We start from the raw sequence: 107946 nt of genomic DNA on the forward strand, positions 1-107946 counted from the left end.
AACCTTACCACATAAGAGAAACCTTAGCAACTTCCAGAAACCTGCAGCAGACATACAAGCAGCCCTTTCTCTTTCTCTGCACCAGACACTTTTGTAGAGCTGCACAAAACCAAATGAAAACAAAAAAACTCTTTTGTGCTGGCTTGCGGTGCATCAGGGACCGCATGCTGGCTGATTGACGGGGGTCCAGGCTCCACCCACCAGAGGTGAGCAAGAGTGTGGGAAGAGGAAAGTGCACAATGCTCGCTCTCCAGAGGGGTGGGAGGGACCTAAGACCTGGCCCCGGCTCCATGGCAGACAGGGCAAGGCTCTCTTTCAGTAGACGGAGCCCTAGGGTCAGTATATGGGGCCCATAGAAGCAGATCTGTGTGGAGTGGCACGGTCCTTGTTTAACCTGTCCCAGATGGCTCTGTTCTGTGGGCACCACACAAGAGAGTCACAGCAGTCTGGGAAGTTCAGTCTAGGAGTTACCAAGTTCAAAGGATAAATTCATGAAAGTGGATTTAAATGTAAATTTATAATATAAAATTATGTAGTCCAGATTACATGTAATCAGATACTACCCAGCACTAATGATATGAATCATGATCCTGTCCTATTTAAATCAATGTGATAAACAAGTTAGCTCAAAAGTAATCTAAAAGTAATCAAAAAGTACTTTGATTACCTAAAATATGTAATGTAATGGATTACGTTACTAACTACAATTTTTTCATGTAATAAGTAATCAGTAACAGATTACAGGTAAGTAATCTGTCCAGTGTATATGTGATAAATTATACATCTATAATAAAGAATATATGCAATTTATTATTTATTAAGATGAATCATATTAACAATACTTTAACAATCTCTCTTTGAGATATTTACCACAACTCTCACTAACATTAAAAGCTTCAGTGAAACCAGGAGTGCCTAGAGAAGGATAAAGGCTTTTTCTAAGAATGTATTCATCACAGTTAGGCCACTGAAACCCATTCGGAGGTATTTTTCTCCATATTAAATGCTCTTATGCAGCAACAGCAGGGTTCTGGAGATCCAGAGGGGCCCCTGCTAAAAGTTCAAGAGCTCCACTGCAAAACCCCCCCTTCCTATGCCCATCCACCATGGTTACACATCCATGATAGACAAATATGAAAGCATGTGGCTCTCGGCTGCAGCTGACATGATCATTCGTGCTCTGTCTGGCCTCTGGAGCTTGCCAGCAAGCCTCATTACGCTCAAGCTATCTGCGCTAACCAACAGGAGGTCTTAGGTTGAAGGTTGATATGTATTTGTCAGCCCTGTTACACCTGTCAAAGTCCCTCCCACTTCATTAATAAGAGCGGGCATGAAGATCTCGGATCTGCCACAGCTTTTGGACTCTCAGGCTGATGGGTACAGATTCTCATTCCTCTGTGTTAAATAATGAAACAGGTTTATGTTGGGATGTGGTGCAGCAGAAGACATTGTGAAAGACACGTCGTGACCACATCTTCCCCAAACAGGAAGGTTCATCTGACAGGTCACTGAAGCATGCAGGGGGTAATTTTAAAAATTCAGCAGGCCCTTAGTTATTTTAAAGTAAAGAAATATGACATTTAAAAAGAAATGAAAGTTGTTTTGGAGCTTTTAGGCTTAATATTATGCAAAACATCAATATAATGTCCCTGTTTTCTGGTTAATATATGACAGGAATTGCAATGTTAGATTTGTTAATGAACAGTCTTATAAGTCAGAGACTGGCAACTAATGTTTTGATGTTCAAAAAAACAGTATGAAAGATTCATTCAAATCTGACTAATTTTTTTCAGGTTCAACTCATTGATCTAGTATCTATGGAAAATTAAAACCTTAATAATTTTACAGTAGGGAAATATTTAAAGAGTTTCAAAAAAGTCATTAATAGTTTACATTAAAAATGTAAAATTCTGTCAACATTTGTTTTGATGCTTTCAAGCTTAAAGGTATATAAAACATTTATAAAAATGATCATAAAAGTATTAAATGTGCAATGTAAGTAAATTTTTGACAAAATCGGCAATGTCGAATGATTCGATCCAGTCACAGTGGTTCTTGAATACATGGAAAATGAAAATTATGAGTGAATAATTTGGTCTTTTTCTCACTTAACACACAACTGTATGGCATCAAAATACTTAGCGCTCAGGTTGTTTGGAACACTTTTATTACATTTTTATGGTGGTTTTACATGCTTTATGAGCATTACAAGCTTTATTCTCCATTCATTGTTAAAAGTTAAGAGTCATACGTGTCTGAAACAACATGAGTGTGAATAAAAACTATTCCTTTAATTTACATGTAAAAGAAAAAAGCATGCAAGGGAGGTTTGTTTTTGTGGAAACTTTAAAATGTAGCTTCTTGGTTGCTGCATGCACATGTTTTTTCCAGAGTGTCCTGCCTGTCACCAATAGTGTGATAGACAGCAAGAGAAAGACAGAGAAATGCAGATAAAAAGACAGTGGCACTAAGAAAACTCACTGCATTTATTTTTCTGCTGTGGTGTGTACAGGCTTGTCTGAGCCATCGTAAATACCCCCGGCACTCCTGCACACACCCCAGGCAGTGTGCCTGATTGTCTGTCAGCCATTGTTGGAGAGGGCTTACACAGTTGAGACATCTCATTTACACTCCCTGCCATCACATTCAGCCACATGAAATGTGATGTCATTTTTTTTTTGGTAGGTGACAGAGCTTATGAGGGCTCCTGCGTGGGAGGAACCAGCTGGCAGAGGGGGAAAACGATGGCCTTTTTCCAAGAGCAGTAAGAGTATTGATTTGACCTTCATCTTTAAATACCAAACATTGAGGTTTTGGTCTAATGGGCTCTGTTGTGTTGGTTTACTTTGCGTCCCCATGCCTGTGATATGACTTACACGGTCAGGTGAACGTGGCGGAACGTTGCCGCAGCAGGGCACTAAAGTGACTTTGACCGTCTATCTATCTATCTATCTATCTATCTATCTATCTATCTATCTATCTATCTATCTATCTATCTATCTATCTATCTATCTATCTATCTATCTATCTATCTATCTATCTATCTATCCAAACTGACCCCATACAGGAACTATCACATTTTTTCCTATATCTATCTATCTATCTATCTATCTATCTATCTATCTATCTATCTATCTATCTATCTATCTATCTATCTATCTATCTATCTATCTATCTATCTATCTATCTATCTATCTATCTATCTATCTATCTATCCAAACTGACCCCATACAGGAACTATCACATTTTTTCCTCTATCTATCTATCTATCTATCTATCTATCTATCTATCTATCTATCTATCTATCTATCTATCTATCTATCTATCTATCTATCTATCTATCTATCTATCTATCTATCTATCTATCCAAACTTAATGCTGACAATAATAACTGGTACGTTCTACACAATTTACAACTAAAGTTCTCCAGCAAACGCACTCACGCACGCCTACTTTTGACGCCCCCTTCATCCAGCTCGCTGTGGCCAGAGAGTGCAGTTCACGCCAGTGTGGGATCCTCCTGGAAGCAGGCGCGCTCTTTCCTCTCTAGCTCAGCTCTCCAGCGCAGCCACCGGCTCACCAGCCCAAGTTTACGCACAGGGATGCGGGCGCGTGGAGCCGCCTGAAAATGGCTCTCTTTAGGATTTACTCCTTTCTTGCTCCTTTTCATTTATTGGTGTTGTGTCAAGCCTTGAGGAATTATCCGGATAATGAAGGTAAGGCATACAATCGCTGTCATGTTTGTGCGCTTTGGATGTTCTTGGATTTCGTTGGACTCGATCAATGAATCATAAATGAATCAAGGCGAATTCATGTACATTCGTTTCTCTCCCGGGGCAATCGTATTGAAATCGGATGATTAAAAGATAGGATATGCCTTGGAGTTAGAAAATATTAATATAAGCAATCGTTAAAATTCAGGATTCTCATGATCTCTTATGAGTAACAAAAACAAGAATGCTAGCGGAGCGACATTTGATGAATGATCTAATAATTTGACTTCACATTGCTGAGTTGGAAGGATTAAAAACAAGGATTTGTGTATGATCCAAACTTAATCTAATGTCGCCCAAAAATTTATTTTTAGGATTTAGGACTAGTTAGTTTGTTTTGAAAAACCATCCTGGGGTGCGTTTCCCAAAAGCATCATTAGCTAACTATGGTGGCAAGTCCTTGAACTCTATTGGTAGTTGCTTTTGGGAAACGCACCCCTGAGCGGTTGTCACAGGTGATGCAGCCGTATGGATTATATAAATGGATATGCACAAATAATGTTTAATAGAAAAGAAAAGTGTCAGTACTTTTAAGACAATTCAGATTAAATAAAGCAGTATTTACTATATGTTGTGGTTTGGTGTGTTTAGCATTGCCAGGGATGGTTTGGACAGGCAATGCCGTGAACAATGACATATGGATGTGAGACACTCATTTGCTTAATTAAACAATTAATTAGGCTGCTCCCACAGATACTAGTATTCTAACCCACCCAGACCTATATATCACATACTTCGACCCTTGAGAGCGATCTAACTTCTTTGAAACTGCCACGAGACAAGTTGCTTTTTGAGTGAGGGAAGTGAATAAGAAATAGGTTTCTTTAATTTTCAAGTGAACCAGTGATATTTATAGACATTTGCAGTTTAAAATTCCATGTTGTCAACTTAAACAGCTAGATATCAGGCTTTTTCAGACTATATGTTCAAATATGCAGGATGTCAGTTGAAAACAACAGTCCACACTGACTTATTTCACTCCGAGCCTTCACAAATCAAACAATAAATTAACCTCACTGGATTAAAATGGGTTTACTTCGCATTGTTATGAGATTAGGATTAAGCCACCCATTGTGCTGTTGTCAGAAGGAAGGTTCAATGGTGGATTTAATACACATTTAGGTGGAATCTATCAGATAGGATTTTGTGCAGAGCATTTAGACATGATGTCTTTGGCTGACTGGAGGCTTTGGGAAATTAAAAAAACACTTTGCAGGGCTTTGACAGTGGGAGTTGGGGTGCTTTATTGACATTAGCACATCTCAATAATTACATTTAAGTATATATTTGAGTTTTACATTGGGTTATCATTTGTGCTGGTGTAAATTGCAGTTGTTATAGAGGTATGCACTACCTCAAATCCCCAGCTGGTGGTATCCCTGAGGTGATTTTATATGGTTCTGTGAATGTTTGTCTTGTGAGCAGATGCACATCTGTGTTCATTTCAATGAACTGTTGATTAACTTCTTGTACTGGATTGTCTTGTAAGCATTTCTACATTAAGGATGGAAGACATGTCCCATATCAACATATGCTTGATATCTGTCTTCTGGCCAAACTAAAACACATCAGCACATATTTAATGTTAATGACTACATTGGTTTTCCATTCAGGGTCCAAATGACTGGCTCCTCAGCACATTTTCTGTTTTTGGAAGACATTACTGCAGTGCTTGGATATTTACACCCCTCTGGAGATAATAAAGACCAAGATGTTGCAGAAACATTTTTAAAGTCAATAAAAAAGCTTAATTCACACAAGCTCAAAACTTGAACCGTGGTAAAAAAAAAAAACTAATCTATTACAGTGGTTCTTGACTAGCTGGTTAAAGACAAAAAAATGAGTCCTAATTATATAACTGAGCATAATTTGGATAGAAAAATAAACAGTCACTTGGTGTTAGCCAAATTAGATAGATGAGAAACATCTGAATTATTGGCAACAGCAGCGTGAAACCATCAAAATAGACATTTGCAACCCAAATATGTGAATAGTTTTGCTTCTTATTAGGCTTAGGCAGTTTATGGTGATATTAATAGACATTATTACATACACAGGAAACAATTTTGATGCATTGTTGGGCGACTTAAAAATCTGGATCTCCAAACCAGTTGAGAACCAGTGATCTAGGGTTGTTTAACTATAAATTTAAAGCATAGGTACCTGTGTCAACCTTTTACACCATATAAAGGTCTTTTCATTATTAATAAGTGCCTTCTGTTGCCCTCTTGTTTTTCTAGTTAGCGCTAAGGTCCCCCTTATTAGCTCGTCCTTTGTGCACGTTCTTACTGCATTTAGTGACGGTTTCTCGTCTGCTTTTGTTTCCCTTCCCGGCACTCTGGCAGGGAAATTAGCATGAGAAAACACACTTTTTTATGTTCAATTCAGCTGTGCTCGGAGGCTCTGTTTTGCTCTCGTTCTTTCACTTTCCCTCTCACCATCTCTTAGCTACTGACTTAGAGAGAAGCCTGAATTTGCATCTCTCTTGTTTGCGGGTTGTCTGAGGAAGTCTGTTGATTAGTCTAACCTGTGGCCTTCTTTTTGTTTTCCGAGGGTATTGGTTATTTTTCCCCTTCTAGTTGGTAGAAAGAAGGTTTTATACATGAATAGTTCAAGTGCTCGACTGGTTTTTACTTTACTTAAGATACATTTACAGATCTTAATTAGTCGTGACCGTGCTGCTGTTTTATACTTGCCATGCAGTTCATTATTGAACATTTCGGTTTAAGAAACTGTTGGAAACTTGGATCTAGCATTACAAAATCAAATTTTGCATGGTCATATGACTTTTAATGGACCATATATGATGTCCAACAGATGTATTTACTGATGTAAAGCTCAGAGACAAAACACGTGGAAACGCGTGCCTGTGGTGAAATTTCTGTAAAATGATGTTATGTTGCTTTTTGAACATTTTGAGAAACTAAGTAGCGCTAAAAACAAGTTCAGATGGATATTAATCTGGTAGCATTTTGTTACAGTGATTGTTGTATCATAGTAGAAAATAGCCTGTGAGTGTTGCTAAAAGGTCAACTCTAACATGAGAATAATGCATTTGCTGAATAACCATGCCTTTTTAGCTTGCTTTTACAACACTTCAAGCTTTTTTTGTTTCACGGGGCTCTGTCTCTATCTATCCACATTGCAAGTGCAATGCTGTACCAGGTGAGCATCCAAGCAAGTTTACTACATCAGAAAAGCCATATGTACATACTGTAGGTGGAAATCCCAGGGCTGAGGTGGGGGGTGCAGGACCCCCCCCCCCCCCCCCCCCCCCCACCACCAAACTGAGGGTTGTCCCCCATAAAAATATGATTATAAACCATGCTGTGTGCTATAAACAACATTGTTTTATATTTTAAATAATTGTGTAAGTAAAAAACACAAACTGGGAAAAATGTGTTTCAAGTTTAGAATCATTTTGAGTCTCCTCCTCCCTCGGCTCACAGTGCTTTGTCCAAATGCCTGATTTCATCTTATACATCACCTACACACTCAAAAGTCCGGTGAGAGAGAACAAAGTCCATACTCAATAGTTATGGAACTCCAGTAAGTGAGGCTGTCAAGGCTATTTTATTCACTTAAACATCTGATGAAGTGATTATCTTCTCTTTAATACAGATGATGCTAATGCATTTTTTCATAATTTTTCGTTATGTTAGCAATAATAACGTTACCTGCTTGATGGGAAGGGTTGCCAGGTTTTCACAACAAATCCTGCCCAATTGCTACTTAAAATTAGCCGGGGTCTAAAATACACGTTATTGGGGTCGCCTCAACCCGTGGACATGAAAAACAACCCGCAGCAGGAGTGGTAAAGTTGCACAATTCCACGGGAAAACTACAGACTTGGCAACACTGTGATGGATAGTAGTGTCTATAACGGACACGAGCGCTGTCACGGTGCGACCACAATTGCCTGAAAAGAATTCTATTCTATTATTCAATAATCTGCCCAGGTGAAAAGGAATTAAAATGGTTGCTGTTTCACTGTCTCCAGTGTTTATTTCAGCTTGAAATGGCAGTGAATTGTATAGTAGAGTTGTGCAGTAGAGACACGTATTTCCAGTGAGCCTAGGTTGATTGATTCAGTTGAATGAGTCAACTCAAATTCCCAGAGATGATTTTATATATGTAACTATGAGTCACAACCATTAACATGAGAGCTATTACTTTTTCTCTCTCCTGCTGCTCTGAATGGCACACCTTAGACCTTATCGCCCCTGGCTGCATCCAGACTCCTGTGGATCAGACAGCTCATGCAGTAGAACGAGTCTCGATGCCTGTGGCATTTCAGGATAGAGGCACATGAGTGCTTTGGATTGTGGCCGGAAAGCTGGCTGCGTTCCATTGGGTGAAACACCATGTGATTCTCCTGAATGAGATGATTCATTATTGCCCTATTTACCTTTTAATTGAGAATATCAGTGTCATATTGCATCTCACTGTGTTCATAGCTGAGCTGATGGAAAGTAGAAATGTGATCTTGATATAATCATCCTCAGCTTAGATCTGTACAAAATCCTTTCATTATTTATTCACTCTTATGTCATTCCAAACCTGTTTATCTTTGTGGAACATAAAAGAGGATGTTTTGAAAAATGTTTTAACTGCTTGCCTTTGCAATGAAAGTCAAAGGAGCCCAAAACCCCCAACTGGACCCTACTGACTTTCATTAAAAGCACTGAGACATTTATCAGATTCTCTAGAATTTGATTCCATGTTCAATTTCACTCAGATTTGTACCTTTTCCTTGTCAGTAAAAGGAAGATGATCAACTTACATCCCACCTTTCCATCAAGGGTCAAAGGCCGTTGTGTTTTATCAGCTGAACTTTTGTCTGTGGGCTTAGCGCTTTTGCATTTATGATATTTCGGTTCTGGTAAGGTAATGAGACTTAATTAAAACAGATCCCTTGTATGTTCATGCTTGCTCACGTGGACAAAACCCTTTTAGCCACCAACAGCTTTGTTCTGTCATTATTGTGAGGCCCACTTCTTCACCTTCATTAACATGCTCCCTACTGTCTGTACCTAATACTCGGCCTTAATGTTTTCTAATGTCTGAGACGGTGTGAATTCTGTTGTGCATATCTCATTAACAGCACTACGCTTATTACTGATGGCCTGCTCTCCTGGGGATTTGAAGCTTGTGCACTATGATTCCTGGGAGGTTTTATTGGATTGGACCCCTGCATTTTGTTAATGCAAGGCTTAATTGCTTAGAGACTCATTCCGAATTTGAAAATGGCTGCATATTTCATGCATATTACGACATGCTTTTTTCCTTTGATTGAAGTTAAATAAGTATGTTAAAATAAATTACAATTGTTTTATGAAATTTGCTCATGTGGGAATTGAACCAAAAACTAACCCAAAGTATTAAACTTTGGTGCATAACTTGAACCGCAAATTTATTTTAATATATTTTTTTTTTGATAGACAAACTGTATGTTTCAGCTCCAGCAAGCATCTTACTCATAAGTGGTGTTCTGAGAAACTAATCAGCCTTAATTATAAAGAGCCGTTATGAACCACAAGCTCAAAGGTGATGTCATCGTCTTCTGGTGCGTCCCAGTTTAATCTCTCTAATTATGACTTGTGCTGTTGTGTTGTTGTAACCTGTTTCATGCCCTCTTGGGATTTCATGTCCAGCACTGGTGTAGTTTTATTGCTGTTGTGCATCTCCACATACACACCCAGACTCATTGATGCGGCAGGTGTGGTCCGAGCCATGTCTGTGCTTCTAATGAGGCATCCCAAGAGTGTCTTCCCTGCTGTCTTCCACTAACTAACACACGGGTCACCATTTCATGTCATGTCTGGCAGCAGCCTGTTTACACCTCTCATCATTAAACAGACCTTGGCATGGCCAGTCAGTTGTGCCTGACACACATTACACACATTATTAGGTTGTGAAATGGCCCTTGTTCATTGTAATTCACATGCTGATGTGCTTCCTGTCTAACGGTCATGTCATTTTTTTTCTAAGTTAAAACATATATGTACACTCTTAGTAGGATCTTACCCAAAACCAGCTGTACTTTGCAGCTCTTTGACACTTCATGTGATGCATTTAGATAATAATTTATCAGTACATGGATACATTATTACATTTCTTCCTTTTTACTTGACGCTTCCTACTGTGAGTGTCCATTCTTCCTTCACTGAGTGGGTGGAGCAAAGTTTATCTCAGCAAAGCCTGTTTGTCAATATGATTCTGTAGTTCTCTGCTATTTGTCCGAGTGATAACAGTGATTGTGTGGTGATTTCTGTCTTGGTTGAGTTTTATCTCTCTCATGCTGTGGTCTGGAGCTTGGCACGGTTCCTATGGCTTCAGCGTGAAGATCCTGATCTGTAGATTATGACATTCCGTCAGCAAAATGTTCATTGTGCAAAAAAAAAAAAAAAAAACCCCACCAAGAAGGGAAACAAGGTTACAATAAAAGTCTAGCATGAAATACTTTATCAATAAATATAAAAAATATACAGTAGAAATAATGCCAGGAAATCTCAGTTATTGTTAGAAATAACCAGAAGTAAAGAAGTCCTTTGTGTACTTTTTCATCTTATTACATAATATTACTTGTTGTTATAATTTGTTTTTATTTAAAGCTGCATTCCGTAAGTTTTGCCTCTTTGTCGCCATCTCTGTTTGAAAACCTGGAATTGCAGCTCTGAGGCTATAAATGATGCGTCACCTGCAGGATCCTCACATGCGATAGCTTAGTAGCTGGGACAACTTCTTTGTTTACAGACGTGACGTAATAACATGGCTCGAATTGCCAATGAAAACTTACCCGTACCATTCGTACCAATTAGAAAACATTATTACAAGCTAATTGTTGTGAATCGTGCTAAAGTATAGGGATTTCGGATCATTTTTAACCCAAAAAAGTTGCAGACTTCAGCTTTAAAGTGTTTATTTTATTTAATTTACATTTTTTATTTAGCTAATTTTAAATGAGACATAAATGTGACAGGAGTTTGAAGACGTATAGCCTATCTTCTATTTGTCGTAACTGAATATTTCCCAGTAAAGACAAAATGATTGCTGCCTTTGTGAGCTATTGAAAATATTCCACTTTGCTCTTCTAAAGTCGCAATTACAAGTTTGTCGTGTTCAAGTGTGGAAAGAATAGGAATCATGAAGTACACCAGGTTCATTCTTGCCATTTTCTTGAGGGAATCTTATTAAAGCCAAAATTTATTGAAATTAGAATCAACACTGGTATCAAAATTGTTTTACTGTTTCCCTGTTGTAATTACAATTTAAGAGGCCATTCATGTCCAATTTCCAACAAGGAAACTCGTATTTACAATAATTCCGACAGCATTTGAAGACCGGATAAAAGCAAAAAAAAAAAAAAAAAACACTGGCGTGTTTAGACCCATCCAGATAACTTAAGTTGTGTGGATGCACATATATATGTCTGCTTTGAAAATACCAAAACATCTTCATTCATACGTGTTAAACAGGTTTGTCAGTGGACATTAGAAGATCACTCATGGGTGTCAAGCTGTATCTGGATGGCTGTTCTTTTGGGCATTGAGTCAGATGAGTATGATGGTTCTGCCGGACAGGCTGGTTCTCTGCGGCAGGTCTCATCAATCTGTTGAGGCAGAATAGAGGCTCTTTTACCACCTCCCAGTAGAGCAAACCTCTGACTCCCCACCAGCAGTGACTGACAGGAACTGCTGACTGCATTTCAAATACACCCCACCACTTCTGCCAAGATGTCTGCACGATAGCAATCTCTTACAATAGATATGCTTTCCGTGCTTGGAGTGGATGCTCTGGAAACCGACATATCAGTCTTTGCAGGCTTTGTGTTTTGTGCTTCAGTAACCCCAGAATCCTTTTCTTTGAACCATACAAGAATTTTTACAAATGTGGAAGACTTATGAGACTTAAAGGTGAAATGTAGTTTCTTTTGCTGGTGTTAAAATACTTTTCTGTCTTAATATTCAGAGAAAGCTAGAATTGCCGGAAAGAGTAAAAACGATAGCTGTGTCGGAAATCACGTACTGGGGTTCAGAGGAAAACTTTTTGTAAACTGTCATCATTTTTGAAATTATATGTATATGGTGAGAAATTATATATGGTGAGAAAAGAGATTACACGCTACACCTCGAAAGAGATTAAACTAGTGAGAATACTCTTCTTAAATATATATATATATATATATATATATATATATATATATATATATATATATTTATGTATATGCAAATCAAGTAGATTTTAAACTTTTTAATGCCAAATAGTCCTGAATCTTGCCAGAATATACATGTTCAGAGTTAAGAATAGTATCCTCGTAGATTGATCTACCTCTTACGTAAAGGATACTTGAGAAGAACCTGACAGTGGCTATGCATGAGCAAGAATGACCCCATTGTCCTTTTCGGTTCCCTGAGGATATATCCAGCTGCTTATCTATCCTTTCCCCCTCTCTTTCTTGACCTACCCTTCTCCTTTTTCCATTTTTAATTTTTTGCTCCCCTGTTTACATTGGAGGTGATTGCTGACCACTGCAGTCTTCCCTGTGTGTAATGGTTAATCTCATCTATTGGACTGAGTTGGCAAGCTCTCTCAGTCCCCCCGAGGGATTCCAGCATTTGCCACATCCACAGTTGCACGACTTGGAGCTAATGATGAAGAAAAGTCCCCATGCTCTACGCTAACCAGCTGTTTTAGTAAACATCACATATATTGGCCTGGTCCTGTACAAGACTGTAACCATATAAATTTAATTGGCTATATACAACCACTATTAGAGTGGATGCTTCACCTGCATTGCCTATAAAGGTATATGACCCTGGCCTTGTAATAGTGACAGAAAAGTGAATTTAAAAGTGAACATAATTTTGAATTCTGTAGTACCTAAATGGATTTTAGTTAGGAAATCTTGTAATAATATTGTGTGGTACTGTCATGCTTTTTGGTGAGACTGATTATATTCTTCCTTAAGGACCATAGAAACACCAGCTTTGTGAAAAAACTCTCTTTTTCTTTGACAGGTAGAATAAAAGGATCTTTCACCTTTTGGATGACAAAGAATTGAAAGACTTTCTATGTGTTTGAACAAGGAATATGGAGCGAGAACTAGACTCCTTAAACATTTGAGTTTCTGTGACATTTGGTTGCATAAGCTTGTCAGCTTTCTAAGGTTAGTTAGGTAATACTAACATAGATGGGTTTGACATTGCAAAAATGGCTTGTGATAGTTTTGTTAGCATCAGTAAGTATGGTTATATTACAAACCAATCATGTTTTGCCATGTATGCCATTATTTTTTCTAGCAAAAGTGTTTAAAGGGCTCTTTACTGCTAAGTGCTAAGATCTGATAATGTTCATGCTGGTTCATGCTGGTTTATACTGGTTAGTCCCTGTTTGGTACTTGTCTTACTGAAAGACCAGCAATTATGTTTACTTGTAAAACATTGTCAGTAAAGCTGGTTGCACCTGATCTTGCAGGTGCAACTGGTTGACCAAGTGGTCTTGCTGGTTAAAATAGTATTGTTCAGAGAGTCAACATAGACAGTCTTGCTGGTTTAGAAGTTTGAGCACATTAGTTGTTTGTGATTTAAGCAGCCCTGTGTCCAAAACACAACATGCCAGTCTTTTCATCAGGGACTGTATAGTAGTTGTTTAAAAAATGCTTGCTGAGCCAAAACCGATGTCTCAGGTGGAACACATTTTGCCTTGCTGCGAGTTAAATGTTACCTGCTGTTTGTATTAATGGGCTGTGCGAGGCCTGTGGCTGTATTCATTTGTTTGTTTTATTAAATGTGTCTTTGAAAGGCCGAGCAGAATGATTTCCAGATCGTTTGGACTGATATATTGGCCTGTCTGATTTTACCCCCTCACCAGAAAACAGCCACACGAGCACCAGTGGTTAATGGCATCGTAATCTGTATTTGGTTAAGAAGCAATATCCTGCTTTGACTCTACATATGGTTTTCTCTTTGAGTGTCAAGTCATCAAATTTACCCAATTGCTCTGTATATGACCCATAAAACCAAACATAATCCATGTTTCCACATCAACCAACCATCAAAGCGCGATTTAAAAATGCACACTGTTTGCATGTCACACAAACCCATTGGCAGTCAGTTTTAATTAGAATTTGGTTCCAGATGGTCTTTGATTTTCCCATTTTCCTTTTTTTTTAAATTGTCACAAAAGGGCACGCACATGTGCCAGGAGAGGGAGAGGTTGATATTCAGCGTGAAAGAGGAGGAACATCTGAGGTTTGGATGTGATTAAGAATTAATCACCCTGGTTGCCAGGGATGTAATTGGTTTGGAACGGGGCTCAGAGTGGGAAGTTCAGGGCTCCGACCATTGGGAGATTGAAAGACTGTTATAAATAGCACCATCAACCTCTGAAAATATTGATGTGAGAACAGATTTCAAAAAGACTGCGTGAGGAGCTGCGAATCACATGTTTTGTAATGGTCATGACTGAATATCTAACCCCATCTGGCTTTAGATTACTGCGCCTGGTTGTAGAAGTTGTTGAGGTTTAGAATGATAAAATAAATCCGCTGTATATGTCATGTACCATCTAAATAAAATTGGAGTGAATAACCTTGAATGCAAAGTGTTGATTAGGCTGTTACAAGTGATTCTGACATTTCTAGAGCTCCGCTGTCTATATTTTATTCAGAAAGACTGTAGCCTTGAATGATTCATGCTTTACATGACATCATGCTGTGTAAAAACCCCATTGTTGTTTATGAAAAATTTGAACGAACTATAAAAATATGGTGTTCTCTGCTAGCACTATGACTTTGATTAACTCTGTATTTCTGTCCTTTTCATTCTTTTACAGTTACTCTACTCGACTCTATGTCCGCCCCAGGTGATCTGGGTTGGGAAGCGTATCCACCCGAGGGGGTAAGTACCTGTGAAAGTCTGCACAGCCGAAATACATCAGTCAACTCAAAAAACAACGATTAAGATCTCTGTGCTTGTGAAAGTTGCCCTGGGCATTTCTCACAGTACCTTCGCCAAAGATTTTACCAGAAAGCAGTTCGATATGGAAGCCACTGTCACAGGTTTTGGGATAAGTGCAAATTCTTTCCTTACAAAAAGGTATTTAAGCTTTTTTTAAGTTTCAACATCCAATAAGAAGAATTTACAGAATAACAAAATTAATTCAACCTAGACAATGCACTCTGGGTAACTAAAGTGTTTTTTCTAGTGTTCTTGATGTGAAGCTGTTGTTTTAGCTATCTGTAAGGCCTATAAAGTTTGTCTTTGCAAATATGTTTTTTTAATTTACAGTTTCTTTGACATTTCAGTTATATTTTAATTTTACTTTTGATTTTATAAATATTTAACTGTTACTTCATCCCCAACCAGTGCTGTTACAACCCAGATTTAAAGTGCAGTGCTTGATCTTTACTTGATCTTTCTAACCCTAAAAATGCTCACAGCTCCCCTTTGTGAACATACAGGCTGTGACTCTTCAGAGTTTCCTGTGGGGGGGTCGTAGGAAAGTCAAATTTCGAACAACTTTGCCAACCCGCTGAGAAACGATTCTCTGTCTCCTCTGTGGGAGCTGGTTCTCATCCCACGCTTTCGTTTCATTCATTCAAATCCATTTTCACAAGATGATGATGGATTGCAATAGTGGCCTTGACACAAGCAGTCATGCTCAGATTCACGAGTGCCTGTAAAGAGAAATATCTCATTTTTTTGTGTGGTGCTTATAAAGCAGGGGAAACGTCCAAGGTTTGGCATGTCCAGCAGTATGCGTACTACACGTCTGAAATGAAAGATTTGAAAGATTTACGTTGTTACTTTTTGTGCCTTTATTTTTAACCCACAAACTTACTGATGTCAATGCCAAACCAACAAACCAAATTATTTTTCATGGTTTTTGCCTTTTACGTTTTAACAATTGAAGTTTCCAAAGCACAATTATACAATTTTCTTTGCATCAACAATGAGTTGATTTATGCGTGAACAAAACAACTGAGACTGTTCAGTTCATAACTTTGAGCTGATTGCCTGTCAGATGCACTTTCCTCTTGATGACAGTTAAATGAAGCCTTTTCTCGTAAAGTGCCCATCATGCGTCTGTCAAAATCTTTTAGAAACCACTGTAAGAGCCTAGAAAGTACAGAACCAAAGTACAGAGTGCAATTACCAAAGCATTGAGCGATGTATTTCTCGTTGTACTGATCGACTTTTTGTTTGTTTGTCAGTGGGAGGAGATCAGTGTTATGGACGAGAGGAACATTCCTATGAGGACGTACCAGGTGTGCAATGTAATGGAAGCCAATCAGAACAACTGGTTGCGCACTGGACTGATCCAGCGAGAAGGTGCTCAACGTGTCTACGTGGAGATCAAATTCACTCTGCGTGACTGCAACAGCCTTCCGGGAGTCCCTGGAACCTGTAAGGAGACGTTTAACGTGTACTACCATGAATCCAGCAATGCCGTTGCCGCACCTTTGCGGCACATTCGAGAAAGCCAATATGTCAAGATTGACACTATAGCGGCTGACGAGAGCTTTACACAGACGGACGTTGGGGATCGTGTCATGAAGTTGAATACGGAAGTGCGAGACATCAGTGGTCTCAGTAAGCGGGGTTTGTACTTGGCGTTTCAAGACTTGGGTTCTTGCATTGCTCTGGTGTCGGTGAGAGTCTTTTATAAGCGCTGTCCTCTGGCGGTGCTCAATCTGGCCCGGTTCCCGGATACGGTGACGGGTGGCGATTCAGCGCTGGTGGAAGTGCGCGGCACTTGTGTGGAGGATGCAGAAGAGCTCGAGGCACCACGGATGTTTTGCAGTGCTGACGGAGGTTGGCTGGTGCCCATCGGCCGCTGTGTGTGCCGGCCAGGCTTTGAGGAAGTAGATGGACACTGCCAACGTAAGTATTATTGCTTTTACGGTCTCAAATGATTGTTTTAGAAAATATCAACATTTTTGTGGCTAACTGGGTAACGTGCTCTTGATCTATAGCGGTCCACTTTGAAATGAATAGTATGACCACAATAGTGGTTTTACATTGCAAAAGTATCCAAATCCACAGCTTCTTTATAGGTTCTTTCTGCTTGTGTTAGCATTACACTATTTGTTGCGTAACAGAAACTAGAGGTTATGCACTTAGAAACTGTGTGTTAAACGTTTTTTCTTGACTCAAAGACAAAGTTCAAGAGTGCTTTAAAGCAATCTAATTATTGGATGGAAGAGATTAAGATGGATTATTGTTAGATTATTAAAATGTGACTGCTTCGCCAGATCCTACAGTTGAACAATAGATAAGGATGGGTAGGTAAGTGGATGAATAGAGGAGTGGTTGTGTTAGTAGATATAGTTTAGCTATAAATGTAGGAGTGGAGATAAGATGGAAGGGTAGGTGGCTAGATAGATAGATAGATTGATGAGTAGATGATAGATGGGTAGGTGGCTAGATAGAGGTGCCTAGATAGATGACTAGATGGGTAGATATATTTCAGCTATAGACATGCAGGTAGATGAATAGATAGATGGATAGCTCAATATAGAACGGTCCAGAAGTGGCATTTGATTCACATCTTATTGCTCTGTAGTTATTTTTTTTGCTACCATTATTATTTAATGAATCAGGGAGTGTTTTGCACTTTGGCATCTTTTATACTTCCAAACAAAATATCCATTAAAAGGAGAAAATGCTAAGTAAAACCTTACAAATTAAGCTATCCCCCTGAGAAAGGTAGACTGCAAACTTTATTATCGCATGTGCATGGTAACGGGTTTAAACTCAGGTCTTCACTGTTCTTTTCATCTCAGAAGGTGCTAATGGCTTCATTAATGTAGCTTGCTTTTTTTTGCCAAGATGAGGGTTGCACTGTAATTATTATTATTATTACTTTGCTTTTGCTTCTCTCTTCGCCTTTGGTTTTTGAAAGCCCTGTCGCCCCTCAGCCTCTGTTCGAGGAACTTGCTCATATGCCACCCCAGGACTGAGAAGGCTGCAGCTTTTAAATATTCATTCAGCCATTCTGGACTGTTTTCTTGTGGGTGGAAGTGTAGATCAGGAAGGAGGGGGGTTTGTACAGGGAACATTTGAGTGGCATGACTAGGAAGTAGACTGGAGAGATGGGGGTGGGATATTCATCACAACCAGTTCAGTGCTCTTTGGTTTGCATCACGGCTGATAGAGTCCTACAGCTCATGTCAATGATTGTATCTGTTAATTGGGCTGTTAGCAATAGGCGCAAGTCAGGTTTGATAACCCTTCTTGACTGTGTGTGTTTGAGATTGTGGTGGGAAAGAGAGAAACAGAAAGTTAGGGCTTGATATATTCAAGGGCCTTTTAAAAAAATGGCTAATAACGTTTAGCTTCACTTGTGATAGTTTTCCAAGCAGAGGAAAACATTTTAAAATTATATACATGCAAAAAGCTAATTTTTACTAGCATATAGATAATCTCAAAGCTACTGGACACGCAAAAAATATGCAAAACTCCAGATTTGAGAGTCTATATACTGTCTTAGTCAATTGTATTTTTGGTTTTTGCATGCAGCCTGTGAAGACATCACATTAGAATGTATTGTCATACATTGTCACCTCGATACTCTCTATTCAGATAACTTCATCTTTTTAAACTCCCTCAGGAGTAATATCATTTGCTGTAGCACAGTAGATTCAGCTCAGTGCCGCAAGAAACATTCAGCACCAATGGAAAAAGGGGAGCACTTTGCAGCCAATCATTACCGAGAGTGATCGAGACTGGGCTGTAACTCAAAAATAACCTCAAAATAAAAGATTTACCAACTGCAATAAGAAATTGGTTAATTCATACAAGCCTGGTAAGCTGACAAAACATTCATTTCTCTCTGGCTCCAACGGCTCCTTCAGAAACAGGGCAATGCCATGCGAAATGACTGAAAGTGAAACAGCTCGTGGTCTGTTTTCACCTTGCGGTCTCGCTGTGGGTTCTGGAAGTGCTTGCTGATGCTGGCTTTCTCCACTTTTCGTGCTGCGAGGGCTTTTATATTTACTGAAAACAGCATTAGTAGTAGGACAGAAGTATTACATCTAAATTTAGGCTGGTGTTTAAAAAACATTTGTCTTTTTTCCCCCCTTCTCTTTCCCATTCTTTCTTCCTTTTCTTAATTTGTTCCCCCTACCTTTCTCTTTTTGTTTGTTCTTTTCATCTCGTGGATTCTTTCTAAATCTTCCAACAGCGCCTCGGTCTAGCCCACTTACCGCTCAATGCCGACCCACAAGGCCATATAGAAAGACAGTGAAAAATGGAGGGAGACGGCTAAGATACGTCTTCTCCCACAACCTCGGCTCAGTGAACTGCCTCTTATATTTATCTCTTCCATTCTTATCTTTTCATCTTATTGTGGCAGCTCTCGAACACTCTCCAACAGAAACTCCCTCCCATCCATTTTGGTTAAACATTTTCCACTGCCGTCCATAGATTCATCCTTTTTTCTCTTTTGTTTCATTCTCCATGCCCTCTCTTAACAATCCGTGAAAGTATGTTGTAAACTCTGATAAAAAAAACAAAAAAAAAACCCTCTTGTATCAAGTCCTTTCACCGGGGCTGTTCATTCTTATCCGTATCTCTCAGCGTAGAGCACTTCGGTGTACAATCAAGCGCTTTTGTTGGATGTAAATGGTCTTTGAGTGGATTGGTGGTGCACACCAGCTTCTGAGTTTGGGTCTGGCATGAGGTCTAACCCGATGGCCCCCCGACTGTTAGTATGCCAGCTGGAGATGGGCACTCTCTTCTGTCTCCTGAGGGGTATTTTCTACAACGCTAAGCTCACACGGTTGTGGCTGAATGGAGTGTTTTTCATTGGGGCATGAGCGGCAGAAATGAGCTCTTTGTGACAGTAATCTCGCTGTGAGGAGCTCTGGAGTGTCTTCCTCCATAGGATTTGAGCTGAGAAACTGGGTCATGGGATTGTCAGCACCTCAATGGAGATTCACAGTGGAGGCGGCTTTAGGAGATGAGCGTGTGTGTGTGCTCCAAAACCAAATTTTGGAGTGTAGATTGGAGAGGTTAACACGGTTAAGAGACCTGAGCTTTCCACACACTGCTGCTGTTCGTCTTTATAGGGGCTCTAGTAATCACGTACTTAGACGTTTAGTTCGATTTCCACATCTGTAATCCTCACCACGTGATGCTCGCCTGCCGGGGGACAGCATGATGCTGGAATTGCAGGAGTTTATCTTCGGCCAGTGATTTTGTACCACGGACACAGTCGCCATTCAGCTCACCCACATAAACCTTCTCTGCAGCTATTGTTGGCTAAAGGGTGAATGGGTATTAGGAAATGGGGAAATTTTAGTCGTTTTGCCTTTAATGGACAGGACCGTTTAGAGCAGTGGTTCTCTACCTTTTTGATTATCCACAATAATATTTGCAAGCCCCATGGCAGTTTAAGGATTTAAAAAATATATTTTTTTACTCATAATTTCTACCTAATGATATATTTTAGAACTTAGCATAACTTTAAACATATTTTTTAAACATAAAATATTCTTTTTAAATTTCCCATGGAGATTTTAGTAATTTTCATGATTTTTCCAGGTCCAGAAATTACATTTTTAAAATTAAGCTATATGAAGAAATATATATTACACAACCACAAATTTGGGCTAAGTAAGATAAAAAAAAAAATGTATACACTTTTATTCAGCAAGGACACATTAAATTGATTAAAAGTGTCAAAAGTGATTTAAAATGCTGTTCTTTTGAACATTCTCTTTAAAAAAGATTTCTGAAAAAAGTGGCATATTCAGCTTTGCCATCACAGAAGTACATTACATTTTAAAATAAATTCTAAAAAAAAACTGTTCTTCTAGTTCTTTTAAATTGTAATAATATTTCACAATCAAATAAATACAGCCTTAGTGAGCATGTCTTCTTTTAAAAAACTTGAAAATTCCACATTTTTGACCTGTAGTGTATTATGTTATAGTATATATAATATATTAAATCATATTATACATTGAAGAAGGGACCCTTGAGACATTTATATTTATACATCATCATCTGGTTAAAAAACAAACAAAAAAACACCCTGCTGTATTTAGTTGGTGCTGCCAGTGAATCCGACCAAACATGCCTGTGGATATTTAGGTCCCATAACACATGAAGCGTGATATACCGTTTCTGCGCTGTAGACATACACATACATACTGAATCATTTAACGTCACTGGTACATGCTGATAGCCCCTACAGCTCAGTGAACTGTGAAGCTGCCTGTTCAACATTCAGCCCAACTCAGTGACCTGAGCTGTTTTCTTCACCCATATGCTTTTGAGCTCTCTGCATAGCATATTGCTAGCTGCTCATTGCCAGTTTGGAAGTGTGTGTATGAGCTGCATCGAGTGCAAGTTTTTCTTCCAACGGAGAAGCTTTTATTGGCGAAGACAGCTTCAGACATCTGCAATAGCCATTTCATTTACCCTTGATAATATTATTTCTGGAACAAATTTTTAAAGGAGAAGAAGATGCTCATGTGTAGCTACACTGCCAGCCAGTTTGGATGCACTCGACTTTATGCACAAGAATTTACATTTCTCATGATCTTTAAAACCAAATGCTTAAATGCTTAAAATTAGTTTTGTGGACAAAATCTAAATTGTGCCTGCATATAAAATTAAACCTTCACAAAATATTTTTAATGTAAAAATATTTATTTATAATAATTGTTTTTAAATTAAATTATTTTAATGGCTATGCAGAACCGTATTTCATTTTAGTTTAATCATTACTTTGAACTGTGTAAAAATTATAAATATTTATGCTGTTTTTATTAGTGGCATCTAGTCTAAAACGTCTAACCGTCTCAGCCCTCTATCATACTGTCTACTACATGTCATCTACCCATTTCTATACCTCCAGCTGCTGTTCAGATCAATAGCACTTTAGTAGCCGATAGTAAACAACATGGAATAACCTGTCAGTGGATGGCAAAGTGCCAATCTGCAATTTAGGCTCATGGTCCAACTGTCATAACACAGACGATTCATGATACTTGTTTTCTTTCGCGTGCAGTTGTCTCTAAGGAAACTGTAGAACATGTTCGAGTTTCAGATTGCTGGCATGCTGAGATCTGGGCAGAGTAAAATATAAATGACGCCCAAATCAAACACTGATGGGAAAGCAAGTGATGGTATCGCTAATTGACAATTACATAGCGCACAGGCTTAATTTCCTTTGATGATGTCTTCATAGGTTTAAGGGCTGTGGAGTTTTGAAATTTGTGCATTTCTTTGTCAGAAAGCAGTTAAACCGAGACCGTTGTGAGCTCTTCTGGGGAACGTCAGGATGGCTACCAGATGTAGCCGGTGGGTTTTTTTTTCGTCTGGCTGCTGGGTCTTGGGTGTGGACCCCTGTAGGAAAGACAAACGCAGGAATAGAGTCTCCACAGCCAAAGCATCAAAGACTCGGAGCGCCATCAATTATACAGGGACATTGACAGCTTACAGAACTCAAAAATTTCATCTAGAGAGTTTAGCACATCGTTGAATGTGCCTTTTCTGTCTACAGGATGAATTTATGAATGTTTTTGCATGCGTTTAGTAGAAATTGTATTTCACAGTCTGTAAAACTGACTGGCTTCACAGTCTTTTTTTACTGAAAAGGAAAAATGTTAAGGAAACTAGACATTTCTTCCTCATTCCTCCTGATCACCCGCAGTTTAAAAGTCACAATAGGCCTATTATTCCTATTTAAAATATTAACATTATGAGTTTTATATTCACAAATCATACTATGACACTAATAGAGGATTGCGATTTTTACAAAGTTTTCACAAACCCATAATGGGGAAATGGACATCTTAGTTGCTGTTTATGTTGAGCATGGATAGTTTACACTTCTCACTACAGTGTTTACCAGTGTTGTGTTCTTTTCTGATGTAGCCTCACAGTAACGTTATAATGGGATTTGTTTCTACACCTGTTCTGTTCTGTCTCTTAATGGCACTCAGATATATTTTTTCAGTGTGTGTTGGGGAGGAAGGCGGCACGTGGATGGAACGACACGTGCAACCAGCAGTCATCTTGTATTATTTTTTCCAAACTCTTTTAATAATTTATCTGGCAGGCTGCAGATGACAAGAGGGCCTTACGACCAGGAGAAACAGTCTGCTGGTTGGCTCAGACTCCTTTATTTAAAGTCAGCATGAATCCTTATGGACCCTATTTACTTGCATTTTCCAAGTCTTATTGTCCATTACTCATCAGTACACATTTAATCCAAATTAAAAAATTATCTTTGTAATCTTTATTCAAATATCCCATTTCAATGATTTTTATTTTATTTTATTCTATTTTATTTTTCTGCCTTAGGCCACACAAGGTATTGAATGAGATTAAATTGTTATTAACAAACTGCACGCTACATTTCCCCCCCTTGTGGAGCATTCCTTTTCACCCAAAAATACTTTTGATTTTGGAGTTAAGAGGGGTTTTACTTCAATTTTAAGAGACAAAAACTTCACCGTAAGCCACTCTGTTAGAGTGCAATCATGTCTTGGTCATTAAAAGTTCCCACATTTATAAAACAGGCGGAGCCACAGGAGAGACAGGAATGAAATATCCAATAGCATTTGCACATGTGTAATGAAATGGAGCCACTATCAATAAAACGAGAGACTGTCTTTTAAGAGAAGCCAGTTTCCAGCACTGATTCAGAGTCTGGCACTGACTGGTTTAAAGACTTGGTCTATGTTTTGTGATTACAGACCTGTACAACCTCACATTCTCCCATGCAAATCTGGATTTTGCTATCAACCTCTATGATTATAGAGGACAAGAATTTTCTCAAGCAAAATTCTAGACAGTGGGAGGGTTATTAAATAGACCAATATTAATAAATCTTTTTGATTTTTCATGACATAGAATGTTAAAAGAAAACAGTAGTATGAGGGAGACTTCAGCAGCTATTTTAATGGCTGTTCTGTGTTCAGAAATAATGCATTGCTTTGGAAACTCAGCTTGAAGTAGTTTTATTTTATATTCCTGTGATTTTAAATTGCTATAGTGAGGCTGTAGCATTGTACGCTCGCACAGACAGCAAAAAAAAAAAAAAAAAAGGCACGGGTAAGCGGAGAAGAATTTTTTATTGCTACTTTTCTAACATATATGGGTAATCTCTTTTTATAGCTCTCCACCCAAGAGCTGCGGTCAGAAGCTCCCCTGCGCCCGCTCTGTAGCTCACCCCACTGAAATAACAGCAAGACCGCCGGTCTCCAAACACACCTGCTTTTAATTTCATCCCTACTGATTACAAAGTCTGTAGGAAAACTGTATTGAGTATGCTGTAAGATTGAGTAGACTGGATGCAAACTGGATGGAAACCACCTCTAATATGTTGTTCCCCAAATGATGCATTTCTAAGATTAAAAAAAGTTGTGCATTAGCTCCTTAGAGTTTTTTTTATTTAATTTTATATTTTCTTTTCATACATTTTTTGTTTTTTTTGTTTTTACATTTTGTTACATTTATTTTGATGTATTTATCTTAGAATTGTATTATAATATTATTATATTTTATTAAATCTTATTTATTTATTATATTTTATTTATTATTTATTAAAACAAGTGAATAAAATCCCATAGACTTATACTGAAGAAACAATATATTTTTTTATTTCATTTTTTAAAAGATTTATTATGATAGGACAGATCAGAACTGACAGGAAGTTAAGTGGGAGAGAGAGTGGGGGTGGGATCGGGAAAGGTTCTTGAGTCAGGACGCCAGTAGCGCAATGCGTAGCTATTTGCCCCAATGAAGAAGCCATTTCTAGGGACCAGATAGAGCAGATTTGACTTGGCAAAGCACTTGCAACCAACCAAAACACCCTAGCCACTATATATAGATACAGTAATACGAACAAGTACTTCTCACATCTGCATATATCTGGTTATTTCGTAAGTGTTTATTGGATTGGCTCTGCAATCATATCATTTGCAAGTGGTTTTATTGTGTGTGATTCTTCTCTTAGTTGGAAAATCTGTTGTAGGCCTAATTGATGGTTAATGGAAAATTGAACTCTGCTTTTGGATCATGATAAAGTTGTCCACCTTGCTTCTACCAGTTATTTCACGGGATTAAGTAGACATTTTGTCTTTGGCTCAAGTGGACATTATATGCCACTAGGTTGATAGGATGTTTCAGCTAGGCGTACCAGCAAAGCCTGGGAGATTGGCTCTGTCACGCTGTGCATGATGGATGGAAAGCGGGAAATAGCCTTTGGAAAGAAAGGGCACTTCTGGGAGATTGAGAGCAGATTGAGACAAAGGAGAAATCCAGCAGTGGAGACGCTTAAACCCTCTCTTGACACCTCTGAGGTAATTGGACAGGTATTTCAGATGTTGAAAGCCAGGTAGAAGTTGTGTTATGTGATTTTTAAGCCATTTGTGCAACCATGGTTATTGGAGAAGCTAAAGAGTTTGACCTCTGAGAAGGTCTGATATCCTCAGTTGCTTCTGAGATCATCTCCCTCCATAATCTTCCTGTTTAAAGGGTTAAAGATGTGGTTTAGGCCAAGAATAGGCTGGTTCTATGTGAATATTGCGAATGACCTTTTAGCTGTGTTCCTAGCGGGTGAGCTTTGAGGAAAGTCTGGCTCTACCATTCTCCAGTCGTCAGCCTGGATGGGTTGGATTTTTTTTCCTTCTCCAAAAATCAATGCTACATTGCCTAATGGCCAGGGTAAAAATGGCTGAAAAGACTTTAAAAAGTCTCTGCTGTGCAACCGGATGCTAAATCAATACAGCGCTATAATCACCAGAACACTTCCATTCCTGTAGGTGAGATCGAGTTCTGCTAATGTGAAGAACCTTGCTTAGTCTTGTATGTCAAAGGGCTCAGCAGGTCATTTGCTTACCAACAGAAATGCAAACATGGATATCCATAGACAAATATGCTGAAATACCCTAGAGGCTAACTGTTAGCCTCGATTAGCATGTCAAATGGAAAGTGGCGCTTTGATATTGATGCATTTTGGCTGTTTGGCATCAGTGAGTCAAGGTGAGCAAACATCAAAGTCTAGATGTAAGAAACGGAGCTTCACTGATCACTAACGCCAACGCTTTCTTAGCGCCTTTTTGGTCAGCCATCAAATTTCATGTTGTATGCATAAAAGAGAATCCCGTATGATTATACTTCAAAATACTAATGTGAGCTAGTCTAGAGGAGCCCATATTTGTCCCTTTCAAGACCAAGCACATGAAACATGCCTCTGAAGGTTGGCTATTTAAAGTCCTTTGAAAGTGTTGGAGATGCAAACGTTTCCAAGCGCTTTTCTTTGCTTTAGTTTGTACAAATCCTTCGCTACGTGTGGATAAAATTTCACTCTTCAATCCTCCTGGAGTTCTACTATGTAAGTCTTGATTCACACTCAATGAAGGGAACGTTTTGGAATTATGTTGCCATGGAAACTAGTACATAAGCCTCTCTCCCTAGGTAATAGAATGCACGGTTTCTGTGGGTATGGGACCCTGCGGTCGGTGTTCCACTGACCCTACCTTTGCTACGCTGTTCTGCTTTTCTGAGTAGGTCCGTAATGCTGTTAAATTGAAAAGGGCACCTGAAGCGCTGGAAGCAGGGATGCCACTCTTACCGTCTCACTCTCTCCCTCAGGGGGCAAGAAAATCTGTCTGTCATATCTGAGAAAAACTCCCTTCATTTTCTTCATTGAAGACTGGTGGACATAGTCGCCTAACTGGATTGACTAGACATGGATGCCATGTTCTTTTTTCAATATTTTATTTTATTTGTAAAATTGTATTGTCTATCCTTACAAAAAGTACTGTGGTGAGGCCATGGTATTAGATTGTAATATCATGGTAATTTGAACACAATAATAGATTTATGTTTGATTTAGCCTAAATTTTGTCTCAGATTTCTTTCCCCCTTAATTCATAGTAAAATGTGACTTGATTGCAGATGTATTGTTAATTTATTTAATAAAAAAGCCTTAATTTTCTTCACATTTAATCTATTACTGTATAGGTCTATTACTGAGATATTAAAATAACAGCAAGATGTTAAAGAGATTTGAGGAGTATATTGTATATTAATTTATTATGGTTTATACATGGTACAATTTTCTAGATTTACTTTCTAAGCCTTTTCTAAAGTTCCTATTTTAGTTTTAATTTGTAATATTTTAGGGCAACCAAATTTACTTTTAGTTAGTCTTTAAATAAATATTTTTTAAGCTTTAATTGAGTTTTTTTTTTCTGGCTGTATTAGTATTTATTTTAGTTTATTTTTATTCAGTTTTTGTTTTAACAATAGTAATGTGGTGTCCCTGATCCATGTGATGGAGAAGGGTCTCTGTTAGCTGTTCAGGTGGTGGATTGATGTCTATTGATCTGCCTCATTCAATATGAACCAGAGGCTGCAGACAGAATGAGAAATACACTAATAGCAACCATTCGTCCCCATGGACCAGGCATTAAACACACTCTCCAAACATGTCTCTCATCCTCCTCCTCACAGGAAGAAAAAAAATCCTGTGAGGAGGAGGATGAGAAAAAAAAAGCGCTCCACTGTTCATTTTTCTCTTGCTTGCTTTCTCTTACTTAATTCCCATGATGGTGCTGCTCTTTCTGTCTTTTTGTCTGAAGGTATCATATATAAAAGCTATTGATTATCTTGAGCCAAGGGGACACCAATCACACCAATATAAATATTTGATAAGGAAGCCATCTGAAATCTCCCTGAGATGTTCCACTTTTCTGTCTTCTGCTCATGAACAAAAGTACAATCTCAGTATGTTCTGTTTTACATTGATTATTTTCCTCTCCCATCAATAATTTGTGTTGACATTTTGTTGCTCATTGTAAAATTCATAACTTTTTGATTTTGGTGGATAAAAGTTTTTAAATATTAATAAAACGTGAAGAAATGCTTCTAATGGTTTTTTTTATATATATATTAGAGACATGTTCATCATAAAAGAGCTGTATTCAGGGCCTGAACTGCATTTTCAATGCTTTGAATAAATTCATAGAAAATGAGTGTAATTGAATTAATAGCTTGGCTATACAGCACCAAACCTGCATAAACCATCATGTTCATGCTCATTTTGTTTGCCGAAATTAAGATTTCATTATGGTGGACTCACCTTGCTGGAGGATGTTTTCAAGCTCTGATGATCTCAGACAGACCAATTAATCTAGAGCTTTTCTGCTTTCTACTTAGGGGCAAATTACTTCTCCTGGATCTGTCCTTCACAGCTTTCCATATCCTTTAACATAGTTTAATTTGTGGTTAGCAGGCATAGTGGAAATCTGCCTTGTTGCTATTGCGCTGGCTTTGCACACTAGACCGGTTGGGTTCCACAAAAGGCCGGGCTTTCCAAGGGATTTCTGGTTTGGCACTGAACACAGAGAGGGTGCAAAACCATAATACACACATGCTGTTTCATTTCAGTCCTCGTTCCAAACCACCACGGAGACTTTACACCTCTTACCTCACGCTGACCACCAGAGGTGATGGAGAAACGATCGCGCGTTCTTCAGGTTTTAGCTTAGTATATCAGTGTTTTTACACCCCATGCAGCAGAACTTCACCTCATAAGCCTGAAAACTATGTTTTAACTCCGAATTATTTAGGTCAGTGAATACTCCCGGATTTGTGCCAGAATTCAGTAAGCCTGTTAGCATAAAGCTTTAGTTAGTACAGCAGTGTAGACATTTGGGAAAACTGCTTTTTTTTGTGTATTTCCACATCTGTGTATACAGAAAAGCAGGAACTATGTAGTACATTGAGCTCTGGCTTTAAAAAACAATGGCTTTTTGTATATTTGTGGTCATGTGGATTATGACATTTCTAATAAATATAAGGAGAGCATGGCTAGATAACAAAATACAGTCAGCGTGACACTGAGAAAGGATAGATTTAGTAATTTCACACTGTGGAAGAATGAAAAAATAAATAAAAAATTCCTGTTAAGAGCAGTATTAATTCTGCTGCTCCCAATTGCCTTTCGGCAGATTGAAGTAAAAGCATTTAGAGCAAATTCTTGTTCCTTTAATCTCTCAGAAAGATCTCCCGCTGAGAGGGTCTTATCTTTACTAAAGCATTATCGGTTTCATGTTTTCTCACTCCATGTGTGTGTATGTTGCCGTGTGTGTGTGGTTGTGTCAGTGGCTTTAGATTGAGATAGATGGAGAAATCTTTGTCATTCGTGTTGAAGAAAGCCTACCTGAAATCAATTTTAGGCCAAAAAATAGTCCAAAATATTAAATAATAAAAATAAACTGGACTGGTCAGTAAGATTATGACATTTTACATGATTTTATCTCCCATTATAAGGCACATCTGCTCATGCTTTGACTCATTTGACCTTTTCACGCTTCATACTGGCAATAAACCACTGTTGATTGGTTGGTGGGGAACTTAAAGTTGTTGATTAATTAAGAGGGACAGCTGTCTTATTGATTATGAAACATCTCCGGCCATTAATTAATGGTAATGTGGTGGTAAATCAGAGCATCAGTTAATGGATTGAGGTCGAGAAAGTGAGTGTAAATTCTAAAGTGTGCAATGTAATTCTTTTTCTACTGCTATTGATTATCAATGGGATTTTTCTGGCCCCTGCATTGAACAGCATAGCATGTTGGGGGGGGGGGGGATATCTATCTATCTGTCTGTCTATCTATCTATCTATCTATCTATCTGTCTGTCTGTCTGTCTGTCTGTCTCTGTGATATTATCATTTCAATACATAATAAAAAAATATTTTTATTTATATTTTTTTTGGTATGGTGGATAAAAAAGCTATAGCATGACGTGTGAATATTAGCTTCTCTAATTAAGTTGTCTTGGAGACCAAGATAGCATCTGTGTTTGAGTTATGAATTACTCTGTAGGTTGAGTCACTTAACGTTGTTAAATTTACAAGCAACACCTCTCAAAACTATATCCACCTCTAACTGCTTCTCAAAGCTGTCGTCACTCTACACTCCATTAGCACGGTCTAAAGTTCAGTATTAGACGCTTTGAAAAGGGAAATATGTTGGAAGCATTGTGCTGTGGCTGATAAGAACTGACATGTTTGGGATGTGTTTGCAGAAATATAGAGTTTGCTTTTAGTTCAGGGGCAACATGGGAGTCTGGCACAGCGTCCCTGAGGGAAAGTGCTCTAATGCATGCATACACACACACACACACACACACACACACACACCAATCACACTCACTCAGCTCCAACTTAACCCAAGGCCCCCACACACACAGAAAACACGGCCGCCACGTGCCTCCAGTCAGGCTAATGCTGCAGCGGGATGTTAGTTATGCCTCGTTGGAGAAGGTGACGAGAGCTGCGAGGAAACCTCCCTCAGATAACATCACAAAACTCCTCTTTTCACATTGCTTCTTTATTTTTTCCCCATTTATATATGAAAAGAAATAACTTATAACCTATACTTGCTGACTAAAGGAAGTCAAGCGTAAGGTTTCTTGCTTCAAGATCAATCACAAAGTAGATTTACTTGAACCTTTTTTCACTTGCTTGTATTATTAGCACACAACAGGCTGTGTTTGCTACTGTGACTTTAAGCATCTCTAGAATCTCTCTGTGTATTTCCCTTTTCAGAAGGAAATGGTTGGATGGAAGCATAGTTATCATACATATGTACATATCTAATTTTATGTGTTTTTTAAATATTTTTTCTCAAGTAATAATTTAAGTAATTTATTGTAATGATCTTTTTTGTTTTATATAAAAATATATCAGAAATATAATTACAATAAAATTCTTATTATAATAAATAGTAAAACAAGTATGTGTGTGTATATATGTTTATATGTATAAGTCTATTTACAGTTGAAGTCAAAAGTTTACATCCACCTTGCAGAATCTGCAAATACAGTAGTTAATTATTTTACAAAAATAAGCGTGATCATACCAAATGCATGTTATTGTTTTAGAACTGACCTGAATAAGATATTTCACATATAGTCCACAATAAAATTTTTTTTTGATTTTATAAAAATGACGCCGTTCAAAAGTTTACACCCCCTTGATTCTTAATACCGTGTTCTTACCTGATGTTCATGAGTCCCTTGTTTGTCCTGAATAGTTAAACTGCCTGCTGTTCTTCAGAAAAAATCCTTGAGGTCCCACAAATTCTTTGGTTTTCCAGCATTTTTGTGTATTTGAACCCTTTCCAACAATGACTGTATGATTTTGAGATCCATCTTTTCACACTGAGGACAACTGAGGGACTCATATGCAACTATTACAGAATGTTCAAACTCCCATTGATGCTCCAGAAGGAAAAACCAGGGGGGGGGGGGGGGTACATGAGTACATCTATCTGTCTTTTAATATTTTATATTGATTATCTATACTTTTATATATATATTATGTCATTTATTAAATTTATTGTAATAGTAATATTTCTGAATATGAATACAATCTCATTTTTTCCCCTTCTTATTTGATAGCATGTCGGTCAGGCTTCTACAAGGCCTCTGCTATGGATGCGTACTGCGTGAAGTGCCCCCCACACAGCTACTCCCACCAGGACAAGGCCTCTGAGTGTGTGTGTGAGAGAGGCTTCTACAGGGCCGAATCGGACCCTCGCTCTATGGCATGCACAAGTAAGCTAAGGGTCTTGTGGCTTCCTAAATATTAATAAAAATAAAGTATATAAAGCATTGAAACATCCAGTTCATTATTGTGTTTTGATGATTTTATTTGATTAAGTGCACAACTGATGTGTTTTACTTGTGTGCACATTCATCAGGACCGCCGTCGGCACCCGGCAATCCTATTTCCATGGTGAACGAGACTGCAGTCACACTAGAATGGAGTCCTCCTCGTGAAAGTGGTGGACGTGGAGATGTCACCTACAGTGTCCACTGCAGGAAGTGCTCTGGAGAAGCAGGGGCAGCAGGAGACAGTGAGAAGTGCGTTCCCTGTGGCAGCGGTCCACATTTCAACCCCAGGCAGTTTGGCTTGACACACCCCAGAGTTCTGGTCACAGAACTGCAGCCTCACACCAATTACACCTTCAACATTGAAGCCCTGAACGGAGTGTCAGATCTCAGCCCCAGTCCACGTCAACTAGTGTCCGTCAACGTCACCACCAGTCAGACAGGTGAGATATCACGTCTCCATTAAACAATTTTTCTGCTTATTAGTAGCCTCTGATTTTCAAAGCTGGTGTCTGAAGGCAAATTGGTGATTATTATTTTTAGAAATCAGGTTAATTACAGATTAATTTTATTCTGTTGTTGACTATTAAATTTCAAGAAATTAAGAAATATGAACCAAATCTCTTTTTTTTTTTTTAAATAAATGTCTTCAATTAACATGTATTTATTTTTATTATATTTATGCAATAGCGGACATTTTCAGTTTTTCTTTAATTATTTATTTATTTATTTTTCGAAATTATTGCAATTATTTTATCATGTTGACCACTGAGTTTTAGGATTAAAAATAAAAGCCAAATCTTGAAACTAATCTTGTATGAATAAATACATTCAACTAATAAATATAACTATTTTATACTTCTTTAAATATATTATATTACATTTAGAATTGGTATATAATATCAACAATATAATAAATAATAAACTATATAATATAGAATATTAATTTCATAGTTTATAAATATATAAAGTAATATTTTAATAAATATAATTATTTATTTGGCAAAAACACATGTAATATGTTCATATACAGTATAAATGAGCCCTTTATACATGAAAATATAAAGCCGTCTTCATTTCCTATGAAGGGGTATCTTGTAAGGTGATGTTATATATGAAGGACCTTGGCATTAAAAGTCTGAAACCCTTTGTTCTAAATCTTATGAACATTTTACAAGGACATACAATGTTTTGTTTGTTTGTTTTTTTCTTTTTTTGAGCCTTTTCATTTGATTCATACAAAAAAAAAAAAAAGACAAAGAGGCATAATAGGTGACGCAGGTATATTTTATAGTTGGCTGTCAGGAGGGTCAGGGATATGTAGTATTTGTTATCCTTTGAAAGCTTTAAACATCTTCAGTTACACATTTTTCTGCTTGTGCTCTTAAATCTCTGAAGCTTTAGTCACAATTTCTGTCTCCTGCTTCCTGCTTTTGAATTTTACACGGGTGCGCTGTGCTTCAGTGGGTCCTCTTATATCTTGCCTGACCTTTAAACCCGCACTCTGTGAGCGCCTCGAAGCCTGTCATTGGTCGAGAGGAGGGACGAGCTCTCCTGATCCTGTGGTTAAGTATGATTCAGCCCCTCAGAGAACAAGAGCGAGAGCGAGACAGGCAGGAGCGAGAGGCAGCGTAATGAGAAGCCTGAGAGGAGAGTTACCCAGGATGCCCAGATCAACAGCCCTTTGCTCTTATGAGAGCCGACATGCCTGTAACCGTGGAAACACCACTAGTGGGCGGGGACTGATTGAGGTATACGTAACTCTTATTGGCTTATATTTCGAGTGCTTGGCCTCTGGTCCACACCGCTTGAAATATTCAAGAGACAATCCGCCGCGTGTCGAGAGGAGACTTCTGGGATGATGTAGTGCTTGTATTTGCATGTTTTGCGTGATTCGGATATTGACTGATGTTTCGGCGCACATCTTTCATCGGCAGGTGTGCGAGAGATAGCAAACAGAATATTTATAAATGCAAATTCTTAGGAGACATAAAGTGATGGATACATCAAATAAACCTGACAGACTGATTACTTCATAAGAACTGAATGCAAAGCGTTTTAATGCAACATATATGAATGTATAATGCAAGTTAGATGATACAAAAAGTATTTACATTGATCCTCTGTGTTAAAGACAACATGAAATTGAATTGAAATGGAGAGGATTCATTTAAAAAAATGTGAAATTTGCTCTTTTTACATTAATGTTTTAGATTTTGGGATTAGTTTGATATTTTTTACATTTAAAAATTATTTTATTCCGCAAGTATTCATTAAATTGTTCAAAAATTAGAGTAAAGACAAAAAATCTGTTCTTTTGAACTGTCCTTGCTTTAAACAATGCTGAAAATCTATTGTTTTCATTTGTAGTAATATTTTACAATATTACTGTTTTGATCAAATAAATGCAACCTTGAAGAGACGTCTTTCAAAAAGAATAAAAATACCCAAAAATGTATGGTATGAGGGCAAAAGGCAAAAAGTTCAAGTTTTATCAAGTTATTATTATTATTACTGACCATATTTGTATTTAGATTGTGGTGTTCACATAATGGTCAGATCATGTTGGCTATATATAAATGCATTATTGTCCTATGTTTAACTGTTTAACTCGCGTCCTACATCTTTTTTTCTGTGATATTTTGAGATGCTTTTCTTTTCATTACTCTCAACTGAAGCATATCTTTTCCTTATCTGTGAACCGAACACATGTTGAGATATCAGCGTAGCTGTTTGTTTATCACTTTAAGAGTGTTTGTGTGTGTGTACGGCAGTTAGCGGTGTCACTGTGTCAGCGCTGCACAGCAGATCAGAGTATGCAGAGTTAGGGCTCACACAGCTCATTAAAGATCGAAACGTCAGCTCCTTCATTCATCACTAGCTGCCGGGGCCCAAAACGGAGGCCCTCGTTTGTACTCACAATCTGACACCATCATTAGCACCTCTGTCTCTCTCTCTTTCCGCTCAGGGCGGCTCGCGAACGCTGCTGTTGTATGAATAGAAGGGCTGAGGTGCTCTGGCTGTGTGCCAGCAATGTAGTACGGGGTGAAAATGACTCACTACACACGCAGAATAATTTATCACTCCCGAAAAAGACAAGACGCGATCCGCCAGCCCTCTCATACTCTTTAATTAGAAGTGTAATTAATCCTCCTCTTTTACATGGAAATCAATCTCAATTCATCTCTCTCTCTTTCTTTTTCAGTGAGCGTCATCTTAAAGGAAAGGAAGGGCACCGACAGTGTTACGCTGGCATGGCAGCGTCCAGAACCTTCTGACGGGACCGTGGTGGAATATGAAGTCACCTATTATGAAAAGGTTAGACGCTTTGGTCTTTTCTTCGGCGTACGTTGATCTTCATGACCTTTTGGCCCTATGTGAGTCCTCCTTGCACTGATTGAACATATGGCAGCTCACTTTTATCGTACTCTGGGGAGAGACTGTAATGTTAACACAGACATGCTTCATTCGGTCCCAATTAACATTCATGGATCTCCTGTCTGCCAAAAACCTTTGAGGTTGTCACATTTTAGACTTGATGACATTATTGTCCTGAACAAATTACAGAGGCTTTGTTCAGCGGGCAGCGAATATCCAATTTTTACTTCATCCAACTCAAACCCGTTTCGTTTTTTTTGGCTGAACAGACAGAAAAACACATGAAATCTGATATATTTACAAATCCATATGTGATTATGTTTGAAATCCGATTAAACCCTTGTCCATGTTTGGTTTGAAATCCGATTCAAATAAGATTCTAATTCTAAATGATCAAATCTGATTTCAAACAGATTTTCTGACGTCTTCATTTGAAACATATTGAGAATGTAATGTCATATTAAGTGTGCAATATTGTTGGGAATTGGGTCTGAATAGTAAATAATGTGACATACTATGTAGTAAGGCCATTTTTAATGGCTTGTAACCGATAAATACATATTAAAATTCTATTGTAATATTACATTTAAAACTATATTAAAATTCTACTTAATTAAAATACAATGTTTTCCTCACCTTTTTTCCTCACTGGCACATACTCATTTTATGGCCTATAACCAATAAATATATATATTAGAATTCCATTTTAATATTAAATATATATTAAAAATTGTATTATATTAAAATGCTATTCTGTACAATTGTGTCTAAGTAATTAAAAATAAAATTAAAAATCAATAATTTTAAATGCATATGTACTACAGGTAAGGCATCACAATGTTATAATGTGCCATATGAAAAATGCATACTAATTACGAGATAATGTATAACATTGTTAAACTGTGAAGATGAACTCAAAGTGATTGTTAGATGAACACAAATGTAATGTAAATATAAAAATAGCAGAAATGAGCATGCACAATTAAATGTATCTCCAATATAATTCAATTACTGATATGGTACAGATGTATATCTAGTGTGAACTGTGACATTTCTATACACAGGGTAAGTGATTTCATGCAGTCAGTTGTTTAGATCCCTTGGTGACACCTTCATGTACCACTGTACTTGGCTGTGTGGCATGAAAACAGGGTGATGGGTAATTATTATGATTTATTCAGGTGATTATTGGCTATGTGGCTTTTAGATGGAGTGCACAGATGGACAGGCTTGGCTGCCGCTGTGTCCGCAATCCGTTTGATGCTGCCTGTTTGGCCCATCTTAGATTTAATAGGACCACAGGAAGTATGGCCTTCCCTCTCTCGCAGGGCGTGGCGTTCCTGTCTGGAACGTTAGATTTCCCTAAGCGAGCTGCCATGTGCCACTTTAGCGAAGGGCTTACATGAAAGAAGATGAATGGATATCGATAAGCTGTGAAATATTAACATGAGCACACTGTACGGAATTCTCTTTAGGATTAGACAATGAGAATTGGACAATGAGGCGACAGATCCAAGTCAATAGGATTGATGTCATTTATTTGGATAAATTCCAGTTACTGGAAGCCGAAAAGCTGTTAGGCCCTTAAAAAAAAAAAAAAAAAAAAAAAAAGCAGAAATCTGCTGTTTCTTTTCAGTTCAATCCGTCTATGTGAAAAGCATTGTATTAGTCATTGGCAGGAGGTGCTTGAATGAGCACTAAATTCCATCTGAGCTAATTGGCAATTTACTGATTTGAATCCAATCTGCATGCTTTATTCTCTTGTTCTTCGTTTTTTCTGTGAATGTGAGTCGATGCATTATGGATGATTTGACAAAGTTCATCTAGACTCCTGGGGTTTGCAGGACAGGAAGGGATTCAGGTATCATTGTGAGGGATCGAGACATCCGTCTTCATTGAAAGCAGCCTTGTTCACTTATTATTCCATTCTTTTCTACTATAGAACCAGCAGGACCAGAACTACACTGTGCTGAAGACCAAATCCAACAGTATGACGGTAGATGGACTCAAGCCGGGGACCACATACATCTTCCGGATTCGAGCCCGTACAGATGGAGGCTATGGGAACTACAGGGGAGAAATTGAGTTGGAAACGAGCCATGAAGGTGTGCCGAAAACCATCCTTCATGCACCTTCATAAACTGTCCAGAAATGTTCTACCTGTGTAGGATCCCTTGCTTGCAGCAGAGCAGACCTCCTTTATTTTCATAGTGATTGGCCACAGTGTTCTCCTCTAGTTTTAGAGAATAGACTATGAAATCTGACCCTAAAAATGCCACTTTAAAATTAATGGGTCTGCTCCTGGGTGTTGATTGGCCGATACCTTGTGTGCCAATTGCACAATATAGTTTCATTACATAAAACACTTGTTCATCATATCACTGCTGAAATTGCTTAGTGTCAGACTATATCCAATAGCAAAAGGATATTGCTTAAAGGGATAGTTCACCCAAAAATGAAAATTATTTTCACAAGGGAAGATATTCTGAAGAATGTGGGAAACAGAGCAGTTCTGGGGCACCATTGACTTCCATTGTATTTTTTTTTACTTTCTTCAAAAAAAAACCCACTTTCTTCAAAATATCTTCCTTTGTGTTCGGCAGAACAAAGAAATTCATACAGGTTTGGAACTACTTGAGGGCAAGTAAATGATGACAGAATTTTCATTTTTGGGTGAACTATCCCTTTAATGAATTTGCTTCAAAATAACATTCTAATGAAATTTTGTGTGCTGAAGAATTCTCACTTCAATTTAACTCTATTGTGCTATAATGCCAGCTTACGGTTAGGCAAATGAGCCACATTATGTAAGATTTATTATTAAAAATATAATTATTTAGTAAATATTTGCTTTTTTATTATATTCCTGATGCTTCATTAAAGTAATAAGACTCTAAAATTACAGAAAATTGTAATAAGGCATGCATTACAATTTTAACATGGTTAAGTTTTATTCTTTATTAGAAACCCATTTACGATGTCCTTGATTTTGTAGATCCCTCTATAATTTCTAACTGTGTAAGTGCCACCAAACCCCTGATTTCTTATTCACAGCTGAATATCTTTATATTTTCAAGGACATTCGTTTCGGCCAAACTGTAACCTGTGTCACACGTGTGTATTTCTCCATCACACATCGCTGATTGAATTTCTGATCCGCTGCACACATTGAAGAAGGCTGTGAAGTATTCATACATGTGAACACGTTCAATTAGTCCCCTGAGATAGACTAAGCTCCTCACGCGCTGCAGTTTGCTCTCTTGTTGCGGTGTTTGAAGTCTGAACATGTAGATTTTCTGTCAGTGTTCCTCTGAAGTGTGAGCAGCTTCAGCCGAGAGTAGGCAGATGCCCCGCTGTGTTTGTCTCATAGTTTGTGTACCATATGCTACACGCCACCATTCTGTGTGCATAATTAGAGGGCCGCTTTCTTAAATCTTTTTATTAGAACATTATCTGGAGAAATTCAGCTTATTGTACATCCCTTTGTTTGTTTACTAAAATTATAATCAAATTATAATCATGAATTATAGTAAAGTTTTTTTTTTATGCATTCATAGAAATTTAACCTAAAATAATGAATCTAAACTATGGATATTGGATATCCCAGAACTCTGGTAAATTTTCACAAATGCAGGAACCACTGAAGATAATCGCTGTGTTAATGTTGGTTTCTCTCTCTTTCTATTAGATATGCTGGCGGTTGGAGATCCCAACCAGCAAACCATACTGGCCATCTCTGTGGCAGGCGGTGCAGTGCTTCTGGTCTTGCTAGTGGCCTGTTTTGTTGTGAGTGGACGGTAAGAGTAATTTACTATTCTTCTCTAAGCTCTCCCATCTTATAGATTCAGACCGTGCCTTATTCTTTAAACATATCCCGACCCCAAGCATGCAGCCTTCTGTATGATGAAAAAGCAGTTAATTGCCAACTTCTACACTGACAGACTTGGATGAATTAGTGCTAATCTGGGTTGTTTAACCATCAACAAATCCATATGAAGGATAAAGAAACCATGTTTCATTTAATCAGCGAAGAAGCGTAAATATAGATAGACAGAATCGAGCAAATGAGATGTTGTGTATCTGTCAGTGTGTGTATGCCTTTGTATGTGTGCATATGTGCATTTACACAAAATCAAAAGGACACAAAATTGTTTAGCCCTCTGATTGCATAGCTTGATCTGTAGAGATGAATGCAAACACTTGAGAGAACAATTGAAGAGACAGACATAAGGGAGAAAAGCAAGAGTAGACGCGCTGTACGGCTGAGAATGAGGGAGCTAATGAAATGGAAATGAAAGGAAAGGGGGATCTGAGGAGATGAACAGAAAGCAGAAAATAAACCGCTCTTGTTAAATAAATCGCCCTCTTGGTCTTCCTTAGATTGTTATATTCAAAGTTGGGTTTCAGTACATTGTAATTTTGTTATAAATAAATATATAAAAATATCATTATAAATATAAATTTATCTCTAAAAAATATTAATTATAAAAAATTATAAAATTATTTTAAAAAAATTTCATATATATATTTAATATAAATTTCATATACACACGTGTGTGTGTGTGTGTGTGTGTGTGTGTGTGTGTATACATACACATATACATATACATATATGTGTGTGTGTGTACATTGCTCGTATAACAAAAATCAAATAACAGTGTTACAAAGGCAATATGCAGCTACCCAATTTAATTTCTCCTAGCAATATTGCAGAAAGACTGGCATCATTGCAGCTTTTTATTTTAGTATTGACCGGCACTCGCATTCCTATTTCAAAGGCTGATTTACTAGGGATTTTTCGACTGTTGGATGCTATATGATCCAGTATGTTGTAACACAGAATGAGATTTCCGTCTGCTTTGCAATTTGTAACCCATAATGCACTGTGACAGAAAGGTCCCGTAGGATGTGTTATGTCGGCCAAGTTTATGCCTGCAAGCCAAAACCTTGGTGCTGCCACCTCTTATTCATGGTTTCCACCACCCCCATCCCAATGCATGTGTGACTGCTTGTGGGAAGACCCTCATGGAAGCAATAAAAACAGTTTTGATGCTGATCTCGAATGACGTGTTTCTAGTGTGGTGTGGAGGCCAATGAATCGTAATGGTGAGTGAAGCTAAACTCTGTAATTGCATTCAGTCCCTTGGCATTGGATTATACTGAGCTATATATACTGGACTTAACAAGGTATTCAGTTCACAGTGCCCTCGGTTCTTTTACTGCTTTCAGAACCTCAGCTGAGCTTTGAGAAAGCGAGGCCTTTCCATTATTGACAGTTTGAGGTCATTGTTTTCTGATTCTCTCGCTGAGTTGAAAACATACATTCGTTTTTTTTTGCAAAGTTTAACTCAAGTGGGAATCATAAGCAAGATGTTAGGGTTTTGATTGCTTGAGCAAGGTCATGGGAGATCTGAAGAGATTTTTTTTAAAGAATTTATACAGCAGAATTTAAGATTTGTGACCAGTCAGGGTTTCTTGGAAAACGTGATTTGTGATATGAATTCCTAAAAGTTCTCAAAAGAATTAAAATTTCTGTTCTGCATTTCCGTTTATGACTTTTTTTCTGTATAATTCGCTAGAATTTTTCTTTGTGCATGCTTTTTTTCATATGCTTTTTCCAAATGTAATCATTTATGTCTAGTAATCACGAAGAACTGGAACAAATCGTGGAAATGCATTGGTCAAGCGCAATGGGAACACTGGCCCATGTTTGTCTTCTGTTTGCACACCAAAGTTGAGGTTGGTCAGTGAAATATGAAGAGTTCAGGCATGTTTTGTGTGTTCAACTTTGTTTTTGCACTGATTTGGGCTCCCATTGATTTGGAGTTGGCCAGCATTCTGGTACTTGATGAGGGGAAAAAAAAACAGCTTTGATTGGCTGGTGATGATGCTGGCAGATGGTCTTCGTTTGTCTTTCACTTCCCCCCTATTTTCTGCTTATATCCAGAAAAGCAATTAAAAATGAAGGACACACTTTAAAGACTTTAAAGATCTTTGTGATTGTGTCTGTGGAACATTTCAGTACAATGACTGATGCCGCAGTACGTCTAGCAGGTGCCTACTAAGCAAAGACACGTACATTATCAAGTCTGAGGAGCATTGTTTGCCAGCTATGAAAACGAGCTGAAGACTTCAAGCTTCTGATATTAAAACAAGTCCCTTTACCTCCAGTTGGACAGCCTCCAAACCATTCGCTAATGCTCACATTGGATGGAATTATTGCAGTTTAATGATGAAATCTAGAAGCCACATGGCTGATTTCTGCGGGAGTGATGAATGAATTGTCGGTTAATATTCCATTATTGGGGTTATTGCATTTCTGATTAGTGGTTATGTGTTTGTGTAATGCGAGGAACCTTTTCTGCTTTTCCCCCCTGCCTGTCTTATTCAATCACATCAAGGTTTGGCAGATTTCAAGTGTACAAAATCATGCAAGAAGGGAAAAAAATTATACATTGCGTAATAAAATAAGTACACGCCATATAACAGCTGCTCTCTGATGGTTGAATATTCTATGAGACTCTTCGAAAATGAGTAAATGATTCAATTCTATCAAATTGTACAAACACAAAATTATCCAGTTACACTGCAAAAATCATTTAAACCAAAAATGGTGCACCAGTTGCTGTTTATGCAGATTTTTACTTGAGAGCAGCACATAAACAATCAATGAGTAAAATAAAAACAGTTTGGTGTCTGAAATCAATTTAAAACTATTGTGATATAGCAGCTGAAAACAGACATACACAATCACATTTCTCTCTGTGTAGTGAAAACCCACGGTATGATGTAACTGTTGCCATTTAGGGAAAGTAGATTTCATTCACAATCTACCAACGTGAGTGAATGTAGCTTGTAAATGTGTTTTGTTATTCAGTTCTTTGTTTGAGCGGTGTAGATCATGCTTTGGAGGCACAGCCGAGGGCTTAATGGGTCTTGTTCGGTTGATTTAGTGCAGACATTACCTGTATCTTGCCCTTGGGTTTGATACTGTACCGTGACTTTTTAGTCAGTCCATTTGTATGTGTTTAACATAGAAATATAGCAACACATTCAAGTACACACACAAAATGGAATTACTATGCCATTCCGAAATGCTTGCATGAATGTGTTCGGTTGTTAAACAGGGTTGCTGTTTTTTTTTTTTCAAACAGTTCCATCTGGCTATTCCAGTGCCTTTCCAAGTAGAAATCATTGGCTGTGTAGCCCCTGAGCACATCATGACTCGCTCACTCTCAGCAAGCAGCTTCACTTAGAATTTCATTTCCATGCATTTGATGGCAGGCCAACTGTAGATGTGTCTGGACGCATCAGCAGAACATTCCGGAATATACAAGTAGATTATATGTTGGATGCATGTGCAATAGCTGGAGATGAGACAAGGATGCACCATCAATCAGCTCGATTTTCTTCTGGATTTCAATTAGCGTAATGAGCCCTTCTCAACTGATAGAGTCAGTATTTTTAAAACACCTGTCAGAGGAGCTTAGAATTTATGAGTGCCCATTTCCTCCAAACACATGATCATTTCCTCTTTTTGTAATTAGCTTGATTGTAAATCTAATTTTTATCCTAAGGTAGGAGGAAAGGTTTACAGAGATGTCTCTAGGGACCACATTGTCAATTTCTAGTTGCAAAAAAAACAAAAATATCTGATTTACTATTATCACTCCGTTCCATATTGTATGGAAGCTGGTTTCCGCCACTGAATAAAAAAAAAAAGGTAATTGCGACTGTTTATCTCACAATTCAGACTTTTTCTAATTCCAATTCTGGCTATTTAAGATATAAAATAGCGATTGCGAGTAATGAAGTCAAAATTACAAGAAAAAGTCAGAATTGCGAGTTTATTCTGGCAATTCTGACTTTACAACCGGCAATTGCGAGTTTATATCTCATAATTCTATTAAATAAATTCTGAGAAAAAAAGTCAGAATTGTGAGATAGTCACATTTCTTTTTAGAAAATATTACAAGTAATTTGGAATTTCTTTCTATATTTTCAGATAAAGTTTGAATCAAAAGTTATTATTTACAGTAATTATAAAAGGTAATATAGCCACGTCATTGTTTTTAGTTCTGTATTCTATAGCAATCTTTATTTGCATTTTAAATAAAAAGATTATACTATGACCTTTATAGCAGATGTAATGATTTATTTTGGTCTGTTCGGTTTGTTTTCATCAGATGTGTCAATATGTCCTTTTGCTTCTCTGAAAAAGCTTGCAAAATTACAAACTTCTGGAGAGAATTCATTAATAATCCATGATTATTGACTAGCAAAAGTTATGGCTCAAGGATGTGTTGACTCTTTCTTTACAGATTTTTCCAGATAAAATACATGCTTCAGTGAACCGTTCCAAATGAACACTGTCCTTTAGGAGATCAGACACGTGGCAACATGCAAGGACATCAGTTGAATTTTGTTCTGTTGTTCATGCCACCCACTGGGATGTATTGACCATGCCAGTGGCTTGGCATGTCCTTGTAGCAGGTGAAAGCCGGAGCTGGCATGCTGTCCGCTACATGCTGAACAGATCTTGAGACCCAGCTGGAAGCTGCTTTACTTCATTAGCTCAATGAGCTGGAGGATCATTATGTAATGAACTAGTTTGAGGGTCAGAGGACAGAGTTACTACATTAAAACGACAGTGTTTTATGCTCGTAGCACATCATCTCATGCTGAGGCTGTTCGAGAAAACCACTTGGTTCTTTGTCTGATGGGATCTAGTTTATATAGCCACATTATTTAGGCTCAAAAATCAATTGCAGCAAAAGAAAAAGCTTGCATGTGAAACATTGTCGGAACAGCTTGTCACAGGGGCAGTATCCTTAAAGAGACAACTTTGTGTCTTATCTACACCTAAAAGGTGCATTGATAGTACCTTAGAGTAGTAATATGTACTCTTAAAGTACAACCCAAATTCCGGAAATGTTGGTACATTTTTTTTTTTATTTGAATAAAATGAAAACTAAAAAACTTTAAAATCACATGAGCCAATATTTTATTCACAATAGAAGATAACATTACAAATGTTTAAACTGGAAAATATTACAATTTTATGCACAAAATGAGCTCATTTAAAATTTGATGCCTGCTAGGTCTCAACATAGTTGGGATGGGGCCATGTTTACCATGGTGTAGCATCTCCTCTTCTTTTCAAAACAGTTTGAAGACGTCTGGGCATCAAGGTTATGAGTTTCTGGTGTTTTGGTGTTGGAATTTGATCCCATTCTTGCCTGATATAGGTTTCCAGCTGCTGAAGAGTTCGTGGTTGTCTTTGACATATTTTTCGTTTAATGATGCACCAAATGTTCTCTATAGGTGAAAGATCTGGACTGCAGGCAGGCCAATTCAGCATCTGGACTCTTCTACTACGAAGCCATGCTGTTGTAATGGCTGCAGTATGTGGTTTTGCATTGTCCTGCTGAAATAAATGTCATCTGGAGGAGACCATATGTTGTTCTAAAACCTTTCAGCATTCATAGTGCCTTCCAAAACATGTCAGCTGCCCATACCGTTTGCACTTATGCACCCCCATACCATCAAAGATGCTGGCTTTTGAATTGAATGCTGATGACAAGGTGGAAGGCCTCCCTCGTCTTTAGCCCGGAGGACACTGCGTCCGTGATTTCCAACAAGAATGTCAAGTTTGGACTCGTCTGACCATAAAACACTTTTCCACTTTGAAACAGTCCATTTTAAATGAGCCTTGGCCCATAAGACACGACGGTGCTTCTGGACCATGTTCATATATGGCTTCCTTTTTGCAATATAGAGCTTTAGTTGGCATCTGCAGATGGCACGGTGGATTATGTTTACCGACAGTGGTTTCTGGAAGTATTCCTGGGCCCCATTTAGTAATGTCAATGACAGAATCATGCCGATGAGCGATGCAGTGTCGTTTGAGGGCCCGAAGACCAACAGACGTCTTCGGGCCTTGACCCTTACGCATAGAGAGTTCTCCAGTTTCTCTGAAACTTTTGATGATGTTATGCACTGTAAAGTATTCCACAATCTTTTTATGCACTCTTTCACAGATTGGAGAGCCTCTGCCCATCTTTACTTCTGAGAGACTCTGCCTCTCTAAGACATCCCATATATGTTACAGACCTGATGTCAATTAACTTAATTAGTTGCTAGATGTTCTCCCAGCTGTTGTCCAATCTTTTAAAAATTTCCCCGTGCCCACCTTTTTGAGACATGTAGCAGGCATCAAATTTGAAATGAACTCATTTAGTGGATAAGTGTAAAATTTTTTCCTGAGAGTGTATCCATAGAAAATAAGTCATCAAAAGTATATTCAAAAATATTTTTAAATATATTTATCAAATGTATAGTTCACCCCCCCCCCCCCCCCCCCAAAAAGCCATAATTTAATCTCCCTCAATTTGTCAAGCTGATCACAAAAGAAGATATTTTGAAGAATGTTGGTATCCATACAGTTGACTGTAGGAAGTCTGCTATGGAAGTCAATGGCTACCATCAGTTGTCTGGTTACCAACATTCTTCATACTATCTTCTTTAGTGTTCAGCAGAAGATGGAAACTCATAGAGGCTTGGAACAAGTGGAGGGTGAGTAAATGATGACAGAATTTTCATTTTTGGGTGAACCTCTGTCATTCAGATGTTTTATGATGCTGTTCTTTGCTCATACTCTTAATAAAAAAGAAAAACAGTCTGACTAAACCTATATTGTATATCTAAATCCTGTAGAATATGTATTTGCTTACATTTCAGAATGTAGACAAGTACAATTACTGCTTAAGTGTTCTGAGTGGCTTGTCGCATGTTACTGTTAAAAAAGAAATCTGTTTCTAGGATGATTTTGGGGTGGTTTCTGGGGTATTGGTACAGGTATATGGTTATTTTGAGTAGTTTACTCCGAATTAACCTAATGTTATAGTTTTTACCTGTTTTATTATTCACCTTTTTATTATATGCTGATCACTTAGGAAAGTACTAGCACACCACTTAGGCTGTGCGATTTGAGTTATTAATGTCTGTTGCGCAGACACTATAGGATGAGTAGCATGCCAACATTTAATACGTAAGGTTTGTATGAGTAATGATAGTGTCTTGACAAGCACTAAATAAGTCTATTTCCTCAATCTCTCCATTACATCTTTCTCTAAATGCTTATGGCAAACTCTGAGTCAACTCTCACTCATTGTTCCCTCAAACCGGCCAGACAGTTTAAGAGTCTCTCTACTTTTGCAACATGACACTCGATGTCCCTCTCTCAAAGGCACAGAGAAAGATATGAGCCCTGTCAGCAGATACAAAGCTGCACCACTGCACTGTCACCTGCAGATACAAGCTTCACACTGTGAGAGCGGGAGAAAGACAAAAGAGAGGAAGAAGAAAGGAAAAAGAAACTGGGTCATAGACAAAAGGGCTTCCAGTGGTGTAGGGCTGCGAAACGTCTTTATCACTGCACAAAAGGGATTTGAGGAATGCTTCAGAGTTGAAAAATGTGTTAATTGCAGAGTCCTAGACGCTAGTCTGTCACGTTTTTTTCATTTTATCCGCCGTTATAACAGATTATGCAAATAGCCCCACAGTGTGCATATTGCATTCAAATGAGTGACAGGAAGTTTGAAGAGTGGGATCACGCTTCACTTTAGAAGCTCCCAGATTTCCCGCTGTGGCACAGGAAGTGTTTCATCAGCATCTTGAGCAGCGCTGCGGCAGGTGCAAGGGGGAGGGATCCGTCTGCGGGACCTCGAGGGACGACAGGGGAGGTTAGAGAGCAAGCGGGGTCGGTTTCGGAGTCGATTTACTCTCCCTGATTACCACATGCTTCAATCGGGCGGCCCACCTCTGCGAACCCCTCCAGCCCTGAGCCCCCATGCAAGCATGTTCCACTTAATAGACTGTGTTTCGCACATGGGGCGGTTAAAGATCGGAGGGGTTGGGGGATTGTACCTGCACACAGATGCACACTAGGCCCTGAGCATTTATTTAGGGGGGTGCATGTGTATGTGTGGCTGATGAACAGGTGGGGTCTCTCTTGAGACCCCCAGTCTCATTAAAAGCAGCAGAAAGGAAACGACACACATGTACCTCTGAACCCCCCACCAGACGGGGCTGTACAACAGCTGAAAGGGAAAGATTTACCCCCCGCTGCTCCTTAGGGAGATGCAACAGACCGGATTAGAGGGGGTATGAATGAACCCAGCGGTCTTCCCATTATGTAATAGACCCCTAGGTCTGCTCTCGCCCCAACCTCAGCCTCGGGCCCCGATGCTTCGACTGCTCTGGAGCAGCTGAGCACGCTCTGGCTCTTGAATGAAGGGGACTCTGTATCCTGTATTGATTATCATTGTTAACTGTGTATAAAATCAATACCAGAATCAAAATACTGGTAACCCTGATGCATGATTGTTTCCACAGCTGCTACAGGAGTATTACTAGCTTAGCGGTTTGTTTGCAGAGTTTTGGTGATTTCGCTGTCATTGTGGACAGATTGCAGTGCAGAATTCAGAGTTCTTGAGTGTCATTTTGAATTGAACCTGTCCATCTATCCATTTGTCGTTCTATCAGTCGCCCGATAGGTTACATCAATTGTTCTATCGCTTGATATATCTATTCTAGATCTAGATATAGTCAATCTAGATATAGTTCTATCAATCTAGATATCATTCTGTTAGTTTAGATATCATTCTGTCTGTCGCTCTAACCTTCTTTCTGTCATTCCATCATTCAATCTGTCATTCTATCTATGATTGTAATGTCATTCTGTCAATCTATCTATCATTCTGTAATTCTATCTCTCGTTCTATCATTCGATACATCTATCAATGTAGATATAGTGAAATCAGTCTAGATATCGTTGTCAATCTAGATATAGTTCTGTCGATCTAGATATCATTCTATCGTTCTGTCTGTTGTTTTGTTGTTCTAACATTCTGGTGTTCTAAAATTCTGTCTGCCATTCTATTGTTCTGTCGCTAAATATACAGTATCTACAGTTCTAGATATTGTTCTGTCAATCTAGATATTGTTCTATCGTATCTGTGACGCCATCCTTTTGTCACTATCATTCTCTCTCATTCTGTCTGATGTTTTATCTATTGTTCTATCTGTCGTTGTTTCGCTCTCTTTCTATCTATTGTTGTGTCGTTTTATCTGCTGTTTTACCATTTAATCTATCTATTAAGGAAGCATAGTTATTTCAGTTCTGAATGGCACTCATCCATGGATTATACGCTTTCTAAAGGGGAATTTACACAGTTTTTATTTTGGTCATCTGTGTACACAATCGTCCAACAGACCTTTTTGACAACTGTGTGATATCTCTCTGCTCATTCCATTTTTTAAAAAGGTATGTCATTTTAAAAACATTAACTTTTTAAAAAGATGTGAGCGAGTGGAGAGAGACTGTTATGAGCTGAAAGCCTTTAGGGGAATTCACTCTGGACTCGTTTTTGCATCCAAAACCAGCTAGACTGCAAGAGAATGGAGCAGATTGCTGTGGTCATGAGGTACATTTTAAAAAAAGGTATGTCAGTTTAAAAACATTTTTTAACTTTTAAAAAAAAAATGTACCTCATGACCGCAGAAATCTGCTCCATTTTCTTGCAGTCTAGCTGGTTTTGGATGCAAAAACGAATCCAGAGTGAATTCCCCTAAAGGCTTTCGGCTCATAACACTCTCTCTCCATTGTGGACCTCTTAGCTTTCTTTACCTGCAGTTAGAGGAAATGCCTTGCATTTTGTCATCCGCTATAGCACAGTAGAGACTCCAGTCTGCTTTTCTATTCATAAGTGGATATTCACCCATATTATTGAGCCAGTGTCCTCTAGAAACCCATTTAGGATGGCTTTTTCCACCTGGTCCCCATCAAACGTGCCAGTCTGTAGACATTCTGCAGCCATTCTCCACATTTCAGCATGCTGTATAATTACTATGGCTAGTCAGCCTGGGACATTACATTTTTGGCAATTCGTTCTTGTTAAAGACATGACAGGAAAAGGGAATGTGTGAGCGTGTGTCACTAAGAGGATTAAATGAATAATGAACATAATTATCAGTCCTACATTGGCCACCTTTCCTCCCCAGTGTATTGGAATATTCATTATCTGGGGCATTTCCTTATTCATGATCCCACTGTGAGAGGAATGATGTAGTTAATGATAAAGTCAGAGGTGACAGGATTTAATTTTCCTGGTGATAAAGAGCGGATTAAAGCACTGAAATCCTTTACTAGGTGGGAAAACTGGACTCTAAAGACACATTATGGTTAAACTACACTGTAAAAAGATGATATATGTGACCAGACCAGGCCACTGTAGATTTGATTCTACGGTCATCAATATTTTCTTAGTCTTGGGGGATTGGCTGGTTGATTTATTGTGAGAGAAAGCATGCATTTCATTGTGTCGGTCTGTTTTAATTGTGCTTATTCTATTGTTCCAGGCGCTGTGGATATATTAAAGCAAAGCAAGACCCTGAGGAAGAGAAAATGCAGTTTCAGCATGGACGAGGTAATGCACACAGGTTTTTTGGTCTTGGAAAATAACTCAAATCTTTTAAGAGTAATCATCAAAATATTGAGCAAAACTTTTAAAGATGTCTAATATAGTGCATTCAAAGAACATAGTTTGAGATATGCCATCAAATCAGGATTGTATTTTTTTCTGGCCAGTCAGACAGTGAACATAATTCAGTCTGGCTAGATAGATGAATAAAGAAAATGCATGTTTTTCCAGCAAATTGTCGGTTTGTGAACAGAGCCTCTGATGCATTTGCTGATAAATGATGTCTCTGATCGCTCTAGTTGCCTAATGTGTGTTTTCTCTAATGACACTTTTCTTGCCTGCCAAAGACAATGTTTAATGAGGTTGAAAATGCAGCACTCCCCTTCTTTTAGGAAAATGGATGGTTCAGTCTATGTAACTAAAGTGACTGTAAAATAACCCAACCATTATCCCCACTCCTACCGTGTTCTTGCATTGCAGTCAAACTTCCAGAAACCCGCACGTACATTCACCCACACACATATGAGGACCCCAACCAGGCAGTGCGAGACTTCGCCAAAGAGATTGAAGTTTCCAACATACGGATTGAGAGAGTTATTGGGGCTGGTAAGTGAAAATAAATTGACTCAAAAGCATGCCCTACTTGTGTAAACCACCTGAACAGCTCACCATAAGGGATTGAAGGTAAATTCAATTAGTTGACAGGCTCTTGTTTGACTCCCAGGTGAGTTTGGAGAGGTCTGCAGTGGTCGTCTGAGGCTGCCCAGTAAGAGGGAGATCCAGGTGGCCATAAAGAGTCTGAAAGCCGGATATTCAGAGCAGCAGAGACGTGACTTTCTGAGTGAGGCCAGCATTATGGGCCAGTTTGACCATCCCAACATTATTCGACTGGAGGGAGTCGTCACCAGATGTGAGCATTTACATCCGTAACACATTTGCAGATAAAGTCTATTGCTGGAAATAGTTTGTACCCCCTGTGTTTTCCACACAGAGATAATTGACCTTACAATCTTATCTTCAACAAAAACCAAATAGCACGGTTCATGAATATTCATTCAAATAAATATGTATGACAATATTTATATCAGTGATTTTATGCCCTACTTCTACTTTAGAATACAAATGTGCTATGACAGTATGCATTTGAATTTGCTTTTATCGCCTTGAATTATCACTCTAGCTGGTAAGATAATGTCTTCAGAAAGGTCATAGATATCACATCATCATGGCGAATGTCAACTTAAATTGTTTGTAGAAAAAATAAATTGAAGAAACCACTGTTTTGTTTGACTTTGCATTATATAAACGCATATTAGGTCTGTATTATTTCTGATTGCTTGTATTGCCACTCCTGAGAATCTGAAATTGATGTGCGCTGCCTGCTCGCTGATAATGAGGATGCTAATATTGGCCGTGATTAGAATAGCGCTTCTGAACCCGAATGTGCCAACTTATTGTGTGCATTTCAATTTCTATTGTCTGTGTTTTAAAAAAAAACCAGTATCTTGCAACAGATGTTTTGGTCACTATTGAGTGGTAATTTCCTCTACTGATTTCTCTTTATGATTTTTTCCTTCTTCAAGTCTCTGTGGATTAGACTGACAGGCTCTATAACAAAAGGACCATCCATATTCATGCCAGCTGCATGAATATCGATAATACAAACATATAATTGGATGTGAGTTTTGGGAGGGATCATGAATATTCAATGTCAGAATTATTAACATTAATTCTCTCGACATTTCCTCCCAGTTCCTCTTACTTGTGCAAAATGCTAATGGTGGCCTTTAGTTTGATTCAGTTCAGATAGTTATTATTAATTTGACGGTACAGCTTTTCCTCTCTAATTAAATAAAAATACAAATAATTTTCCTTTTTTTTAATTCTGTGCTGTTACAACATAATTATGAGGTCATGAAAGTCTTGATTCAACAAATATGTCAGTGAAAGGCTTTCATTATTATAGGCTTTGATTGTCCAAATGTACACAGACTTCCTGCGTGCCCTCATAATGACTCTTAGTCATTAACCTTATGGCAACATTAATATTTTACATAGAAATAGGAATTTATTTAAAAAAAAAAACACTAACTTTTTTTGTTGCAGTATATAATAAAAAGTATAAAATATAAAAATATGTCCGTGTATAAGCCCTAATAAAATCAAATGTAATTTTTATACAACAGTTCAGTAAATAAGAAGTGAATATAATATTGTCTGTTTTAGCTTAATTTTGCCAACTAAAATATTTTCTATAAAGTCATAGCAGAACCGTTGTGTGTTTCATAGTGGTGTTTCGTTTCTGAATGAATCTGCGTTTTGAACAAATCGTGGGAACTAGTGATTCAATGGCCCATTCATAAAGAGAGCCATGTACTTAATTCGGATGAATCGGCTGTTTGTACAACTCAAATGAATGAATGACTCAATGTCTTACTCATAAAGACATTTATTATTATTTATTACATAAAATATGATATTTTGAAGAAATATCTGTACGTAACAACTGTATGTAATTATTTGAGAATAAGGCTCAGTGAAACTATCATATTACGTATCTTCCATACTGTTCTTTCTGGCAGGCAATTTAACACACGTGTGTGCGTGTGTCGGTTTGCAAACGTGGCCTCATCCGCCGCTGATTGGGTGAGATATGATAGCCGGAGTAATTTCACAGGTCACAGATCAGCCTGATGGTGTAGGGGATGGGGATAGGAGAGGTCAGCGACCCCCTCGCACTGCATTACAGAAGCAGCTGTCAATCCAGCCCCCTCCTCGTACGCACAGACTAATCACAGCACTGATGGAGCCGAGTGGAGATGCATTAAAGAGGCTGAAGTGTGTTTATGCTGCCTGATGGAGCGCCGGCAAGAAAGACAAAGAGTTTTGCGCTGTAATATGAAAAGCATCTGTCACATAACACAGCTTTCGGAGAGGCGCTCTATCATTACCACCTCAGACGGAAAAAATTAGACGGTGATTGAGCTTTTTGTAATGCAAATGTGTCAGCAGCTCAGAGACTGGAATCAGAATAGACCTTAATGCCCCATTCAGTTCTTTATCCCCATCTTTGCAAAAACACAGAGCTGTCATCATCTCTATTATAAACCCATTGTGCATCTAACCATCAGATTGGCGGACTCCAGTCTGCTATCTGATAACGTTTGCCATCCGTGGCTGTATTTTCAGGATCATTCCAGCTGAGTCCTCAAGAAAAGTTTTTCTTTGTGCCATCAGCAGCAGGAAGAATAGATAAGAGGATGTCATTTTCTAAATCATTGAAAGTATTGCTTTGTTCAGAGTAATGTGTGCTTTAAAGCTTAACTTGTTTTGAGCCCTAAAATTCCTTTGTCCTCTGATATTTCATGATAAATTGCTGTCATTTCATCAAATGCCTCCAAAGCATGTGATTACAGATGATGTACAGAGTACATACTGGAGTTGCAGGTCTTTAATGGCAAATTACCTTTTTTGGAATACTTTTCTCTAGATAATGCACACATATAAACTGGATAAGCCTGAATTTTATTTTATTTTGTTTTGTGATTTGTTTTTTGTTTTGTTTTGTTTTACTCTCATTTCATCAAATGCCTCCAAAGCAGAGTACATAATGGAGTTACATTTCTTGTGTTTTTTATCCTGAATGGTTTTCTCTAAAAACGCATGCATATTAATTGGACCAGCCAATATTTAATTTAATTTAATTTAATTTAATTTTATTTTATTTTATTTTATTTTATTTTATTTTATTTTATTTTATTTTATTTTATTTTATTTTGCATGTTAAATTGCTGTAATTTCGTTAAATGCCACAAACGCATGTGACTACAGATGATTTATGGAGTACATACTGGAGTTACAGGTCTTTCACAGCAAATTATCTTTTTCGGAATACTTTTCTCTAGAAAATGCATGAATATTAACTGGACAAGCCAATATTTTATATTATTTAATTTAATTTTATCTTTAAAAAATTATTTTCATTTATTATATTTTAATATTTTATTTTATCCTGAATGGTTTTCTCAAAAAATTAGGGATGCAAAATATATCGGCCACCATATCGTTATCGGCCGATAAATGTTCATTTTTCTGTTATCGTTATCGAACCGATAAGAAAATTTGGCCAATATATTAAAGCAGATAAATAATACATTATTTCCTGCAGAGGCACTTCAGATGTGCACTGTTCGCCATGATGGTTTTTAATTGCTTGAAATATGATTGGAATCACTTGGAACAGGAAAGTACAGTGAAGTGCAACATGTGCAGGGCAAGTCTGTCATATTATAATGAGAACATTACTGTTAAATAATTAATGGAATCTTTGTGCAATTTTTGTTGAAGTGTTTAATGGCTTTAATGTTGAGACTTTATAAAAAATTGAAAAATTATATAAAAAATTGGATTTAGATTTATCGCCCAACATATCTGTTATTTGCTTTCAGTTATAAAGAATTATCGGTTATCGTATCGGGCAAAATTTTCATATCGGTGCATCTCTACTAAAAATGCATGCATATTAATTGAACCAGCCAATATTTTATTTTATTTTTTATTATTTTTAATTTTTTTATTTTTTTAAAGCGTTCCTCTTATCAAATGCCTCCCAAGCATGTGATTACAGATGATGTACAGACTACATACTGAATTTTGCAGGTCTTTCAATGTATATCACCTTTTTCAGGTTCCCTTAAATACATGTACAAATTCCTTGCTCCTGTGATAATAACCATAATTACGACCTTTCCACAATGCTTAGACATTTAGAGTGGATTAGGTCACCACGGGACGCAGTGGATGTTTGAGTGTGTGTGTGTGTGAATACTGCCTAATTGAAGCGCTTCTAAAACTGCTGCAGCATCAGTCACCCTTAAATGTGCATGCGTGGAGAAGTAGCTAGGTAATTTCATTAACGTACCTATCAGTAGAACCATCAGCCATAAGCTATAGGGAAATGCACGCCAGTTTGATCTGATAATGCAAACAATGGTAATGTCAGGAAGATGTTGTGCTTTATGTTTGAATGCGCTCTATATTTCAGTTCTGGTGGCCAGAGGTTTGTAGGTTGAGGCAAGGAGGCCACGTTATCCAGCTAGCTCATTGTCAAAGTAATTTGTCCCATGTTGATAAGCTAATGCGTGATCCTTTCGGATATCCTTCGCCACGCTTGTCGTGTGGCTTCAATTCTAAAGGGTGTGACCGATACATTTGTGATTTACTTACAGTGACAGTTAGGACATACAGTGCAACCCCCATTCATCTGGCAACGTCTTAGGGCTTGATGCTATAAATAGCTTGTTAGGGCTGAATGGGGTTTTATTGGATTCAATTGGGTTTCTATTTCTTTGTGCTTTGCTGAAGTAGAGATTACAAAACCATAATGAAACCATTGACTCTTTGCTTGTAGCCTCACCCGGAAATCTCTAGTCTAGAGGCTTAAATTGTGTTTTGAAATTGACAGGGCAGATGTCTTGTTATCTTTGTCCTCAAGGTCTTCTGCTCACATTTTATTTTACTTCTTGTATTGCAGAGAGAGATGTGCAAAAGTCACAATGCAGAGGCTAGTGATGTCCGCCTGCGTTTATATGGTGGTGCTTTACTATACGTTTTCAAGGTTTTACCATGCAAACTATTTAACGGCTAAAGCACAATGTAACAATTAAAGTATCAAAATATTTATTTTAATATATAAAATAAATTACCCCCTCAAAAAAACTTTTTGATTTCACTTAACAATTAGTCAAATGGAAAAAAAATGTTCATGACTTTATTTGTTTGTTTATTTCTATAAAATGCATGCATATTACCTGGACCATCCTGAATTTATTTTGTTTAAATTTTTATATATTTCCCATTCCATTTAATGGAGTTTAATCGAGTTATTTTAATCTAAAAATAAAATAATGAAAATAAAAACATACTCTTATTTACTGGGACAGTATAGTATTTTTTAAAATATATATTAATATAATATATAAAATAAATATGAAAAAAGCGTCACTAAGTTAGTTAGTTATTTAGTTAGTTTTTCTGTAGAAAATGCATATTAACTGGACCAGTCTATTTTCTATTATTTTTTTTATTTATTTTTCATTCAATTTAATTTAATCTAAAAATAAAAGGAATGAAAATTTAATAAAAACAAAAAACAATAACCTATTAATTTACAGGAACATAATAATAATAATAATAATAATATAAAATAATTAACAAAACATCACTGTTTGACCTCACTAATAAAATTGTCAAATGGAAATAAATGTTCAAATTATTATTTTATGTTTATTTGTTTGTTTTCTCTGAAAAATGCATATTACCTGGACCAGCCTTATTTTATTTTATTTTACTTTATTAATTTAAAAATAAATAAATGACACTAATAATTTACATAAACAGTCCCCATGGAGCAAACTGCGGTTACGTTGTTTCCTCAATGTCACAATGGTGATACCTCAAGGATCACCTGGCAGCGTTCAAACCTAAAACATGTAAGGCTAGGCACAACATAAAGGGCTGCTCGCAGAAATGGTCTCTAGGGCTAAACGGCATCTCATGCTGGCATGCATCTGGTGCCCCGAGGTGAAAGTTTCCGCCGTACGTTACATCCATCAAGCAGATAATCAGGATGGATTAGCATGTACTCTTCCCTGTCGCATGCGAGGTGAGAAGGGGGTCTCTGACTGACAGCTTGTTATTTGGGTGGAATCAAGGGAGAATTTTTAATCACTTTCAGCAACGCAGGTGCGATCTCCCCATATGAGTCTCTTGCAGCTGTGTCTGCAACATAGCGAAGAGGTGAACACTTGTCCCATTAGCAGATCTTTACACCCCTTCATCTTCAACCCCCACCACCACCCCCAGGGCAATTAATAACCATACCCCCTAAAAACCTCCCCCCTCACTTGTCTCCCCCCTTCATCATCCTCCCTCCAAAAGGAACTCATTACCATTTTAGGTATTTCTGGACAAAGATATTCTCAGTGGACAGCTCGCTCTAATTATCTGCCTGACTGTTATTGAGAGCTTTGATTAGGGGCTGTCACTATGAGTAACAGGCAGCAGGTAGAGGCGAACGAAAGCAGGAACGAGGGGCTGTGAAGTCGCTGGGAGTGGGGGAGGTGTCCGCTCTCTTTATCTGCATGTTTTTCTCTGTCAACTTGGAAATTAATTAAATATAGGACACAAAAGCGCCAGCCTCTTCCTGCCTCTCTGCTGTGTCTTTTCTTATTCGCCTGTGAAAAAAATTAAACGTCTTTCTCTCGCTTCTGCTCTCTCTCGCTCTCTCTCTCTATTTTCCACAATATTTCACACTTCCTGTTTTGTCTCCTCTTTCTCTGTCCCTTAGGTAAGCCTGTGATGATAGTGACAGAGTACATGGAAAATGGATCTCTGGACACTTTTTTGAAGGTGAGTGTGCTCTATTTTGCTGCAAATGATGGAGGCCAATTTGCACCAAAGGAAATGCTGTGAAATATCACAGGAACACAAAGCAGTCGTCCGGCTCTTCCAGACTGGGCTCGACAACTTGCATGTTCACACCTCTCTCTGCCTGGTTTTTCTTTGTGTCCCTCAGCTTGTGTTTTGTTTCCCAGCTTAGACCACCATGGTTTATGCTGGTTTGGATCATTATGTTCTCGATCAAATCTTATCTGGTGGAGAGTCGACCAGCATGGTCTTTCTGATAATGCTGGTTGACTTGCTGATCAAGCTAGTTTAGAAGCTTTATGGAGACACTAACTTTTTGATGCCAAATACTTCATGGCGGATATAAAAATCATTTTGTGCTGTGTGATAATCATTATACTTCAAAGGAGACTATTGAAATATTATCCTGAACATATTTACTTTATTACATTGGCATTGTCTTCTACCCACTGTAAGACTAATATTAGATGTGTGAACTTGAAAATAAATATTTTTTAATTAAATGCGAAATAGTGAAATAATGTTACTATTGTTTCCAACGAAATAGAGAAATAATGTTACTATGTATACTATGTTACTATAGATACTATTCATACTATGTGAGAAAAATAGAAAGTGTGGTAATATAAAGATATGTTGTTTATAAAATAATAGTTTTTTACATTATAGTTAAATTAAAGTGAAAGCAAAGTATTGAAATATTATCCTGAATATATTTACTTTCTATCACATGGACAGTGTCTTCTTATAAGACTTGAAGAGAAATATTTTCAATTAAAATTAGTTTATATAGCACTTTTCACAGTCACTTTTGTTCCAAAGTGATCTTAGAAATATTTTGCCACATTTCTTCTTCTATTTCATTTAGAATAAAAAAATATAAACAATCCCCTGATTTCCAACCCATCTTCAAAAAGAATTTCAAGTTTGATACATACCTTAAAGTATTAAATTAATGTATTACATTAAAATATTTATATATATACAGTGGGTACGGAAAGTATTCAGACCCCCTTAAATTTTTCACTCTTTGTTATATTGCAGCCATTTGCTAAAATCATTTAAGTTCTTTTTTTTTCCTCATTAATGTACACACAGCACCCCATATTGACAGAAAAACACAGAATTGTTGACATTTTTGAAGATTTATTAAAAAAGAAAAACTGAAATATCACATTTTTGTGATAGGGAAAAATCAAAAAGCCTGTTTTTTCTAAATTAACTTAATAAAAAGCCAGAAAGAAATATAAACACTTTGTTATTAGGGCAGGGCTCTAGTACATTTTGTCATTTTAGAATGTTAAGTTCTACTTCTGTAGATATTTGGGTGAAAGTAACTCAAAAGTAATACAGGAGTCATGTAACGCGTTACAATTTTGAGACAGTAATATTGTAAGGTAAGTCACTTTTTTATTTTAGTCAGTCACTTTTTTATTTTTTTATGTTAGTATTTGATAGAATCCATGATGCCATGTGTCTAAACGAGATGTCCAGGGCCTCCAGCAGAAATATAGGCCCACAACATCAAAAATACAACAGTATATGTACACATGGGGTACTTTTTATCCCTGTGTTCACCAAATCCATCTGGAGTGTTTGCTGCTAAAAAGCTAAATTTTAGTTACATCTGACCATAGAAGCCAGTCCCATTTGAAGTTCCAGTTGTGTCTGACAATTGAATATGCTGGAGATAGTTTTTTTGGTGAAAGCATTTTCTTTTCTTTTCTTTTTTTCTTGAAACCCTCTCAAACAACATGTGGTGATGTAGGGGCTGTTTGATAATTTTTTAAAGGTTTTCTGACCCCGAAACTCAACCTTTTTCTGCAATTCTCCAGCTGTGATCCTTGAAGAGTCTTTAGCCACTAAAACTCTCCTTCTCACCGTGCATTAGGACAATATAGACACACGTCCTCTTCCAGGGAGATTCATAACATTTTCTGTTGATTGGAACTTCTTAATTATTGCCCTGATGGTGGAAATGGGAATTTTCACTGCTCTAGCTCTTTTCTTAAATCCACTTTCTAATTTGTGGAGTTCAGTTATGTTTTGCTGCACATCAGAAATATATTCTTTGGTTTTTCTCATTGTGATGGGTGATTAATTTGGAATTTGGCCTTTGTTTTGTTTTCCCTCCTCCTATTTATATTTCTGTGAAACAGGAAGCCATGGCTGGATAATTTCATGTTCATAATCACGCTGGTATGCTCAAAATTGTGAATATGAATGGGAATATTTTTCAGATATATTTTACTCATATGAATTTCTAGGGGTACCAGTAATTGTGTCCAACATGTATTTGAGAAAAAACATTTATTTCATAATATTTCCCCCCATTTTAAATTCTTCTTCTCCAATGAAAGCTTAGATTTTTGTGATTTTTTTTTTTTTTTTTTTAAATAAAAGATCAAAAGGATTAATAATGCAGATTTATTTTCACAGCCGCCTTTGATCATATTTACAAAGGGTACCAACAATTCTGACCAAGTGTGTATATACATACATGCATATTAGATGGGTATTAATTGAAAACCCCTGCACTAACAAACCACCATCCCATTATTATTCCAATATTACCCTGCAACCGTAGTTAACAATAAAAACATTTACGTTTTCTTGCCAGAGGGTATAATGAAACATCATAATTTGGTTAGTAGGTTACTTACTTGCCATTGCTTTGCATAAAAGCCTGAATGATTATACAGTGATTGCAGTTAATGGCTCATGCCCTGTAACATGTGAGCAACACTATTAATTAGGGAGCCAATGAATTATGAATTACTCATGAGACATATTCAAACATGACCGACTGTGCCAGAATCCAAAGAGGTTGAACAAGGCAGGAAATAAGGCCACAGGGATGAGAATTTGACATGAGAACTCTTCATTTTGTTCAGAAACACGACGGGCAGTTCACAGTGATCCAGCTGGTGGGAATGATGCGTGGGATAGCTGCGGGGATGCAGTACCTCTCAGAGATGAACTACGTGCACCGGGATTTGGCGGCAAGGAACATTCTGGTGAACGGACACCTGGTGTGTAAAGTGTCTGACTTCGGGCTGTCGCGTGTGTTAGAGGACGATCCCGAGGCGGCATACACTACACGGGTGAGAGATCATGCTTCTGCTCTGGGTCTCATTTTAACTAGATTTACTATGCAGCAGTTTTGTTGTGATATGTTAAACTGGTTCAGCTCTTTGTTTAAAAGAAATATGATTTGATTGCGAAGAAAAAAAAAATCAGACACGGCGAGATATATTCTTGCTGACCTGTAGTCTGGAAATGAGGTCATGCAGGACTGTCATAATAACTATCCAGATTGATGGATGGCTAAACATCTACTCAGTGTGGGTGTGTGCCTTTCCCTGCCTGTGAATGCATTTGTACATGGTTTTGCTGGAAGATGAGTATTAAAAAATGAAAAATAAAGGTTGGACCAGCATTCTAGAGCAAAAATACCAGGCAATGGCTTTTTTAATTGAAAGGAAGGACTTCCTTTACCACAGCCGCCATGTTGAGTGTTGCAATTATGCCTAGTTATGTTTCAATAAGTGGCTTGTCTCCTCCTTAGTTGTCCAAACATTAATGTTCCATATGTGTCCTCTGATGTCCCTTTCTGACATATTTTGATAAAAACTACTTACCGCTAATCACCAGTTTTGGACAGGGTACTCAAAAAATGTAGCTAGCTAAGCTCCCAGTTAGCTAAGCTAAAAGTAGCTACATTTAAAAAAATAGCTTTCTATTAAGCTATTCCACAACTTATGATAATAAAATAGCTGCATTCATGTAAAGCTGCATGATTTAAAAAATAGCTGTGCTAGCACGTTGCTAGTGATCACCATAGCTTTGCTATTTGTAGTGATGCTGCGTCACAACACCGCTAACCACTCATTTTGTGCTGTTTTTTAGGGGGGTAAGATTCCCATTCGATGGACAGCCCCTGAAGCCATCACCTACAGGAAGTTCACGTCAGCCAGTGATGTGTGGAGCTACGGCATTGTCATGTGGGAGGTGATATCTTATGGGGAACGACCGTACTGGGAAATGTCCAATCAGGACGTGAGTAAATTCTGAAATTAAATGATACCATAGTTGCACTGCAAAAATCTCTCACAGTAAATAGAAACATCTGGAAGTTTTAAGAATTAATTTTGTGAGCTATAACCATTAGTGTTGTTTTATTATGTACTGTATATACTATTATAGTATTTATTAATATTTTAAATTAGTTTTTATTTCAATATCTTCTTTTCAATTTTAATTTATTTATTTTTTTAAGTTTATTAGATTTTTTTAAATAGCTCTATTTAGTTGTATTATTTTAGCTTTATTTCATTTCATTTAAATCTTTTTAGATATTTTCATCTAATATTTAGATTTTCTTTTATTTGGGCTTTATTTTCAATTAATAGTTTTAGTTTTAGTTAACTGTAACAACCTTTGCGCCACTTAATTTTAAAACTTGAGAATCCCTATCGATTTGTAATAAAAGCGTTCTGCCAGAGCACTTCAGTGGGACTGGAATTAACAACAAAAAAAAACAACTCCCAGGCTTACAAAGGTAAAAAGATTAAATGCATCTGGAGGCTGAACATTTCCAGATTTCAATTCACAGGCTGCTTTAAAAGAGGGAATTTGAATCTGTGTCAGTGGGTTCTTGGCAGATTTTCCACACCAGAAACCATTTTCATTTATTTATTTTCACCTTGGGATGAGATCTTTGCTCGGGATTTGGAAAGAGGCTGCTCGGGAAAGAGATTGAGACATTTGGGAATGATTCAAGCCTGTATACTAGACATGTTAAAGTGGAGCACGAAAAACGTTTGCATGCTTGTTAGCGGATGCACTTTTATTGTGTTGAGGGAGCGGAATTAGAAAGTTCCATTCAAGGCGTAAACCACAAAATCCATCTGTCTTCCTTTCTTTGCCATGGTAACAGGCAATGGAGCATTTCAACGGTTACAGTCTTCCAGGCAAGAGTTAAGATAATACGTATGTTTGCATCAAGCTAGTTTATTCTTTCCCTTACGGCGGTATCATTTCATAAAAAGGACTAAATTAAACAGCTCTCCTCTTGCGCTAACAAAGACAGTCTCATTCGAAATCTCATTCTCACTTCAGTCACAGATGGATAAAAAATGAATTAATCTAACACCAAACAAAAGCTAAATGCATTAAGCGAGGAATAAATCTGCTCAGTATTCATGAAGCGTATACGCTGCGAATGTATGATTTTTAATGTGTAATCTTCATCCCTCCAGGTGATAAAAGCTGTAGATGAAGGCTACAGGCTACCGGCTCCAATGGACTGTCCGGTGGTGCTTCACCAGCTCATGTTAGACTGCTGGGAAAAGAACCGCAGCGATCGGCCGAAATTTGGGCATATTGTCAACACTCTGGACAGGCTGATCCGGAACCCAAGCAGCCTGAAGCAGCTGGCCAACACTGCAGTCTGGTGAGCCAAATGCCCTCTGCGGATTAGATCTGAATTCAATAGAGGTGATCCACTGGGATGTGTGTGGCGGTTTGCAGTATAGCTCATGAAGAGCGTTATGATGTTTCTCAGGTGTGTGATAAAATCTGAGGTGTTTTTCGCAGTAATCCAATAACTTCAAAATAAATGAAACCGATATCCGTCTAATCTAGATTGAAGCCAGATGTACGTCAGTACGAACTTCATACTTCCAGTGCATGTTTCTCTCGACCAGGAGGGGGGTTTGCGGTGGTCTTGGCTGATATCTGATTGCCTGTCTATCCCTCTGCTGCATTTTGAGGGTTGCCAAATAGAAGACAGATGGGCACTGGATTGTTTAGCCAGTGCTTGCCACAATTAAAGCAGAATGTGCAAACTGAATTTCCCCACAAACCACTGAGAAAACTCTGCTTCATGCCCTTGCTGTTAAATAAAATAGGGTTAGATCTAAATGACTCAGGATTGTGTGTTAAAAATGGAGGCTATGCAACAGAGAGGGAGAGAGTGACAGAGACACGATTTGGTGCAATCTGTCTCCCTTCTGGATCTGGAAAGCCTAACATGTCCAGGCAATGATAAGCTTTGATAAGCTGACACAAAAACACACACACTCGAATGCATGAAAAAAGCTACTTTCTTACCCTTACAAAATGCTCACATCAATGAAACACTTACGTTGAAAATGTAATCTGAGAAAATAGCATACATCTAAATGGAATTTGACCAAAAACACAACCTCAAATGGATACGTACATTTGACATCCTCACATACCAATGCAGAATGCTTTCTTCATGGCAATTCTGAAATTACATGGTAATATAAGACCATTAGTCTGACTGCACTTTCTCCTCCAACCATAGGGAGGACCCAGTGACTCCAGAGACAGGGGTCAGTACGGTGGAAGATTGGCTAGACTTGATTAAAATGGGTCAGTACAAGGAACACTTCTCCAGCGCTGGCTACGTCACCCTTGACTCAGTTCTGTATGTCAGCACCAGGTGAATAAAAGCTACACTAATTTATGATAGTATGAAATATTTGGTTGCATTTCAAGAATCACTCAATGGTGTTCTCAATGGTATATTATCTTACTGCAACTAAGAATCAAACTGAGAGTTTACAAACTGTGCACTGTATAAAGCTGCAAAAAGTAGTATGGTATTCTGACCATACCATACCATGTTGGTGGCATTTATGGTATTCTGACCATACCATACCAAGTTGTGTGTATATATATATATATATATATATATATATATATATATATATATATATATATATATATATATATATATATATATATATATATATATATATATATATATATATATATATAATATAATATAATATAATATAATATAATATATATATAAACATACCGGTAATTGTTTTGTATTTTGTAATAAAAGAGGTTTCATTTGCATTTCTCATTGCATTATGGGAGTGCAATATTCCACAGGTATTCCATTAGTATGTAACAGTAGTATGCTTAAATGTCACATGACCTCATTACGAGTTATCAACTTAAATTATTATCCATTTTCAATTCAGTTTTGTGTAGAAATGTTGTAACTTTTGGCAATTTATTCAAAAATTTTCAAAAAAGAGCTTTAGTTTCATCACACTGTATATGAAAGTTGAGTGTATTGCATTATGGGATTCAATGTGTGCTGTGCTTCCATGCATACAGAAATCCTGCATACTGTATACAATTAACATACTGTAATAATAGTAGTATAGCCTTCCAAATATACCAGCTATGTTGCAAAATTGAATGCTGTTTACTGAATATTATGCACTATTATTTAGTAAAAAGTATGTAAAACAGTATGCAATACTTAAAATTTATTGCTTGTACGTTTGTGTAAAAAAACTAACTTTTTTTCAGATTAATCAAATACTGTTTCAAAAAATAATGGAATGCATTACATTGTTTGATACCAAATGTGTGATCTAAAAATCTGGACAGTGTACATAGTTAACACACTGAATACTGCAAAAATAGTATGAGTAGTATGCTATTGCGAACTTAACACTTTGCTTAAACATTTTCTTCCATCTCTTTTGCTTCTCTCACAGTGAACTGGATAAGATGGGTGTAGCACTGGCAGGCCATCAGAAAAAGATCTTGTCTAGTATCCAGTGTCTTCAGACACACCATGGGGCTCAGGTTCAGGTATAGCGCTTCACCTCAACGCCCTCAAACCTGTTCCGCTTCCCCTGATGAGGAGATTGGGAGCGTTCTTGCCACATGGAAGCGTCTTGCTGCAAAATGACTCTGTTTTATCTCTCTACCAGCACTGAAGTTCATCAGCCCTACAGGAGAATGGGCCGGTACCTTCCCCTTTGAGATCAGCATCCAGAAGGGCAGTAGATCGCTGCGGATGTCCGAGATTGTGAACTTGGATATCTATCCATCCAAGTGAAGGAAGGACAAGAATCAACACCATGTGACATCACAGCACTGTGAATATCACGCTTCACTCCTCATTGTACAGAAGAAAGACCTTGAGAAGAAACACCGATTGTGTCTTGTGAATCTTTTAACTGTTTTGCGAGCGATACTAGTATGATTTTCTTCAATAAGACGCTTAATGTGAACTGCGAGGGTGAGGAAACCTTCAGCGAGATGATCTTGCAAACTTGTGTATGTGGGAATAGTTTAGAAACCTTCAGACTCGCCTTTAGAAAGCAATGAAGCACTGATCTCTCTTTCACACATACGCACACATTTAAACGCTACATTCCTTGACCCCGAATGCCACTCCGGACTGCTCCCGTCAAGCCCCCGGCAGCGTCTTCGGAATATGTCAGCTCCACCGTGGAGATCCTAGAGTTCGGAGAGCCCACGCTTGTCACTTTAGACAAGTTCTGACATCCGATATGCAGCAACAGAGAAACGAGAGACGTTTAAGGACTTAAAAATAATTGTTGCTTCACAAACAGAGACTGGACAGTGTGACGATGTCATGAAGAGAGCAGATGTCGTCCTTCCTTCGCACTGGCAGCAACTTTCAGTCTTCTTTTTCAACACGTTGATGTGGAGCCGCTTCATTTGATGTGGCTTTTATTTGCGTATTTAAAGTATTTCGCCTCATTATGTGTCTCATCATGAACGTAAGCGTCTTTTTTGGAAGGAGGAAGGATATGTGTTGAGCATTTTATGAGGGAGACTTTATTCCTAAATCATCCTGGTGTTGATGGAGCTGCACTCGGTGGACTGTTGAACCTGTGTTTGTGTTGGACCCCGTTTAGCGTAGAGGTCTGATGGTTACCGAGTGCTTGGTACCTTCAGATTGCATTTCCATATGATAACAAAATGGAGGAGCTTAAACATTTTAGCATACAATTTCCATGTTATTTCATGCACCATGTTCACAATCCCATGTAAAAAGGTGTCCGCAACAGATGCTGGTGCTTTAAAAATAGCTTCATCCTCCATTTTCTGGTTTCTCGCCCCATGTTTCTTGGCAGTGCTTTGTTCTGCGCTTGGAAATGTGTGATTGATGAAGAAACAATTTTATTGCAGTAGAACGTAAGACATTGTACAGTGTTGGTTATTGTATTTGTACAGTAATGATTTAGTGTTTTGAAGGTTTTTGTCAGTTGTAAATTAAGGCAAGGTGGTAACTATTATTTTAACCTTCAATTTTAGCTTTGGACAGACGAGGATTGTGAGGCTGTAGAATGTAATGGATAATTTAGCTTTAAGGTGTTGGGGAAAGCTAAGCATTCTCAGGACTGTTGTTCGTCACTGATAACACTATTCGAGATGGCAGTAGATCAGACAGAACTGCCAACTCGGTTCTGTCATTTATGGATACACTTCCTGTTCGATGCCTTTTGGTTTCATTGTTCTTATGTTTTGTCATTATACAGTAAAAAACACTTTCTTTTCATGGTTTGTCTTGTTTTCCAGTAAAAAATATCTAAACATCAGAATTGCTTAAGATTTTAAGTAGTTTTCTTTAAAATTACTTATTTTTCTGCTCTGAAGAAAAAAAAAAAGGTTGTCAATTTAGGACAAAAAATTTAATATTCTCTGAAAAAAAAAAAATTACACTACTGTTCAAAAGTTTGAGACCAGCAAAATATCTTAGTAAGAAATTATGTATACAATGTATAAAAAAATTATTAAAAGTGACCATAAAGGCATTTAATTTGTATCTTTTTTTCCTCTGAAAAATGCTGTTCTTTGGACATTTTTCTATTAATGGAAGAAATCACAGTTTCCACAAAAATATTAAGCAGTTTCCATCACTGATAATATAAAGAAATGCTATTTAAACACAAATCAGCATATTAGACTGATTTCTGAAGGTTCATGTGACACTGAAGAAATGATGTTGAAAATTCAACTTTGCCATCACAGGAATAAATTACATTTTAAAATACATGCAAAAATAAATGGTTATAATAAATTCTAATAATATTTCACAATATTTAAATTTTTATTGTATTTTTGATCCAATAAATGTAGCCTTGGTGAGCAAAAGGGTTTTAAAAAAAAACATAAATATGAAAACCCCAAACTTTTGAACAATAGTATATCAATTTATCTCGCATTAATGATGCTTATAAAACATTTTATTGGAAAACAAGACTATACCAAGTAGGTGAATTTATTTTGCAGTGCAAATGCAAACCGTGTAGGTGAAACAGTATTGATTTGATAAGCACAATTATTTACATTATTTATAATATTGGCAGACATTTTCTAAGAGATGCAGAAGAAACAAAAACAGTGTTATCCTCTCATTCTGTGACCTCTTGTGGGAAAGTGTTCCTTCGGCTCATTGAGTTACATTTAATTGAAACCATAATGAAGAATGTTTATTTCTTCTGCATATTTATTGATGAAAGTCAAGGTTATAATTGTAATAATGGGCACATCTGCTCTCTCCTTTTAGTAATTCTTAATTAGGAGCTATTCCTAATTGTCAAATTACTGAAACATATGTGCCTATTCCGATTTGTAATTTCCCATGCGGCAACAATAACAGCGAATAATTTAATGGGGCATTGCAAAAAGCATCTTCCAACACAAAACAATAAACTTTGAATTCTTGGAGTGATTTCAAAGTTCTCGTTTTTCATATTTTTAGCTTATAGCCCACTATTGACACAAACATGCACACAAACTCTCACAGTTCGATGGAGTAAAAATTATCTTGAAGCATTTTTGACATTCCTTTTGCTTTTTAGAAATGATAAATGCAGTTGTTTGTTTCATTTTGTGAAGTACTGTTATTATACACACAAATGTCATGCATACTTTGTTTGGTCTGGCAGTTTACACAGTCCACACTACCTGTTACTGGGTTACCTGCACATTGCATCAGGACCTGGGATAGACATTTTTAGCCAAGATAGTGAACACACAACTTAAAGTTTGATTGCCAGGTTTGAATATCAGCCAGGATTAGCAGTGAGACAGGAGAATAAATAAATGTCACTCACGCTGTTTGAAAAAATAATAATGATGTGTCTAGAAGTCATGAATTAAACTGTAGGAGGCCAATCTCTTGTGGCCGAAAGATTCAGTATTACAAAATTGTTGGATGGTTTACCAGTCGGCCTCTGTAACTCACGGTACCAATCAGGACTGTTGTGTTGTTGTACAGGTAACCGCACTGTGCATTACATAACTAAATCATATCTGGTGTACTTGCGTTGAAGTGTACACATGTGATGCACTTTGCCACCCACTTCTAAACAGGAGTACTTCAGCCCCGAGTGTAAAAAGCCTCTCTGGCTTGTAGGAGGTCAGTAATGGATACATGATCGGATAAGGCCATGAAAGGTCACTGAGTCGTTGACTTTAACCATGTCCTCAGTCAGTACCTGAAGATGTTACCTCTAATTTTCTGTGTATCTTTTGTTTTAAATTTTTCAACATTGTGATCATTTGTGTACCGGTTTGGTTATTTCATAAAGCTCTTGTTGAATTGTATGCATTTTAAACATTGTGTCCAATAAATATGTTAATATTTTTAACCCTTTGTTATCATCTTTTATCCTATCATATATATCACATCATATTTCATATACTATATCTCATATATCATGTATCTCATATCATATCAATCTATCTATACACACACACACACACTTAACACATGTAAAAAGTTATTTTAAAATTACATGAAGCAAACTATGAAAGTTATTAAGTTAACTGCCGATTACATCACACCTTTAAAATGTTTAAAATATAGCATGCCAAATAATAAAATGCAATATCATTTGTTATAGTTCACTGCAGACTTGCTTTACACATTTCACTCTATATAAAATTGACATTCTTTGGACATTTTTTCTTTGTCAAATTATTGGTTACCAAAAAAGCTCAGAAATAATAATTTAATGAATTTAATTGCAAAATATAAAACCATATATATATATATATATAAGCATGTTTTGTCTTTTTCAAGTAAAAAGTATTGAAACATCAGAATTTCTTAAAATATTAAGACTTGTTTTACTTAAAACGTTTTTGTCCTAAAACCAAAATGTGTTCTTGTTTGATGAACTTTGTTTGATCCTCAAATTTTGGCTACTATATATAAATTTTAATATAAACAGTTTAGTATTTTTCTGCCAAAGCCACATGAATTGAATTGCAAAATATTAAACCACATGTGTATATAACGTATTTAATGTTTAAGAGATACGGAAAAGGTTGAACATTACTATTTCATGCAATAAAATGCTTTAAGTTTCATTTAAAGCAATACCAATTCAGAAATTGCAGGAACGAAAGGTCAGTTCCAAGAAAAACATTGAACATCTGTCACCAGAAAACGGTTCCTAAACCTAGACTCCCCAGAGCGATAGTGAATAAACACACAGGTAAACAGACTGTCAGACGCTTCTCTCTCTCCCTTTCCTTCTACCTCTTCCAGGAGATGCTCGTGAGATCCATACTAACTGAAAACAAACAGAGCAGAGGTCTTTGCTATTCCCATCATGCTCTGTTCAAACAGTGGGCCACCATCTGGAGGGGCTTCATTGAATGGCAGCAAGGCTTTCGCCACCTTAAAAACAGCTTCAGGTTTAAGCTTCTCGCAGCTGTTTCATTACAGCTTGATCTCCAAATTCAGCTATTTTTCATTCCTGGCTTGGAATGAATAAATAGCTGAATTTAGAGAACAAGCAACTCAAGCAAAGATTCATTCAGGTTTTGTTGTATGTGTGAATTGAATAGAAATAATGTGTGTGTGGGTGTGTGTACTGTAAGTTTGAAAGACATCAAGCATATGAAACATCTTAATCAACAGTGTAAAGACATCAGCATAAAAGCACTAATGTTTTGAAATGTCAAATAATATCTGTCTGTATCATTTGTTTTGAATATTTCAACATTGTGATCATTTGTGTAAGAATATACAGGAGAATTTCTTCTCAGATAATATTGCATTATTTTTTATTATTATCATGGCCAGCCTTTAGTAATCCAAGCATCTGATTCTAACCTAGTTTAGTTGAATGTAATTAAAGTTTTTTGGGCTATTTATCCTCTTTGAAGTTGCTTCAAGGGCAGACAGTTATGGAGACCAGCCAACAGTGTCATGCTGTTCTGCAGCCAATGAATCCACCTTTCATTTGATTACAGCACAGTGTTTAATTAATGCTGCCGAATGAAACCAGCAGCTAGAGTCAATATCTCTGTTCCAAAACCTAAAGTATAGTTATCAATCTTGTAAAATAGCATCTTAATCCCTTATAACCATAGTATATGTATAGGTCCCACAATTGATTACTTCAGTCCAGACATGATGACATATCTGGTATCTTGGAATGATCAACAAGTAACACATTTAAAGAATCAAAAGCAAAGGGATAACCTTTCACAGGTGAGAATGTATTGGTTTGTGTTTTTATATTAACTTAATATTACAGGTAAACTAAGGTAACTTTTTAATGTCATATTAGCTAAGACCTTCATGTTGTTGTGTGTTAGTTTCACAACATCATCAGCTGAAGTCTATTGCAGATATAGCCTTGCCTATATTCATACATAACTATTGCAGGCATATAGTCAACTTGACCATTGCAATAGCGGACGGCTTACATATAGCACCCACAGAAACAGTATAGGAATATCTATGACTTGTCGTTAACTTAGCAACCTGCTAATTTGCCAAGCATGTAAACTTACATCCTTGTGGTAGTTGTAGACCAACTTGTTAGCATTTTTAACAAAATGCAGATGTTTCAAAATTAATGTATAATGTATAACTATGCATAGTATTATGCATAGTTAGGACTGTTAGGACTATATAGACTGCTATAAACAGAACAGCATTAGTGTATAATGTTAGCATGTTGCTAAGCTAACAACAACACAAACAAAAAATACATACTACACATAAACAATGAGAAAAATTGTCTTTTTGTGTGTGTGTGTAACACCGTGTCCTAACCACATGCGGCGCTGCGGTAACATTTTCCATGTTAATCAGAGGTTTTGTCCTAACTAGCTAAGACAGCGACACGCAAAGTTTCTATTTTAAAACCCGTTTCTATTTTCCTGCGACTTTGTGGCTGGAAAAACAGTATACAAACTATGACAATGATAATCTTTGGTACTGATTATCTGCTTTATTCAAAGTTAAAAGAGTTGGAATATAATTTTGTGTGACATTTATAGCCATACTTAAAGTAGCAATAGACCCTTTTCATAAGACTGTGATGAGGCGTTTCAATAGTTATCAGCAAAAGTTTTTTTTTATATTTAGATTTTTTTGTTTTTAAATGTATGTACATTTATAACACTATACTTTGTATTATATCACCATTGCATCAAATTACAAAAAAACTATTTAATGCTAATGCAAGGGTGTTTCTAATGCAGCATCTATGGTTGGGACGGTAAATTTGAAATTGTTCTCTCTTCTGACTGCCATTAGCAGTTTCTTTCAATTTTTTCCCTTTTTTTTTTTTTTTTTTGAAAGTCGAGAACACACTACCATAGAGTTTTCTTTTTGAAAATTTGAGCAAATGGAAATGCAAAAAATATTTTTATGGTAGGCTACTCTCCCATTCACTGCTCTCAAAGTTAACCCAACTATGACGACTTCTGCTACTGAAAAACCCAGAAATGTGAAAAAGATCCACAGATAGTTTACTTTAGATCTTAAAATAAATGAAAGCAAACATGTAGGCTACGTTAAAACTGTGAACTGTGGTATCAGTCCTTCAGTAGGTACTTTTAATAATGTTAAAAAGGTTTAATATGAATAAGATTATAAATTTATCGACTTCGTTGGGAGTGCAGTACGCTTCTGAATGGCTGTGATATTTGAGTGATTTTGTCGCATTGCGTTGTTGTGTCGCGTGTGGTGTGGACAGCCAAATATTGTTTGTCGCTGGAATCTTGCCACGTCTGATTCAGATAATTTACTGATGCTTTGTTCTCTTGAAATAAAAATATATTTTTGAGCCTATATTTAAAATGTTACTTTTCCACCTTTTTGCAGAGTATTCTGTGATTGCTTTACCTTCAATGGATACACGTGGTGGTGACACAGAATTTAAAATATATGCTTGGAACAGCCTTCACATTAGGATTATGTCTGCAATGACTAGTTAACCAGCTCATTGGTTTTTGGAAAGGTGAGTACTAATATTTATCATGTTGTGGCCTAAAAATGTACTTTGTTGCCTTTACAAATGTAAGCTGACTCTGTGATTTGGGGTTAAATGATTTTGTATTCAAGCATTAGAGTTGAAGTAGCAGTCATGATAAGAGATATTATAATCTTTTGTAAGTAGAATAAAATCAGCATATACCATTTTGTGAGTCGAAAATGAAGAAATACAGTATTAGTGTGAAGAGAAAACATGGCTATCTGTATTTTACTATAACAAGCACAAGAAGAGCGTCTACACATTAACAGCATGGACGTCGATATGTTACTATGGTTACAAGACAGACACCAAAGTCTCTCATTTTTCAATCCGTAACAAGTCCATGTATGCCGAGAAGCAATCAAATAAATTCAGTTTGCGTGACTGCAGGGGGGATACAAATGTGAGAATAGGCTAGGATTAGCTGAAAAAAGCACCCTGAGACTTTGTGATTTATGATAGCGTGTTTTGTATCCAGTGGTTTGTATCTTGTTTGTGTGAGAGTTGCCTTTCTCTTGCAGTGTCCGTCAAGTCGTGGGGATTACAACCAATATTTTTTTCTTCAAACTGTGAGCTTCGAACTCTTTGTCCTCACAGGTGACACAAAAAGCTCTCCACGTCTGCTGAGTACACACACATCCTTACACACATTGCATAAAATTGCATCAGACTGACATATCTGGTAACATTTGTCTAGTCTGTGAGAAAACACAATATCCTATGTTTAATTTAGAAATGGAGTGAGCAAAGTCTGTTCGTAGAATACTAAAAACCTGTCTTGGCTATACTGGAAATAACATACTACTCTTACCACTTCTGCAGAACATAATATGTTTCCAGAGCACAGTATGCATTTTTTTTGTATGCATAAAATAAATGGCCAAAATGTGCTTTATGCTACATAACACATTGCTCACAATCCTGTTTCTGTTCACTCTGTATCTCTAATTTGACATGGTATTTAAATAAATCAAATTAAAAAGTTTATGCTTTTTTTCCCCCACAAACTTGAATTTAAACGTGTTTATTATTTTTAATGGATATACCAATAATCTCAATATGCTCCCATATCCACATATGCATACATCAATATGCATATAAACAAATACATAGCTGTTTTAATGCACAACTTTGTAACTCTTTCTGGGGTCCACAACAGACAGGCTAAAAAAAAAAAGAAAAAAGAAGTTGAGAGGGAAAAAAAACTATTGTTTAATAATATATTTGTTAATATATTATATTATATTATAATATAATATAATACTTTTTTCATCTTGAGAAATGCACATTTTTAAAAATACACATTCTTTTTTTAATTTTAAATTATTGCTAAATGTCTGTGTATATTTGTTAAAATAGCTTAATCGGTGGTGCAACTAAAAAAAAAAAAATAATAAAAATAAAAATTATATATACAGTATATATATATATATATATATATATACAGGTGCATCTCAATAAATTATAATGTCGTGGAAAAGTTCATTTATTTCAGTAATTCAACTGAAATTGTGAAACTCGTGTATTAAATAAATTCAAGTCTTTGGTTCTTTTAATTGTGATGATTTAGGCTCAAATTTAACAAAAACCCAAATTAAAAACATCTCAACAAATTAGAATATTCCATAAGACCATTACGAAAAAAACATTTTTAGTGAATTTTTGGCCTTCTGGAAAGTATGTTCATTAACTCTATATGCACTCAGTACTTGGTAGGGGCTCCTTTTGCTTTAATTACTGCCTCAATTCGGCGTGGGATGGAGGTGATCAGTTTGTGGCCCTGCTGAGGTGGTATGGAAGCCCAGGTTGCTTTGATAGCGGCCTTCAGGTCATCTGCATTGTTGGGTCTGGTGTCTCTCATCTTCCTCTTGACAATACCCCATAGATTCTCTATGGGGTTCAGGTCAGGTGAGTTTGCTGGCCAATCAAGCACAGTAACACCATGGTCATTGAACCAGCTTTTGGTACCTTTGGCAGTGTGGGCAGGTGCCAAGTCCTGCTGGAAAATTAAATCAGCATCTCCATAAAGCTTGTCAGCAGAAGGAAGCATGAAGTGCTCTAAAATTTCCTGGTAGATGGCTGCGTTGACTGTGGACTTCTGAAAACACAGTGGACCAACACCAGCAGATGACATGGCAGCCCAAATCATTACTGACTGTGGAAACTTCACACTGGACTTCAAGCAACATGGATTCTGTGCCTCTCCACTCTTCCTCCAGACTCTGGAACCTTGATTTCCAAATTAAATGCAAAATTGACTTTCATCTGAAAAGAGGACTTTGGACCACTGAGCAACAGTCCAGTTCTTTTTCTCCACAGGTAAGACGCTCCTGACGTTGTCTCTGGTTCAGAAGTGGCTTGGTAGCCCTTTTCCTGAAGACGTCTGAGCTTGGTGACTCTTGATGCACTGACTCCAGCTTCAGTCCACTCCTTGTGAAGCTCTCCCAAGTGTTTGAATCAGCTTTGCTTGACAGTATTCTCAAGCTTGCAGTCATCCCTGTTGCTTGTGCACCTTTTCCTACCCAAATTCTTCCTTCCAGTCAACTTTGCATTTAATATGCTTTGATAAAGCACTCTGTAAACAGCCACAAATTTCAGTAATGACCCTCTCTGACTTACCCTCTTTATGGAGGGCGTCAATGTTCGTCTTCTGGATCATTGCCAACTCAGCAGTCTTCTCCATTATTGTGGTTTCAAAGAACAAGAGATACCCGGAATTTATACTGTATAGGGATGGTCATTAATTGAAACTCAAATGTAAATATTCTAATATTTTGAGATACAGATTTTTGACTTGATCTCTAATCATCTCTAATCATAGTAAGCTCTAATCATCAAAATTAAAACAAAAAAAAAACATTTGAAATGTTTTACTTTACATGCAATGAATCTAAAATATATGAACGTTTCACTTTTTGAAATAACTTTAAAAAATGAACTTTTTCACGACATTCTAATTTATTGAGCTGCACCTGTATATATATATTATATGCGTTGTGAATTATCATTCCATATTGCTTACCGTTTCACATACTTGAAAAAAAAAAGTGTAGTATGCGATTCCATTCTCAACATAGACCTCTTTATCTCTGCCTCTTTTTTACACATCTCCTCTTTCTTCATTCTGCTTCTCTCCATCTGTCTCTTTGTCTGTTTCTCTTGCTTTCTTTTTTCTGTCATTATGACAGCACTCTCTTGCAGCTGAATGTCTGTGGATGTGGATGTGCACCTGCGGGCTGGGTGGACTCTGACAGTGCTCTGCCTCTCTGGAGCCACTTATAACTCATCTGCGACGCCTTAGGCTTCCTCTGTTTCTGGCAGGGCTAGACCACAAATCCAGCCTGTGTAACTAAAGAACTTGGAGAAGTAGATGCTTCAGTCTCCTGAAAACATAAAAAATTTAAGGAAGAGGAGAATGGAAAAGAGAAATAACAAGAAGGTATGTCTAATAAGATCTGGCAGAATCAGTTAATAATGAAAATGTAGCCCAGGTTAAATATTTGCTCATTGAAATGCAAGCCTACTTAATGAATGTTGACACTGAGTCTCGACGTGGGTCTCGATTAAAAAAAAGAAGCATCAATCACAGTTTTTCTAATATAGTTAAAATGTGTGCTGGAGGGCCAGCACGTTCCCTCAAGAGATTTGCGGTGTTAAGAAAAGAATATATTAATGTTGAGTTCAGTGACAGGACATGCCCTCACTCAATTAACCTTAAAGAAATGGAGAGACACAAGACAATGATGCTCCACTTAAAGTGTTAATGACATCTTAACGAGAGAACTCAAGCCTACTTGATCTCTGACCTTTCAGAATTGACGCCAGGCCAGGAGGTCGGAAATATTGATCATATTTTCCCTCATTAGAGTCTGTCTTTCTCTGCCATGTGATATTTTAGATTAATTTTGACTTAAAGGGATAGTTCCCCCCAAATATTTTTCCACCTTCATGTCTTTCCAAACCCATATGCCTTTCATTGTTGTTTGTTCCCCATTTTTCTTCAAAATATCTTCTTTTGTGTTCTACAGAAGAAAGACATAATAATCATAAGTTGGTTTGAAAGGACTCCCACACTTAGATAATTTATAGGATATTTAAGTTATTATAAATTAATAGTAGGCTTTAATAAGGGGTTAAAGGTCATGCTAAAAAGGCTTCATTTAGACCTGTTATTATGCTGCGTTCCATTAAACTCAGAAAGTCAGAATTGGAATCTTGTGCGAAAATCTACACCTTTGATTTATCACGACATCCACTGTGAATTTTAATTATTTAATGAGAACAATTGGATTTTATTAAGCAAATAAAATGCATCAATAAGCCACATTGCAATTGCATGATATATAAAAAATCTGTTTATCAAACATTTGCTATTAATGCAAAACAACTGATCTAATGATAAACCTGCCATACAAATGCTAGAATTCCAGTTTCATTTCTCTACAACAAAAGGTCAGAAATCCTTGTTATAGGACATGCTGAGGACGGAGGCCAACCACCGTTTTGAGGTCCAGCCCATTTGTGCTCATGGAGGCCATACTAGGATAAACGGAAAACCTCACAATCAATTTCCTTGGACAGGAAGGATTAAAACTAGAACAGGTGTGCTTCTTTAGCCTTAACTGGACACACCGGCCAGCCATCATCCATCATCCTTTAGTCTGTATCTGCAACAGCTGGGTGATTGAGAGAGCATCACCCTGTAAGAATCAATCTCCATTTCTGCTCCCTCTCCCACAATGCATTCCCTTTGCGACGCGCTGCTATGGCAAATTGATTGACTTCTGGTAAATACGGCATTACCACAAAGTCAGAGGCAGGAATTTATCATCATTTGTGTCTCTTCCATCCGAGAATTCATTATGAGGCTTAAACAAATAACAAAGATGGGCCGCAATCGTCTGCTTGTGATGCACAGCATGAAGAAGACTGCTGGAGGGAAGGTCTGAGGGGACTGAATCCTTGTTGGATTCAGTTATAATGTTTGGCATCAACAAAGTTGCAGATACACATATTTAGGGCTGCCAATTTAATGTGGTAATTTGTAAAGTTATAATGTGTTCACAATAAATATCTTTTAAAATATATTTTAATTTAAATAGTTATAACCAGTATTAATAATACTGTAAAATTGCATTGTCTGCTGAATGTAAATAATTTCTTTTAAAATAATTTATAATTATTCAAATATTATTACAAAAATAATACAGCAAAATTGCATTTTCTATTCAGTGCTTTTATCTGCCACATTAATAAAATGTCTTTGAATCATCTTCACTTGGTGGCTTTTTTAAGCAAATATCCATTTATGCATTATGAATTTGATTAATGAATTTGCATATCATGTTATTAATTCAATTTATATTGATTGACAGCCCTAACACATAGTATATCTGCTTGCTAAAAAAAGAGTAAGCACCTTTACAACTGATCCAATTAAGGTTCACTGGGCTACACTGAAAAAAAAGTCCATTTCACAAATGATTACAAAGAAACGTCAAGTAACACATTGAATTAAATGTGAAATTTTGAAGTGTAAAGACTGAAATAGTATTTTCTTTTAAAACAAATTCCAATAATCTTACAAAAGTCATTTTTACAGTGTACATCTGATGTAAGTGCAATATAAACACATCCATACAAACTAAAACTGGATCCTTGGAAGCCAATTAACTCTGTCTTGTTTTTACCCCTTAAAAACGAATTCCCCTTCATTTGGCTTTCATTCTTCCAACACAAGCCTCATTGAATTCTGCCTGCTGCTGCTAGATTTCCCCCCACCAGAGTGAACATATTTGTTTAATATCAGTGACAGTGAGTGTAGGCAGTGGAGACAAGAGGGGGGCATAATTAGACTGCGGCGCCTTGCGATTCAAGCTTGTGTTTCAAGTCTGATGACAGTTTGATGAAATATATGGGGTCTGATGCCACACAGGAACTGTTTTCACATTACAGAGGAATTAATAGACTGTGCCTCTGCATAATAATTGAGCAAATCTGATACTGTACCCTTGGATAAAAGTTCAGAGTTAAAGACACTGTCAAATCAAAATTGACCCTATTCACTTTAACTAATGCCCCTCGGCTTATTGTGCACAGTTCATCAGTCCATGCTATTCTAAACAATAAAGCATATTCAGAATATTTGGTTTATACCCATCAAGATGTAAAATAAATTATGTTTTTTAGAGCCTGTACTTCCAGAATTTACCAAAAGGGAGAGTTACAGAGACCATGCTAACCAGTTTAACCCTTTGACCCCAAAGTGCATTCAGTGATCTTCCAATGCATACTGCATAGAAAAAAGGCAAGGGATGTGTGCTAAATTGCATACTGTCTGCATAGTTACTTCTTTCAATAGTAATCACTTTGTGACCATTAAAAAGGAAACAATTTTCACTCAGATTTTGCTAGCAAATTTAACAAATATTTACAAAGAAACAGCAAGTAGCATGTTGAATTAAACTTGAAATTTGAAAGAAGAAAGACTGATAGTATAGGCCTACAAATATGTACCTTTAAGTGGTACCTAAATGTACCATTTAGGGGTAAATAAGGTACAAAGACAAAGGCACCTTTTAGCTTTTGGTACCACCCCAATGAGAGCTTTTTTTCTGAGACTGCACAGCTGGACAGATTAGCTTCAACAGGCATGGTCTGAGGAAACATAGCAGCTAAATCAGACTAGCATAAATTTTCAGAGCTCAAACACTCTCTAACAATACATGTTTACAGCACACATTGAGAGCATGTGTTAAAAGGGCAAAAGTACTGAACCTTTTCAAGGAAGAACCAGGGAAACTGAGGAAACCTAGCAGTTAAATCTGATTAGTGTCCTCACTTTTCAGAGCTCGAACACACTCTAACAATGCATGTTTACAGCACACATCGTTATAAAGGTGCGGGTATATATCATTGTATTGCGGGTGTGTAAAGGTGCAATGAAATTGAACCTTTTCAAGGAAGAACTAGGGAAACTGAGGAAACCTAGCAGATAAATAAGACTAGCATTTTCACTTTTCAGAGCTTGAACCAGAGATGGTCTTATTATTGGGAGATACCAGAGACCACAAATCTACCACTGGAAAAAGTTTAACCGCCAACAAGAATCACATGTGCCTTATACATATAACCAATCACATCACAGCCTTGATGTCATTGAATTTCTGTCAGAGTTGTCCGACAGTTAATCTCTGTTTGCGGATACCACATAATAAATGAGAAGTATGAATGCACCTGATGCAAAATTGTCTGTGACTTTTCCTATAAAAAACATGCAAACACACAGCAAACATGAAGATCCCATTACAAAAATTAACCATGGTTTTATTTTAGTAAAAGCGTTGTAACTATGTTTTTTTTGTTTTTTTGTTTTTTGGCAGATTGATTACCATTTGTATAACCACAGTTAGTTTTACTACAAAAGCCATGGTTAAACTATGGTCAGTGTAGCAAAACCATGGTTAATTTGTGGCTTCGATGGTTTAACTACAATAACCATCTTTTGTCTTATTTGTAGTAAAACCATGGTTCATTTTCATAAAGGATAGCTGCTAGGATGTCAATTTGTTAAATAATATGCTGTATTCTCACAAAAACAGTTTATTCAGCACAGGGCCGTCCTTTGGGTGGTGTAACTGGTGTGGTCGCACCGGGCCCCATGCTTTGGATCGCGACCCCCCCCCCACACCCCCGGAACACGATCGCGATCGAACAGAGGTTGACACCCGCCCCCCTCCGCAACGTGATTGTGAAACGGACCAAGGGGGGCCCCACTCCCTACCTCTCACTGGGCCCCGCATCAGCTAAGGATGGCCCTGATTCAGCATAGTGAAGCTACTCATGCATTGACATCCATGTATACTGGAGATTTTTTTGCTAACCTTGGAGGCTTGCCTTAAAGCAGCTTTACTTGAACAAGGGCAAAAGGGGCAAAACAGCAGATACTTTTTAAGGAAGAACTTGGGAGGAAATCTAGCTACTAAATCACACTAGCAACTTCACTTTCCAGAGCTCAAATGCTCTCTAACAATGCATGTTTACAGCACATCCAGAGAGTGTGTGTTTAAAAGGGCAAAAGAAGCAAAACTTTTCAAGAGAGAACTTGACCCTTCTCCCTCTGTGGATCAAACCCTCTCTCACGGCTCCTTCAAGACATTCTTAAGAGTGTTTGTGTGCTATCCTGCCCTAAATCTCATCTCTCATAGACTACACACCCATAAAACAGCAGGCTCCATATCTTTATAAATAGAAAAACTATTCACAAGCCATAGGTGGGCACAGCCCGGTGTCGCCCACGGCTGCACTCACAGTCAATCACTGGCAGACTGGTGAGGGCGCTTTTATTATGTGCATATCTTTTTACATCCCAGGGAGCTTGTTACAGTCCGGCCCCATGTAATGGCATGCATGACAAGCCCTGCTATGACAGCTTAAAGAGGGGATATGAATTGTCCCATTTTCACATTCTCTGCCTCATGGTGCCTGAAGACTGACAGTTGACCTTATCAGCGCACCGCAGAGGATATTTACTGTGCTGCCCTTTTTAAAGTTTGCATTTTAAACACCCCTCTCATACGCCACTGAGGCATGCGGCTGTGCATGTGTGGCTGCCTTTGCTGCGGATATGACATGGCACAGCGCGTTCATGATCTGGGGTCCGTCTAGGTGCAAGGCAACGATTGTGTCAAAGTCGACTAGTGGCTTGCTAAAAATCACAAGCTGTTGGTATCGGCACTGAAGAATGAATCATGAGCAAATATCAAGCTTGTTTACAGCTTTACCCATCCGTCAAATATCAGATCTTACAGGTCGATACAGATGTACTATGGATGTTCAGTGCACTAGAACGGGTGTTTTTCTGTGTGAATGCTCTGAGGCTGAGGATATAATATCTCTGTAAATGTTTGTTCATTCACAAATGATATATCCTAGATATCCTTAATTCAGTTTGTTCGCAAAGTTCACAAGTGTGTGTATGCATAAATTTGTGAGTGAGATCTGCATATGAATGTGGTCATGTCATGAACAAATCATGATTCACCAATAACTTTCCTACAAAAATCAGTTCTAAATGAATGAAAAACTGAAACCAAACACATGCAAAATCACATACTCCTGATGATTGTTAAGATTATATTATATACAGATATTTCATCTATGTTTTGTCATATACAGTGAAAAGTTGTTATAGCTTACTTGAGCTGAGGTTTAACTCTATAAAAATCCACATTATTAGAACGAGGTAGAGATCAAATTCATGTGCATATGCATGTGTTGTAAATTAGCGAAAATGGCAGGCAAACATCAACAACCTGATCTTCCTTCCTGGTATTGTACTTTTACTAACTGTACTATGAAGTTTTCTCACTGGTGAATGACACATGATGTAGCCCAGCGGTTCCCAATTCCAGTCCTCGTGCCACCCTGCTCTACATATTTTGAATGTCTCACTTAATTAACACACCCGATTCAGATAACCAGCTCGTTAGAAGAGGGCTATGTGCTGGCTTTGGACGGCAATTGCAGGGAGGGTGGGACGTTTGCTTTCAGTGCTATAAGGCTAAAGTTAGCATTTTCCAAGATCTCCTACTGCACCTTTAAAGGGGTGATTGGATGCCCATTTTCCACAAGTTGATATGATTCTTTAGGGTCTTAATGGAAAGTCTATAACATACTTTGGTTAAAATTTCTCAATGGTTGTGTAATACAACACCCTTTTTTACCCTGTCAAAAACAGCTCTGTTCACAGCGACCCGTTTTGGTTCATGTCCCTTTAAATGCTAATGAGCTCTATTCACTCACTGTCACTGCACATACTTCAGGCCATCTCTCCCTGAACTCAAGATACTGCAACAGATCACTTTCCAGTTCATAGAGCATATCGGCGTAGTTATTTTTCTTCTGTTAATCTGAGTGATTTCATTTGCTTGGCTCACCAGAGAAATAGTAAACCTGTCTGTTTTTGCTCTAGCTGCTTTCTTCTACTCTTTTTTTTTTTTTTTTGTGCAGCGGTGAAACAATGGTGGACTGTTTACAGCTCGCTCAGGGCGGGTCTAAGGTAAACGCCGGTGTCAATCAACAATCGTGGGAGGGGCCTGGGACTGTGTGACATCACTCTGCCAAGAATCTGAGAATGGCTTGATTTGAGAAAAGGGTTATCATTTATCCGGATTTAAAAAAAAAAAAAAAAAAAACTGGGCGGATTTTTTTATCATTATAGGGTGGTTGTGTACACACTGCCTAGACACATTTCAGATCAAACAACATGAAAAAGTTAATTTTGCATGATCCCTTGTCAAAAATTTTTTTTTTATCCCTTTAAATTGATTAAAGTTAGTTAAAGGGATAGTTCACCAAAAAATGAAAATTCTGTCATTAATTACTCATCCTTATGTCGTTCTAAACCTGGAAGACCTTTGTTCATCTTCGGAACACAAATTAGGATATTTGTTGATGAAATCCAGGAGCTTTCTGACCCTCCCACAGACAGCAACACAACTGACATGTTCAAGGCCTAGAAAGGTTGTGAAGACATTGTTAAAATAGTCGATATTACATCAGTGGTTCGACCGAAATTTTATGAAGCTACAAGAATACTTTTGTGCATGAAGAAAACAAAAATAGCAGCTTTATTGAACAATTTATTCTGTGTTAGTCTTCGATGCATATTCACGACAGTACCATGACGCATTGATAATAAATGTTTCTTGAATATCAAATCGGCATATTAGAATGATTTCTAAAGGATTATGTGACGCTGAAGACTGGAGTAATGATGAGCAATGAGTACTTCACACAAGAACACAAAAAAAAAAAAAAAGTTGAGCCAACTTAAAATTTTAAGGCAGCCAGCTTCAGCAGATTTTTGCGTTCTCTCAACTTATTTTTGTAGGAGATTTTCAATTTTTTTGTTGTAAGCTTAAAACAAGTTGAGAAAACTCAAAAATCTGCTGAAGCTGGTTGCTTTAAAATTTTAAGTTGGCTCAACTTTTTTTTTTTTACAGTGAATATGTACAGAACAAACTACAGTTTGTTGACTGTCACTTGGTTTCTATTTATAGCATTAGCCCCGCCCACAATGCAATCTCATTGGCTCAAATTAATTCATCAACTATGTTCTGATTAGCTGCGACTGTGATGCGCCCTGAAGCATTTTCACTGTCAGTACAGACAAATTACTTGTCGATGAAAGCTTGTGGAGTTCCATATGCGCTAGCTAGAGGCAGTTCCAATTTTAAGGCATGAGAGGAACATTTCACCTTATTTGATATGACAGCGGCCGCTTTGAGAAATATTTATGGAAATCATAAACATCACTGTCCTCTTGTAACCACCGTAAAATGCAATATCTGTTCTTCTGAATCCATTGACAGCACTTCTGAAATGTCATTGTCTGAGCATTCTGAATGGCAGCAGGGATTTAGTCGCTGCTTTGTGATATTATTGTCTTAGTTTTGTTTGTGTTTGTTTGTGGCCGTATGAGGTTTATTGTACTCGTCGTTCAATTATAGTTATCTATTAAAACAAATAAATAATATTTTTCTCATAAATTTTCAGTCTCGCTCCAGGTGTACGGCAGACCGTTTGCCTTTTGAGGGTGGAAGTAATAAAGTAGGGATGTTCACTTTATTGAACGACAAAGAGAGTAATCGTACCTGTGCTGCAAGAATTATGGGACACACAAAGACAAAAGAGCAGAAAAAAAAATATATATATATATATATATATATATGTGTGTGTGTGTGTGTGTGTGTGTGTGTACATGTATTGCTAAGCAAAGATGCATTTACTTTACTTACTTACTTTTGTCATTTAGCAGACGCTTTTGTCCAAAGCGACTTACAAATAAGAAAAAGTAACTAAAACTAAAAAGTTACAACTCTATAAATACTATCTACCCACATATTTAAGAAAATAAAGAAATTAAATAAAATTAACACATGCATATAACAACAACATTTCAATAATAAACATATCAATGAAAAAATTAAATAAAAAGCTACTACTATCCCTTGCCGGTGTCCCTGCCCGGTGGATTTACTTAATATTAAATATTATTAAAATGTAAAATAACTTTTCTATTTTTAATCTATTTTGAAATGTAATATATTTCTATGATGGCAAAGCTAAATTATCAGCATGCCATTACTCCAGTCTTCAGTGTCACATGAGCCCTCAGAAATCATTCTAATATGCTGATTTTATATTTAAGAAACATTTATTATCAGTGTAGAAAACAGATAACTTTTTTTATGTGGTGATACTTTTGTTTATTCTGGATTTTTGATGAAAAAGGGCAGCATTTATTTGTAATAGAAATCATTTGTAACATTAAATGTTACTTTAATGTTACTTTTGATCAATTTAATGCATCCTTGCTGTAAAAAGTATAAACTACTCTTTTTAAATAGAAAACAAACTTAGTGACTCCAAATTTTTGAATAGCACTAAATACACAGTGTATATATCATACATTTTATTATTAAGTTCTAGCATGTTGATTTGATTTGAGAGAGTTGCATACACAAGCCGTCATCTCTTCCTGTCGTCCATCTCTCTCTCTCTGTCTCTCTCTCTTTTTTTTTCTCTCTCTCTTTTTTTTTCTCTCTCTCTTTTTAACGTGTTTACCAAGGCAAGGATGCTCTACTAGTGTGACGAATCAGAGTTAAGCCCCTTCAGAAATCCATCACCATAAGCTTTTAATGATTTACCTCATCCAATTTTTTCCTAGCAGACTTTCGGCAGATTAATGTCACAAGTCATTCACTGCAGTGAAGCATGGTGACTATAAAGGTCAGTCGGATTTCTCTGTCCCCTTTTGCAACTTCCAGGCTGCCCAGCTGATTTATTTGGTATTTCCAAAATTAATGAGAAGGTCTCAGGTTTCCAAGACCCATGAGAAAACAGCACAAATATATGACACATCTGGAAATCTCATCCTTCCTACATCGGTGTAGTTCACCAGCTGAATACTCAGTCATCATAAAAGGAAGATAATGTCAGACAGGACCTCGGGTGGTAAACCCTGTCTGAGGAATTATGGCCGGCGGTGAAATGGATAAAGTCGAGTTTACTGGCGTTCCATTTTTCTTGGCAAGACACGCCGATTATTAGCTTGCATGCTAGTTTGAGCTGAATTTGTTCAAGGTGACCTATTCTTTGTAGGGCAAAGAAAATTGAGCTTAAACTTAATTTATGTAATATGCCCACTCCGGTGGGACTGCTGACCCGCGAGCTGGGAGGAGGAAAACTGATTTTGCGTGATAGACACTTTTCTCTCCTCGCCTTGACGCGCATATAAAAGAAAAGGCTTGAAGGGGGAAAATACAGAAAATAATCAACAGTCACCTTGAAGCCACAAAGTGTTAAACACAGAGGTGGGGGGTCCGGGTGTGTAATTGTTAGGATTCCATTAGGATACGGAAACAGATTAACCCCTCAGGTGCAGGGAAAATTAGAAAATGGGGAATAATAAACTAGGATCTTGACTGCGATATGTCATGGATGAAAGAGTGAGGGTATTTAGAGGACCGGCCCGAAGAGCTCTCCAGAAAGCAATTACCCACAAAAAAAGAAGTCCATTTGAGCTAATGTGTCTTTAAAAAAGAACATGATGGTCTGAGTATTAGTTAGACACCACAGCAAGTTGGCAGACAACCCTCAATTAGTTGCACAGGGTGAAATGAGTTTGATTCATTATATGAAAAACCCATGACCTTGAAGCTGCTAGCGTTATGCTCTACCAGTTGAGCTGGTAAAGGATATAGGAGAAACTGGGGCTAGTTGTTGCATTGGGAAGGGCTTTTTTCAGTAATTATGAGTTGTTCCAAGTCAAGTTTCCAGTTATACAATTGCATGTCTTTTTAAATTGTTATGGGGGCATGTTGTCAAGAGTTTATACATATACATACACGAACACACACACACACACACGCATGTTTGTTTTTGTGAAAAGTGGGGACATCCCATAGGCGTAATGGTTTTTATACTGTACAAACTGTATGTGCTATTGCCCTACACCTAAACTTAGCCCTCACAGGAGACTGTGCATTTCAACTTTCCCCCCAAAAAACCTCACTCTGTATGATTTATAAGCATTTTGAAAAGTGGGGACATGGGTCAATGTCCTGAACAGTCACCTTCACCTTGTAATCCCTATGTCATACCTGTGTAATTATACAAATTCCTCATTTGTCACAAAAACGCGTACACACACACACACCCATATACACTCTAAAAATGCTGGGTTAAAAAATAACCGAACCTTAACCCAGCCGCTGGGTGACTATGGGACAGAACATGCGCTGGGTTATTTGTTGTCTCATTGCCTTTATATTTACCAAGATTACCAATAATAAAAAATAACAATCACAAAGGCATGTAAAATTATTATTTTTCTGTAATACAATTACACGACACAAAAAATGCAACTGTAAATATCAATTTATTGAGTTTTCACATTTCTTTTTAAAACAATTTTTGAATGGGTGCTACTATTACACATTACATCCAACCCCTACAGACACAAATAAAACAACGGTTTTGTAGATCAGTTTCTTTAAAACACAAAACTTTGTAAATTAGGTACTGTAGATTCCTATTCTTTTTCAACATTGCAGCATCACAACACTAAGAAATTGATTATTGCCACATGAGAATCAGTCCAAACATTATGCCATTAAAACTAAACCAAACAAAGAGACCTACAACAGACAATACATGTGACAAAAAATTAAAACATTACAAGTGGCCAGAAAAAACTGTTGCCCTCAAATACTTCACACATGAAGACTCAAGTCCATCAATATGATATACTGCATGCTGGAGAAATTCTCTGGAAGGAAGATGTTATTGCGAAGGTGTGGGATGTCGTTGTCTCGTCACCAAGGCATAAAATGTGCATAATGTCCCCAACCTGGGTTGGTTAACTACATATAAATACTACTACTAATAAAAGTTTTGGAAATAATTTTCTTAAAGTATTTTAAAAATGTTAACTTATGAGTACAAAACTAGGTGTATACAGATTTCAATGTCATAAAAATGTGACAACTAGCCCCAGTGTATTTTATTCAACTGGCAAATGTGGGCATGTAAAATCAGAATATTGCTTCTGGGTGAATAATAAATGTTCATAAGGTGAATGTGTTGTTACAAGATCCATATAAATGTACAGAACATGTTTTGTGTCTTCCATAAAATCCGCAATAGCCATGGTTATGGCGGTTGCAGTCGTCCACGGTTGGCAATAAATCACTTTTTCAGCAGCTGCTATTCACAATTTGCCTGATCCTCAAGAAATGTGTCCTCTTGTTTAGATTCTAAACATGATAAAGTTTAGAGAAATTCTGTTACTTCAATGATAATATAACATCATTGTGTCAGCAGTATCGATGGCAATATAGTTCTAAAAACAAACACAGAACTTGAATGACAGGATTTAATAACATTCTGCTAAATTTAACTGTTGGCAAAGCGTGTTAGAGAAGAGGAGAGACTTGGGTATTCTTTCGCTGTCTGCTTTAATGAGAAAAGGGAGGTCTGAGAAGGGTCAGTGACAGGACTCTCTCTACAGCCCATTAAACGTGATTATAAAAAAACTGACGACAATTAGAGGGGCGAGATGGGAGGCCTTCAGCCTGGACCAGTGCAGAGCTCAGGGCTTTCACACACAGATCTGTTTATATTAAACTCGTTATCTAGAGACGGAATCTTAATTCAAATGTGATTTTTATCAATTCTATCTGTATCTGGGTTTATGTTAACTACTCATAATGTGAAAAGCAATAATGAACAATGAGTTGTTATCCAAACTGTGACTGGGAGTATAAAAAAGCTTATGTATTTTTTTCCCTCTTAAAAATAGATTCTATTCATTTTATATTCATATATAACATTATTAATCATACATTATAATAAATTATAATTAATATATTTTAACTGAAATGTTTCACATGAACATTAATCAATATAGCACCTGAAACATAAAAAAAAACATTTCTCACATACAGTTGAAAACAAACATTGATACTGACATTGACAACTCAAGTGCTTTGAAAGTACCCACAACTTTTTAATATTATTTTAATATTACATAATTTCACAATTAAGTTTTTATTTTTATCATTAATTGCTTGTTTTGTTTTACTTTTTTCACACTTGTTTGACCTTGCATGCTAAACCACAGAAAATGAAATTATTATTATTATTATTATTATTATTTAGTCATTTAGCAGAGGCTTTTATCCAAAGCGACTTACAAATGAGATATAAATGATAAAAAATTAATGATATAAAAATCAATACAAACAAATAAAGAAATTCCAAATAAAATGTATTTATTAAAAAAAATTATTATAAACAAACAAATTTCAAATTCAAACACAAACATTAATTTCAAAAATTAAGAAAATTTGCAAAACAATTTCAAAGAAACCATTTCATATTGCTTAATAAACTGTAAGGTTATAGAAAATGCCTTTTATGCAGTGTTTCTTGACTATTTGAAATATTTTTCTTGACAGAAAAATCAAGGGATGCGTTTGTGACCTTATTCAGGACATTTGTTCTGTTTATTATGTGTATTTAATATCACCTGGACTGTACTGCTGCTACAGCTATGCACAGAGAGGTATAGGTAAATGCGATGCAGAAAATATTCTATAACTATCTCTTGTGTCCATCTCTGAAGGACACATTTTGTAGACCTTGCCAGTCTATCTTTATGTGTCTATGTCCAGGCCTTATCAAATGAATATCCTGGCTCTGGATGTGATGGGCGCCGACCTGGCAGGTTTATTCCATCGCTGTGCTTTCCATTTGGAGCAGATCCATTCTGCTTATTCAGGCCATCAGTGCACATGGAAGGTATCTGATTACATCTGCTGTCTCAGACTGCTGTATCTGTCCTCGATTGATGCACAGCATTACTGCAGACAGACTGATCCATCACCACCTGTAGATACATGAGACAGTCAGCAAGTTTGCCATGCGTGTGCAAACGTTATTTGTATACATGACGCAATAAAACAGGAAAGACAGACAATTTTTATTTATATATTTCAAGTAGGTGTCAGGCGTTTGGTTAACTGGCTAACCAACAGCCGTGGGCTTGGTCTCCGGGATTTTTCAAGATAGAGAAATCCTCGGTCAGTCCTCATTTGCAGAAATCACCTTGAAATCTCACCAGGACACACCACGGGCTGTCACTAGCACATCAAATATTATTCCGCTGCCTTTGTCATCTTACAAACCTTTTCATCAGCCTCCCAGGCTGTCTGCCGAAGTGCTGTCTGTCCCTGTCAGACCACCGGTGCACGGGCTGATAAAAGCATTCTCAGGGAGCTGGTGGGAACCTGTGGGAGGAACCTCATCAGTCTGTTGTCCTGGTTTTCCATCAAGCTTTGGCTGTAGACAGGACATACAATATTCTCCACAATATGTTCCAGCTATAAGCGTAGAAGCAGTTAATTTGCTTTAAACTTGCTCCTTTGTTTGGTTGGGAATTCTAATGTTCATTGTACAAAATAAAATATTTTTGTTCCAAACTGCATTTTTAGGCATTCAAGCACACTTCCAACACGAAAGTGGCAATCCAAAATTATGTTGCCTTATAATGCATCTCAATTTTGCCATATTGTATAGCAACATGCACCTTTCATAGACAGGTAATCTTAAAACACTGACAGAAAAATGGGTCCCACTTTATATTAGGTGGCCTTAACTACTATGTACTTACATTTAAATTAATCGTTTGATACAATGCACTTATTGTGTACTTACATGTTCTTACATTGTACTTAAAATACCTATATGTAGTTACATCTGTAATTAATTTCTGTAATTATATTTATAATTACACTGTTGACCCATCCCTTACACCTTACCCTACCCTTAAACCTACCCATACCACCAAACCTGTCCCTAACCTTACCCATATTCCACCTCAATGGCAGCAAAAGTGTGTTGCAATACAATATGAATACAATATGTACATTGTAAGTACATAGTTAAGGCCACCTAATATAAAGTGTGACCGAATAAATTTTATGTTGCTCAGTCTGATAGACCAAATGTTATGTGAGTTTTTATTAGTAAGATGTCATTTTATATTGTTCATCTGCAATACTTCTCTGAAACATGCAAATATCTCTGAGACATTTATTATTTAGAAAGTATATGCAAATCAAATGTTTGTTCACCATGATGGTCACAATTCATAGAAGCATTTTCAGTCAAAATGAAAGACTGAATCGAGGTTTTAAATATAGTGTTAAACATAACTTTGTGATTTAAAACTCAAAAGTATTTCTTAACTAAAAAAAATAATGAATAAAATCATAACTTAAAATCATAACTTAATATAATTTAAAGCTGAAAAGTACATACAGTACATAGAGCGGGTAAAATAAGTATTGAAGACATCACAATTTTTTCTCAGTAAATATATTTCTAAACGTGCTGTTGACATGAAATTTTCACCAGATGTTGGTAACAACCCAAGTAACCCATGCATACAAACAAAACAAAACAAATAAATTCAGAAATTAAGTTATATGTAATAAAATGGAAGGACACAGGGAAAAGCATTCAGCACATGAAGAAAGGGAGGTGCAAAAAGGTATGGAAAGCCAATCGGTAATTATAAAGGAATCCTGCCCTTGTCAGTGGAAATTAGTATTAGCTGGTTCAGTCCCAACACCTACCAGGACGGTGAAGATGAAACAAGGGTGGACATTTCAGCAAAACTATGATCCCAAACACAGCCAAGGAAACTCTTAATTGGTTTCAGAGAAAGAAATTAAAGCTGGTAGAATGGCCCAGCCAATTGCCTGACTTGAATTCAATAGAAAATCAATGGAAAGAACTAAAGATCAGAGTTAATAGAAGAGGCCCACAGAACCTTCAAGATTTGAAGACTGTTTGTGTTTGGAAGAAAGGGCCAAAATCACACCTGAGCAATGCATGCAACTAGTTTCTCCACACAGGAGGCATATTGAAGCTGTCATAACCACCAAAGGCTTTTGTACGAATTATTAAATACATTTCAGTAAGCGTGTTCAATACTTTTTCCTTGTGTCATTCCATTTTATTACACATAACTTAATTTCTGAACTTGGGTTGCTACCGACATCTGGTGAAAATATCATGTCAACAGCACCTTTAGAAATATATTTACTGAGAAAAATAGTGGCGTGTTCAATACTTATTTTACCTGCTGTGTATATATATATATATATATATATATACACACAAACACATACGCGCACACACACACACACACACACACACACACACACAGTTTTGATTAGTTTCACTTTTAGGCTTATTTATTTTAGAGACTATAGTTCAACTTAAAAATTAGCAATTATATATATATATATATATATATATATATATATATATATATATATATATATATATATATATATATATATATTGTCCACTTTGAGCATGGAATTTCATTCACTTAAGGGTTCCCTTTTGAAAAAATTTGGAACAATATGCTGGATGCTGGTTGGCATAATACTTACCGTTGTGTGGTGTCTCGCTAGTATTTCAGTGTCTTGTTTGTTTGTTTAAATAAACGCATCGATTCTTCCATTCTGCTGTGTGGCGTGTTATGTTTTTTATGTAAGAAAGTGTTCTGTGTAAACAGAATTCAAAACAGTAGGCAAGAACAGAAATATAAAATATTTGTTCTTAAAATGCTCTGGTTCTGAAAACGCAATAAATGCAGAGGTCCTAAAAGTTTGATGCTGGAAGCCACAGTGGCGTATGAGAGGAATCAAAGCATTGAGATGCAGGGGACATCTCACATTGATCAGAGGCAAGTCAAGCATAAATCAAACACCTGGACAACCATCAGTGTTTTCCCTTGAAAATGTCAATATTTGCTCTCTGTTTTAGAAGCACCTCTATTCCCGCTGTGTAGATGAAACCCTTTGGATAAGCTTGGATAATGCCAGACATTTACCCCTTCCGAAATTACATTCTCAGCCCTTGATACCTTGATGATTTCTGCTGATGCGTAATCATTTTCTCTCTTTAAAAAATAAGCATAGAAATGCAATGCAGGACTGTGTTTATCAACCTGTAAATGCAATACGTTTCCATCCGACAACGCTACAGATAGTTATCAGTTGCTGTAATGCCATGAATGTGAATGAGGATATGCTTAAAAGGAAAATGTGGGTACATGTTTGGGGTAAGATAAAATGAGAAAAATAAATGTGGATGGAGAGATGTATGTTATTTATTTACGTGGGTATCTGGAATACGTTATTCAATCACCATTACAGCAATATTATACATTAGTCTGCTCATTCAGTAACCAATGTACTTTCATGTCTAAATCCAAGATATTAGTAAACCCAGAAAGGGATTACAAGCTATTAGATTCTCTGTTTGTTCTTTCTGATGTATAAAATGAGAGCTTACAACTTGGAAGAATAATGTTGCTTTGTGTGACTTTTTTTACACATTGTTATACGGATAGTGCAGCCTACACTTAAACGTTTTAACAGCTCTCTTCATGTTTGATTTTGAATATGTTATTATCCTCTCAATCTCCGTTTTTTCTTTTTGTTATGTTCTCTAATTCTTGGGATGATGAAGTGCTTTATGTCTGGCCCTGTGGAGTATGTCTAAACCTGATTTGTCATCTGAGACAACTCAGAGGGAATCCTCCATCTCATTCTGGTAATTGTGCCCATTGTCTCTGCGGATCTAAGAGAGACGGTTTGTGAAAATACCCTCACTGATTAAGTCTCAATTCATACTGTCTCTGCAGTTAGCATATTAGCATAATCATTTGTTTATGCTGTGAATACAAAAAAAACCCTGCTAAACAGTAATTTCAAAGGCCCGAAAACAGAGCCTTGTGGAACCCCCATGTTTGTTTTGCTGTTTTGTTTATTTATTTATTTATTTATATGTGCTACCTTTCAAAAGTTTTAATGTGTTTTGAAGTTTTTTATGCTCACTAAGGTTGCATTTATTTGATTAAATATACAGTAAAACAATAATATTGTGAAATATTATTCCAAATTAAAAGAACTGTTTTACATTTTAATACATTGTAAAATTTAATGAATTTTTGTGATAGCAAAGCTGAATTTTCAGAATTTGAACCTTCAGAAATTGTTTTTATACGTTGGTTTTGAAACATTTATTATTATTATCAGTGTTGAAAACAATTGTGCCACTTAATTTAGTGGAAATCCTGATAGATTTTTTTTTAAGGTTTTCTGATGAATGGAAAGTTCAAAAGAACAGTATTTGTTTTAAAATAAAAATCTTTTATAGCATTAGAAATATCACTTTTGATTAATTTAATGATTCATCCTTGCAGACTTTTAAATGTAAATGTATTAAGTGTATTTGGCAAACCCTTCTATCCAAAGTGGCTTACACTGCATTCAGTTCATTTGATCAATTCATGCGTTCCCTTGGAATCAAATCGTGACCTTGTTTTGCTAGCGCTATGCTCTCTACCTTTCCAGCTACAGAAACGGTTTAAGTTTTAATTTGTTCCTTCTGTTTTACTGTTTGACTCACCCAAGGTAGATGAGCAATGAGACCATTGGACTGTAACGGACATATGCAACTTATGCAAATGCTAGTCCATTAAAAAACAGCAACGCAAGGCCCGGGTCATAGGTCATCCTAGGCACAGAAAAACTCAAGCTGTTCGCCTGGTGTTGTAATTCCAATACTGCTCATTTAAATAAAACGCCACATGCAAGTATCTTTTGCTTTGCTTTGTTGGGCAAACTAATCAAACAAGATCAATAAGCTTGTGATCAATGTGTTTAACATATCATTCTAAAACGCAAGACACTAAACAGCTGTGATGCCCATTAGACAATGTGGCATAATAAACAGTCATCAGCTTCCAAATCAATACAGGCTTTAGGTCAGCGTCTAACAACAAAGAGCTGGAAAAAAAAGATCAAACAATGATGTGTTCGACTGATTAAATTACTTTTGTTCAGCATGTAGGTAACACAGCAGGACTGAATGGCAAATCAAGTCACAAAAGGCATGTTACCTAAATCCACTGCCCAATTCTCTGAGCGTGAGCTAATGATGTGAGGCTTCCTCAGCTCAACCATTATTGTGCCCGACGAAGAAAATTGCATTAATTACAAGCAATTTGTGGATAGAAGACGGCAGGTGGTGGGAAGAGCTGTGGGTAATTGACGTGGCGTCACTGAAACTGAACTGGAACCTGCAAAGTTTAATCACTAAAGCAGTGGCTTTCATCTCAGTGGATGGGCATCCCTGCCACCCGTCCTCCTCTCAGATGGGGCCGCCTGCCGAGTCCACTCTCTCTGCCACATGTTCTTCACAGCAATAAGGTCTCTGCAAGGAACCGCAGAGAAGGAACCATGCTGATAAAATTGCTGTCATCCAGCTCACCTCTTTTTTGCAGGTTATTCGTGTATGTTGTAATTTAAAACCATTTTCGTGGGGGCTTGTCAGATCATGACTGAACAAAGACAATTGTCACTTGCTGCTGAATTTCCATCTTGTAGGAAAGTTGGCATACGCCCATGCCTTAAAACAGCTAAAATAACCATTAGAGTATCAGTTCATTGTTTCAAAAATGTGGTTGTAAATCTTCCATTTTATCCTTTATTTCCTTCCAACTTCTTTTCAGAACATTTCAGAATAAGTTCATAATCTGTATCACTAACATGATTAAAAATGTCGGAAGGGGTTTTTGTAGCAATGTATTAGAACCATTTTGGGTTCCACATACAGTAAAACCTTTCTGTTAACAGTTCTTAAAAGAACATTTCTTTTTCTTAGTGTGAAGAATATTTCAATAATCTAAAGAAGCTTCTCCTACAATAAAGAACCTTGTACAATGGAAAGGTTCTTCATAGAACCATCAATTCATTTATTTTTAAGAATGTACAAAACGATTATAAAAGGGATGATGGTTTAGATTTCAAATGAGGTATTTTTATGAATGCTGTTATTATTGTCCAAAACAATTATTCACTCAGCAATCCCAGCAACTGTCCACCTTCTAGTCATGTGTTTATTTACTGTCCCATCATCACCCCGTCAGTTTATTTCATTGTAGGTGCTGGTATTTCTTGCAGACAGATTCTGCTGGTATGGAAAAGTGGTTATACATTATATTTAAAGAAGTGTAATTCTACACAACAGTAATGCTCTGCCATGGGAAATGGGGCTTTGACCTTTTTCTTGCCCTTCAGCATTTCAAGGTGTATGTTTCATCCTGCATGGATTATAGTACTTACAAACCAGTCCCATAGTTTTCTTATACACAACGTGGAATACAGATTGATAAAATGGAATTTGCTGCTGCAGGAATACCGTTTTAACATTCATCATGTGAAAGGCAAGGACGGATTGGCAACAACAACAACAAAAGGGTTTGAAATGTGGGATGTAGTGTAAAATGTTTGGGTTTTTGTTTTATGATTGGATCTACAGGGGGTTTTGATGATGTGGTTATGTACAGATGCCTTTTGAGAGGAGGTGGGTGTCTAATGAGTAGTTTTGAGATTGGAGGCGATTTCTATTTGAAAGTGAACATCTACTTTGTGCCTTACAGGGTGCATATTTTTCTGTAATGAACATTTAGTAGGTTCATTCAATGAAGACATACATCATTGCATCTAATTCTGAATTGCAATGTTATATTGACAACCTACACTCAACCTACAGGTTCTTTACTGGCATTGATGGCACCATTAAGACCCTTTAATGTCCACAGAACCTTTCCACTGCACAAAAGGTTATTTATAGTGGAAATAGGTCCTTCAGATTAAGAAAATAAAATAGATGTCCTTCACGCTAAGAAAATAGTGTTTCTTTTAAGAAAAGTTCACTGAAAGGTTCTTTAGGGAACCAAAAATGGTACTTTAATGTTGTTGTGAAAACTCGACTTATTCAAAAATGTACATTGTTGTGATAAATCAAATATTTGCACTACTACTGCATGGGCTCTGTAAGTGCCAGTCTCCAAGTAAATAAATAAATAAATAAAATCAACTTTCTGACTTTCAAAAATTTAATGGTAGATATTTATTAACATTCTTGACATTATTACTATTATGACTTTTGTTCTTTATGATTTAATTTGATTTTCATTTTGATATCTTTATCTTACTTGGTTCTTGGATCTTACTTGGATCTTACTAGATTTTTAATTCTTCTAATTTCAGTTGTGCTGAGTTATTTACTTATTTTATTGTTTTTTAAATAGAGCAACCAAGCTGCAAGAAACAAATACTTGAGGGAGAAAAGCAAATGGGATGGATATGTGAGCTAAGATTTATAATATTCTACCATAACATTCTACACCATGTGTGCATAAAACAAAACAAAGACAGCACCATCGATGTCAGAATGAGAGAGAAACATACACCGCAACATTCAGCAAAAAGAAAGAATGAAAAGAAGAAATCATTATTTATCTGTAAGAATTCATCAAGAATTCATTCTTTATCTGTAAGCAGTGCAGAATTTGGTGTGAAGTGAGATTAATTAAATAATTCACCACAGAGGTGATATAACGGTCAAATACTCCCCACTGATCCAAACTACAATTTTAAAACCTTGTGAAAACATCGCAAAGACACAGATAACACATATTCAACAGGACTCAGTTGGCTTTGAAGAAACCAAACAAATGTAGTTTGTTCATATTTGTTTAATGAATTTTGGCCTTTCATGAATTTCAGGATTATTTACTGATTAAGTAACTATGTTTTAGTAATTCTACTGAAATATAATAATGCATATCACAAACCGACAAAGTCCACACCTGTAGCAGAGTGTCAGATGCTTTCAGTGTCTCGCAGAAGGGCATTTCACGTCAGAATGAATGAGTTATATAAAATGTAAAGGGGGTGCGGGAGAGATTTGTTCAGTCCCCAAAGGCAAACTTAAGCTCTCCGCTGAGAGACAGTGAGCTGACCCTGACCTCAACATGAACCCACCTGCTGGTCACACACACACACACACAAACACACACGCACACACACACACACACACACACACACTGAACGCTCATCTTCTGATCTGTCACCAACATCAACATCAGCATGCAGCATAGACGACACTTCCTGACACCCTGCATACCCTCCTTCACCCTTTATTCAGTAACAGTCGTCTTCAAGAACGTCTGTTCTTTCTCTTGTAATGCTGTGAATTTTTAGATTTTTTGATGCAGAGGAATGTCTTTAAAAAAAATTAATTCCATGGGAAACCTCTGAGTCCTCTGCACAATCTGACTTTGCTGCAGCATGGAACAAACTGCTGGTTCTTCTGGCCAGAGGAGAACTGGCCCCCAGACTGAGCCTGGTTTCTCCCAAGGTTTTTTTTTCTCCATGATGTCACGATGGAGTTTTGGTTCCTTGCCGGTTCCACCTCTGGCTTGCTTAGTTGGGCACACTTCATTTTCAGGGATATTGTCAACTTGATTGCAGATACTGTTTAAACTGAACTGAGCTGGATGATGACCTCACTGATTTCAATGATGAACGGCCTTTAACTGAAAATGTAGTGTTTACTATTGTCCTTTTGCATTAGTGACACACCATTTTCCTATTTGATACTGTAAAGCTGCCTTGACACAATTTGTATTGTTAAAAGTGTTACGTCCCTATAAGTGACGTTGAGTTGTTGTTGTTTGAGTATTTTTTGTGTTCTTCTTTTTTCTGGGTTTTCCTTTTTTGCCGCCCTCTCGTTTTTTTTCTCTTTCTTCTACTTTCACTTTCGCAGTCAATCATTCGGGACGAGTTGATTGGGCGTGATGACGTGAGGGGGGGAGTGTTCTTCAATCGCGCTCGCTGATTGAAGTCCAGCAGTGCTATAAAAGGGAAACGCCGGTGTATTAGAGACGCCGGTCTTTGTGAACTTGTGCTGTGGTTTTTCTTCGTTAATTTGTATTTTTTTGTTTTGGCTTCGTTTGTATGGTTTAGTTCATAGTGTGCTTTGACGGCCATGTAAGACATCTTATCTAATTGCTGTCCTGAAGCCTTTGTCCTTTGATACTTGAAAGCCTTAGAAAGCTTTTCAAAGTTTTGTTACAACTGGACTGGAGGTGAAGGGGGTAGGTAAGTTATGTCACGTGACTTACATGGTGCACATTTAGGTTTATTTCGTTGTCTAGACACCCTAGGTTAGGGACTTGTGCCATTTTCTGTACGTTTTGTTTGGTTAGGCAGTGTAGTTCAGTTATGACGTCTTGGACGTTGAAGATTGTTTTCTTTTAACATTTTTATTTTCTTAGTTTAGAATTAGATTAAAATGGGTTAGTAAGCTTTGTTTTGGTTTTGTTGTGTTCTTTCTTTTGGCACGGTCCAGGTGTTTAGTTTTTCTTCTGTTATTTTATATTTAAATTATTTTGTGCAAACACTTGTTCTAGTCTTTAATAATAAAACAAGTTTACTTGATTTATTCTCTCTAGTGTTGGTTACTATCACTCACACACACAGACTGAATTCTGACATTGGTCCGAACTGGTCTAATGTTCCCCTTCTTAGTCCCTAGACGCTTAACAATCAAAGAAGGGTCGTAACAAAAGATTAAAGATTGCCTTCATGCAAGCATATTTAAAATTTGGGAATTTGAGTATATATATTGACTTTTTATATATAGGCCCAAAGATCCAATTATATTCAACAGACTGACCAAGTTCAAAGATATGCGTTTATCTTTGCACAAAAACCCATAATCCTGTTCTTGATACTGTAAAGTTATACAATTTTACATGATTCTTATTTTGTGGGTTTCGTTGTAATTCAGTTCTTGTTCTCAGAGGACATTCAGTCAGAATGAGGCACTAGGTATAAAATCCCTAACAGAACATGCATCTCTCTCTTTCCCTCTCTCTCTCATTCGGTCCCTCATCTTTAATTTCTTTCATGGCTGCTATCTAAATGCTAAACCATTCAACACTCAGGAGACAAGAAACTCCATGAGTAGCTGTTCAGTCTGAAAGTCTCATTTTTCTCCAGATGATAGGGAGGAAGAAAGGTAATCATCCCATGAATTGGAATTCTAGAGAGGTATGATGGGAGTAATGTGATCTGTAATTGAAATGTGAGTAATGTAGGTCTGAATTCAGAGGTAAGTGCTGAAGCGAGATCTTACAGCACTATTACACATTTGACCAGAATGTATCAGCCACTGCCAGTCTAGGCCAAAAGAAGGATTTTACCAGTGTTTTAGCACTATTATCCTGTCACATGTTTATGCCAGTATTCTATAATAGAGCTTGAATCGTTAACATGGGCTCTAGCCTAATTATGTATTCTTGGTTTTGTGCATATGGGGTCTAAGGGCCACAGTATTTCACTTCAGACTTCTGCCAGCAAGTAACACCACAGAAACCTCATATCAAATGCTAAGACACCTTAGTAACCATGAACTAACACCCTGGAAACCACATGCAACACTCTCGCTTCATGCTAATAGCTTTTTGCATGTAAATGTCACTCATATTTTCTTCATAAAATGTTTTTACTTTGAGTATGCTAATTGCACTCATGCTGGCCGCATGTTTCATGCCTGTTAACATTTACATAAAAGCATTATCAGTCACCCGATGTGGCAAGATGATATTTAAATCACTATCCAATGTGCATACGGAAAGGTTTGTCAAAATGGATATTATGTCCTGAAATTCCCTGGCCTGCATGTCGCAGATGTGGGCAGCAGAATAGTGTTTGATAAGCACAATTAGTGCTGAGATGAGAAACTTCATTAGTTTCAGCAGGAGTCATTAGCACAGCAGGTTTACAAACAGAGACACCAGAGATAGAGGAGTTGTTGAGGAAAGATACTGTATGTGTATCAGTATCTTTCTCTTGCCACCCTCTTTCACTAGCTCTCACGCTCAAGTCTTGAATCCTGGAATCTCACTTGTGAATACGCCGCGAGATCAAAATTCATTTGCAGGTGTACAGTAATAGCGTGGATTTGTGGTAGCGGCAGTAATTTTTGCTGTTGGACTGGGTATTTATTTGCTTTATTTGGCAGGTGTTTGCTGATCATCTGTAAATCTTCAGCCTTGGTAATTTAGGTGTATAAAATGTAATTTGTTTCATTGTCTAATGTTCATGAAGTTTTAGCAGTGAACAAGCACCATATATAATAGTTTTGGAAAAGCTATATCACTTATGTAGGCTACATCATTTAAAGAAAACAACTTACTAATTTGAAAAAGTAGTTAGCTACACTACACGAGACATCAGAAAGCAGTACTTACAAGTTATTTAAGGGACACTATTTATAAAATAAAAAATAACCATACAATTAGGCTATACATTTTAATTAGAGCCATGTTTTAATAGGAATTAATGTTGTGATTCACAAACTCAAATTATGTTTTTGCATATATCTCCACACAGACTGAGGAATCAGCTAGAACCTGTCAGAAGAGCGGTTTAATGAACAAAAGCTGCATTCTGTGCAGGGAGGAAAAGATCACCCTGTCATGCCTAAATTGCAGGGAAGATCCAAGAAGTGTGTGTTACATGGCTTGGAAGTAACCCAGACGTTCTGGCTGAAAACCCATTAAAGTTTGGGATTTGAGAAGCTCTCGTTCACCCAGATGGTGTTTGGAGATGAGGTCAGTGGAATCAGTCTGTGTGCAAGTGTGAAGACATTTACACACTGAAATGTGATAGTATTCATGGGGAATTCATAATTCGTGTGGTTGTTGTTTGAATAAATGTTTACACGTGTTTAGAATAAAAGATAAATAGTAGCTAGAGTAGCGTTCAGTGTGAAATGATTCACTAGAATGAATCGTTTAATATTGAAGGCTACTCTAGCTATTTTTTATTATTATTAAACAGTACAAACATTCAAATCTTAAGGCAATGCAATTACAATTATACACACAAAGACAATGTAAAAGAAAAAAAATACAAGAATACACACAGAATTGTTGCCAAAGTAACAACAACAAATCAGGGTACATCTTAGGAACCCTGATATACCCTTTTCATAGCTTTCAATTAGCAGAACTTTGGATAGTTTCCACATACTATTTTAATTCAATTTTGAACAAACGCTACTCTAGTTAATGTCGTGTTGGAAAGTGATTGATTCGAGTGAGTCGGTTCGTGCTTAAAAATCCTCACCTTATTATTATGTAGAGAGTCCGATTCATTGTATTGAATCATTTAATCGTAAACGATGCTTTCGATTCGTTCGGACGGATCATCATGATACATTTTAATACCTCACTAAATGCCTTTGCTTTAAAATGGCAGATGTTTTAGCACGTGAAAAATCAAAGCAGACAAAAAGTATTTCCTCATTCAAGGGCATTCATTGAAAGTGCCATCTGACACAAATGTTTGGACACTTATGTTCCAGGATTGCTTTATTTATTTATGATTAAATCTGAACTATTTTTTTAAGGCCGAATTGGAAAAAAATATTTGAAATATTGACTTTTAAAGTTTGATATATATATATATATATAAAAAATTATTTATTTTTTTTATCAAAAGTTACTGTTCTTGGTAACCAAGGTCAGTGAAGAACTTGACAGTCAGTGCCAAAAAATAAAAAATTTAAGAAAAATAATTTTTTATTTTTAATAATTTTCTTGTGTCTCATTGTGTATCTCTGTGATAGTTGCCATCCTGTTAAACACCCTCCGCTGCTGAAAACGAATCACAAACAAAAGGACAAGCAGCATGTGACACAACTAAACCTACAGCCCCATCTTATGGACATTCAGCACTTACACGCGCAGATAATTGTCATTATTTGAGCAGAAATTGAACTCATCTGATGTGAATGTCCATTTAGAGTCTTGTGGCCATGAAGGCTAAATTCATTTCACACCAGAAAGTCAAAGTCTTCATTTTCACATCACAAATCTATACACACTCCCTGCATCTGAATAAGTGTGCCTTGGGTTTATGTTGTGTGTTACAGGTCAAAGAACATCCAGAACAGAGGGCAATGCCAAGATGGTGGATATAGTATGGAAAAACAAAAAGTATACACCTGCAGACCTGAAGAACACTTAATCAACAGTCGAGAAGTAAGTTCAGTAAATACTCTGATAGTATGGGAGTTTGGACGCTTTTCGACTCAAATATATTCACAGACTGACATAAACAGACACATACAGATGTTGTATCAACACAAACACATCTGTACAGATAAAAGAGCAACATTAAATAGAAAACAACAAACCCAGTTTGCATTAGCTCAAGGGCATTATTAGTCCTCTAGTGCTCTCTAGTGTCTACGAAGAGCATGGCTTTTTTTTCTGTGTTAGCTTGAAATTAAATGAATAATCGCTGGTGGGTCTGGTGGTTAGGCCATGTAGCAGCTTTTCAGGCACATGTGTTTCTGAACTAACAGCTTTAGTACATTTCCTTGACTTGATTATACAGGTAGGTGTTCAGAACATGCCGAACCACTCAAGCCTAAATATATGATTCAATTAAACTAATGGCTTAAATCAGATTTGGTTGGTTGTGTTGGATGGAGAGAAGTGATATGATCTGTAGTCTTGTGTTCTGTAGTAGTTTTCAAGCTGAATCAAAAGCTGTGTGTGAGAAAATTCAATCTCTTGTGGGGTGCAGCTAACACACTTATGATAAGGAAAACGAGGTAAATGTGATTTAAGGGGCTAACACACACTGATGTCATATTCCTTCCACTGTACACCCTTACATTCACTTTAATATCAGTCCCCGTGCTCTACTTGACTACTAGTTACGGTGGCCGAGAGAGCTCAACGCGCTGCAACTTCAGAAAACACATGCAAATAGACAAAACACCAGCAAATCAAGAAAACATCTTCATCATTTTGACAACACATGCGCTGCAAATGCTCACAACACATGCAAATTAATAAACGCTGCAAATGCTCACAACACATGCAAATTGAGAAACGCTGCAAATGCTCACAACACATGCAAATTGAGAAACGCTGCAAATGCTCACAACACATGCAAATTGAGAAACGCTGCAAATGCTCATCACATGCAAATTGAGAAACGCTGCAAATGCTCACAACACATGCAAATTGAGAAACGCTGCAAATGCTCACAACACATGCAAATTGAGAAACGCTGCAAATGCTCACAACACATGCAAATTGAGAAACGCTGCAAATCCTCACAACACATGCAAATTAAGAAACACTGCAAATGCTCACAACACATGCAAATTAAGAAACACTGCAAATCCTCAGGGTCTGGCTGCAGACTTGCACTCTACGGGAGGAAAACGCTTAACGAGAAACTTTGCGCATTGCGTTCATATTCTGCTGTTCTGTAGCCACGGATTTGCGGGTCTTTTCTTTTTCTGCTACGGATGACTTGCAGGACCCTGTTCATTGTTATGTTAAATTAGTTTTAATCGTTTAAGCACCACAGCTTCTTTGTCTCCATTGGCAACGCAAGTGACGTCGCAGATAGTAGCGATTGCAAGTGACATTGTAATTTAGTTTCTTTTTTCTTGTCTTCACCGCCTGGCTACTGTTGTAAAATGTTGAGAGATTCAAACAAAAAATTATCAATAAATAGAACAAAATAAGAATATTAAAAAGACTGCAAGTGACGTCACCCGCGGAAGTGCAAGTGTCTGAGAGTGCAAGTGCCCTATTGTCACACACTGCCTACAACTTTCGTCAGGTTCGGATCAGGTTTAATTTTCTGCTTTTTCTCATCCGTAGCATGCATTTTGATAGGATGACGAATACAAAAAAATGGAAAAACGCTCGTAAAAATTTCAGACTCAGTGTGCAATGACCTTTAATCATTTTCAAACAGGTTAACCAGGCAGAGTTAACCTTACAGTAGTGCTCAACACTGATTACTGTCAGACTTTTGAAATCTTTCGTCACTTGAATTAAGATTTTTTAAATTTTGTAACACAACCACCCTACAATGATAGAAATTCACTATTTTTTTTTTTAAATCCCTGCAAAACCTAAACAGTCTCAACTATCAAGCCATTTTGATTTTTCAGTGAATAACCAGCGCTCTCTTCCACCTTCAATACCATGACTGAGGTGAGACCCTTGAGCAAGGCAACCCCATACTGCTCCCTGTGCACCACAGCAATATGGCTGCCCGCTGCTCTGGGTGTGTGTTCACGGTGTGTGTGTGTGTACTTGGATGATTTAAATGCAGTGCACAAATTCCGGGTATGGGTCAGCATACTTGGCCACATTTCACTTCACTTTCACTAAATTCATTTATGCCTGGCTGCGCAAATCATTTTACTCCAGACTGTTTTCTGAATTAGGGACAATTCGAGGCAGGTTTTGTTAAAATGTTCAAACTCAAGGATGGATCACTTCCACAGAAGAGAGGGGCAAGGTGAGCAGGGCTCATTAGCATGTAAAGCGATGCACTGAAACGAGTTACTGTGAACAGAGCTGTTTTTGACAAGGTAAAAAGGGTGTTGTTTTACACAACCACTGAGACCATTTCAAGAAGCCCCTAATGAATCATACCACCTTATGAAAAATGGGCATCCGATGTCCCCTTTGAAGCACAGCCACCGCAAAATCAGACTTACTTTAAAATCATAAGACATAATTTAATAGCTATGATATGGATCTAACAATGCCTTAGAAAAAAAAGAGTTAGTCTTAAAAATATAAGGCATATACATAAACCCATATATGAAATATAAGAGTTATCGCTTTAGCATGTTATAAACAACTTCTGTGTTTCATGTTTTAGAGCAGTCACTGCAATTTATGAAAGAAATCAATTAAATCTGTTTGTGTGAGTGTGTGTGTGTGAAAAAAAAATCACATGTAACCCCTTTTGTAATCCTTAACATTTTCATAAGTAACTGTAATTTAATTACACATTTTTTTCTCAGTGACTGTAACTGATTACAGTTACTTTTATTTTGTAATTAAATTACATAATTCCATTACATGTAACTAGTTACTCCCCAACACTGGTGAATTATCAAATACACAACCATTTGAAAGTTTGGGACTGGTAAGATTTAATATTTACGAAAGAAGTCTATCACCATGGCAGCATTTATTTGATAAAATGGTAATATTGTAAAATTACTACATATAATCAATATTCAAGAATTTTTATGTTGGCCCTGAAGTGGTGACCCAATTAAGTAACAAACCTCTAATAATTTTATGTAGTCTGGATCTTATTTTTTAATTCATGCATATTTAGCATAGTTTTGTTCATGATTTTTTTAAAGACAAACAGATGTCACATCCATGTTAACATCTGCCTGAGTGGACTAGCTTCTTCCAAGTTACCATTTATATTACTATACTAAATGTTGATAATTTTATGAGTAGTTATAGTGTCTTTATATTTTGCATTCAAAACTGACTGCCCTTTTATCGGACATATGCAAGGGAGTGATGAAACTTTAGGCTGTGATGCAACATTAATTTCCTTGTAAACCTCTAAAGTCCATGTTGGTCTTTAGTTTGGAACACAACACAAAAGCCAATCCCACCAGTCTCACAAGGAACAATAAAAACAAGCGAGATAAGTGGCCGTCCCTGAGCTTCTGCTGGGCTGGATCTCTGTGCACTGTAAAAAAAAATCATCGTAAAAAAAACGGTCAAATGACTGGCAGCTACGGCTGCCAAACAAAAACCGTAAAATAAATGAAAAATATCTTAATTCCAATAAAGTGCAAAAACTATAATTTTACAGATTTTTTCATTAAAAGTTTTAGAAAAAAACCCTGTTATTTTACAGTTTTTCCTTGTTTGAATTAAGATATTTTACCTTAATTTTACGGTTTTCGTTTGGCAGCCGTAGCTGCCAGTCATTTGACCGTTTTTTTACGATTATTTTTTTACAGTGTGGTTACAGCAGAGCAGTGTCATCAGATGAAGCTCTCAGAGGAACAGCAGATGATTTCAGCTCCATTCTCAGGGGAACACAAACTGACATAGAGGTGAAGAAAGACGCACAGGTTTGGCCACCTGAGAAAAAGAGAATTTTTTAAAAGATACGATTGTTATATATAAATCATACAGAATCAGAATCACAACAAATTCTTATTGACCTGGTAAGATTGCTGTACTGAAATATGACACTTAATGAATATAGATATTCTGAATGACTGTTTTGAGATCCTCTTATTGTTTTGTCATTGAAAACTGTTGAGTCAGGCAAAAAGTAATGACACAAAAAGACACAGAGATCCTTAACACTCAGGAGAGAGCTGCTGATCAACTCAAACAACAGAAACACCGTTTTGTAAGACACGGGGAGGAAACCTGTGATTGTTCCAACACTTTCACACAGAGCTGTTGGGTTTCCTGAGATTAAAGTGTTTTAAGGGCTGAATTTCAGAGTGTTCAGGTTGTAAACTGTATAATGTCATATCATCCAGAATTCAAATGCTACTGTAAATATTAGAGCACAGTGTGATCCACACAATCCCAAAACATCATCAAGGCTACAATGCAATAAAAATGACCTGAATAACAAGGTTCATAAACCTTGTTTATACACTACTTATACTTACACTACCAGTATATTAGACTACTATTCAAATACTTGGTATAAGAATTGTTTTATTTAAGAAATTAATTTTACTCAGCAAGGATGCATTAACCTGATTAAAAAAAATACAAAAGATTTCTATTTCAAATCAACGTTGGTCTTTTGAACTTTATATTCAAAGAATCCTGAAAAAAGGATTCAAGGTTTCCACAAAAAAATTCAACATTGTTATTATTAGAATTATTTATTTAGAGATGTTTTATAAGCAGAAAATCAGCAAATTATTTCAGAAGGAACATGTGACACTGAAGACTGGAGTAACTACTTTAGAGGAAAGAAAAAACATTTAACACAACAGACCAAACTGGCCATGCTTTAAAAATGGGAAATATCTTTTTATTGGTAATTTTAAAGATCCAGGTGTCATGAATAACAGAAATACTCACAGTAATGAACATTGTTGGGCAGCAAACTCAAGACACCTCAAATATATCCAGTATACACTTGTACACATTAACGTACACACACACACACCCCCACACACACATACAGCAACGGTCACATTTTCCTCACCAGTCTCTCGATTTTAATCAGCATTGATCCCCATATTCTGACTGAGAGAGACAGACGGAACATATGATCCATTCTTCACTCTTTTCCCATAAGCATTTTTAACATGGCTTCAATAGCAGTCTGTTTATTTTGAGTTTAAGCTGCAGGGAAGTGTGAAGATGCGAGTTAAGGAGTCTCCGTAGACACAGAGCCAAACGAGAACTATCTGTGAAGGATGTCAAGCCCCAACATGCTCCTGCAAGTTCAATTAACACGTTTTACATGCGCGCAAACGTAACAATTAACGAGGGCAAATGGTGATGTGAATCCTGATCGGTAAATGAAGAGGAGGGTTTTGTTCATTCAAGGTACGTGATTTACAATGCAAAATGTGGGCATACTGCACAGCATTATGGGTAAAAGGATCACAGCAAATGTGCACAAACAAACACATACAGTGCATACTGTATAAATTAGCACATGCTTAAAAAGCAAACAAAACATGTTGGCATAATCGTTTTTTATGTATCAGTACTACAGTTGGATACGTCTGTCAGGAATGGCTTTCCAATACAATCTTCAGGGCTTATGGGAATCTGTTTGGGAATCGACACTCAAAGGGAAAAAAAGATAAAAACACTCATGGAAAATGGGACTCTTTTGTGTTATATATATTAAGATATATCTATAAAATCATACTCACAACACCTGTTAGTAATTTTCAACCACTTGTGACTGGCTCCATCCACTTCACATCAGGTTTAAAAAAGGCAATCTAAGATTTATACACACACATATATATATATATATATAGATCTAAATATATATATATATATATATATATAGATCTAAATATATATATATATATATATATATATATATATATATATACACATATACATATATATACACATATATATATACACATATACATATATACATATATATATACACATGTATATATAAACAATCTTTATATTTTTAGTTCAGAATCTCAGATATTCAGATATGAATCAGATATTAAAACTTGTTTGTTTGTTTCAGTCACTCAGAAACACTGCAGCACGGAGGTCGAAGAAAAACTT

The 107946-nt window shown here is 37.0% G+C and overlaps 1 protein-coding gene across 1 annotated transcript; it reads left to right on the plus strand.

The window, feature by feature from the left end:
* The first annotated feature begins 3506 nt into the window (after positions 1-3506).
* On the plus strand, positions 3507-66211 carry LOC306864967 (ephrin type-A receptor 3-like). The gene is made up of 18 exons (XM_079409289.1): positions 3507-3716; positions 14610-14674; positions 15991-16660; positions 31214-31369; positions 31516-31869; positions 34632-34744; positions 36747-36909; positions 38493-38601; positions 49226-49293; positions 49768-49893; positions 50012-50197; positions 56636-56697; positions 59610-59819; positions 60625-60774; positions 61977-62170; positions 63050-63187; positions 64269-64365; positions 64488-66211. The coding sequence occupies exons 1-18, from the start codon at positions 3629-3631 to the stop codon at positions 64491-64493; spliced, it is 2955 nt and encodes a 984-aa protein (XP_079265415.1). The 5' UTR covers positions 3507-3628; the 3' UTR covers positions 64494-66211.
* The last annotated feature ends 41735 nt before the right edge of the window (positions 66212-107946 follow it).

The sequence above is a fragment of the Barbus barbus genome (assembly GCF_936440315.1).
Source record: "Barbus barbus genome assembly, chromosome: 46".
In the NCBI taxonomy this organism is placed as follows: Eukaryota; Metazoa; Chordata; class Actinopteri; order Cypriniformes; family Cyprinidae; genus Barbus; species Barbus barbus.

What these genes read in the sequence shown, in the direction of transcription:
- LOC306864967 (XM_079409289.1), top strand. Translation starts at nt 3,629, where the DNA reads ATGGCTCTCTTTAGGATTTACTCCTTTCTTGCTCCTTTTCATTTATTG. An exon ending in GCAGTTTCAGCATGGACGAG is followed by an intron (nt 49,294 to 49,767) that starts GTAATGCACACA and finishes CTTGCATTGCAG; the next exon opens with TCAAACTTCCAGAAACCCGC. An exon ending in TGAGAGAGTTATTGGGGCTG is followed by an intron (nt 49,894 to 50,011) that starts GTAAGTGAAAAT and finishes TTTGACTCCCAG; the next exon opens with GTGAGTTTGGAGAGGTCTGC.